Raw genomic sequence first — 144,179 nt, forward strand, 5'->3', positions numbered from 1 at the left:
GCAAGCGGGGTTAATTCAGTCAATTCCATGCAAGAAGGCTTTTGCAAATTTGTGTTATTCTGAAATGAGGTCTGTCATCTGATTAAGTAAATCTTACTGGGTTGATTGAGGAATTTCTGCAATTGTTAATACAATGAATTTGCTTGTGAATAAAAACATTATTCTGAAAAATGTAGAAGCATTTCCTGACAGATGATATGCACACATATCACAACCACCATCTTAGAAGAGGTATTCCCTTCTCCATGAGAGTAAATGAGGAAGTCTTCTTTCTAAAATGGTGCCTGCCAACCATGGTGTTTATAAGCACAGTACTTGAGTTAAAAATAAACTTTTTCTTTAAAAATTTATAAAAAATAGTGAGTCATTAAGGGTATGTCTTAAAATATTTTCAGTTCATTAATTGACTTAACACTGTACCAAACCAGTAATATTTGAGGGTTTAGGTATGCTTTACCAAACAAAGTAGCATATATGAATATTTACTTTTAGTACAGGAAATTAAGTTGTTTGACAGGAATTGCAAAAAATTGAATTCTTTTCATAAAATGTTGACAAGCAAAAATTACAACCACTAAATTAAAAAGACATTAAATGAAAACACTTTCAGTATGATTCTATACATGTTTACTCAGAAGTAAGCCCCACTGATTTCACTAGGGCTTTCTCCCAGGGAAGTGGTGTTAGAATTGCAGCTAAGTGTGTATAGGATTGCAGGGTTAGGTCCCAAGCCTGAAAGAATTTAAGGCTCCAGTCCTGCACATAATCTAAAAGTAAGCACCAATGAACTCTTCTTGTGAGCAGATATGAATCTCTGGCGATCAGTTGTAGCTGAGTAAGATTGTCTTCCATGAACATGGTCTTAACAGTGAGTCCGTAAGTGGCTGTGGAGGCCAATTCTGGATCCACAAATCCTTCCACAGTGGGGACATAGGTTTCTGGACAGGAGCTGATCATGGTGAGGGTTTGTCAAACATGCCTTCCTCTTAGCTTGTTTCTCTTTTTCGTCCTTAGTTCGAGTGTCTTCAAAGTCCACCACACCTTTGGTAAAGGCTGTTCTCCAATTGGAGCGCTCGCAGGCCAGTGTTTCCCAGTTATCAGTGTTTATACTACATTTTTGTAGATTTGCCTTGAGAGTGTCTTTAAACCTCATTTTCCATTCTTAAGTTGGGAATAGAGTAGTTGCTTTGGAAGACGATAATCAGGCATCCGAACAACATGACCAGTCCAACGAAGTTGATGTTTAAGAATCATTGCTTTGACACTGATGATATTTGCTTCTTCCAGTACACTGGCATTAGTTCACCTGTCTTCCCAAGTGATGTGTAACAATTTTCAGAGACACCGTTGAAGGAATCTTTTGAGGAGTTGGAGATGAAGTTTATAAGTAGTCCATGTTTCACAAGTGTACAGTAAAGTTGGTAGTACAATAGCTTTGTAAACGAGCATTTTGGTTTCCCTGTGAATGTCCCGCTCCTCAAACACTCTGCACTTCAACTGGGAGAAAGCTGTGCTCGCAGAGCTCAGACGATGCTGGATTTCTTATCCCCATTTATATGAATAAGACAGTGCTGTGGTTTCAAATGCAAATATATGTAGCTGTCCATTAATTTTCATTATTGTAATTTACATTATGTCTTTAGAATTGAAGTACTGGTGCCCTGTGGCACAAAATAACGTGTTTGCTGTCATGTCTGACTTAGTATACAAGACAGCTCCCTAGGCTCCTATTTTCAGTACCGAAATACAAAAGAAAATAAGGGAGTCGTTTTATTATTTTTCATAAAATCAATACTTTATTTAGTCACTAATTTCGGAGCTCTGAATATATGCTTGCAAATTGCACAAAGACACCTATGCTGTAGGTTCCACAGTACAGAATTCTATTGAATTAGCATTAACTTTTACTTGAAATCTATACTTTGATGACATGGGCAAGTGTGTCTGAGGTGCCGTTACTGGATTACTCATGCATATAGCATATATACCTCTCAGAGTTTCAGCCAAGGGGGGGTTGTTGTCCTGCATGATTGTCACCTGAAGGATTGTAAATGCTGTTCAGTGCCAAGAGTTATATTAACTTGCTCTAAACTCAGCAGTTGCTCAGGTTCGCCACTCGCTTCTTCTACAGCAAATGGAGAACTTACATGTTCATTATGATATTCAAAACTATCATTTTCTTACCTCGGAACTTCAGGCAAGATGACGACCAGAGGAGGGCAACCAAAATGGTCAAAGACCTGGAAACGATGCCTTATGAGGAATGGCTAAGGGAGCTGGGCATGTTTAGCCTGGAGAAGAGGAGGTTAAGGGGTGATATGATAGCCATGTTCAAATATATAAAAGGATGTCATATAGAGGAGGGAGAAAGGTTGTTTTCTGCTGCTCCAGAGAAGCGGACACGGAGCAATGGATCCAAACTACAAGAAAGAAGATTCCACCTAAACATTAGGAAGAACTTCCTGAAAGTAAGAGCTGTTCGACAGTGGAATTTGCCGCCAAGGAGTGTGGTGGAGTCTCCTTCTTTGGAGGTCTTTAAGCAGAGGCTTGACAACCATATGTCAGGAGTGCTCTGATGGTGTTTCCTGCTTGGCAGGGGGTTGGACTCGATGGCCCTTGTGGTCTATTCCAATTCTATGATTCTATTCTATGATTCTATGACCCTAAAACTTTGAATTCTGGAATTTAAATTGCACTTTTATTCATTAAAGTTTCCCCCCTCTTATTTCTTTCACTTTTTAAAATGTGAACCCTAACACCAAAGCAATATACATTTGGAATCTGGCTCTCAAATGAGAAGGGTGTCAATAACACAAAATCTCATAGCTGAAGATGCTTATAAAAAGCAGAGGAAGTTGTTTCGGTCTGTCAGGAAAAAATCAAAACAGGCAGACAATTTATTATTAAGACCAAAAAATAAGTCACAAAATAGCCTGATGAAGAGCTCTGTGAACTCCAAATATTGCTCATTATTTTGTGACATTTTGGTTGCTTGCTTCTATGTTATCCTCATGCACTCATCATCCTCTGCTTCATTGCTAATTGCTTAATTAATTTGTCAGCCAAATTTTCCTCTTTCCTTCCTCATTAACTGTGTTCAAGGCCACTGTAGAGGACCCAGAGGACCCTGTAGTGCCCAACTAGGTAAGAAGCTATTGCAACTCACAAGTGTCTGCTAAAAGCAAAAGCATGCGCAAAATATGGTCCGAAGCTCAACATAAAAAAACCTAAGATCATGGCCGCTGGTCCCATCACCTCCTGGCAAATAGAAGGGGAAGAAATGGAGGCAGTGAGAGATTTTACTTTCTTGGGCTCCGTGATCACTGCAGATGGTGACAGCAGTCACGAAATTAAAAGACGCCTGCTTCTTGGGAGAAAAGCAATGACAAACCTAGACAGCATCTTAAAAAAGAGACATCACCTTGCTGACAAAGGTCTGCATAGTTAAAGCTATGGTTTTCCCAGTAGTGGTGTATGGAAGTGAGAGCTGGACCATAAAGAAGGCTGATTGTCGAAGAATTTATGCTTTTGAATTATGGTGCTGGAGGAGACTCTTGAGAGTCCCATGGACTGCAAGAAGATCAAACCTCTCCATTCTGAAGGAAATCAGCCCTGAGTGCTCACTGGAAGGACAGATCCTGAAGTGAGGCTCCAATACGTTGGCCACCTCATGAGAAGAGAGGACTCCCTGGAAAAGACCCTGATGTTGGGAAAGATTATTTCAAGGAGAAGTGGACAACAGAGGACGAGATGGTTGGACAGTGTTCCATGGGGTCACGAAGAGTCGGACACGACTAAACAACTAAACAACAACAAATCTTACCATGTAAGGAAGATACCAAGGTGGAGATAGGGGTGAGAAAGAGCTCTTTTGCGACTGACAAGTCTAGTTTGTAACCACAGGGAATGGTTTCACCAGGGGAAGGATGCTGAAGGAAATCAAATTGCCTTCTCTCCCTTGTTTCTTGCTGTTTGCTAGTTCTGTCTCCCAGAAGCAGTACTGAAATACTTTTGATGGAGTTAGTTGGAGGCTTTTTCTTGTTCTGTGGTTGCTAAACCTACATTGTTTAGTTCATTCTAATCCTTAAAATACTCATTCCCTTATTTACTCATAATTTCTTCCTGACAGTCTGTTTACATCTGTTCCTTAAATACTACTGTTTAAATCTATCTCAGGTTATTATTATTACTCGGTCATAATTTGAGTATAATATAATTTCTTAACTTCTCTGTGTGTCTTTCACACAGTCCCTATTGCCAGTTCGTGCTGTAGCATATTGTAGTGTGCATTGCAGTTGTGATATATTTTTTACCTTTTATTCTGTCTCAAGTAATTTTTAATGTTAATAATAATAATAATAATAATAATCTTTTTGTCTGTGTCACTGTTTCTGTCACACATTATTGCCTGGTATTTCACTGTGCGTGAGCACTCACAGCTGTAAGTAGCAAAGCAGCACAATACAGTATATAGATCCTGCATTTATCATAATATGAAACACAGAGTCATACCCTTAACTCTCTTACATTGTTTCTGAGGCATGTACAAGTTGCTGGGTTGTCCAGTGAAACCAGCTCTGGATTTCTCTTGTGACCTGTTCTCTTCAGTTCTGAAGACTACACTTGGCCAAACCAGTTTTAAACTGAGCTTGTTCTTCCGCTATTCCGTGGACACCTACCACATTTTTGTGAGATTCTATCAGCTGAACAAAATTCCTAGCTCATTGCTTTAGCAGAGAGAGTACAAAGTTTCCTCCTACATGGTAAAATGGATAGCCACACACCCGTCATTTAACAAGATGAAATAAATACCACCCAAAGTGCCTGTCTCAATACACTCATTTCTTAAGGCTTAGTCACTTTTCGTGTGTGGTTGCCCTAACTGTTCACCCATAAAAGTAGTTTTTCCTCCAGGGAATGGTAATAACCACAATCCGTAGGGTTTTTTTGTATGGGCAATCTTCACCATTAAATTAGGTTGCTACCAGATAGCCATAGACTTTCTTTGGAATATTATTATGATTGTGGTCACACGTATAATTAGAACAGGGTTTTCCAAACTTGGGTCTCCAGCTGTTGTTGGACTACAACTCCCATTATCCCTAGCTAGCAGGACCTGTGGTCAGGAATGATGGGAATTGTAGTCCAAAAGCAGCTGGGAAAACCCAAATTAGAACATGCTTTAGGCATGATCTTGAATAGTTTCCATAAACCTCATGGGCTACACCTTTGGTACTGAACATGGTGGTTTAGGCACCTCCAAGGTGTCCAATCTCAACAAAACATGGAACAGCTGCTCTCAATTTGCACTTTACCCAGTTTTTAAGGTCATTATCATGGCAGTGCAGTGGTGGCCCCTCAAAATCTTGGGCAAGGAGGATCTGTTTCCTCCTATGTCTGGTTGAATAAGTTTGGTATCACAGTCAAAGAGACCCACATCTCTTTAAGTGAGACCTTTGATTGAGTGGTAATAAAAGTACATTTAAGGGCAATATTCAAGTGCCTACGCATAATTAAGTTTGGTGGAGTTCAATCAGACTTATTAGCCTCAGTATGGTACCAGCTTTATTCAATTTACAGCTGTGACGTTAACATATGAGAGTGCTGGAGGTGAAATAGTTAAACAAGTTACCCAATCAGAACCCAGGGGGGTGGAGTCAGAGGGACTATAAAACCATCTCTGGGAGGGGTGAAGGGAGGAGTTTGTTGGGAGTTGGGTGGTTGGTTGAATGGAGTGGGAGTGAATGGGAATAGAGTCTGTGGGTAGGTTGAGTTAGCATAGCGAAATAAGCTGAGTCAGGAACAGTTAGGGGCTAGGAAGACAAGTAGATATCTGAGAGGTGGTTTAGTGAGTGAGAGCAGGTAGCGGAAGTTATAGGTCTGGATAGGCACCCCATGATTGTAATTGACCGATACCATTTATGAAACCACACACTTTTTTAATTGCAATAAATAAACAAGTTTATGTTCCAATTTAACCCTGACTGGACTCAGTATTGTCCCAGGTAGGGCCTGGGTGGTGGCAGCGAGAAATAAAGTGGTGGCACAGGGATCAATAGACTGTGAAACATCTGGGGATCCTGTGTGATCACCACAACAGCATAATCCAATGCATGTACCGGAGTGCAGTTGGACTTACTAGTTTATAATCCTCCTATCCATGCTTTCCTGGGTGTAAACCCTATTACACTGAGTGGGGTTAATTCTGAGTAGGATTATGCAAAAACTGTGCCTGGAACAGCCTTTCCCCAACCTGGTTCTTCCAGATGTTGTTTGGGTACAACCTATTATCTCTGACCATTGGTCATGCTGGCTGTGGCAGATGTGAGTTAAGAGTTGGAAGAAGACTTAGAACGATAGCATCTGCATAAACTGTGTTAGTTTCCCCAGCACAATTCTATGCACAATTACTTATAAGTCCCATTGATTTCAATGGGCATTACTCCCAGATAAGTATGCATAGGACCAGCTTGAGTGAGTACATATACTTTACAACACAATCCTATGTCTACACATAAGTAAGTCCCATTGAATTCCATGGAGCTAACTCCCAGATAAATTAAGTTAGGCTTAATTAGCTTTGGTTGATTAATTAGTGGAACATATTTGAATAACTTGGGTGAGGTTGAAGCAAACACCTGTATCTTTTTAAGATGTTTTGACTTTGGTATTTTACGTATTTATTTACATACATGAATGTCAAATATCACAGTACTACCATATGGAATTTAAAAATAAAAATAGTAAAAATGGCTTTTCTATCTAAACATGAGTGGCAGCTTTTACCTATGCTGTTGTAAGTTGTCATAGACTTCCTTCCATTTCCTCAAAAAGGCATTGCGCTTCTGTTAATATGCGAATTTCATTTATTTAAATTTAATCAGTAAATTGATTAAAAGACAGGTGATTAATCAACTTCAGATCTTTAACTGGTGGACAGCTCTTGTTAGTACAGTTATTAATCCATGTACAGATTGCAAAGTGAACAATTAGTGCTATAAAATCAATTTCTGGTCCAACGTCCAAGAAATGATTATTTTCTCTGTGGAACAATATCTCTCGGAAAGGAATATTTTACCATTCCTTCTGTATTGTAAACTAATCTGATACTTTTGCATGCAACTGCAAATCCAACTAAGAATGTGAGAAGAGAAGAGAAGCCTTTCAGGAAACAGAATTAAATAGCAAAATGGGCATTTCAGGAAACTTTCCCAAGCCTGGGGATCTAGTGCAGGTGAAGCTCAATAGAGAAGCAGGAAGCCAAGGAAACAGATGTGTTCCTTAAGGTAATCTTAAGGTTTGTGAAGGAAATCATGTCAACCGAGAAGGCAAAACGCCTGCCTTTCCCCCTTCCCTAACGCTGTATGCATGGAACTTCAGCTCAACTCCTATGAGTAGCGTTGCCAACTAAGCAGAAATAAAGTAGCTTTAATAGAAGCTTGATGGGCAATAATCAGATTTTTGTTTACACAGGGAGAATGAATACTTATTGCTCACTACGTATGTTATTTCCATGCATTGCAGTCACCAAGTTCCTGTGAAGAGAGAAAAGAAGGATGCTGCCTTAGGTTGGATCTTCCTGGCTGTTGAGACACCTGCATGCTGATCATGTTAAGAACACTGCTAAGAGACAGGGCTACAAGGGCGGGTTCAAAACCTGGCTACTGTGTTTTTTTTTGTTTTTTTTTTTGCAATTGGAATCTACCTTAAATCATGGGTGCCTGCAGCTCAATCCTCTGGAAGTCTCCTTGCAAGTTAGTCCCACTTGAGTTCTCTATGGTTTTCTCCCAGGTAAGGCGATAATGAGGATTTAAGCTTCAGGACGTGGGTGGCGCTGTGGGTTAAACCACAGAGCCTAGGACTTGCCGATCAGAAGGTCGGCGGTTTGAATCCCCACAACGGGGTGAGCTCCCGTTGCTCGGTCCCTGCTCCTGCCAACCTAGCAGTTCGAAAGCACGTCAAAGTGCAACTAGATAAATAGGTACCGCTCTGGCGGGAAGGTAAACGGCATTTCCGTGCGCTGCTCTGGTTCGCCAGAAGCGGCTCAGTCATGCTGGCCACATGACCTGGAAGATGTACACCGGCTCCCTTGGCCAATAAAGTGAGATGAGCGCCGCAACCCCAGAGTTGGTCACGACTGGACCTAATGGTCAGGGGTCCCTTTACCTTTACTGAACCCCAGAGTCGTTTGTGACTGGACTTAACTGTCAGGAGTCCTTTACCTTTACTGAACAGGGATTTGAACCTGGATTTCAACATCCACCTCTAAATCTAACATTGCAGCAGCTTCTGAACCACAAAGACTGTAAGCTGCATTCAGTTCTGGGACACCGTGCACCATTTTTATTGGTGCCTTTTGGAGCCATAGTATGTTTTCCGGAAGTTGCCGGCGACCCAGGCTTTAAAGTAGGTTCAACGCTGCAGGGCCTAACAAGATTAATTTGGGTGGCAATACATCAGTAGGAGATACTCCTTCATTTACTTGCATAGGCAGGCGTACAATCAGGACAAGTTGCCCATCAGCTTTGTCCCAGGGGCCCTTGGTGCAGCTTATTTTAGGTGTGTGGGCAAACTTCAGGATTGCAGAATCTATATTGTCTCTACAGATCTAGCAACAAGAGCCAGGTGCAAAAAACAGCAACAACCCACCCCAATAGATTTAAAATTAAAGAACCCCCAACCCAGGAATTGGTTTTGAGCCCCATAACTGAACAGAGCTCACGGTTCTTCCGCACAAAAATTCACCCCAAGCTTTATCCATTTCAGCAGAATCATTTAAGGTGCAGTGCGGGAGTCGTTGCTACCATTGTTAAACAGTTGAAATTATTGCTGCTCTATTGCAAACCAGACCCAGAGCTATTTTTCAGGGCAATCTGACTCTTATCAGTTTGTTTTCGATACATTAATGCTAGCCCTTGAACCTGGGATTTTTCCTATTATCTCCCCTCTCCACTTTTCTGGTAACGATAGCTAAGTTTGCAGCTGGACCTTGCAAAGCTTAATTAACTTGCAAAGGAAGAACAAGGTATATTGAAGGAAGCTCAGCTGTTCTTGCAGACTAAATTTCCAGTGAGAAACTTGACTGCAAGAGTGAGAACTTTGTGGCACTTAGTAGCAAATGTTTTCTATGCAGGCACCTTCTGGAGCCACACTGTCTGATGAAACAGACAGAAAGAAAAAGAGCGAGATACAAAAAAAATCCTGTTCAGGAAGGGCAAATTAACCCTCTTGCTGTTTATATATCCACACCCACCCACCCCTAGTAGTGTTATAAGACTACAGTAGAACCTCTACCTATGACCACCTCGACTTGGGCCCGATCCAAGTTGTGACTGCGGCAAACCTGGAAGTAAATACCAGGTTTGTCGCGATTCGCACACGCACAGAAGGGGCGTCTGCCCTTTGTGCACACGCAGTAGTGACTGCTGCCGTCTGTACATGTGCAGAAGCGCGCTGCCGCCAAATGTGCCTTCTACCAGCGATCCGGATTGACTTACGGACAGACCTCCGGAACTTATTACGTCCATAAGTAGAGGTTCCACTGTATCTAATATAGGGTGCTCAATGCTTTTGGGCCTGGGGGCACATTTGAAAATATGTCACAAGCACCACAAAATACCCATTTCACAGAAAGAAAGATGGCGATGCTCAGAAATGCCCATGGCTCAAAAAACAGGCAAAAACACCCACACCCCTTAATACAAAGCTCTGATTAAAGAAAGCTGGTGACATTTGCAAAGCAACCCCCCTCAATTTGTTCTGGTTTTTTTTAATGGTATATGTCAAGATGGTTATCTGAGGGCATTGTGGTGTCTGAGTCTTAAGGACTGACCCTTAAGAAGTATGCAACAACGGCAGCAAGGATACTCATCGCTAAACATTGGAAAACACAAGATTTGCCCACGCTGGAAGAATGGCAGACGCAACTGATAAGACTACATGGAACTGGCAGAAATGACAGGCAGAATCCGCAACCTGGGAGAAGAAGCAGTGGAAGAGGATTGGAAAAAATTTAAGGACTATCTACAAAAATACTGTAAACTGTATGAATGTTAAGAAAGTGAAAGAGTAAAAATAAGTGTGGCCTCAGTAAATTAGTCAAAAAGAATGTGAGATTATAATGAAATCTGAGTCTAAATTAATCTCTGAATAATATTATGTTTAAATCAAGGTTGCAAATTCGTTGGAGGTAAATACAAAATGGGAAACATAATAATTGGAAAATATAAATAAGTATCTGAAATAAGGTGATAAATTGCTGTCTAGAACTTTTTAAATTTGGAAAGCAGGAACGGAAGATGTGAGGAAGTCCAAATAGTAAAGATTCGGACTAGGATGTAATATTCTTGTTTTTATATATTTTTTCTGTATGCTTTTTCTTTGTATGTCTTTTTTCTTTTTCTATGTATCTTGAAAATCTTGAATAAAAATCTTAAAAAAAAAAAAAAGGACTGACCCTTAAGAAGTAATCATCATAGAAGGATCACAGCGGTCCTGAGTGTCTGTCGCTGTGGTTCTGCACTATGACAGGGTTCAATCTACATTACGCGGTTTATGGCTTTTAATTCAGATATGGTTTTTGAAGCATGTTGTTTTTAAAGACAGAGACTTGTAGAATATTATTGGAAAGTTTAGGGAAGTTTGTAATGTTGGATGTTTTATTGTGTTTTTAATATTCTGTTGGGAGCTGCCCAGAGTGGTGGTGTTGTTGTTACTGGTTCCGTACGTAAAGTAACCTTGCTTGCTTTGTTATTGTCGCTATGAATTTTGGTTGCTATGAATTTATCAGATCTTTATATTTGGAAAAGGCAGCCTGGAAGCCTAATTGTAATGAATGAATGAAAGGTGGTGTGCAAAATCCATCATATGTGCAGCTATTGGGCTCGCTGGAGCACCTGCTCATCATGATTGATAGCCAATGTTAGTCATCTTCGGAGTAGGGTCTACTCCAAGTTGGATATAGCCCTGTGAATGTATAGACGTACCTCGGAAGTCAAACAGAATCTGTTCTGTGTATCTGAAGAAGTGTGCATGCACACGAAAGCTCATACCAAGAACCAACTTAGTTGGTCTTTAAGGTGCTACTGGAAGGAATTTTTTTTGTTTTGACTATGGCAGACCAACACGGCTACCCATCTGTAAACAGAATCTGTTCTGGAAGTCTACTCGACTTCCAAAAAGTTCGGAACCAAGGCACGGCTTCCAGTTGGTTCCTGATTGCACAGGCGCACCAGAAACAATAGTGGAAGCCGCACCAGACATTTGGCTTCCAAAAAAAGTTCGAAAACCGGAACACTTGCTTCCAGTTTTCGCTCGGGAGCTGGAACATTTGACTCCCAAGGCATTCAGGAGTCAAGGTACGACTGTATTAGTGCCATTTAGGCTAGAGAAGCATACTATTCAACATCAGCTTCCTAATCTTGGAGTCTCCAGCTGGAGGAATTAAATATCAGGATGAGTAAATACAATTAAAGATGGAGATTGTTTCCCACAGGCCCAGTCCTCCCCTGTAAGATTTAACACATACACTAGGGGAAAAGGGGGCATAATCTCTCCAGTTTCATTGTATTACTCATTTTCGATGGGGAAGGGGTAGCAAATAAATGTGGTAGACAGTAATGCAGCCTGAAATAAATACATATATATGAGAATTGGGAAAGAGGGCACCAATTTTTGCAGCTTAATGTGATTCCCTCCCAAACCGGTTTCAATCCGAATTAAGGAAAAGAACAAACTAGCTACATTTTAAACTGGCAATGTGTGTACACAGTGAGATGCTGCGCTGGCTAATCCCTGTAACAATCAACCTGCTGCAAAGGTGCAGCTACAGAAAATGCTTGAAAAACTGGCACCTTTAGCAGACAGTTAAGGCCCACCCACAGATACTTCCTGTAATGCTGTTGTTTTTTAGTCTGAAGCCTGTCTTTGGCAACTAATGGAATTTTGCAACTCATTTTTACAAGGCCAAGATTTTTCTTTTGTACAGTATGAGGGAGGGCTGGTCTTCCTGGCTTGCTGTCACTCTCCTCTTATTTTAAATTACTTCCCTTTGTGCTATTTGTGGATTCTCACCGCACCCCCTTCCACCCCAGGGATGACTGTTAGTCCTTAGTCAGCAGGTTATTTTATTTGATGCCATTACCGTAGTTTTTCTGGGCTTTCGAGAATCAGTAGTCCAGGAGAATGTGCATTATTCGTTTGTTTGTCTGTCTGTTTGTTGCTCTCTCCCTTTTGGCCAGAAAGCCATGCAAGGAATAATTTTTCTTTAAATACCCCTCCCTCCCAAAACCCATTTACAGTGGAATTAAGGGTGGTGAGATTAATAAGCGGAAAGGGCTCCCTTAAATAGTGTTCATGAAAGGGAATTTCAGCAGGCATAGTTTGCATGACAATGCAATTTCTTGGTTACCTGGGAGTAGACCCCACTGACTTCAAAGAGTAAGCATGCATAAGTTTGAATTGTTGATGTATCAACTCCTACTCTTTCTCTTGTGCAAACTGATGTGTTTTCTTTAGAAGTAAAATTCACTTGGTTCAACTGGAGTTACTCCTAAGTAACGGACCCCTGAATACAGTAGTTAAGTCTCGTCGAGGCAACTATGGGGTTGTGGCGCTTATCTCGCTTTCAGGCTGAGGGAGCCAGTGTTTGTCCACAGACAGGTTTCTGGGTCATGTGGCCAGCATGACTAAACCGCTTCTGGCGCAATGGAACACTGTGACAGAGTGCATGGAAATGCCATTTACCTTCCCGCTGCAGCAGTACCTATTTATCTACTTGCACTGGTGTGCTTTCAAACTGCTAGGTTGGCAGGAGCTGGGACAGCAACGGGAGCTCACCCCATTGCTTGGATTCGAATCACTGACCTTCTGATCAGCAAGCCCAAGAGGCTCAGTGGTTTAGACCACAGCGTCACCTTGACCACCTAGCCCAGTTATTATCTCATTGGTAGCAGATCTCAAGGTAGAGGATTTTCCTGCTACTTGAGAGCATTTAAACCAGGTTTGTGGAACCTGCGGCTCGTGGGATGCATGTGTCCCTCAACTTGAATTCAGTGAAGAGAAGCAAGGAAGAAGAAAGAGGATCGCAGAGAGAGAGAGAGAGAGAGAGAGATGGTATGGGTCTCTCCACTTTTGGCTGTGGCCTCTTCCACTCTTGCTCCAGCCCTCCCCACCGACTCTGACAAATTATGCCTGAAGGATCATAGAATCATAGAGTTGGAATAGACCACAAGGGCCATCGAGTCCAACCCCCTGCCAAGCAGGAAACACCATCAGAGCACTCCTGACATATGGTTGTCAAGCCTCTGCTTAAAGACCTCCAAAGAAGGAGACTCCACCACACTCCTTGGCAGCAAATTCCACTGTCGAACAGCTCTTACTGTCAGGAAGTTCTTCCTAATGTTTAGGTGGAATCTTCTTTCTTGTAGTTTGGATCCATTGCTCCGTGTCCGCTTCTCTGGAGCAGCAGAAAACAACCTTTCTCCCACCTCTATGTGACATCCTTTTATATATTTGAACATGGCTATCATATCACCCCTTAACCTCCTCTTCTCCAGGCTAAACATGCCCAGCTCCCTTAGTCGTTCCTCATAAGGCATCGTTTCCAGGCCTTTGACCATTTTGGTTGCCCTCCTCTGGACACGTTCCAGTTTGTCAGTGTCCTTCTTGAACTGTGGTGCCCAGAACTGGACACAGTACTCCAGGTGAGGTCTGACCAGAGCAGAATACAGTGGCACTATTACTTCCCTTGATCTAGATGCTATACTCCTATTGATGCAGCCCAGAATTGCATTTGCTTTTTTAGCTGCCGCGTCACACTGTTGGCTCATGTCAAGTTTGTGGTCAACCAAGACTCCTAGATCCTTTTCACATGTACTGCTCTCAAGCCAGGTGTCAACCTTCTTGTATTTGTGCCTCTCATTTTTTTTGCCCAAGTGCAATATTTTACATTTCTCCCTGTTAAAGTTCATCTTGTTTGTTTTGGCCCAGTTCTCTAATCTGTCAAGGTCGTTTTGAAGTGTGATCCTGTCCTCTGGGGTGTTAGCCACCCTTCCCAGTTTGGTGTCATCTGCAAATTTGATCAGGGTGCCCTTGAGTCCATCATCCAAGTCGTTGATAAAGATGTTGAATAAGACCGGGCCCAAGACAGAACCCTGTGGCACCCCACTAGTCACTCTTCTCCAGGATGAAGAGGAACCACTGATGAACACCCTTTGGGTTCGGTCAGCCAGCCAGTTACAAATCCACTGAGTGGTAGCATAGCCAAGACCGCATTTTACCAGCTTCTTTACAAGAATATCATGGGGCACCTTGTCGAATGCCTTGCTGAAATCAAGGTAGGCTACATCCACTGCGTTCCCTTCATCTACCAGGCTTGTAACATTAGTTTGTTACAAGGAACATTAGTTTGGGCAGAAATAAAGGCTCCTCACCCCTACTTTGAGATTGAATCTGAGATTTCATCCAAGCAAGTCTTGGGCTCTGTCATGAACTGTGGCACCTATTTCAAATTTTTTTTCTTAAGTTGTTTCTCCAGAGTGAAACATCAGTTGTCTCCCAGTCTTGGAGGATAACATCGGTCTTGTCCGGACTCGCTATTTCAATGGAAGGTCATTGCAGTTAGTTACATAAAAGACTATTATCCTCCAGTTTAGCCATATGTAAACACTGGGCTCTCAGAAATATGCAAGACAAATCTATCTCACTCCTGTACGTGTGTAATGATGGGAATTGTAGTCAAGGATCAACTGGAGGGCACTATATTGGCTACCCCAACATAGACTAGTGCCACAAAAGGCAGTTCCATTTGATTAATTTTCATGAGTTTCTGCTTCCAATTTGTATATTTTTGGCACTCTGGAAAATCTGAATTCCGCTCTCCTTCCTTCTGAATTGATGGGGTCCTATCTTAGTGTGGATTTTAGTTTACCTGCGTTTTTCTGTTTTTCAAAATCTATCCTTCCATACTTCTTTTGCTGTAAGTAGAATAATCTTTTGATCCTTATAAATGTCTCATTTGGGATCCCTGGGCAAGAGAAACACTTTTTTATGATCAAAGGAGGAGTGGATTCCCTTATCATTCAGTGTTCTTTTGTGAAAGACAAAGCAAAGAGATAAAAACAGCAAATATTAACAGTGGGGTGTTGAAAGGAGTATCTTCCAGTCAGCATTGACCGGGTGTCTCAATCATATGCAACACGGTTAAAATGCAGCCCACTGCTGCTGGCTATTTAAACAGTTTTCTGCTGCTCCAGAGAAGCGGACACGGAACAATGGATCCAAACTACAAGAAAGAAGATTCCACCTAAACATTAGGAAGAACTTCCTGACAGTAAGAGCTGTTCGACAGTGGAATTTGCTGCCAAGGAGTGTGGTGGAGTCTCCTTCTTTGGAGGTCTTTAAGCAGAGGCTTGTCAACCATATGTCAGGAGTGCTCTGATGGTGTTTCCTGCTTGGCAGGGGGTTGGACTCGATGGCCGAATGCAACTTACAACCTGGTGCTGATTGCAACTAGAAGCCCAAGACAGAGGATGGGATGTGCATATCCAGGGCCGGATTTAGGTTTGATGAGCCCTAAGTTACTGAAACAAGGGACATGGGCGGCGCTGTGGGTTAAACCACAGAGCCTAGGACTTGCTGATCAGAAGGTCGGCGGTTCGGATCCCCATGACGGGATGAGCTCCCGTTGTTCGGTCCCACCTCCTGCCCACCTAGCAGTTAGAAAGCACGTCAAAGTGCAAGTAGATAAATATCTTCCCGCCGGAGCGGTACCTAAACGGCGTTTCTGTGCACTGCTCTGGTTCGCCAGAAGTGGCTTCGTCATGCTGGCCACATGACCCAGAAGCTGTACGCCAGCTCCCTCGGCCAATAAAGTGAGATGAGCACCGCAACCCCAGAGTCAGCCACAACCGGATCTAATGTTCAGGGGACCCTTTACCTTTAAGTTACTGAAGGTAATGGGGCCCTTTATATGTCCAGCTGTCCTTTGTCAACAGCAAATTGTCGTTGTTTTTTGTGTTGAATATATGCTATATGATAATTTATGGACCTACAGTGGTACCTCGGGTTAAGTACTTAATTCGTTCCGGAGGTCCATTCTTAACCTGAAGAACTGTTCTTAACCTGAAGCACCACTTTAGCTAAGGGGGTCTCCTGCTGCTGCCGCACCGCCGGAGCACGATTTCTGTTCTCATCCTGAAGCAAAGGTCTTAACCCGAGGTACTATTTCTGGGTTAGCGGAGTCTGTAACCTGAAGCGTATGTAACCTGAGGTACCACTGTATTGGGTTAATGCAATTTTTGTTATATGAGACCAGTATGGGATCCAGAGAACCACAAGTCACTTTCAATTCATGCTTCCTTTAAGCTGATTTAGGCCATGCAGAAATGTTGGGTGGAATCTAACGTTAGTCATACTCTGACTACACCCATTGTTCTCATCCTGAAGCAAAGTTCTTAACCCGAGGTACTATTTCTGGGTTAGCGGAGTCTGTAACCTGAAGCGTATGTAACCCGAGGTACGACAGTAATAGGTATCTAAAGCCATTTGCACATGTCGCCATGCAACCAGTCCGTGCAGAATGTAGGCTCCCTATATATAGAAATGAGCAAACCAGTGATGTTTTAGGCAGCAGGCTAGCAGTCAGGGCCCATTACTTACATCATAGGAGCCTACACAACACAAAACCCTGTTGCTGTATGTAGGTTTTATTTTATTTGTTTTTTATCTTATATTTTGGAAATGTACCTCCAGGTTTTTTTGTTCCTTTAAATTTTTGGGGGACCCCAAGAGATTGGGGCCCCAAGCTATAGCTTGTTTAGCTTATACGTAAATCTGGCACTGTGCATAGCTATCCCCTTGCTATCTTGCTATCCCCTGCATAGCAAGATTAAGTGGAAAGGCAGGTCCTCAATACAATCTGCAGTGCAAATGGAGATCATATCAGATGTTATTAACTTTGACAGAATGGCTTTTTATGCTGTCCAGAGAGGAGGCAATGGCTTGCATCCAAAAGTGTGGTCTCATTGTAATAAATGGTAATGAATTACCAGTTGGTAGAGCATGAGACTCTTAAACCTTAGGGTCATGAGTTCCAGCCCCATGTTGGGCAAAAGATTGCTGCATCGCAGGGGTTAGAGTGGATGGCCCTCGTGGTCCCTTCCAACTCTTCAGTTCTATGATTCTACAATTACAGCCATACCTCAGAAGTCGAACGGAATTCGTTCCGAAAGTCCATTCGACTTCCAAAACGTTCGGAAATGAAGGTGCGGAAGCTGCGCCGGACGTTCAGCTTCCAAATAACGTTCACAAACCGGAACACTCACTTCCGGGTTTGCAGTGTTCCGAGAGCCAAAACGTTCGACTCGCAAGGCACTCAGGATCGGAGGTACGACTGTACTAACTTGCCCTATTATAAAGCACCCAACTTCTTCCAAAGAATCCTGGGAACTGTAGTTTGTTCAGAATTGTAGTTCTGTGAGAGGTAAACTACAGCTCCCAGGATTCTTTGGGGGAAGTCATGTGCTTTAAATGCACGGTGTAGATCTGACATCAGTCTGGATTCAACCCTACAAATCTGAACTCTACTTTTTGGATTATTCTAGTTTTGTAGTTGGTTTTTCATGACAATAAATCCACCCAGTCAACAACGGTATGCTGTTTGCATGGTAGTGTGGTTTAAATTGCCAACAATCTTACGTTTTGGGCATATGCTGAAACTTTTTTGTTCACTGAAACATTTTCAGATTAGTGATACTGGTCATATATTTTCGTGGTCAAAGGGTAGCTGTAGAAATGTATTTTATGCTATTTTTATGTTGTTTTGCTTTGTAGTCCGTGCCTTTTATTATTTTATTCACTTTAAAATATTAAGTGGTGTATCAGTAGTTTAAATAAAATATTAATAAATATATGGGACTTTGAACTCCCCTCACTAAAACAAGTTTCCTCTCTCAATCCTATTAAAATACATCTAATAGGTTTAGTTCTTGGGTAATCATAAAAGGTAAAGGTAAAGGTACCCCTGCCCGTACAGGCCAGTCGTGACCGACTCTGGGGTTGCGTGCTCATCTCGCTCTAGAGGCCGGGAGCCGGTGCTGTCCGAAGACACTTCCGGGTCACGTGGCCAGCGTGACGAAGCTGCGCTGGCGAGCCAGCACCAGCGCCGCACACGGAAACGCCGTTTACCTTCCCGCTAGGTAAGCGGTCCCTATTTATCTACTTGCACTTAGGGGTGCTTTCGAACTGCTAGGTGGGCAGGAGCTAGGACCGAACGGCGGGAGCTCACCCCGCCGCGGGGATTTGAACCGCCGACCTTACGATCAGCAAGTCCTAGGCACTGAGGTTTTACCCACAGCGCCACCCGTCATAAGCTAATGCAAACATTTAGTCACTACAGCCAGACAGCAAACAATCACAAAACCTTCACCACTTCAAACATCTGTATGTAATTCAACACAACAGCTGGAAGTTGCAACAGTATAATAGAATTACTTAGAATTAACACCATTTCCATTCCTACTGTTTAAGAATTCTGTGTAAAGCAGAAGCTTGTACTTTCAGCTTTCCTGCTAATCTTCTGACAGTGGCAAAAGCAGAGATTGCACTGTGCTTGAAAAGGAAATCTTATCTCGTTATCCTCCCCACACCAAAAAAAATGTGGGACATTGTTTTTATCTAGAAAATTCAGGCATCACTTCAGAGTTTCTCCAGACAGAGCTTAAGCCTTAGAGCTTCTAATTGTTTGAATCCGCCAGAGTGGTACAACAGAGATAAAGATATGAAAATCACACTCAACAAAATCTGCAACTTTTACCACCATAAGTTGGTCCATTTAAAACTTTTTCACTTTGTACTGGAAAACACAGAGGTAGGCTTTCATGGAAGGAGATATATTTAGAGGCTGGAACATTGTTCTCTAGCTAAGTGGGTCGAGAGGGATATTGTCAGATAATACTTGTGAGCAATTGGGCAGTTTTTAAACCTTTTCCCGACATTAGATTTACTACTAACTGTGATTAGAATGGCCACTTAATGCATCCTCAAAAGAAGAAGGAGGAGGAGGAGGAATGCATCAGGGGATAAGCAGGGAGAAAGAACCCAAGAGAAGATGAAAGGGGCCACGGATTTGGATACAGTTTGCTATTGCTAATTTATATGTGTAGATGCAGATTTAGAAACAATGACAGTAGTTTAAAGAGCAATAAACTACATCTCAAGACAATGGGGAAGACTGTGATCAGGTGACCAGCTATGTGCCTGCCGACCCTTATTTTTTTTTTTTTTAATTTTTTAATTTATTTCCTCCAAGTAGCTCAAGGTGGCATACATGGTGTGGTTCTCCCCTCCCTCATTTAAACCCCACAACAACTCTGTGAGGTAGGTTAGGCTAAGAGACAGTGACTACCCAGTGAGCTTCATGGTTGATTGGGGATTTGAATCCTGGGCTCCCATGTCCTGGTCCAACTCTCTAACCACTACACCACACTGCCTTACTAGTTCTTCAAATCAGAAGAACTGCTCTGCGGAAACAGGGCTCCTTCAGGAAGAAGTTTTCCTCTGCAAAGTGGGGCATGCACATGGCCACCATAATTTGAACAGGATAGTTCTCTTTTCCTTGTCAATATTTACTGTGATTTGTTTCTGTGGTTATCTGGGCGCATGTTGTTGACTTGAAGCAAATTCCACTTTATTCTGCAAAACTTTCTTTTGCCTAACAGTGCAATGATTCCATGGACTATGAAGTCCCTATTAAGGTTGTTTACACAATCCTATTTACTCCGTGTCCACTGTGCTCCCATCACTGGTTTGGGAAGCAACGTACACACAATGTCAGCCACAGTCCGTATCTACCCTGTATCTCTCTTAGCTTCTTAAGAAATACAGTGGTACCTTGGTTCTTAAACTTAATCCGTTCCGGGAGTCTGTTTGACTCCCAAAACCGTTCGAAAACCAAGGCAATGCTTCCAATTGGCTGCAGGAGCTTCTGCACTCAGTTGAAAGCTGCGTCAGACATTTGGCTTCTGGAAAACTTTCGCAAACCGGAACGCTCACTTCTGGGTTTGCAGCGTTAGGGAAGCGATTTGTTCGGGAGCCAAGCCGTTTGAGTACCAAGGTGCCACTGTACTGCATTTTCATGCATCTCCCCATCCCAAACCAGCTTCAATCCCGGTTGAGGAAAAGAACCATCTAGCTGCATTTTAAGCAGGTAAGGGGTACACAGCTTAATTTAGGCAATCTTGCATTTGCAAATCTGCATCTAACAAGAGCCACAGAAAAACACCTGGTTTGATCACTGACTCTTAACAGTTCATAGATATGATAAATTGACTGGTTCCTGAGCTCAGGACTCCGAACAACTACCCTCCTCCCTATTTTGCTTTATTTTAAAGTAAGGTCAAACTGGAAAGGTTCATTTGAGGGTATTTTAAAAACTCACAAGTCAAAGGCTGAATGGAAAGGACTTGCTTTGTACAATCTAAGGATTCCCTACATCAAATTAAGGCTCATATAGAAGATCTATGAATAGCTGAAGCCAGTTTGGATTGAGCTTCATTGGCAACAGCTGACCACAATTAATTTAAACGCTCTCCTTCCCCTTATTATTTCCTTTGCTAAACAAGCATTTGGATGGTGGAATCCTCCAAGCTGCATTCACAGCTCCCCATTTAATCCTACAAGGAGGCTGACATGCAAATAGATAACTTGGGAGATACCAGTCCTTGAAATTTGCATGTGCTAATGGGAACCCCAGGGCTTAATCTGAGCTCAGCAGGGCCCCAGGAATCTCTTTTCCCCTATATTATTTTATTTATCCATTTAACATATTTCTCAAAACACCCAGCCCTCATGGAGAGGATTCCAAGGTGGTATGCAAAGGTGTGAGTGAAGCTAGTCACACAACGTACAAATACATTATTATTTTTAAAATACATGCAGCAAAAATAAGAGGGAGAATAAAGAATGGAGGAAGGCAAAATACCGTACCAATAATATTGTCATATAAAATGCCTGTGCATAGAGGAAGAACCTGGCCACAGACCAAAAAGTTTGCAATGTTGTAATGTTGATGCAGGATGTGGATTTTTGAAGGGGGGGTATTCCAAGTGCAGAAAAGACCCTTCCTTTTTTGAATAAATTATGTAGTTCAGCTAAAACAGGGTACCTGGTGAATATCTGGTTCAGACCTGGAATATGTAAAGTATTCTTTAAAAAATAAACAAAAAAAGGTGAGAGAGCCTCTGCTCATATGCAAGGTGTGTTTTGTTCAGCAAGTAATGACATCAACTTGCAAATATCTGGTGTTATGAGGAAAGCAGCCTCACAGTATAAGCAATATCCATGGCACTTAAAAAATATTATGGAAGCTCATCAGTTAATTCTGTGAGCACCAGAGACTTAGCTTGCCCTGGATCACTGCTATATTTTATTTTTGAAGATTTGTATTGCTATTTTAATGTTTTTTTAAAATGTGCAACTTACGGTGTCCTTGGAATGCTGTATGAAAGGTGGTAAATTGAATACCTAAGTAAATAAATAATTGCTGTATATCAGTGGGTGAATTTTAAGAACAGCCAAATGGGCAAAACATTTGTTTGCAACAAACAGAGGCATCCTCTTATCAGTGTTCTCCGTCAAGATTCTTTTACTGCAGTTAGCTACAGAGGTCATTTTCAAAAAAAGACTTCAAAATGATTTTAAATGTAATGAATGATGAAGGGCAATGGAGGTTTCTCAAAAGATAAATATTCACGAAAATGTTAGTTTCAGAAAGGGGTCTGTTAATTGAAGGAGTTATTTTTGCCTTCAGAAACATAATTATGTGCTTTGTTATTTTGTTTTAAACAAAATTATTCCCCTCCTTTCTATACATACACACAGTCAATGCAGTAGGTTGATTAGGTACAGCAAATAATCAGACCATTTGAAGATTAAGAAATATAACACTGATTCTCATTTTATGAAATAAAAACAACTAGAGGTATTAGAACGCTGTTGCTGCTGTCAATCTCTTGTAGTTAAATAAGAATAACCATTCTGACAAGCAGAAACAACAGACCTTTATTCCATTCTGGTCAATGAGTTCAATAAATGTTACATTATTACAAAAAAATAATAATAAAAATAAAAATAACTGATTCTACGAGTTCACGGTCATCCAGTAAACATTTTAGTTACAAAATGATGTGAGGGGAAGGATTGAATCTAGATTAAGGTAGGCTTTGGCTCGACCGAAATCAATGGGACGAGAATATTGGAGCAGAATTGGGAAGAAAAAGCAGAATATAATGATTCTTAATCTTCCTACGTTTAATTGGAACATGCTGCACAATCATCTTGGTCTCCTTTGTAAAATTATGATACAGTGGTACCTCGGGTTAAGTACTTAATTTGTTCCGGAGGTCTGTTCTTAACCTGAAACTGTTCTTAACCTGAAGCACCACTTTAGCTAATGGGGCCTCCTGCTGCCGCTGTGCTGTCAGAGCACGATTTCTGTTCTTATCCTGAAGCAAAGTTCTTAACCCGAGGTATTATTTCTGGGTTAGCAGAGTCTGTAACCTGAAGCATATGTAACCTGAAGCGTATGTAACCCGAGGTACCACTGTACTTTGGTTGAATCCAGACTCTTGACTTTATCCAATGTTTATTCATACTCGTGGGAGTGGAGGAACCTATCGAAATGAATTAATGTGATGAAGTTAGGTCCATTAATTTCAATAGGTCCATTAAGTTCAATGGGTCTACTCTGAGTAAAGTTTGCTAGCTACCACCCTAAGGACACAATCCTAGCTCCTGGCTGGTAGCAATGGGGCTTGATAAAGTGGTGATCAGTGTGCAAGCCAACCAGGACAGTAAGACAGGGGGTCTCAGGAAAACAAAATACTCCTTTGCTGTGCAAGCTCCCGGGATGGTGCAGCGAAGAGGCCTGGATCAGTCCCATTGTTGTCATGAGGTGGCAGCAGTGTCCACATGTGTTGACCAGCTACTACGCCAAGCCCCCGGACATCCCAGTTTGGGAGTTTTTGCTACCTGCCATCACTGGGGATTGCATCAGTAGTAGCTCCTTGCTGCCCATCATTTTGGCAGGTACATTCAGTGATCCTTGCCTGTGGGGACTTCACTGACACCTCTGGAGCTCCCCAGGTGATGGATCCTGGCAGGGAAGGCTGGAGGGACACCTCTGCTTCATCCACACCTCCTCTAGCATGACGCATTGAGGGTCTGGGTTGCTCTGTGCGTCTCCAGAAGCAGTTTGTGTCATCCTGTCTCGACTCAGGAATTGCTCTGACGAGATGCTTGGCTTGATTTCATGCTCAATGAAATCATGCTCAAGCGATGTCAACTTGAATAAAATATTGGGGGGGGGGGGGACAGGTAAGCCCCGCCCGGCATAATCGATCACAAGATGTGGCACATGCACCATTTGGATGGCAGTGCCCATCAGCTTTGGGGGTGCCTGTCCCCTTCAAATATTTTACTGCGGGGCTGAAAGAACATAGGAGTTGGCTCCTATGATGGGACCAGTTAGTTAGCATCATATAATTGTAGAGTTGGAAGGGACACCGAGGGTCATCTAGTCCAACCCCCTGCAATGCAGGACTCTTTTGCCCAATGTGGGGATTGAACCCACAACCTTGAGATCTCGTGCTCTACTGACTGAGCTATCCAGTCATCTTATTTGGGTTTATGTGACTATCTTTTTATGGATCCAACAAAAAGTATATTATTCTTATATGGGTGTGCTAACAACAACAACAACAACAACAGATGTTATAAAACAAGTGAGGGAAGGGGAAGGAAGACATTAACTTCTACATTTGCTTCCCAATTCTGTAGCTTGTGAGAAGCCAATAGGAATATGTATGGGTCAAAAATGTATAAGTACAAATGCCTGCTGGAAACGTAAAGAAAAAGAAGGTACCTTTTATCATAGGCAGTGGTTGTGTAAGATAATAAAAGCATTCTGGGAAATGATATATAATGAATTGAAAAAAATGTTTTAAATAACCTTTATAAAAACCAGAAGCTTTTTTATTAGGAATTGTGGGTTCCGATATCCTAAAGGAGAAGATATATGTGACAACAGCCGCATGGATGCTACTAGCCCAGAGATGGAAAGAAGATGAAGTCCCTACCAGAGAGGAATGGCTAACTAATCTGATGGACTACGCCAAAATGGCAAAACTGACCAGAAAGCTCAGGGACCAAGAAGACAAGAAATTCAATAAAGAATGGGAAGCAATTATAATTTATTTAGGATACCACTGTAAGCAGATGAAAACCTTGGCAGGATTCTTATAACCCTTGTAATGCAGCAAATATTATGGACAAAATGGAGAGGTACAAAATATGGATTATGAAATAATATGCAGCCGAGAAAGTTGACAGTAGGACCCATGGAGTGGAGGGTGGGAAGTCTGGAGATTCAGAGAAATCTCTAAGTATGCATATGTATTTGGTATTGTTATAACTCTACACTTGTAAAATCAAATAAAAATCATTTCCAAAAAACAAAAAAAGGATGGGGGTCACAGTAAGGCACCCAGCCTCAAGAGGATCACAGGTGCACCATAACACAGTTCTTTTTAAAGGGAACTATATTTATGAGGCTCATGGACGCGGGTGGCACTGTGGTCTAAACCACTGAGCCTAGGGCAATGGGGTGAGCTCCCATTGCTTGATCCTTGCTCCAGCCGGCCTAGCAATTCGAAAGCACATCAAAGTGCAAGTAGATAAATAGGTACCGCTCTGGCGGGAAGGTAAACGGCATTTCGGTTCACTGCTCTGGTTTGCCAGAAGCGGCTTAGTCATGCTGGCCGCATGACACGGAAAAACTGCGGACAAAACGCCGGCTCCTTCGGTCAGTGAAACGAGATGAGCGCCACAACCCCAGAGTCGTCCGCGACTGGACCTAATGGTCAAGGGTACCTTTACCTTTATCCTTACAAGGAAGATCTTTTTGCATGTACAGTGGTACCTCAAGTTACAAACGCCTCAGGTGGCAAACGCTTCAGGTTACAAACTCCGCTAACCTGGAAGAGTTCCCTCGAGTTGAGAACTTTGCCCCAGGATGAGAACAGAAATTGTGTGCCAGCGGCGCAGCAGCAGCAAGAGGCCCCATTAGCAAAAGCATGCCTCTAGTTAAGGACAGTTTCATGTTAAGAATGGACCTCCGGAAGGAATTAAGTTTGTGGATGCTTAGATGTATCATCTGGGGTCCTTAGCCTTCCCTTTCAGCATTGTTTCTGTAGAACAACACTGGCCTCCTGTGGCTGGATTTTTAATCACACAAGTGTTCCCCCATGACACAAGTTGTATAAAGAGTTTCAGTTTGTAAATAGTGGGGCAGGATGGAAGCAAAGGGAAAACGAAATAACAAAAAATAGAGCTAACCCTTCATGTTCTGCCCTACAATGAGGGTGCGGAGCCTTCAAATCTTGCAGATTTTGGGGTAACAATGTGTGGATCTCAGGGTTTGAGCTCCACGTTCAGCAACATTTGGAGAACTATAGATTCCCCATCCGTGCTAAAGGAGGAGGTCAACAAGCTTAATAGTAAAATAACTGAGCAAAAAAAGAAGAAGAAGAGTTTGGATTTGATATCCCGCTTTATCACTACCCGAAGGAGTCTCAAAGTGGCTAACATTCTCCTTTCCCATCCTCCCCCACAACAAAAACTCTGTGGGGTGAGTGGGGCTGAGAGACTTCAGAGAAAGTGGGGTATTGAATATTTCCACCGTCTACAGCTGCACTGCCCAAGCTGTAGCCTCCTCTCTAGAGTTTGGAGTACAGTGGTACCTCAGGCTAAGAACTTAATTCATTCCGGAGGTCCGTTCTTAACCTGAAACTGTTCTTAACCTGAAGCACCACTTTAGCTAATGGGGCCTCCTGCTGCCACCGCAGCGCCGGAGCATGATTTCTGTTCTCATCCTGAAGCAAAGTTCTTAACCTGAAGCACTATTTCTGGGTTAGCGGAGTCTGTAACCTGAAGCGTATGTAACCTGAGGTACCACTGTATTGGGTTAATGCAATTTTTGTTATATGAGACCAGTATGGGATCCAGAGAACCACAAGTCACTTTCAATTCATGCTTCCTTTAAGCTGATTTAGGCCATGCAGAAATGTTGGGTGGAATCTAACGTTAGTCATACTCTGACTACACCCATTGATATAATCTGATTACTGTATCAGCCAGCTGGATTAACGCCCCTTATTTAGAAGCAAATTTTTGCCCAGGAAGGGTACATTAAGAAAAAGATAACCACGGCCTCCGCTAGCAATAAATGTATTTCCACTACAAGTACAAGGGAAATGAACTTCTGCTCTGCTTGTAGTAGCCTGGAGGGACAAAAAGTAGCTAAGTCCTGCAATTTAAAAGTTAATGGATAATCTTGTAAAATAATCTAGTAAACTTTATTATGCATGTCTGAATTCTATTAATAGAGTTTGAGGTGTGTGTGTGTGTGTGTGTGTGTGGGAATCATATTTACTTTGGCAAGGTAGCCAGGCGCAGTAGGGGGTTTTCAAATGAAAGAATTAGATTTTGCAATGCTTTTTTTTTTTTTTTTTTTTTTGAGGGACAGAATGGAAAAATAAGCAAGCATATACAGTATATAAATAAATAAACAGAGGGAGGAAACTCTCACTTTGGATGTAGTTCAGCAATGTTATTTTCTGTGGGGGGTGGGAACATGAGGCAGGGGGGCAACTTGAGTAAAATATTAAGGGGGCCCAGGTAAACCCTGCTCCTCATAACTGATCACATGACGCAGCACACATGCAGCATTTGAATGGGATGCCCATCAACTTTGTCGGGGCCTGGTCCCCTCAGAAAATTTATTGTGGGGGCTAAAGCCCCCGCAGCCGCTAGAAGTTGGCTCCTATGACACGAGGCCACACTTGTTGCAAAATTTACAGTTTACCATGCATTCTTGTGCATGGAATACTTGGGAGTAAGTTCCAATGAGTTCAGTGGGACTCCCAGGTACATGTGTGTGTCTGTTATGTGACGATTTTGAATAAAATCAGCACCTCTTTTGAATGGTAGGGTCAAGAAAAAAATTAACTCCCTCTTTCTCCCAATGGATCTCTCACTTTGTTTCTATTTCTGGAGTCATTGATCATTTTATATCCCCCCCACTCCACCACCCCCCATTCCACTTACTCTTCCACAGCCTCTCAACCATGATTTTTCACATGATAAAAGATTCACCAAGGCATATCTAGTCATATTTTAAAAAGAGCTACTCAGTTATTAATGCAAGAAAATTGTATGAGATAATGGCACTGAGATATTTGAAGCACACTGCTACAAAAACGTATTGCAGTTTACAATTTGCCTGTAAAAAGGGGGTGAAACTGAACGCCGACATTTTAATTTCAAGATCTATTCCAACTTATTTTAAACAAAGCCAACATATAAGAGAAGAACATTTATGGAGCAATTATTTATCCCATAATTATTCCCAACAATCTGAAGTGACCTACCAGTCCTTCCTGTTACGATGAACAGATTCCTTCCCCTATAATCTTACGCATGCCATTCAGTGAGAACTTACTGAGTTCCATGGTAGTTTCCCAGCAGCCTTCTGTGGAGACATGATTAGGATTATGTTGTTAATTACTAACATAATTAACTTTTATAGTCATTTGAGGGAGCAATCCTGTGCACAAGAAGCTGGCATAAAGCAAGCCGGTGTAAATTAAGCCGACGTAAAGTACACCAGATCCAAACTCCTCGCCAACCGAAGCCTGGCAGAGGGAAAACAAGCCTTTAAAATAGTGTTTGAGTCACACCACTCTGTTTTTGCCAGCTTAATTTACGCAGGGTGTGCCAGATCGCATGACCAAGCTGAACGGGCTTAGGTGTCCTGTGGAGACATCTTGCAGGAGCTGGTCAGATCAAGTAAGGGGTGGGAGGAAGTTGGAGAGCTTGACTGTGAAGATCCTAGACAGTGGGATGTACCCCATGTTTCCGCTCTCTATCCTGCCCCAAACATGCCCTCAGAACGTCCCATTTTCAGGGCTTACACCATTTTACGATCTGGCCTTGGCTTAGCCAGGATGGTGTATCCCAATATCTCCAGCTGAGCTGATGCCTGTGGGTGTGTTCTATCACCACCCATACTGGTAGAACTACTAAGAATTCAGCAAATCGGACACACACTGACTTGGCAGTAGATCCCACTGAAATAAAGGGGAAATATGACAGCGCTGGTCCCTAAAACCTGGGTTTTTTTTAGGATTGCAAGGCTGCTTCAGAAAGGGAACCAGGCTTCTAATGTGATGAAGCCGTTCTGAAATGTAGAGTCATTGGTTTATTTTTTGGGTGACAGAATGGCAAACACAACTGCTGTCTATACTGATAAAGGCCTGACTCAATATTTAATCTCGCAGTGTCAAGGGCACAATGGCATGGTCCACACAATATCAACAGAGGCAGATGGGTACTTTTATCTCTAAACGTTCAAATGGTCAGACTTTCCAAAACTTGTCGTGGATGCTGCCTGCTACATTCCCCGCCCCTCAGTCCCGCTGTCTGTTGGACACACAGGACGCAGACCTCTCTTTTAGATGTTCAGTGTACTCAGGATGAAAGACCTGCCTCATGGCGGGGGTGGGGGCAGGAAGAGAGGAGGGGAGGGGAGAGCTTGCTGGTCCAAGGCTCACCCAAGCCTGTTCTGTTTAAACTGGGCTACTGGCTGTGGCAGAAGGTGGTGGCAGGCCAGCCCAAGACATATAAGGTCCAAAGCAGGCATAGGCAAATTCTGGCCCTCCAGATGTTTGGGACTACAATTTCCATCATCCCTGATCACTGGTCCTGTTAGCTAGGGGTGATGGGAATTGTAGTCCCAAACATCTGGAGGGCCGGAGTTTGCCTGTGTCTGGTCCAAAGCATCCCACTTATTGTCAAAGAGTGAGCTGGCTGTAAATTACACTGTTCAAAGCTGGAGTTAACTATTTATTAGCAAAAACACAATCTTCACAGACTTGGCTGAGTGTCAGGCCTAATGCGCACAGCAACTCATCCCTGTTAGGTCTTATGAATCAGTTGCTGAGACTGAAAGTCCCTGCCTCCCCCAACTGTCTAAGTCCCTTGCTCTCCATGGTTTTTCCCAAGCCTGTTTCGGCCCTTTTCTGGTTCTGGGAGACAGTGGCGAGCTTGAGCAGCAGCAGCAGGAGACATTCGTGACTCTTCACCAGCCTCCCTGCTCCCACTCGCCTGCTTTGGCTTCTGCTTCCGGACTTCTCTCTGCCCACAGACTCTCCCAGTGTCAGGAGTGCATGCAGGAGCCAGGCCCTGTGACCAATAGGACTTTGCAGGACTGGGGCCTTCCTAAGTTTGTTCTGAAGAGGCAAGGTGCGGCCTCACAGGTGAGGCCGATTGGTAACTCACAGCACCTGGTGGCAAGAGCTGGGAAGGGATATAAGGTCAGCATTTCCCTTCAGCTCTTTGCCACAGCAACACGCTTCCTGCCTTGCTGCGTTTGGCTTCTTGCTTCCTGATCTTTGAACCTTGGTTTCTTGACTCCCTGCTTCTTGATCCTCGGACCCCTGACTTTGTGACTCCTTGCTTCCTGACCCTCGGACCCTTGGCTTCCTGAATCCTGGCTTCTGGACCCCCGTTCCTGCCCCCACCCCACCATCTTGCCCCCGGTCCTGACATCCCCTGCTGGGACTTCGATCGCCCATGAACCAGACCATGACACCCAGATCAGCAAGTCCTGTTATCTCTCCAGCTTCTGACACCTCCTCCTCCTAATCTCCTTCTGCCCACTCCTCTTTGTCCCACCACCACTCCCCAGGCTCTGAGCCATCTTTCATTGAGGGTTTCCCAGCTTGTTCCTCCCACCATTCCTCTGTGTCCAACCAGTCCATGACATTTACCGATGTGGAAGACACTTAGGATCTTGCTTCATAAATTGCCAAACTGAGCTGAACTCGTACAGTTGGCTTTGAATGGCTCAACTCATGGGCTGGTACAAAAGGAGGACGGGGAGGATGAAAGATGTGTTTCTTTCAGTCACCAGTCACATTTTTCTGCCCGAACCACATGACACCTCCTTTCTGTAACTGGGAGAATAGCAGCCAAACCTAACAAATGCATATTCATGCTAGTTAGCATGAAAAGTGACTAATGCCACAAAGCTTTATTGCTGATAGGCAGATACTCAGACCACAGAAATACAATTGGTAGAGAGGGTTCTGTGTGATGCCATTTCCCCTCTTCTCTTGGAGAGGAACATATAGTACTTCCTGTTCTGCTCTCTCTTCCTTTGACCTTTGTTGGATGCAGACATCCTTCTGCTTGCTCCAGCTTTCGGCACATGTCTTAAGCTGGTTATAATGTAAATATAAGTATTTGCCTGAATAGTTTTTACTGCTGCCTGGACACAGTATCCCAGGTGTGGTCTGACCAAGGCAGAATAGAATGGTACTATTATTTGATCTGGACATGATACTTCTCTTGTTGCAGCCTAGAATAGCATTAGCATTTATTGCTGCCGCATCACACTGTTGACTCATGTTAAGCTTGTAGCCCGGCAAGACTCCTAGATCCTTTTCACATGTACTACTTGTAAGCCAGGCACACACACACACCATCTTATATGATCATATGGGATTGTGTAAAAAAAAGGCCTATGGGGGTGGTATGGTCCCAGAGTCATTTTAGGGGAAAATAAAATGCAGTTTTGGGATCACCCTTGCAATTGACAAATGTTACTAGGTGTCCGACATTTATTCTAGTCCTGTAAAACCTTGTCTATGATTTATTTATTTTTAAAGAAAGTTTGTGGCTACTATCCCCTAGCCGCAGTTGAGAGAACATAGCCAGAAAACTGGTTCTAAATTTATAACCTGTGAATTAGATGCTAGAATATTGATGTGACATGAGACCTGCCTTGGGAAGCACACTATCGGACTTGATGTCATGCCTGAAGAGACTTTACTGCCTTCTGTCAACACCCTTGCAGTGAGCAAGGAAGTAATATTGGCTGCCAGTGATGTGATCTCTTTGCTGACATTTTAAATCAAAGCTGCTGTCGGCAGGAGGGGAAGAATGCTTCCCCCAACACCATTTTGATTTTGATTTCTTTAAAGAAGAGAATAAAGGCATTCATATCTCCAGCCTTGGCTTGACTCCTGCTATCTCAATAAACTTCCTTCATCTTTAAACTAACTACTCTCTGGCTTGGCACATAGGAAAGCTCATTAGCACTAGCTTAACATAACTAAATTATTGGCTGAATCTGCCTGTTTTTCTTTCTGACACTGAATTTACATCTATTTGTTTTTAGCAAGATTTATATACTGCTTATTGGGGGGGGGAGTTATATGCGGTTAAAATAAAATAGAAAATATCAGTTGAGAAAGAAGTAAAAACTGACTTAAAAAAAATACAATTGCATCAAAAGCATCAAAACCAGTACAGCACAGATGCCTGCAATATAAATTGCAGATCATAGGGAAAATAGGGACATCCTGTTCCATCCAACCTTTCTCCAATAAAAATAGGAACATCCTAAGGAAAAGCAGGACATTCTGGCATCAAATCAGAAACTGGGATGGCTTTTGTAAATCCGGGGCTGTCCCTGGAAAATTGGTATATTTGGAGGGTATGTGTGATGCTATGAGAAGCTGGATCTGCCAATTTCTTTACAGTAAGCTGCTGTTAAATGCACAAGAGCAGGCCAGGGCCATGTCTTTGGGGTCATTTAGCAATCCTACCTATGCTTTTGAATTCTGGTGCTGGAGGAGACTCTTGAGAGTCCCATGGACTGCAAGAAGATCAAACCGATCCATTCTGAAGGAAATCAGCCCTGAGTGCTCACTGGAAGGACAGATCCTGAAGCTGAGGCTCCAATACTTTGGCCACCTCATGAGAAGAGAAGACTCCCTGGAAAAGACCCTGATGTTGGGAAAGATGGAGGGCACAAGGAGAAGGGGACGACAGCGGACGAGATGGTTGGATAGTGTTCTCGAAGCTACCAGCATGAGTTTGACCAAATTGCGGGAGGCAGTGGAAGACAGGAGTGCCTGGCATGCTCTGGTCCATGGGGTCACAAAGAGTCGGACACAACTAAACAACTAAACAACAACAACAAGCAATCCTACCTACAGTATGTGTACAAATACCTAGTCATACAATACGAGCATCCCATAGGATTACAACTTTTTAGTGCTTTCAGCTAAAGGAGAAAAAATATTATTAAAAATTCCCAATTTTCGTATCAACCCTTTTAGCTCTTCTTAGGAATTGTCTGTATAATAAAGCTAAACTGACATTCTTCCCTCTGTTAAGAAGTAGCAACTGCATCCCAGCAGAGACAAATATAGGAAATTGGACATTAAAGTATGCAGCTGTTCAAACCAACTGAGAATTTCGCCATCTCCACTCACCCACTCAAGAGTTATCAGGTATCCTCAGGGAGGAGAGAATGGTTTGGCAGTGATCCTCTTGAATTAGGACATTAAGGATTAGTTAGCTCTCTCTCTCCCTTCCCTCTTTTTTTCACACCACCAACCCAGAGAAAAACAACCAGGGATGTGTACTGAGCAAAATTTCTCTGCCAAGGAGGTGCCAAGAAAAGCTCATACTGACTCCTGACCCGGTTCAGAACTTCTGGAATTCCACTTGATTCAGAAGAACAAGGACAAGCAGTGTATTGTCATTATACTGATGGCATCTCACTCCAAATGCTGTTCAGGTGCATGTTCTTAAAAGAGTCTCAGGTAGACTGGACAGCTTATACAGTACAGAGGAGCAGCAGTGGGTGTCAAATCCACCCAGTACATTAAATGCACATTTAAAACACATGCTTACCCCCCAAAAAAAGTATCATGAAAACTGTAATTTATCCTTCACAGAGCTACAGTTCCCAGTACCCTTAACAAACTACAGTTCCCAGGATGCTTTGGGGGTGGAAGCAAGTACAGTGGTACCTTGGCAGTTGAACGGAATCCGTTAAGGAAGTCCGTTCTACTTCCAAAACATTCGGAAACCAAGGTGCGGCATCCGATTGGCTGCAGGAAGCTCTTGCAGCCAATCGGAAGCCGTGTAACCCGCGCCAGAAGTTCGGGTTCCAAAGAACGTTCACAAACCGGAACACTCACTTCTGGGTTTGCGGCGTTCGGGACCCAAAACGTTCGAGTCGCAAGGCATTCGCGAACCAAGGTACGACTGTACTTTAAATGTGCATTAAATGTGCTTTAAATGTATGGTGTAGATGTGATGCTACATTGGAAAGAGGTAATTGGTTTGTGGGGTCATCCCATGGGCATAGCCAGGGTTTATTTTAGGGGAGGGGGTAGGCTTTATGTTGGGAGGGCAGAACCGAGTTATCAACCAGGGCCAGGGCCTTTTCAGCTCTGGCCCCGGCTTGATGGAAAGCTCTGTCACAAGAGACTAGGGCCCTGCGGGTTTTGACATCTTTCTGCAGGGCCTGCAAGACGGAGCTGTTCCGCCTGACCTTTGGGCTGGACTCAGTCTAACCCCTTCATTTATATATATATTTTTGATGGAACCCCTTATATGAGATTTTGTATATAAATTTTCACTCAGCTCTTTTTGCTGGCCCATGTAGGACCAGCATGGATAGCTGGTGCCGGTGAATATCTGACGTTTTCTCCCCTGATGGCTTTGATCTATAGGCTACCACTAAAACGAGGCTGCATTTTAAGATGCATTTTAAACTGTACGCTAACTTATATTTTAATCAACTGTTTGGTTTTTTAAAAATGTTTTTACTGTATTTATATTCAGTGTTAGCCGCCCTGAGCCTGGTCTTGGCCGGGGAGGGTGGGGTATAAATAAAATGTTGTTGTTGTTATCTGTGATGCAGTTGGTCAGTTAGTTAAGTATTTTTATTTATTTACTTGATTTTGGGGGTCGCACCCCCTGGCTATGCCCATGGGTCATCCACTCATGGCAAATAGCTGTTATTAGCACAGGCACATAGGGATACAATAAAAGTGGCTGCCTTAGGAATTTTACCTTCTATTCCACATTTTAACCTGCAAGATGCTAAAAACCTGACATGTAGGGTTGACAGTGGAAGATCGCCTTAAAGTCTAGTTGCCATAGCAACGTCTGCATCCCATATCTCATACCTCCATTTGTAAATCCATAGTTATTTCTTTCTCACTTTTTCCTCCTTTTAAAAAGCTTTCCATGCAGTGAAACTCATGAAAAATGGACAGAGAAATAATTGGAGTAAAACCTGAAATTCTGGCAATGACTTCAGTGTACATTCTGAAGCTGATTAAAATTAAAATCCAAATATATCCACTAGGATCTTTCATTAAAACCTTGCTGGAAAGAGCCAAAGGATTTAGGTTAGTGCAGAACATTGTTAGGAATACCTAATAATGTCCAGGAAATAGTCTACTGGCAATCACTCTGCGCTGGAGAGAGAGAGAAAAAGACAACAAAAGTATTCCAAACTTATGCAGTTTTTAAAGCCCAAAGGAGAATCTACCTGCAGGGTAGAATGAGGATAGCTGAATTTCACATAGCCATTCATATGTGAACCCCAGTACCATGTAAATTAACTTTTTTAAAAAACAGACTTCTGTTTAGATGTTTTATTATTTTGTTTATAATGATCTATTGATACCCTACATGTATCACTTAACTGGCTTCAGCCCATAACATGGAATTTTAATTTAATCATGTTGGCTTACATTCATTCCTCAATATATCTGGTCTCTTATCCCCTTCCTCTACCATTTTATTTCCTCCACTGTCATCTGCTTGGGGCAGAGATCTGTCATGTTTGATTATTGCACTGTGTAAAACGCCATGCGCAAAGATTGTGGAATTCCCTCCTGAGTGAGATCCAGTGAGAACCCTTTTTTGCTCATCTTGATATGCATACAAAATACTTTTAAGAAAAAATCCAGTTCGCTTTTAATGCATGTTCCTCAGTTTTTATACTGGTAACTGCTGGCACTCTTAGTTTTATGCTTCTGGGCACTATTGGGGTTTTTTTGCTGCCATTTTATTCTTATTCGTCATGTGTGTTTTCCCCAATATTATTTATTCAAAAGCATTTCTACACCACATAATCTTTTTCTTAAAACACACACACACACACACACACACACACACACACACACTAATAACAATATTTGTTATTCTTCATTGCAGGGGTATTTGTGGAGGGGACATATTAATTGAAAATGCCTAGTAAATCAAATTGGTTCCTACTGAGGGTATTTGGTGAGCCAACGTGAAAGTGATGGGGAATTCAGGGTTGGAGTGATCACTCGGTGATATTATGGCGGTGGACAAAGCTGTATTGTAACTTTCAAATAAATGTGTTACTGTATATAAGAATCTGAATAACAGAAATAATAAAAATCCCCAGAATTCCCCATGAAGAACCATCTGAGGAAACTCTGAGCAACGTGAGGAGCACACTCAACAAACTACAGCTCCCAGAATCCTTTGAGGGGCGTCAAGACAGTTTTTTAAAAAAAATATCATAGTGCTTTAAAATGTAGAGGGTGAATTAAATAATTTAGGTGGCCCTAATCATTATCGCTATTTGAATAATTGGCATTAGGAATTGTATTATAATTTGGTGTTGTTATAATGAGGCTATTATTGGATGGTCATTGAAAATGAATAAAAATTATTATTATGAAATGTAGAGGCTGTGTTTTTTAAAATACCTGTTGGCTTTATTTTGCATGGCAGACACGTATGGTTGCACACATGCATACGTTTGTGGTGGGTCAGGCGTCGCATCCCAAATAGCCGTGTAGACGACGGTTGGGCATCTCAACGTTTTGACAAGGCCTCTTCGCTTCAAATAACGTGGCAGGGTCCCTGTCCAACCCCCACTGTAGGTTGCCTCTTCAAATGAAGGAAATTATCCAGGTTTTCCTGCCCTGAGGCCCTGTGGGAGTTCTTGTTCGGTGCGCCCGGCGCACCCTGCCCTCTGGGAACCCTTGGAAGGAGCGCAGAGTTGCGTTATCTGGGAAACGCATATCACTTCGCTTCCTCATCCTCGCTCCCCGCTATCGTTTGTCCTCGCTTTTGTTTTGTTTGCTCGTACAAGGTTGAAAGGGGAGGGGGGGAATACAAATCTACAGATAAACTATATTACAGTCGGGAGACGGGCCTTGCAGGAAGGGCGCTACCTTTGACCTCTGCAATATCGGGTGCCTCTTTGTTGCCGAGGGAGGAATGTCACCCTGTAACCCTGCAACATTCAAGGGTGACAAAGGAGTGTTGCTCAGGGAGCCGGTGAAGTGGCGCAGGCATCTCGCCGGAGGTTGCCTAGCAACTGTCGAAAAAAGGCAAGGTTTACTCCGAGTCAAGTTGAGAGGATATTGGCAGCATCTTCCTTCCGGGATGGTGTCCCTAAGGAGCATCACACAAACACATAAAACGCGTATTCTAATCTTAGTATTGTCGTTCCACTGTGTGTTTTAAATAACACAGCTGAGGGGATTTTCTCCAACCACCACAAGACTAATAATATAACAGGATCTTTCCCAATAGAGGGTATGTGTGTGTGTGTTCACTCCCACCATCAAATTCAGCAGCCAAATTGCATTTTTCTGGGGATGTAGGCAGGCCCAGACTCGCTGTCATCATTTTGACTTGCTCTTTTGTTGGAATCCATAAATGTCTTGGAAACAATGTGCAAATGGAGCGCATGAAACCTGCCATAACACTCAGGGCCGGCCTACCCGTGAGGCAAGGCAAGTCAACCGCCTCAGGTGGCAGAATCCATAGGGGCAGCGGATCCTGATGTAAATCTTTATTTCCTCCTTGTTCCTGATGTAGTTTTTCACTCCCTGCCTTCTCCCCTGGTGCAGAGGAGGGCACCATTTTGTGGTTCGCCTCAGGTGACATATATAACCGTCGCCGATCAACCAGACTCCAGTGAGAAGAGCCAGGATAGCATCCATGACTGATTTCCCTGCTTTTATTCCCTTGCCTCTCTTTACAGCACAACTGCAGGCTCAATGGAAAGGGCCAGCGTGAGCTGGCTGAGGTTGATGGGAGGTGAAGTCCAGAAACATTTGGAGGGATGCAGGTTCCCCATCCCTACTTTAAACCAAAGTGACTTATCTCAGAAACAAAAAAAAAAAAAAAAAAACAGTGTAGCACTGAGGTAAAAAATTTGAACCACGACAAAAATAGGCAGAGTACTACAGAAAACAAAGCACAATTTAAATTATAAATTCAGAGGGAGTGCATAACGCAAAAGAGGAGAAGCAGAAGCAAACCAAGCAAGCAAAAGCTTCAAATGTGGTATACGCTATACTGTTAAAGCACATTCAAATTCCCTCAAAGAATTCTGGGTAGTTTACCTCTTGCAGACTTATAATTCCCAGCAACCCTAACAAACTACAGTGCCCAGAATTCTCTGAAGGGAAAGGATGTGCTTCAAATGTGCTTTATTAAAGGTCTTGTGTGTAGGCCCAAAAGCCTTCCTAAAGGACCAGGACTGAACTTGACCTTCATGCTGATACCTGAAGGACTTCCCTGAGGAGGCCATTTCATGAAGTTGGTGCCATCACAGGTGTGAGAGGCCCACTTCTAGTAGTCACCCACCAAACATCGGCTGGCAGGGTGCTGCAGAGTGCACCCAAGGGTGCTCCTGTGGGGAAGATGGTCCTTAAGGGACTTGGTGTTTATGTTCTTCAGTGGCCTTTAAATCACCACCTTGAATTTAATGTAAAAGAAAATGAAGAAAATAACAGCCTATTGATATTGAAGTAGGCACCTTTGCTCTGCTGTTCTAGGTGTCTGCCCGAAACATGTTTGCTTATGCAAGCCTATGCAGATAGGGAGGGTCGACATACAATTTAATGGTGGTTTTGGTTTTTTAAACAAATTATGTCTATTTTAACTACTGGGTTTTTGACCTTTTTTTTTTTTTAGGTCAACATGTTTTTAACTTCTGACTTTTATGTACAGTTTTAATGTGCACCGCTTAGATGTTTCATCTGGTTAAGCGGTTTACAAAGGTTAAAAATGCATTCTGCAGATGGCTCAAGATGGGGGTGGAATAAAACCCCTTCCCTACCCTGCTAAAGGTTTGTGTGCGGAAAATGCAATACTCAAGGAGTTAAAAGCAGAAGTGCCACTTCAGACTTACAATGCTGGGCCTGTTGTCCCCCCAAAAAACTGCATTTCGCATCTGGCTCCAAGGCACTTGAGCTGTAGCAATTATGGCTTTGTTGACTCCGTAATTGGCCTAATAAATTACACTTTATAATTAGGGATTTTGTGTGTGTGTGTGTGTGTGTGTGTGTGTGTGTGTGTGTGTGTGTGAAGACTAAGTAGTCCAAGAGTAGCAGGCAGGAAGATGGTGAAGGGATGGGAGTTGTAAAACAGTCAAAGACAATCGATGATCATGAATAGCACCAAGATCACGCTGTAGAGATGGTTTCGCTCCTCTTAAAAGGGGCTGCTGTTGCTGCTTGCTGGAGGATGGGGAGGCCCAGCTAAGGAAAATAGAGTTGGAGAGAAAAGCAGTGTTGGAATACAGCTGGGGTCATGACACTTGACCTTTCCATTCCTTTTCCTCTTTGAAACCTGATTATCTCTATTTTTAGGCACATGGGTGGAGGAGGAGCGAGGAAGCCAGGGCAGCTGACCCTGGCACGCTAGGCTCTCTCAAATTTTCTAGCCGACTGTAACCCCATTGTTAATGAGGTACTGCAAGCAGCGCTCCTTGAAACAAGCTCCAGCTGCATCAGAAACGGTAGACTTGATTCAGAGGCACAGGTTAGCTCCTTGGGAGTCTCTTTTTATCCTTCCCATAATCTCTCAATTTATTTAAATAAGAGGGAAGGGGGCGTGTAGAGATAGAATAACCATGTCCCATGAGTAGTTGCACCCAACATTTATATAGCAGTTTCAGGGTGTGCTTCAGCCTGCTTGACCTCACATCCCTTTTAGGCCACTACCACTACTGATTTACACATGAGAAATTAAAGACACAGCAAGGGCATATTGAGATTATAATACTTATTGGCCTTGATTTTGACTGATTTGTGCATGAAAGGTGCAGGGGTGGCCTCTAGATGTCTTCTAAATACTGTAGTGTTTGCATTTGGTTATTGCACACAAGAATACAGAGCAACCATGGCTCTCAGATTATCTTCCATCTGGGCAGATTTACAGGGCCATCTTCAGACCATAGGTAGCCAGTGTGTGAGTATTCAGATATTGTTTGACTCCTCCCAACATCGCTGAACATTGGCCACGCTGGCTGGGGTTGATAGGAGTTGGGAGTCAAACAATATATGGAGAGCACCAAGCAGATTGCCCATGCAGGTAAAAATATTCCTTAGATTTGTTGCTGTGCAAATGTGATTCTTCTTCTCTTTCTCCCACCCTCTATTTGCTTTCCTGATTATTACCATTGCTATGTGGAATGCAACTGGCCACAGGCACCATTGGGTGCCATGGGTGTGTTCAGTCGGTAGAGCAGAAGACTCTTAACCTCAGGGTTGTGGGTTCGAGTCCCACATTTGGCAAAAGATTCCTGCACTGCAGGGGGTTGGACTAGATGACCCTCAGGGGGCTTTTCCAACTCTGTGATTCTATGGTTCTTTGCTGAACTAGACATATCCACATAATCACAGAGCTAGAGTGCAAATAAAGAACTTCCACGATGTGGCTGCTGTAAAAATATTTCTGCTACTGGTAAAGGCTGTTAAGATTTCCAAACGTTTTCTACCTGGGTATTAGGTATTAACCACCTATGGCTAATAACTCATGGGAAGAATGCATTTCCCCAACTTGTAAGACTCTTCTGCAGCCATGAAAGTCCATGAGGAACAGCTCATCTCCTCTGGTCTTTAACAGACCAAGAGCACAAAATATACAATGATATAGCACGAATGCTTCAGTGTTTAGAACATAAAGGTAAAGGTACCCCTGCCTGTACGGGCCAGTCTTGACAGACTCTGGGGTTGTGCGCCCATCTCACTCAAGAGGCCGGGGGCCAGCGCTGTCCGCAGACACTTCCGGGTCACATGGCCAGCGTGACAAGCTGCATCTGGCGAGCCAGCGCAGCACACGGAACGCCGTTTACCTTCCCGCTAGTAAGCGGTCCCTATTTATCTACTTGCACCCGGGGGTGCTTTCGAACTGCTAGGTTGGCAGGCGCTGGGACCAAACGACGGGAGCGCACCCCGCCGCGGGGATTCGAACCGCCGACCTTTCGATCGGCAAGCCCTAGGCGCTGAGGCTTTTACCCACAGCGCCACCCGCGTCCCTTGTTTAGAACATATACAAGCTTAATTTTGGGGTGTTTTGATGCACATTCCCCTTATACCGCAGGTGACCCAAGAAAGACTGTACTCGTATCAGGCAATTAAAAACTGGCCCAAAGACCCCAAAATAGTATAAAGACTCCCCGCCCCATCCGCAGTGGAAGACAGGAGTGTGACAAGAGCATAGTTATGCTTGCAGATGAACACACTTTATTTAAAGAAAACTAGAGTTATGGGCAACTGCATCTCCTGGCTGCTTAGCAACAAGCTACTGGGAATGCCCATCAATTCTGAGTTTATAATAACCTGAGACAGATCTAGTTTTTGTTTTCCCTTGAGGGTGTCTCCCCTACTCAGCTCTATAATAAATGCTGCATAGCTATGCATCCAGCACATCGGGAAATAATGCCATGGAACATTTTGCATTCTGCTCGCTGAGAATTGCCTAGCCAGCAGGGTGTCTGCAAGCATTATTAATCACATAATTAATCTCATAGTGTAGCTCTAAGGGTGTTATTTTTTTATTAAAAAAATACACTAAAAGTGTCATTTGAGAACTGGAATGTATGTATGAGCAACCTGCACTCTTTAGGGCCTGTACCAATCATTCTCCCCTTGACTAACTTGTAGAATGGGTCATTATGCAAAATCGAACCTGCGATACTCCTAATACTTAGGAGGAAGGACTATAGCTCAAATGTAGAGTATCTGCTTTGCAGAGAGGTGGCAGGTTCTAGCTGCTGTGATAGCTCAGTCAGTAGAGCATGAGACTCTTAATCTCAGGGTCATGAGTTTGAGCCTCATGTTGGGCAAAAGGTTCCTGCATTGCAGAGGGTTGGACTAGATGATACTTGTGGTCCCTTTCCAACTCTACAATCGTATGATTTTATCCCCAGCATTTCCAGGTAGGTGTCCTCTGTCAAACCTTGGAGAGTCACAGCTGGTCCACCTAGACAATATTGAGCTTAGATGGACCAGTGGTCTGGCTCGCTAGAAGGTATCTTCCTGTATTTTAAGCCTTTTAACCCTAAGTAGCATAACAATCCAGAGCTTTTGGCTACAATATTTACATCAAAGATTGGCCAATATATACCTCCTGTGACACAAGACAGTACAAATGCCATAACAATCCCAATTGTAATTATATTATTTTCGAGAGCACTTTTCAGTATAGAAAGATTGTTCCAGATGACAGCACTGGTAGCTCAGCTATTTCCTAAGGACACTGAACCCCAATACTTGATTGTTCTTCAATATTCCATGGTGGAACAGTAAAGAACTTTGCTCTTCTTACCTTGGGGTTGAGAGCATAGAACAGAATATAGGTAACAGTGGAGAAACTTTTGTTTTTAGCTGGGCTCCATGCTTTTGCTCCTAACTCTTGATTTTCAGGATTCTTTTGGAAAGTCTGCCCCCTACTGGCAAGGCTTGGAACTAGTTTGCAAATATAATGTTCACACTATTCTCTTCTTATATTAGGAATAGGATAGCTACATGTTTTGTTATTTCATATGGACAACAACAGCAAGGCTCAGTTATATATGAACATGTAAGGCAGGGCATACTCTGACCTACCAAATGTAACGTAGATCAATGGCTTTATATTGCAGTTTTGCTAAGTGCTTGACACACACCCCTTTTATTTTTCCAGTCCCAACCATGCGGCAAACACAGGGTATGTACTGAGCTGCTGACAGGGTGCCATCTATGGCTATTTATTTATTTAATTTGTACACTGCCCTTCATCTGAAGGTCACAGGACAAAAGGTCACAAGTACAAAATGAAAACACAAAATGCATAACAAACAAAAAAACCCTCAATAATCCCATTCTTCCAAACACATTCAAAAGGCCACAGACTGTTTAATCAGTCAAAGGCCTAGGAGAAGAGAGATGATGATAAGACTCATTGTAATAAGTGGGTAACACTGCACAGGCCTTTTATCAACACCTTTCATCAAAACCATTAAACCGTAAAGAACATTAGTCATGCAAGTTTAAGACTGTTTTATTTCTGAAGAACAACACTGACATCTCATCAGGAGCAGTTTAAAAATACTGACACAGGACAACAGAACTTTCAGACTAATGACATCCAGCAGCACTCAAATATGCACCCAGAAGCTTAGGGATCATTATTTGGGAATATGAATGCCATCAGCTTCCGAGGAAACCAAAGGTGTTCCACTACTCGCACTAACAAAAGTGTTAACACCTCTTCCTTTCCCTGTTGAGAGATTTCATTGAGTTAGTCATACATTATAAACACGTAAAAACGTATTTTTTTTGAAAAATTTAAAGAGAGAAAAAATAAATCAGTGCTGCATTTTACCCCAATGAGATGAAACCAAGTACTTGGTAGACGATCTCATGGCAAACTAGTTTCCTCAATACTCTTCCTCACACTAATACTCTCATTTGGTACAGTTTGCATGCATCTTTTGCGTCTGAAGACGGCAAGACATGTCTTTTAAGGTGCTTATTTCAGGGATCTGACTTTTCAAACGTTAGGGATTTCATGCAGAGTAGGTTTCCCCACTCTGCATAAATAAACTTCCTGCTTTTGACACAGGGGTATCCTGTGGAGCTTAGAGGGGCCTGTGTCTTATGGGTAGGTTCCCCACAGTACCTAGAAACGTGAACAGGCTGTTTCTGTGTGGACATGTACTATGCTTTGGCTGGAATAAGCTGTAAGTGCACCTGGAGAGAATCACACACCAGTCTCATGGCTGAAAAGAGGACAGTTTACAAATCAATGTGCAACACAGTAAGTCATTTTGTAAATTTCATCTAAAAAAAAAAGTTGAAAGTGCAATGCTAATGGGTAAAGGTTTTCCATAGACATTTATAAAATTTTGTCAAAACAAGCTGTACTGTACTTCTGCAAAATAAATACTCTCTGCTGTATGCTTTATGTACAAATACTCAACTAGAATATTGGCAACGTCTGAAAAATATCCATTCTTCAGTTTTTATAGTCCCAACAGAGGGGGGGGGGGATCTGTGCTAGAGATAAGCTTCAAGGCCAAATTCAATTCTCTAAGTACAATTTCTTATATATTAAAATCCATACTGTTCATCTATATTGGAGGATGTACTAACAGATTTTGAATATATAAAAACCCACATGCCTTTGTCTTCTTTAGATTTCATCCAAGTTTTGTACATCTTGTCCCCCAACAGATCCTTTCAGTGATCATCCTGAAGCAGACATATCTCGGACTTCACAAAGGAACGACTCAGCCTTTTGTGAGACTGCATAAACAAACTGACTTAGTAGTTTGTTGCTTTAGCAGCAGCTGAAAACCAAGGAAGCGTCTTGGATTACTTGTAGAATACTGGCATAAAAAACGAGCATCTCAATAATTTAGTCTAAGTTGTTCCGATTGTTCATTTGCTTCCTAGGAAAATATTGGACTGGTCAAGTTTACTCAGTTGGTGCCTTCAGTGTTTCCAGTTCCAAGGAATACAGAGGTCTCCATCCTGCATCACAGAATAGAAATGAGAAATGCAGAGATGCATGCCTTGCAAGTTGGGAAGCAACTCCCCCTCCAGCAGTCTATTGCAAGAATGGATCATCTGTACGCAGGAAACGCTGGGCTCTTTGTACAGCCTTTGGAGACGAAATTTCTCAGCTGAAGCCTTGATCAGTTTCTTCTCTAACACCATTGACCTGAAATAATAAACACAAACCCCCATTCCAAAGTTATAAATGTGAAGGGGAGAAAATACAGAATTGGTTTTTGTGTTTCAGCTTTTGGAAATATCTGTTCTGCCACAAGAGACCCATATTTTACCCCCCCCCCCAGTGCTTCCCAAACCGCAAATAATCAGTTTAATGGATGCCTAATCTTGTACCCAGCTGTGGGGGAGATCGGAATAAAGGAGTATTCCAGGGTTTTGTCTCAATTATCATAAAAAGGTAAAGGTAAAGGTACCCCTGCCCGTACGGGCCAGTCTTGCCACACTCTAGGGTTGTGCGCTCATCTCACTCTATAGGCCGGGAGCCAGCGCTGTCCGCAGACACTTCCGGGTCACGTGGCCAGCGTGACAAGCTGCATCTGGCGAGCCAGCGCAGCACACGGAACGCCGTTTACCTTCCCACTGGTAAGCGGTCCCTATTTATCTACTTGCACCCGGGGGTGCTTTCGAACTGCTAGGTTGGCAGGCGCTGGGACCGAATGACGGGAGCGCACCCCGCTGCGGGGATTCGAACCGCCGACCATGCGATCGGCAAGTCCTAGGCACTGAGGTTTTACCCACAGCGCCACCCGCGTCCCTCTCAATTATCATACCCTTTTCCAAATTCCTAGCTAGGGCCAGGAAATGGAGGCAACTGAACTAGTTAGCAACTGGCTGGCACTAAGGCCAGGTGAAAACTAGGTCCTCAACCCTCTCTCATGCTCCCCCCTCACCATGGTGTGTGGTTGTATGTATAGTTGTGCTAACACATCCAGATGAGAACCTAGAGCACAGCATTTAATAGCAGGGCAAACTAGGCAAGAGGTTTTTCACAACTTCCTGAAGCAACACACTCTTAGAAATCAGTGGAGGGCGCTAGTAGTTTTTAAGTTGAACTACACTTTTTACAGACTTTTAAGTCCTGGTTCCTCCCCATCAATCTCCTTGGAAACCTCCCAAGATGTCAAGCACAGAACGGAGCAGTAGCACTGAGCTTTAAGAAGCACTTACTCTTCCTTTCTTTTCAGTTTCTCTCGTGCTTGTTGTGCTTTAGTGATCATAAACCACTGGAGTGCTGCTGGATCACAGGTTGTTGGGATGATGAAGTGCCCTAGTTCATGCAGATATGGTGCATACCTGTCACTGTAATAAAACAGGGACAGTACATTAAAGATAGTGCAAAACAGCTCATAGTCCTTTTTGTATGGAAGGTTTTTGCTCAAAGTAATATTCACAATATAGAAACTTAACCCAAGAAGCTAAGTCCTTATTTATTGGCTCACCCATATGCACATGCTTATTGGTACTCTTAAATAATGCTAAAACGTTAGACAGACCAGAGTTACCATTGAAGACCATGCTGACTCTGCTTCATTGAGATGCTTCGTAATTCTCTATTTAATGATACTTTTCATTAGTGTTCCTGGAACATATATTAAATCTAACTAGTCTGTAATTTGCTGAAACTCTTAAAAAAACGGTGCTGCCAAGGAGGAGGAAGTTCCTACCTCCAAAGAATGCTCTGCAGCTGTTGCTGCCACAGCAGACAATATTCCTTCGAGCAGTGGCTTTCAATCAGTGTGCCGTGGCACCCTGGGGTGCCTTGAATGATGGTTAGGGGTGCCCTGGGCAGCCCTAGCCTCTCTGCCTCTTTCCTTCCCTCTCTCCTCTGATCCCCTCTCCTGTTTCTGCCTCCCAAAGGCTTGGACAAAGCAGCGGCTGCCCAGAGGACTCCCAAGGAAAGGGGAGAGGAGGCTGAGGGAACACTCCACAAGGGAGCATGCTCAAAAAAGGGTGAGAGGCTGCCAGCTTGGCAGGGAAGGGGCGACATAACTGGGCTCCTGAGCCCCACGGGTTGCCACAAATGGAATGTGGTTTGTTAAGGGAGCCATGGACTCAAAAAGGTTGAAAACCTCTGGATTAGACAACTGTTACTTGCAGTTGATTATAGAAATTCTGCCTTGGAGGCCAGATCTGCTGCCCTTGTGGATCCTTCTGCCCAAGGCAGTTGCCTCACATTGCCACATGAGTGGGCCAGCCCTCATTACTGTAATGCACAATGCTTTGCAGACAGTTCAGAAATTGCAGCTAGTGCAAAATTCAGTGCCAGATTGCCTGCCAGAGCAAGATAGTTTAGCATGTAACAACTCTGACCCAACTGCACTAGCTGCCAGTTAGTTTCTAGGCTCCGTTCAAAGTCCTGGTTTTAACCTATAGAGTCTTGTGTGGCTCAGGTATCCAATTAACTCAAGGACCGCCTCTCCACACATGAACCAACTCAAACCCAAATTTGTCATCTCAACTCAAATTTGTCATCTGAGACCCTTCTCAGGCTTCCCTCTGAGGAGTGTGTGGAAGGTAGTAACACAAGAATAGACCTTTTTATTGATGGCTCCCCACTTGTGGAGTTCTCTCCCCAGGGAGGCATGCTTGGCACCATCACCATCTGTTTTAGGCACCAGGCAACGAGATTTTTATTTACTCAACCTTTTGCCCTTAGTTGGGAAGGTAACTAGCTATATCTGTGGCCTCTTTGTTGCGCTCATCCTTTTAAGTGGGGTGGGTAGGATTTGTTTCTTGTATAATAAAATCATACCTACATGGATGAGCACATTAGGTCTTGTTTTACTACTTGGTTTTAACATTTTGCCAATTTCTATTTTTATTATGCAAGTCCCTTTGAGACACTTTGGTACAACAAGCTGCAGGTTAATATATATCATCACCGTCTTCATCTTCGTAAATGCACACCTTTCTAGAATCATTTGCAACCCACGCAGGCTGTGAGGGTGAAATGGGAGCCTGCTGTTACGCACTCGATTGTAAAAGCTGTCCAGGACAGAGTAATACTCTTCAAGCATCAGCATCGGTTGAAGCTCTTCAATGTATCCTACTTGTATGCCTCCCAAAATATGGCTTATGCGGTCCTCCAAAAGCAGCACTTTTTTCTGAAGTGCAGAGTAGCTCGGCAATCTCTCAAAAATCTGCACAAATTAAAAGGTTTATTTAAGTGGGTGACATGATCAAACACCACCAACTCCCACCCAACTGTCCAAATGTACGTTTTAGAAACTCTTTATCAGCAGAGAGTTACTGTTAATGGAAAATGATAAACTCCCGGCTTGAGACTTCAACTTTCTACCTAATGAAATCGTTGGAAATATCTGTGAGGGGTTTTAGGTGCCAATTTAAGGATTTTGTAATTTCAGCAAATCTTATGAAAACGATTTAATGTTTTTATAACCTCGTCAGGTGACTCATCCTGTATTTCCATTTTGATGTATTTCAGTTTGTTCTCATCAGTTAATTTTTATTTGTAAAAGAATTCATACACTGCCTATTAAAGGTAAAGGTACCCCTGCCCGTACAGGCCAGTCTTGACAGACTCTGGGGGTTGTGCGCCCATCTCACTCAAGAGGCCGTGGGCCAGCGCTGTCTGGAGACACTTCCGGGTCACGTGGCCAGCGTGACAAAGCTGCATCTGGCGAGCCAGCACAGCACACGGAACGCCACACTGCCTATTACAATCTTTCAAAAGGTAGTATACAATGATAAAACAGTAAAATCACAATAATCTAAATAAAATACAGCTGATAACCCAGGGACACCATTTATTCACTTCAGATTTTAACCCCAGAAAAGGTTTTAAGTGCACAGCTATTTTTTTAAAAAAAGCATTAATTTGTAAATAGGAACTATGGTTAGTATTAGCTATAGTCAAAGTGGCTCTGACACATCCTCATAAATAAGCTCACACAGACTACTAGCCTGCATAACATTTCACTAGCTCCTTAGGGGCTAGCAGAGTGGGATGGAATCCTCTGACAACCTGCATAGCTATCTAGGGTAGGAACAAAGCACTTTCTCCTTTCCTCGGAAGCCCCTCACTCGCCTACACGTAATTCCTTGCCAAATGGCTACCAGACTAGTGCTTTAAATACAAGACTGTACCAACATATCCCTTAAGGCAGGGAGGGGTGGGAGGAGGGAGCTCATGAGTTAGGCCTGCACTACCTCAACATATTACAGAGATATCAGAACTGCAGGAAGGCTTTAAAAAATGCATTCCTGTAATCCTTAACTAGAACCAAAATATAGCTTTATAAGTTATCTTTTAGAGTTGTGAGTTAGTTGTTTTAGACATTAAGGCACTAGAGAAAGAGTCAATTACTGTACACACATACAATGTTGTAACTCCACTTTCCAGCAGCAAGGTGACAAGACACCACAAACTCTCCTTAAGAAATCAGTGACAGGTTGTGTCAACCAGAAACAGGGAGGTTCCAAATCTTTGCCCACTTAACTTTTTGCACTCCACATACATATTAAAACAGGCTGGAAAAGGCAACATTTTTTTAAATAAAAAAATATGTAATTTAGTTACCAGTTCTTACTTTGGTCCAGTGGTGGTGAACATCCATATTTCCTAGCATAACATGGCCTGTTGCACTCATGCCTGAATGGTCTGTAAATATCACTGTGCGGCCTATTGAAAAGGGGAGGCATTTTTTTAGTCACTATTCACAGCCGAGCTTCTTGGAGGGTGGGGTTGACTGACAACAAAGGGGATTCGTCTTGGGATTCCAAAAGGTTCCCTGTGGATCCCCTGCTACAGATCTAAGGTCTCTTTTAGGCCATCCTCCACTAGGCATCTCTCTCTAGGCCCGCCTGAACTCCTGGCACCCACATACATACGTAAACCCTATGAGTTAACACCAACATAATCTCATATGGGTGCTTTGAGTTATCACAGAGATCAGGGTAGTATAAGAACATACAAAGAGCTCTGCTGGATAATTCCAAAGGCAATGGTGCTCTCCAACAGGAAAGCTTGCAAGTGGGACCTGAGTGAAATGGCGTTCTCCCCACCTGCAATCCCCCCTGCAGCTTGTGTCCAGAATAAACTACCTCTGACAGACGAAGCAACATATAGCAATTGTGCTTAGTAGCCACTAATAGCTTTAGCCTCAGTCAATGCAACCTTGGAGACATGTAGGATCTGAATCATTTAGGGCTTTAAAGTTCAAACACAGCACCCCACATTCTGCTGAGAAGGAAAGCAGGAAATCAACTTGCGCCAGCTTAAAAGATTCAGCATTTTCTTTAAAGAACAGCATAATATCGTTGACAAGTGAAAGGAAAAAAAACTGCAGCAAAAGAATGTACCTTTAGCATTCCTTAGCGCTTCTGGGCTTTGTTGAGCTAACCGACTTAGACTGTGTAGCTGGCTGCACCGATGGGCAATACCCCAGCTCCTCTGCCATCTAAAAAACCCAAATCAACACTAGCATGTTTCACTCCTTTTAAATTGCACAGCAACTTAGGTAACAAAAGAGTGACAGAGCTCGTCAATGAAAGGCATTATTATTTGTCATTAGCAGACAAGCAGCTTTGAGCATTAAGAACTTGATCTATAACTCAAATAGAAACTTTGACAATTTGGATGAATGGGTGACTGCCATGGGTGTCTATATAGCTCTTACCTAGTTTTGTTTTAAATATATTTGCTTTTTGTGTTCTTAACTATTTTTTGCTGTTGAAACAATTGTGTGGGAGGGTATTAAAACATTGATGCACTGAACGCAGCTGCTTAAAAATGCAACTAAACTAAGAATAAAATTGCAGTGGCCATTATAACACTTGGACTAGCATTGTAAGCACACATTTCTGGTACATTTAAAATACATTTGCTGGAGTCTATCACATACTAGCAGTATTGCTCTGTTCCATTCTTAATCTTAAAAAAAATAAAAACCATTGCTTTTTCACACATTTTAAGTTAATTTGTTACCTGATATCAGAGAGCTGTAGCTGATGAGAAAGTTCACCTTTCAAACGGTCTAGCTCTTTCCTGAGTGGTAAGCTATTCTTCAGCTTCTTTTCTGCACTTTGTTCATTACTATCTAACCAAGAACTAGAAAAACAACATGGATCACAAAGAGATTTAAAAACACAGTAATTGGGCAAGAGGATTAACGCTAAACTTTAAGCAGAAATTTAAAGTGCTCATGTATCAGAAAAAGTGTGAGAGCACATCAGGAACCTTCTTAAAATTATGGAATCATAGAACTAATTGTAGAGTTGGAAGGGACCACGTGGCTCATCTAGTCCAACCCCCTGCAATGCAGGAATATTTGGCTCAATGTGGGGCTCAAACCCATGACCCTGAGATTAAGCGTCTCATGTTCTACTGACTGAGCTTTCAATTAATATTTATCTAGCACACAGCCAGCCACACCCTCTTCCGGGATGTACCATTCCACCTCCCTGTTTTCTCTCTCTCAAGGTCTTTGGGCATTCAGTACCAATTTATCATGCTTAGTCTTCACTGGGTTGTTTTGTTTCCCTCCCTGTGAAATATCTGTTATATTTCTGCAAACCCCTGCAGGTTCCCCTAATCCTGCTGATTTGCCCATCTCGAGTGTGAATGCTGCCTTTTTGGCTACATAAAGATCCACACTTGGAGAACGACTTGCAGTTGTATACCGAACGAAGAATTTCTATGGCTTTGTTGATTAAAAGTTGTGGCTGGCTTTCATTCAACAATGGCTAGCCTCCCTATGGTGCTCTTCAAAACTGCAGTAAATAGTTTGGAGGAAAGAACATTTTCATGGAAACCTGTATTGTCAGCCTGTGAACAGTTAGGAGGACTGATGGCAACGTAGTGACAACTATATACAGTGGTACCTCGGGTTACATATGCTTCAGGTTACATACGCTTCAGGTTACACACTCCGCTAACCCAGAAATAGTGCTTCAGGTTAAGAACTTTGCTTCAGGATAAGAACAGAAATCAGGCTCTGACAGCACAGCGGCAGCAGGAGGCCCCATTAGCTAAAGTGGTGCTTCAGGTTAAGAACAGTTTCAGGTTAAGAACGGACCTCCGGAACGAATTAAGTACTTAACCCAAGGTACCATTGTAAAGTTAAAGAGTGTGGCTGTCATTCTAGAATTGTGCACGCAAATTTCTGTATGTACTCTCAGGGATGGAAAAAGCATGTCGCTATCAGTAGATAACCAATTCAAATTGTGATGGTCAAGTCAAAGTCTATTTCACGAATACTACTTTCCCACATCCATCTATTTCCCAGTTGGGGAATCTGTGGGGTTGATTTTGGGAGCATGGGGAGCTGGGGGCTGCAGTGGGGGAGCAGCGGAAACTGAACTTCCTTTGTGCAAGCTGAAGTCCATTCACAAAGCATGCTTGTATGCCTGGTAGGAGTTCCAAATTCAACACTTCCCTACTCAAATGTTTTAAAAATTAATCATTCAAGTCTAAAATACGAGGCACAAAATATCTGTTTGGGATAAATCATATGCTTTGCAAGCAGAAGTTGCCAACTTCTACCTGTGACATCTCCTGGTGAAAAATCAATTGGTTCGAAATCCTGAAAAGGCCTTTTAAGACTCTGAAACTGAGGAAGGTGATGTCACTAAGGTCAGTACCTTAGTGTAGTTTCCATCCTTTGAGCCTGTTCAAGTTCTTCCTCAGGATCCTTGAATCCAGTAAAAGAATAGTAAGTCTTGTCCCATTTGATAGGCCTGTGGAAGATTCTTTCTGCTGACTGGTTAGACGGAGTTGCCACTTTGCCATTCAGGATTTGGACATGCTCCGTAGATAAGTTACAGGAGTTCAGGATGTCCAGTACTGTGCTTAGTAGGTCCCTGGTGCGCAAGGTGAAACTGACTGCTCGAAATCCTACAAAATGCAAACCCAGAACAAGGCAGTATTTAACAGAATGCATTTCCTTATGCTTGCCTTACCACAGATAATGCAAACCATGGCTTGCATGGATTAATCTCCTAGTCAACTTCATTAAATTGTAGTACTACTGTTATTAGCTGATTTGATTTCAACTGACAGTGCTCCTGGACTCAGCAGATTAAGTCCCCATGCTCCAGGATTGATATGAACAGGCTCCACTGTGAAGGCTTTTCCTAATGCTATTTTTGGATGAAGTGCACTACAGGACTCTGATAAAAAACAACAACACTGAAATATAAGCCAATAGCTGTGAAGTGCTATGGGCAGGTATGCATGATACTAAGACACAGAAACATCAGTGTATTTGTCTATTATCACAGCACCCTGCTCCAACAATTGAAGATTACTACGTATTAGATGGTAAATAAAAGAACTTGTTAAAAGTGATTATTCATAATTAATTCTCAGTTCATTGTGCTAATAACTTCTAGAACAAGATATAGTAAAGTGAGTTAATATTTTCAGATTAAAAACTCAACATCTTTTTGATTTAGAGGCTACATGAATTTTCAAAAGTGCAGCTTTAATTTTCAGAAAAAATCCTCCCGTCTACATTAAGCAGTTTTATACACTATATTTTGGCTAAGTGAGGGAAACCATAATTTTTATAGGGACACACAAAGAAACAAATCTGGTGGCTAAATCCAATTAAACTCTGTTTAAGAGGCTTCTTAGAAAAAACAACCCAGTGCTTAATGGCTAGAAATTTTAATGACAAGAAAATTTCAAGTACTCAAAAGCATTTTATTTTGTAAGGGGGGCGGGACCCAAAATGTCTAAAATACCTGAGGAGCCAAATGGTTCTTGAACATTGGAAGGATTTTGTTCTTTCTCGCGTACGTAAAAAGTGAGCCGAGTTGGTTTTAAAGACCTGAAACCTGGTTTCTGGAGATTTTCCAAATAACCATTTAATCTCTTCAAAGAATTTTCATTGATCTCCTGAAAATAATTACAAGAAAAATAATTACTCAAGTTTTGAATATGGCCCAGCTTAAAGCAAATACATATAAATTAACAGTGTCTGTTCACAACAACTTTTGATTCACAGTATATTTATATGGAAATGTGTGTAGTTTACTAAGACTGAGGAAACTCAGGTTCAAAAAAATCTCTATTCTGCCATGAGTTACCTTGTGCCAGGCAGCTTTTCAGCCTAACCCAACAAAGAGCTGAAAAAAGTGGTGAAGGGGGAGTCATGTTCACCATCTTGAGTCCACTGCCTTTCCTCTGAGGCCCACATGGTGCCAGGGTAAAATGTGCATATTTACTCAGGCTTTTAGTAACTGTTAATCTCACAGTCTAATTTTATAATAACTGTCACGTGTTTTAAATTATTGTTTTATCTTCTGGATTTGTGTGCTCCACCCTGAAACTTTGGATTGGATAGAGGGTGGGTTATAAAATGTTCTCACAGAGGAGCCATCATAAGCTTCCAAGGGACCCTAGGGTTCTCTGGAACACATTATGAAAATCACTACAAGAGTCTAAAACAGTGTGTGCATTTTTTAAAGTGTCAAACAGATTAGTAATGACCCAGGTACCATAATACCTTGGTACATTAGGACTCCTAATATTTAGGGCAAGAGGGAATGATGCAGATTTCATCAGGTTTTTATGCATCTCTTTTTACTGGGAAATTACCCCTGTCAATTCCTAACAGCAGCATTTCTACTTCAAGTTTTATCCACTAAGTTCAGCTTCACAATTCTAAAAAATATTTTAAGTGATATACAATGGTACTTCGGAAGTAGAACGGAATCCATTCCGGAAGTCCGTTCGACTTCCAAAATGTTCGGAAGCTCCTGCGGCCAATCGGAAGCCGCACCCAATATTCGGGTTCCAAAGAACGTTGGCAAATTGGAACACACCCGGGTTTGCGGCATTCGGGAGCCAAAATGTTCAACTCACAAGGCGTTCGGGATCCAAGCCACGACTGTATTAGACTTTGTCTATAATACAAATATCTAACAGTATCTATCAATTCAGAAGTCTCATAGTTAAATGGAGCTCAATCTCCATACTGTTCTCATTTTCTATGTTGTGAACTGCTCTGTAATCTTCAGATGAAGGGTGGCATGCATTTTTAAAAAAACAATAATGATGATGATGATGTCATGGTAGGTGTTTAAGATTGCAGTCTAAACCACTGGAGAAAAATGTATTTACCCTTTCTCTGGGATGCTGGCCAAAGAAATCTGGATGCACTGCAAAATAGAATGGCCGCAGAGCGTTGACAGCATCAGCCCCTGATAAAGGTCTTGCCTGGATAACATGCTGCAATGGTAATTTATTGAGACATAACCTAAGAAATAAAGATGAAGAGTAAGAGTACGTTAAGCAGCCTAAGAGACCACAAAATGCTTAAAGGTAAATTGCTATAGAGATGGGAGAATTCTGGGACTATTTAAATTAGGATTGGGCTATGCGGATAATACTTGTAACAGTACTAATAAATTTAGAATTGTATAAGCATGCACTCAGAACTATCACATCAGTGCAATAAGCAACACAAAACCGTAGATAATTTTCTGGCTGCTTCTTGGAATCTGATTCTGTCTTAGATGTACAAGTACACATTCTTCCTATGTATGAATTGCCTACTCGATGATGATGATAAAGTACATTTACCTCTATAATTTTGGCCAATAGATCTTCCAATTTACAATTTTACTTCTAATTTACAATTCCTAAAACTAAAAATTTAAAACTCCCAGAAATCAAGCCAAAAGCAGATGTAGTAATTTATATGCTACAATTAAAAGTGTAGGAATAGAGCCGCCTTACCTCCTCACAGTCCCCCAATGGCAAAACATCTCAATTCTTTTAATCTTGATTCCAGATTGCCTCTAAATTTCTTTAAGCAAATAAAACATATTAAACATGTAATTAATGCATTTAGTTTTGTATATGTTTACTTTAATTTTGCCTATACTTTAAGCAACAGAATTTGACTGTGAAATTACAATCTGGTTTTACGTAAAAATGTTCACCAGTGATGCTAAACAGTAGCAGGAACAACCACTTTGAATGAATGAATGAATGAATAAATTTATTACGGTCATAGACCAGAAGGAAAAAAAAAAAAACAAAACATACAAGGCAACAGTAGTTTACGAGGGAATGATGGTGTCAATTAAAAGTTGTAAAATTATACATAAAAACAATACACATATGCACACACACCCACACACACACACATATATACTCATATATGCACTACAATATATGTATAGACTTAAAAAGGGGGGGGGGCTTGTCCAGGGGTCAGATCTTTTACTTTTTTACAGCTAATGCCCTCCGCTTGATCGCGGCCGCAGCAACCACTTTAAAGTTGTTGTGACACAAGTCACTTAAAAATGGACAAACTAATTAAAAGTTTGTGTAAGCAAGTAAACACAAAAGCCTGATAATTTCTATACAGTACTAATTTTTAATTAGAGCGCCTTTCCTGGGCCCCAGTACAATGGTAAGAGCACGCTGACTATAAATCAGATTACAAAGAGATGCTGTTCTAGTCAATTTCATCCTGAAGGAAACTTTAAGAGAAATAAAACATATTCTTGAATAGTAAATGCATTACTGACAGGGAGAGATACAAGCAAATATGTGGGCACTCATACATCCTTTCTTATAAATAAAATCAACTGAGGAAAAGAGGAGTGCTGCTCATCATGGGTACTATCTGAAAGGCACATGCAACAGTCACAACTAACATGTATTGCACCGGTACTAGCTGGGTTGGCTGCTGGGTGGTAATTTACACGTTTTCCAGGATACAATTAAAAATGCTACAGGAACCTGTTGCCTGGAGACCACAGAAGAGCAGAAAAAAGTTTATATATTGCAGACAAAAGCAACTTATAATAACCACTTCCAGTTTTTTCAAATACCAGTCTTTATAGAGACACACACTTGCACACAAAAGAAAAAAATGTTTAAAATATATGAAAGTCCCTCAGATTATCTATTGACATTAGGTAGAGCTCTGTGTTAATCTGGATTTTAAATGTAATCAAGGAGTTGCAAGGGACCTCAAGTGTCACCAGCCCCTTGCTAATACAAGAAACTTATTACTATAGGATCCCTGGTTATCCAACCACTGCTTAAAAACCTTAACAAAGGACAGTCCACAACCTTACAAGACAACCACTGTCAAACAGTTTGTACCATCAGTAAGCTATTTGTGATGGTCAGTCATAACCTTTTTTGTGTAATCTGAACTCATTAGTTCAGGGCAATACCACCATCTGGAGCATAGAATCAGATAACTGCAAATGGAAAGGGACCCAAGGGTCATATAGTCTAATGCAGGAATCCCCTCTAAAGCATCCATGACAGATGGCCATCCAACCTCTGCTTATAAAAACTATCAAGGAAGGAAAGTCCACCACTTTCTTAAGGAGTCCATTCCACTGTCGAACAGCTCTTACCCTCAGAAAGTTCTTCCTGGTGTTTATAGTCAAAATCTTCTTTCTTGTAGCTTGAAGCCATTGGTTCAGGTCCTACCCTCCAGAGCACGAGAGAACTAGCTTGCACCATCTACCATGTGACAGCCCTTTAGAGATTTGAAGATGGCTATCATATATCCCCTCAGTCTCTTCTTTTCCAGGGTAAACATACACAACACTCTCAACTGTTCCTCATATGGCTTGGTTTCCAGACCCTTGATCATATTGGCTGCCCTCCTCTGTACATGTCCCAGCTTGTCAATATTCTTATTAAACTGTAGCACCCAGAACTAGACACAGTACTCCAGGTGTGGTCTGACAAAGGCAGAACAGAGTGGGACTATTACTTAGAGCTAAAGCTATTCCACGCAGCATCAACAGAAGTATAGAGACCAGATCAAGGGAAGCTCTATTATGTGAAGACTGCTTTAACCTTGTTAATATTTGCTCCAGCCTATCTCTTATGTTTGGGGATATATAATGCTAAACAATGGTTTAGTGCTACATGGATGAGCTGCTATGAGCCCAAGCAAAAATCCCTCTCCCCTCCTATGTGGCTCAGAGGATTTCTGTGCAGATAACGTTGACTTTTCAACTTGTACAAATCTGGAATATGGCTTAAAACAAACTGCTTAGTTAAGCCAGCTTCATAACCCATGATTTGAAGGTGGTTTGCTTTGAACCTTACCAGTTTTTGTTGTAAGTGAGGATTATTGGTTTGTAGAATGTGACAAGGCAACATTACAGTGGTACCTCATGTTACAGACGCTTCAGGTTACAGACTCCGCTAACCCAGAAATAGTACCTCGGGTTAATAACTTTGCTTCAGGATGAGAACAGAAATCGTGCAGCAGCAGCGGCAGCGGGAGGCCCCATTAGCTAAAGTAGTGCTTCATGTTAATAACAGTTTCAGGTTAAGAACGAACCTCCAGAACAAATTAAGTTCTTAACCCAAGGTACCACTGTTGTTGTTTAGTCGTTTAGTCGTGTCCGACTCTTCGTGACCCCATGGACCAGAGCACGCCAGGCACCTCTGTCCTCCACTACCTCCCACAGTTTGGTCAAACTCATGCTGGTAACCTCGAAAACACTATCCAACCATCTCGTCCTCTGTCGCCCCCTTCTCCTTGTGCCCTCCATCTTTCCCAGCATCAGTGTCTTCTCCAGGGAGTCTTCTCTTCTCATGAGGTGGCCAAAGTACTGGAGCCTCAGCTTCACGATCTGTCCTTCCAGTGAGCACTCAGGGCTGATTTCCTTCAGAATGGATCGGTTTGATCTTCTTGCAGTCCATGGGACTCTCAAGAGTCTCCTCCAGCACCAGAATTCAAAAGAATCAATTCTTCGGCGATCAGCCACTGTACCACTGTATTTGAAAGCAAAATAAAACTCAGCAGGAATCCTCTTCCCAGCAGCAGAGTATAAAGAAATGGAGGAGCACTCAAGCCCAGTGCTTTTCTCAGTCTCACCAGAGATTGTCCAGGTAGTGCTAAACCATGGTTTAGTGTCATGCACAAACACATATTAGCAGGTTTCCCAGGTTTCCAAAGAACACAATCTAAATATCTTAAGTTATGGTATAAAGCTACTTCAAACGCACATAGAAAGTAAACATAGTTCTGATTGCTTAGATACTTGCACAGAATCCCTATTCTTCAGAACTACATAATGCCAATACTTAGAAACTCTGAATGGTTTTAAAGCGTTTCTTGGAAAGCCACACACAATCTCCTCAAGCTTTTAAAACCTTATTGTGTGCAGAAAAGGAGCAGGATGGGGGTAGGAATCAATACCATGCCAAATGGAAATTTGAGATACAGCAGATCACACCATAGACAAATGATTAGCCACCTTTTGAAGGCTGTACAGTGCATGACACACAAAGGTTACCATAAAAACTGCAGACTCAGGACAAAGCTACTTAAGTTTCTTGCGGAAACAGGAGAGTAACCTCTATGAATTGGCAAAGTGCCATAACACACTCTGATTGGCTGAACAAAAAGGTACATTTTAACAGTACAGCTGATGTTTACAAAAGTACAGCGTAAGGTAAGCATGTGAAGGATCAGACAGGTGCCTAGAGATTCAGAACTTTTACATGACAATGACCATCACATATTGACTTTGGGAGATACAAAACTAGGCCGGCAGCCTCATGCAGTATTTTTAGATACTTAACCATTTTTGTTTCTTTTTTTCTCTTTGTCGAAAACCTTTAATAAAATTGATCTAAATACAGGGGGGAATGCAGCCTACAACCTTCATTTGTCATTGTGCTACGTTTGTTGCCAACCATCCAGTTCGCAGTTCAATTCCGGTCACGACAATAACAGAATCATAGAATTGTAAGAGTTGGAAAGGGGTCCCTGAGGACCATCTAGTCCAACCCCTTGCAATGCAGGAACAGGCAGCTGTCCCGTACGGGGATCAAACTTGCAACCTGATGCCACTCTAACCAACCGAGCGATCCAGTTGGTCCGTTCAAGTTCAACGAGGCTTGTTTGCAAGTAAGCACATCAAGGAGTGCATATCAGATCTTAAGATGGAAAGGGAGCTTAAGAACCACCTGCTGCCGGGGCTACCATAGCAAAAGGTTCCAGATATGATGCTCACAACCCCATTACCTTATTCCCAAGGCAGGGCAGCACCCGGCTTTACTAACACGCCACTATAGGGGCCGACTCCTAGGGACTGAGGTCCCTTTGCCCACCCCCCAATAAAATATTTAAAGGGGGGGTGGCCTTCCCAAAGTCCAAAGGCATTGCCATTCGGTCATGCGATTGATTATGTGGGGTGGGGCTCTCCTGCCCCCCATATTTTATTCCAACTTGTCACCCCTACACGCCACAGACGCGAGCCCCCCTTCATCCCAGCGGGCCTCGCTCCAGGTGAAGCAGGCCTAAGTCACTTCGAAACTGCGCGAACCTCATGCGAAACGCCGGTCCCGTTGCTTTACCTCAGCGACGACGAAGGTGGGGGGGACGGGACACACCAAACAAAACAAAACAAAACCCCAGCGCTTCTTATTTCCCCCAACCCAAACACTGTGAGGAAATCACTGCACACCAGCTTACGTTGGAGCGCTCGGCGGAACTTGACCCGTGTCGAGGCGTTCAGACGTTCGGAGAAGCAGAAAGTCCTCTCCACTCTCAGAGCCCCCCAACACTCTCCTCCGAAATCTCACCCGACAAGCTCACCTTACTCCTCCTCGCTGTCCCGCTGCTGCCGCTGGAAGAGACGCGGCCCCCATCGCCTCACGCGGGGCGAAGCGAGCGCTCGCCGAAGCGTCGGGTTGCCTGTGGGACTCGGTCGCGTCGGCCGGTGACCTCGCGGGCCTCTACGCGCGAGAGGCACCTGAACGGCCGGGAGGTCTGCGAGGGGGCGGGGCCGACGCCGTCACGCTGACGCCAGGAGCCACAGGCGGAGGGCGGGCCGGAGGACGCACGCCTCCGAAGCGCGGCGCTTTAAGGCAGGCGGCGTCACGCAGGCGTTGCCACTCGCTCCTCTCCTCCTCCCCGCCGCCTTTCTGCGCATGGGCAGTAGAGGCTGCCGTTGGCCCTTTGCTTTGAGCTGTGAGGAATAGCAATAAAAAAGTGGGGTGGGATATTAGCGGCCCGGGATATTTTGCCGCCTGAGGCGAACCACAAAATGGCGCCCCTCTCCCTCCCCCCCCAGGCAGGGGAGAAGCAGAGAGTGATGTGCCATAGCAGGAACAAGGAGAGGGGGAATAAAGATACGTACTGTATACATCAGGATATACATATACTGATATATATATACTGCAAGGACTGCAGTGGCAGTGAGAGATTTTACTCTCTTGGGCTCCATGATCACCGCAGATGGTGACAGCAGTCACGAAATTAAAAGACGCCTGCTTCTTGGGAGGAAAGCAATGACAAACCTAGACAGCATCTTACAAAGCAGAGACATCACCTTGCCAATAAAGGTCTGTATAGTTAAAGCTATGGTTTTCCCAGTAGTGATGTATGGAAGTGAGAGCTGGACCATAAAGAAGGCTGATCGCCGAAGAATGGATGCTTTTGAATTATGGTGCTGGAAAGTCCCATGGACTGCAAGAAGATCAAACCTATGTATTCTGAAGGAAATCAGCCCTGAGTGCTCACTGGAAGGACAGATCCTGAAGCTGAGGCTCCAATACTTTGGCCACCTCATGAGAAGAGAAGACTCCCTGGAAAAGACCCTGATATTGGGAAATATGGAGGGCACAAGGAGAAGGGGATGACAGAGGACGAGATGGTTGGGCAGTGTTCTCGAAGCTACCAGCATGAGTTTGACCAAACTGCGGGAGGCAGTGGAAGACAGGAGTACCCGGCGTGCTCTGGTCCATGGGGTCACGAACAGTCAGACTAAACAATACATCAGGAACAAGATCTACATTGGGATGGGCTGTTTCTGTGGATTCCGCAGCCCGAGGCAGTTGCCTCACCTTGCCTCCTATGTGGGCCGGCCCTGGCTAGCTTACTTCATGGCTCTTCCAGCTGCATTTGTGGCGCCACGGGTTAGATGCTGGAAATGTGCCCATCGCCCTCCTTGCTACCTGGCTTGGTAGATCTGCACGGATTGCAGTGGCAGAGGCAGCCGATTGAGCTCACCGTGTGGTCCTGTTCCATGTCTGCTCAGAAGTGATGCCCTACTGAGCACAAGCTCCTTGAAAAGTGGGTGCTGGGCCACCCAGTCTCTTCCAAATCGGTTCATCAACTCCGCCCTGGCTCTTACGTAAGGGGCCTTTTTTAAAAAAATCATTTTTTCAATACAAACAGCAACCGCAAAAGACACATACAACAAAAACCATAACACTAATAACACAATTTTACAATTCAGATTTGAATACTGATATACCTAGGACTACACCTTTCTAACAATATTTTCCCACCTCTCCTCCTCCTATTTCCCACCACTGTCCGCCTTATCGCTTAAATATTCCTTCCAGATGTCTTCATATATATCCACTTAATTTGTGTTGACATGCAATTCGTTCATATGTAGCTGGTCTGTCCATATTATCAATCTATGACTCAATGGAATCTTTTTGCGGCTCTTCCAATTCATCAAAACAAGTTTTTTTGCTTCTAATACGGCATGGTACATCCAATTTTTTTTACCCCTAGTAATCTCCCACGTTTCCGGAATATAAATGTAGAATTAAATTCAATTCCCCTAAATAATTTCTTTTTATTACTCTTGCTATAAATATCCTCGCCTCGCACCAAAATGATCTTATCATCGGGCAGTTAATCATCATATGTACTAAGTTCACATTTTTACTCCCACATCTCCAGCGGTTGTCTGCACTTGTTATTTTCTTCTGGTTTAGTTTTGCTGGAGTCCAGTAGACTCTGAATATTATTTTCTGTTGGATAAGTCTTAGTCTTCGATCCATAGATGCTGTTTCTGTTGATTTTATACTTGACCCCCATATATCATTTGTTATCTGTACCCCTAATTCTTCACTCCATTTTTGTCTATTATATTCTAAATTATATTTCTTCCTGTTGAGTAGGGTTTTATATAGTGCAAGTGTAGAGTTGTTTGTTGCAGAAATTAAATCTTGTAGCAGCATGGGCGTTTTCGATGCTGCTATAGCATCAGGGCCAGACTGCCTTTCCAACATGTTTCAATTGGATGTATTGCCATTGTGTTTCACTGGTTAATCCATACTTTACTTGCAAAGTCTTATATTCCACAAATTTGTAATTTTCATCAGTTAATTGATTCAATGTCAAAATACCTTTTTTCATCCAATTTTGCCAAATTATTACTTGACTTCCAATTTTTAATTTTGGGTTGGCCCATATTGTTAATTTCTCATACTGATAGGGGTCATCCTTATTATTTTTTATATTCATCCAAATTTTTATAGGTGCTTTAATAGTCTCCAGGATAATAGGATATTTTATAAAATCGGAACAGAGTTTAATCCACCATGTAAGGGGCCTTTTGAGACACTCATAAGCGTGCATATTAAGAATCTGCGCACTGCAAAAGCTCCCAAAGTGACACGGGAAGTTTTTCCAAGCAAGAAAACTAGAACAAAAGCAGCAAGGAACTTCCATGGGTTACGACCACTTCATTAGGTGCATGAAATGGCACCCTAGAGGCATGTCAGTGGCATTGGACCAGCTGCTTACAGGCTCCGGAATACAAGACTGGGATCAGGGAATGGGAGTAGAGGTGGGGGCACAAATATTTCCTTCTTGGATAAAAGACTGGCAGGTGCATGGGAGCAGGTGAGCCATAGCACAGGTCAGGATAGATGCACTCACACAGCAGCCAGAACTGACTTCTGGGGTGAAGCAAGTGTGTCTTGTAGCACAAGTGGGAAAAGATGGTAGTCTTTTGCTGTGAGAGGGCACTGCCCCTTTCGCCTGCAGTAAGAAGCCTCCATGGTTTCTGCTACTGCAATTATAAATGTTGCTCTTGGTTAGAATCCTTGAAGACCCCCTGAACCTATTTTCATTTCCAAAGCAGCAGTTGTTCTGAGCATGCTCAATATACAGCAATCCAGATGGGACTAGAGAACTCTCTACAACTAAACTTCTAAACTATATTACAAGTGGTGACCATTTTGCTCGTATCCAATTGACGCAAAACCGTTGAGGTGTGGGTCCTTTTGCCGAGTGTAACTTACCTTAAGCACTTAACTTTCTCACTATTAAATCTATTTATTGGCCTCATGCATGTGATTGATAGGAAATGAAACCCAGCCAGAGTGTTGAATGGATCCTTGGGTTGTAAAAAAGAAAAAGCACTGAACGCAAACTATAAACAAGGACTAGCAAATAGAGCAACTTATTTTAACACAATTCCTCTTTCCTCATTTGAGTTTATTCATATCTCAATGGAAATTTGATACTCTGGCAAGTGTTCTATATTTTTGTTGTATGAATATTGTTTCTGCCTACTGTGGAGTTAACTAGTTTGCAAATAAGTCTACCTAAAGATGGCAAAGAGATGAAGACTGTAATACTAGAGAACTCAGCAAATCCTTTGTTCCCTTACTGGCGTTTTTCAAATAAAGTGCATTAATACAATAGAATATTAAATATTCAAAATCCTCCAACGGAGATTCTCTGTAATCCTTACAACTGTCATGTGAGGTAAATTAGCTGCATTATCAGTGTGCTGCAGATGGAAAAGGACTGAGAATGATTTGTGCAGGCCTGCCTGCTGTTAGTACGTTTGCCAGGCACTTTGAGGATAAAATACATCATGCTAAGTTGAATACTACTTTAACAGAGCCAAGTCTTAACTGATGTTGTGGGATCACTTTCAATTGATGCCTGAGGATGTGGACACGATACTTTCAGTGATTTGGCCCACTACATACTCTCTTGACTCTTGCCGCATCATGACTTGAGCTAGAGGCAGACTGTGGGGTGAGCCTAGGAAGCAGCTAGTGCATCACAAGGGGATGATGCCAGATTCCTTGAAAGAGGCAGCTGTGGCTGCTCCTAAAACCCCTCCCCACACCCCCTGGACCTTGAGGTACTACACAACTAGTGCCTTGAGGTACTACACAACTAGAGTTCAGATTTGAATTGGGGAATTCCCAGCTCACACTCAAGTTTCCTTTTTCAAGTGATAAAAGGAATAAGGCTTAAATAGTCTCAAAACTTTGACATCCTCATGCATGATGGGTAGGAGGGAAATGGTCTGCTCTCTGGTGTTACCACACTTCTTGTATTAGGAAAAAGACCCAGTACTTTGCAGGATTCCACAGCTTATTGTCAAGGGCTTGCAGCAGGTAGATTAGTTTATTCCGGAAGATCTCCGTGTAATTTGCAAATTGGCAAACAAACAGAAACAACTTTTCCCACCTAAATTAGATGGCTGAAATGAAGAAAGCTAACCAAGAGAATACTTGTGTAAAAGGACTGTAGCAGATCAGTTCTGCTACAAATTCCTAAAATCCAAATGTGGTCAGTTTAATTCTATGTCTTTAGCAACTGGTTGGTAGATCTTGAATTTGTAGTAAAAAAAACAAGTATCTGCTAAGTCAGGAGCCTGTTAAACGCAACAGTTATTTGGGTTACTGAAGTTAAAACATAAAAAACAAGCTAGAAAACTGAATTATATAAAATTAACAATGGGAAGTTTGAACACAACAGAAACCATTTATTGATTCATTATTTTGAACAGTGATTACTATAACTGAAGTCTTATCAATGACTAAAAAAGCCAGACTTTTCCTGCCCACTTCATATTCTCTTTCAACCACTCAAGTGCACAAATGTTTTCCAAACCACACACTTGCTCCGTGCCACTATTTACTGTGAAGTGCTTTATGAAAAGCTTTGGAGTAGATATGTTAGTAGCTTGAATCAACCTCTCCACTGCACATTGATAGTTATCATCCTTGCCTTCACATCTGAAAAAGAGTTTTCACAATCAAGAAAAGTTAGAACCAGCAACCAGTCATTCTAAGATGATTAGCAGTGTGATATGAGCTACCATCCTGCCTTTCCTCCCCAAATGTGCTTCAATCCTCTCCTGTTAAGTCTTTCAACTGGGAACAAACGATAACTACTGTAATGTGTCAGCAGAAATGAAGCAATTACGTGGAAGAACCAGCTCCTTTCCACAACAAGCTTTCTTCCTAACTAATGTGTGACTGATCACAAAAAAATGAGGAAATGGTACAAAATTAGAAGACAACACCAACAGTAGTGGGAGGAGGGGGAGGAGAAAATTCAAAAAGACAAAATAATAAAACCAGGTTTCTATTACTGGCAACATGTTACAAAAAGGACTTTGAAGAAATTAGGTATTTATTGTATTTTATAAGTTACTGATTTAAACTGATTATCATAAGATTCTTTTCCTTGACACAAATCAAAAGACATAAGCAAGAAAGCTGAGGGGAGGATACAGAATCATGCACTTGGAAAAGCAAATGAACTCACCTTTTCAGTACTATTTGAAGTATTTGATTGGAAGCACCAGGACTCTGAATACTACTAGCATTAGAAACCAAGAAAATTTCAATTGCTAACAGCATCTCAATCTCAGTCATGTAAGAGGGAATCAGAAGAAGTTTACGGTGAAGATTTCCTTCCAGTGGTGGGTAGCAACCCAATGCTAAAGCATCTAAAAAGTGACAGTAAATTATGTAAAAGAAGGTGTCAAAGTTGTACTAAACAGCACACATCTCTAGGTTTGTGTGGGGGTACTTGGATCATCTACTGCTTTATTGAAAAACAGTTTCTTCCAAGATTATTTGAGCTTCTGGACTACTTTTAACTGTTTCCAATTTCCATCCTACTATAATTGCTGTTTCGGACAGTCTCAAAAACTGAAGGCGAGGAGAGGTGGCAAACCTCCACTACTTGTTCAGAAAGTCCAAAGCTGCTCTTATTCCTAAAAGCTAGAAAACTCTAAACTTCAGTTTTAAAGTTCTGCAATTGAATTTTGCTACAATCTGGGACCAGACCAGCTTTTGTTTTCCCACCTCACTTTTTCCAGACAAGGTTAGCAACCTACTACTTTTTTTCAAAAAGAGAAGTTGTCACTGAATGTTCCTTTTGCTGCAGATTCATTCTAAAGCACAAATCGAGGAAATCTAGAAAATGCTGGGTTTGTTTGGAATGGCAACACATATCAGACAGGTCTTCTGAATAATTATAGCACAGGTCAATATCTTAAAGCAAGTCATAAAAAAAGTCAAACAAAGCAGAGTACTTCTTTAGCTATATTGTACCTTCAGGAGCTCCCAAGAGATCTCCCCAAAATAATTTTGGGCAGAATTCTTCAATATCTAGTTGTTAATGTGTAATTGTGGGTTAGACTGCAGCCTGAACTTTTCTAACAATGCAACCTGAATCATATCTATTCAGAAGTGAGTGCTACTAAATTCAATGTAGCTTATTCCTAGATAAGTGCATTTAAGATTGCAGCATAACTGAAGTTCTTCAACTAGTAATGTAGTAGACATTGAGAGCTTACGTTTATAATGTGCTCTGGCTTTAAGCCACCAACAGCCTCTTCCAAGTGCTGTGATTAATGCTCTAAGTAAATCAAATTCAACGGGAATGTTCTTTGCAAGCATGAAATCTACTACAGTAGATGATATTTGAAGCTTCTGGCTTTCCAAAGAAGCACCTAGCAGTTTATTAAATAAACTCCTGTACTGGGATACATCCAAACTATCTGCAAAAGAAAAACATTACAAGTGATTAATTTTATTCAATTATTAAGTAGAACATTGGTTTCAGCAATATAATAGTGGAAAACTACAGCAAAGATTTCCCTCTCTGTTTTAAGATTTTTTAAAAAAGAAGATCCTAGTTTCTCTCATTTTCATAAACAAATCAACTCTGCTTAGAATGCACACGTGCGCACGCACGCACGCACGCACGCGCACACACACACACCCCGGCCACCTGAGGCATCATTTCTTCTTGTATTGGAATAACTGTACTGCAGAATGGTTTTCTGCTAAATGAAATATTTCAGAAGTGTGTACACTAAGCAATAATTATTATTTTCATATCATAAATGCTACACAGAAATAGATCTTGATGAGAAGCAAAAAAAGTTACAAATATATTGTGATCTGCAAAACAAACAGCTTAAATCCTGCATCCTGAGATATATAGGTGATTGTTTTATTAACCTCTCTAAAAAGTTTGGGCGAGCAAACAGTAAACATCTGTGCAGGCTTCCCAGTCTGTTTTTGAGCCCAATTAAAAGCTCTAGTTTTACCTGTTAAAGCCCTTATTTGCTTTTAGCCAGGCCCCCTGAAGGACCACCTGCTCTAATTTGTACCTGCCCAAGAATTCATTTTCATCAGAAACCCTTGTCCAGGTTCTCCTGCTTAGCAAAGGGTCTTATTTGTGGTGGAGTGGCCTCCCTAGAGAAGACTGAGTGGTGCCCACACTATGATCCCTTTTGGTTTTGCTAAGTCTTTGAATCTTAATCATACAATTATTTTAGTACTTTTAGAACTCAGAACCAAGTTGCTCCCCCTGGCTGGTATTATGTTGTTTTAAATTGTTTTCAGTTGCTGTGTTGGGTTGGCTTCCACTGCCTTGATTGTCTTATAATTGGTTTTCGTGCTTACAATTTAAATGTTATATTTTGTATTTGAATGGTGTAGAAACCACCCATATATGGGCAGTATATAAATGTTAATATACAAATATTTATCCCATTATTGCCCCTCACAACCCAGAAGTATAGGTTAAGACTTAAAAATAGTTCTGAGACCATCCAGCAAGCTTCATGGCTGACCTGGATCAAACCTAAGGTCTATGTGGTACAGCGCCCCCTTTCCCAGTGATTGGCAAGATAGTCATGGGAAGGAGAAGAGGGCAATTGCCTTCTTCTGTGTGGTTTTCCAGCAACTGACATTCAAGGAATTTTAACTCTAATCTCCACACTGCCAGTCCACAAAGGGTTCCAACACTGCTATATGCCAAGAGATAATCCATCTCAGTAAATCTGTTCTCATTCCAATCTCATCCAAAATTGCCCCACCAGCTCTTGGCATCATTTTCAGGAGTACACATTTCCAGCTTGTTGCTCCTCTGATCATCTCTGCCCATTGTGTTTACCTCATTCATTTCCTGACACCCAAGGCATCCCTTTACACTTCCTTTGCCTCTACCCTGCAAGCATCAAGGTATTGCAGCTTTAAAGTTTTATTGGCGGATTAAGAATATATTGTAAAGGACAGGCAGGTCAGATCCCCAGCAAAGGCTACTTTCATGACTTAGGGTAGGAGGACCTGTTTCTGGAGGAGCCTTCTTGAAGGCTAACCAATAAGCTTTAGCCTCTCCCCCTTCTGATTTCAAAGGAGAACCAGCCCAATGCAGACTGCCTGCACTCTAAGAAGGCAGGGAACAAATACTTGAGATTAAAATATATACAGTTGTACCTCTGCTTACGTATTCCTCTGGAAATGTAAACTTCGGGTTGCGAACGCGGCAAACCCGCAAGTGTATACTTCTGGGTTTTGCTGCATGCACAGAAGCGCTCAATCGTGCTGTACGCATGTGCAGAAGAGCGCCTCCAGTTACAGACCTTTCAGGATACGGCTGCATCTCCGGAAACTATCCTGTCCATAACCAAAGGTACCACTGTATATGAATGGCAGTGATGATGCAACATGGTATCTAGCTAGATACATGCTATTGACAGGTGTATCCTGCTTTGTAGATTCCTGAAAGGTCTTACCAAAACAAAAACAAAAACACCTTGTGCGTTTCTTAATTCTATAGACCTCAAAGCAGAAGAGACAGGATAAGAAACAGAAAGAAGTGGTTGTTTTAAACTGAACAGTTGCTCTCCTTTCAGGAAGAGAATGGAAGGAAAACCTTTCTTATGAAATGAGCCATCTCTATCAAGAACTTGCAGCATAAAATACCAATTTATCTTAGTATCTGATTAAAAGCCAATAGATGCTTACTAGCCATTGAGAATGGAATTATAAACACTTACTACAAGAATTCCTGAAGCCTGGTAGATTTTGCAAGACTTCAAATGCTTCTCCATAACGGCTCTTTGCAATGCACTCAGATGCTATTATATATAGCAGGTTATGTCTCTTGAGGACATCCATTCGATCACAAGGCCATGTTAGAGTACTTATTATCCATTCCGACTCTAGAGAGATTAATACTGGTATTTTAAAAGCGATTAAAATGAGGCCATGAATGCTAACAAACGAAATAATATAGGGCCTTGTGAAAGATCCCAGATGACTGCCCACCTTGCATTCAGCTATTTAACAAAGAACTGCTCTCCATGCAGAGCCTGAGGGAAATAATTTTGATGTCCAGTTATGAACTACTGTACTGACCATTGTGAATCTCATGAGAATGTATGGAGGCTGCCAAGTCTTGAGTATTATCTTGGCAGCTTATGTGGAAAACTATCAGTTTGGACAAGCTTGAGTTCCTGACTGAGACAGAAACCAGGTGTCCCCAAGGTATTTGCACAGGATGGGGGGGGGAGAGAGAGAGAGAGAGAGAGAGAGGAGTTTAAAATGTGTGATTGGAGGATATACTGTCATATATCATATATCCCCCTTCCAGAAGCCACAGGTCTATGGGGTCCACTTCCTGGTTGGCTACTGCTTGGAACAGCTACCAAAATAGTGTCACTTGAAGCACAGCAGCAGGTCAGAGCAGCCGAAGCTGGGGTTAAACACAGTCAAGAGCACCAAGGGACCATCTGCACAGCACTGGGCCGCACTGTTATGGAACAGGCCATTAATCTCACAAAACGTTACATAACTAATGAGAGAAAAGTTGCTCTCCTTAAAAATGCAAGGGAGGTAAGGATTTGACATTTCTGCATTTAGCAAGACATGAAATATGAAGGAGACCAAATTTTAGATGACGGACAGTTCCCCTTGCTTCCTTTATTCTGCACTATTGTCAACGTACTTTAATTATTCACCAAGCCTATGTCAGCAAATTCTCAGAAATATGAGTAAATGTCAGCTTGAGACTTCAACCACATATTTTGGCTCTCTCTATTTCCGCTGTAACGTTAAGGCAGAACCTACACGTGCCATTTTAAGCCTTGCTTATTTCTGTTAATAAAGAAGCGTACCTCTCAATACCCATAATGCTCCATTTAGGCTCCTGCACTTGAGAAATATTTCCGCAGCAATGTTAACAATGTGGCACCGTGATGCCAACCTCTCCTGACCAAGAAGTCCTTTCAAAAATGTGAAATGTATCTTTAAGGCATGAAGCGTATCCAGAACCTTCTTGGCCTATGATACAAAGGGGGAAAGCAGTGTAGAGAATTACCACAGTATCAGTTCTTTGTTTCACAATACTTGTTCATGCATGACGCTGTATACTCCTAAGCACAAGGGTGGTGGTTGTTCTTTTTTGTTCTTAGCTAACAACACTGATAAGTGTGAAAAAAATGAGCATGGAAAGGAGCAGTAGTTTTTACCTGTGATAAGCTCCTTTCTGCTGTGATAGGATGACATCCTCATTTGGGTTGCTCCTCCCACTTGCTCCTTTTCGGACCAGTCAGGTCAAAGGACTGAAGATTGGCTGCTGCCTCCCAAAAGGGAGCCTTGTAGCCTAATTGGTTTAGCCCTAGTCTAGTGGGAGGAGCAATCTGAACAAGGACGTTATCCTCCACCACGGGAAAATATTGGTTCAGCCAAAGCACAATACACAAGCATCTTGAGCTGCACTCCCTTCACGCAAGGAATTGTCTTCTGCTTATAAATTTAATTCAAGATTAAAAGGCACCAATATTTTTATACCTGTATGGTTTGCAATTTCAGCTTAGGGGTCCAAAAAGGCAAATTGCTTTGTTGGCATGTGTTCAATGATTTCCGAAACCACTTTAAACTTATAAAAATGAGTATGTAGTATACTAAGCATTACCCTGGCTCCTAAGCCTTTACATGAATAATTTGGCTGGAAATTTCTGAGATTTTTTACACACACACACGCCTCAAGAGGAGAGCAAGCATCAGGCAAATGAGACTCTTTAAAAGCAAATCGCCAAGTCCATTTGTCACAGCGGGAAAACCTTGCCACATATATAACCAATTAACCAAGTTTAGCAAATGAAACAATTTTTAAATTTGGCATGTCCTCCACATAACCCTTAATAACTATGATGTACAGGTAAGGAAATAAACACTGCCTCCCCTAAACCCATACTACAGTTCCCAAGAATGTGTATGCCTCTGAAAACTAACTTAGAACTACCGGTATATATAAAACCCCCAAGCATTCACAGACGCTACTTGAAACTGCTGATCAATTTATAATTAAATCCATCCCCATTTAGAAAACACTTACTTAAAGGCACTGTTTCTGCCAAAGTACTTATTATGCTATCTTGCTTATACAGTATATATTGTGCATGATCAGGCAAAGTTTTAAAAAATCTTTAAAATCCCACTGACTTAAGTAGGAGAAGTAAGCGCTTTCCCACTGAAAAGAGTGAGACTTAAATTTAAATACAGCAATGCAATAACTACAATTATTATTTGAAGCATTACAACTTGTTTTGGTCTTCTTCTAAATTGCCTACAAAAGTTTGCCAAGGTCATCCATCTAATTGAATTTTAGAGATTCAAAGTTGGCAGAAGCAAATTAGAATAATCATAGCAATGTGGGAATCATTATTGTTAGCAATTAATATGAGTAAAGGAACAGTAACACACCCCCCCCACTGCCGAGGTGTGCAATAATTTCTAGATTAGGTAAAGGGACCTCTACCATTGGGTCCAGTTGTGGACGACTCTGGCGTTGCAGTGCTCATCTCGCTTTATTGGCTGAGGGAGCTGGCATACAGCTTCCAGGTCATGTGGCCAGCATGACTAAGCCGCTTCTGGCGAATCAGAGCAGTGCACGGAAATGCCGTTTACCTTCCTGCCGGAGCGGTACCTATTTATCTACTTGCACTTTGATGTGCTTTCTAACTGCTAGGTTGGCAGGAGCAGGGACCAAGCAACGGGAGCTCACCCCGTCGTGGGGATTCGAACCGCCGACCTTCTGATCGGCAAGTCCTAGGCTCTGTGGTTTAGACCACAGCGCCACCCACACCCTCAATTTCTAGATTAAGTATCTCCAAAACCATGCTCCCATTGTCATATGTTACCTGCATGCTCATGTAATATGTGATAAAACACATAGGTATGCCTTGTAAGAAGCAAAGTACCTTTGGCCACTGCTGCAGTTTGTAATATGAAAACATAGCACCGATACCAATCCTTCCCAGTAAAGTTGTATCTGTCTCATTGTGACAAGGATCAGCCTTAACTAGAAAAGAAAAGAAACATGTTGCTTTAGATTTCTTGAAATTATGTTTTTAAATGGAGGAACTAGTTAAATGATTACCCATTCCCAAATGTGCCAATGTGACATTCATTTTGGGTAATAAATAATCTGAATTATTTCCTATATAAACAGCTTTTTTAAAGACATACAATAAACGTAGCAGATTAGCAGGCTTCCATCTTCAACGTGCTTACTAGGTGGCATGTCTCATTGGACACAGTGGGACTACTGAGTTATTATGCTGTAACTCTGTTTTGAAGGGTGGCAAATAAGGTGGGAGAAAATGGCACCATCACACCACATATGGCCCATTTAAGGGACAGGAAACCAACACCACCAGTATGGAGCCAGTTGGTTCAGATACCACGTTAAAAGCTAAATCAAGAGTAGGGAACCTCAGACCTTGGGGCCAAATGCAGCCCTTCAGAACCTTCCCCAAGCCACACCCTTTGCACCCCAAGTATTTTTTTTACACCCTTTGCATCCTGAGTATTTGCATTCCTGGCTGGAATGTCTCCTGGAACTCTGATGGCTCTTATCTATCTGGATGGAGGATAGAGGGGGTATTTATGTGTGAATTTATAAACTAGCTTACTGCCCCCCCCTACATTTGTTGCTCCACCCACGTTTGCCTCTGGCTCTACTCAACACTGGCATGTGGCCCTCTGAAGGTGGCCCAGAAGGAAATGTGGCCCTTTGGCTGAAAAAGTTTCCCCATTCTTTTTTTAGATCATAAAAGGCCCTGGGCTTGTTTCAATTAAGTCTACAGAGTTTAAGCAAAGTAATCAAAGTTTGGGCACGGCAATAAAGCGTGGCTAATTCAAAGTCAAAAGCAGGAGGTTTTTATTTCCTCTTCTTGCATGTGAAAGAGTACACAAGCCCAATGATTTCCATGGGTAGTACCTGGAATGCGATATTATTATTTAGCTCTATGTCCAAATTGGCCTAGTGAGTGGCAATGTCTACTACTGTACGCCAGGATACCAGCCCTTCTTATCTTTTTACATTTGCAGTGCTGAGTGCTTTGTATTGTGGCAGCAATAACATAAGAAGGTGCAGATTGTACCAGCTGCTCCCTGAATCCCATTAAATGTCCCTTGATGGCACAGTGCAGACTCTTGATGGCTTTGTGTGTTCCCCTGCCTGGAAATGCCTTATCAGGTAACTTGTGGTTTGGCACCTTCTTGGCATGTCAGGGACACCCTTGTCTTCCCTGGGTTTCCATTTGCTCTCATGGGAACTCTGGAAGTGAGGACTTGCTTAAAAGGAACCGCCACATGCCTGACCAGGCCTTCCTCATTGAACTTCCTCATCCACCCTCCTATGGTTTAGTGCAGGGGTCAACAAACTTTTTCAGCAGGGGGCCAGTCCACTGCCCCTTAGACCTTGTGGGGGGCCAGACTATATTTTTTTTTTGGGGGGGGGGGGATGAACGAATTCCTATGCCCCACAAATAACCCAGAGATGCATTTTAAATAAAGGGACACATTCTACTCATGTAAAAACACACAGATTCCCAGACCGTCTGCTGGCCGGATTTAGAAGGCATTTGGGCCAGATCCGGCCCCTGGATCTTAGTTTGCCTACCCATGGTTTAGTGCACGGTTTCCCAAAACTGGGTCTCTAGCAGTTTTTGGATTACAACTTCCATCAGCCCTATCTAGCAGGACCAGTGGTCAGGGATGATCTGGACTGTTGTCCAAAAACAGCTGGAAATCCTGGTGTAGTGCATTTCACTGAGGCTCCATACTGGCTGGTTTGTTCTCAATTGTACCAAGTCAAGTGTTTGGTAGGCTTTTGCCTTTCCTTCAGTAGAAAGCCTACTTTGATAGGAGTTTGTTTTATTTCAACATAACTCTGGCAGAAATTGCACTGGGCAGAATCTCCAATGCAGGGTGGAGCCTCATATGGGGTCTTGGGGGCAATGTTTCAGGTCTCTGCCATAGCTCAGAGGCTCAGGCCTGACATTGCTCACCACAGCTTGCCAGTGGGATCCTAAATGCATGGCCTGTGCTATAGCGGGTTCTTGATGCTGGTTAACTCCCAAGTGCCTCAGTGGTTGTGCTAGGATGGGTTAGCAAACACCAGGGAGGTCTTTTTGAATCAAGAACCAATCCTGCCCCACTGCTATGTTTACATCCACTTACCTGCTGCAAATAATGAAGTTGTGGCCTGCTTTTAAACATACATGTGTTTTGGTCTGTGCTCTGTTCCCTTGTCCACAGCCTACTGAACATACCACAAAATCAGAATATAAGGGTAATGGGTTGACTCCTCACACTGCAGATGAGGCGCACATATCAGTGTTAGATGAACTTCTGTGGGTGCACTATTTAAAGATCTCTCCATGCCTGTGAACTTCCTCTAAAATCTCATTGGGTTGGTTTGCCTGTGAAATATTTGTGATGGTGCTACACTTGGAAGAGGACTTGGGGGTGATAGTACTTGCTGAAATGATATTTTGGTGAAATACCCCTAACTTTTCTTAAAGTTCCCTTTGCATGTGACTCCAGAATAATGGGCAATATTGTACAAATTTTACCTGCAACTGCAAATTCACAAAAAGGAACGCCTGGTCTCTCTTCTGTCACTGAATCGGTCAAGATGTTAGCAATACACAATGAGTACTTTTCAAGGTCACCAAAATTTTCACATCCACTTCTCACATTAACGTATAAAGTTCCCAGTTTGGCCCAGTCACCTTTTTCTTTGCAATGCTGTTCAAAAAGTAATAAAATGTAAATAGAATTATTCATAATTTAATATGATCACAAACATAGTAAACTTAATAAGCATTTGAATTTTTTGTTTTAAAATTAGAAGTGTTATCTCACTTTAGTAACTTGGGATTTGTTTGTAACTTTGTCACTGGGAAACTAGTAAATTTTATAAGATCTTTCACAACCAAAGCATTCAAAATAGTTATTTTACAAAGAACTGAAAGATAAGTCTTCCAATTATTCTTCAAACAATACATATTGATCAGATATTATTCTTGCAAAATGCAATCTAATTTTCAAATAGGGAAATATATAGTATTATCTAAAATGAACTGCCTTAAGCAGCTGACAGATACTTTACATTTTGTTTAACAGTAGCTTCATAGGGACAAACGAAGATGCTGAATACAAAGATGTTTGGGTTTCTATTTAGCTTTTTAAACAGATACAAAACACAGCAATGGAGGTTGCAATCTACCTCAGGCTAGGCTGTGCTACCTGTTCCCCTTCAGTGGGTTTTCCAATGAAAACCTTGGATGCAGCTGCACCCACAACTTTTCTCTCCAGCTAAAAGCTGCCAAAAAGTCAAGTTTTCATCATGTGCAAGCCTAATATCATTCACATTTAGTACTTCCAAAAGCAGCTACCATCAGGACTGATTTCTTCAGGGAAGGATCTTCTTGGACAGGACTTATTAAGATCAACAGATGACTTTCTGTTCCAATTAAAAAGATGAACAAGATGCGGTGCCATGAAGTCACCAGACACATTTGGCTGGCACACTGTATAAGCATTTGAGTCAAGCTTTCTGAGAAGCAACTATGGTAGGAAAGAAGGAAAGAAGGAAAGAAGGAAAGAAGGAAAGAAGGAAAGAAGGAAGGAAGGAAGGAAGGAAGGAAGGAAGGAAGGAAGGAAGGAAGGATACCCAAGATTATGAAAGATGATAGTGTAGCAGTCAGGTGAATTGCAACTGCTAGCTAGGAGTGATGATGAAGCAATTAATCTTCAAGCTTTTCACATTGAATACTTAACAAATACATCAATGTGATTTCTGAGACTGAAGATTGGGGGACATTTAAGCAGGCTTTAGCAGTCCAGGTCCCTAAATCTCTCACCGCCCCATTTATTTCTCCTTTTGGAAGGGAAAGTTATTTCCCTCCATATTTTTATGAATACTTAACCACCAAGAGCAAATATGACATTCAAGCATTTAGCAACCCAATCGCCGTGTGATATACAGAAGCAAGGTCTACTGATTCCAAGGTATCTTTCTTCCATTTGATTTGATTAGTACTGAGATGTCCTCCCAAGCTTGCTTTTAAAACAATGAGTATATACTGTACCTGAAATTCTGCAATTGCTGAATCCAAGCCACAAAGGCTAGCCTTATGGAAATGTCTTGCCTGAAATCTTAGGAACAAGAGTTATCTGCTTTTGAAAAAGCTTAAATTTGGAGTTAACAGAAAAAGCAAGAAGTGACTTTCTAAATAATTATATTTTGCTGCACTCCCCCCCCCATAAAAAGCATACACTCTGCAATCAAAATATGATCCAGGTTTTTTTTATCTGCTGCATGGCATGGGTAGCATACAACAAAAGTGTGTACCTGGATACTTCATAGTGTTATATGTTTGTGTGGTTCAGTGTGGATATCTTTGTGTTCCTTCCAGGCCTATGATGCTGTATATGTGAGGTTAGAATGTGTGAGAGGAAACCTGTGTGAGGCGAAATCAAACCAGTTCTTAAGTTAATTGCCTTAGCTAGCCAGTTAATTACTGCCATTCACATGTCCAAAGAGGTTGCCCCGTTCCCATAGACACAAATATATGGGTCGTTTCCCACCTCATCTGGCTGTATGCTACATCGCCCTAGGGCAGATAACAATAGGCAAAGGGGGTAAGGCTGTGTGCGAGAGTGTTTGGGCCCCTGCTGGACCCAGAGCTATGTCAGTACGTTCAGTACGTTTCCGAGCACAATTCAAAGTGTTGGTGCTGACCTTTAAAGCCCTAAACGGCCTCGGTCCAGTATACCTGAAGGAGCATCTCCACCCCCATCATTCTGCCCGGACGCTGAGGTCCAGCGCCGAGGGCCTTCTGGCGGTTCCCTCATTGCGAGAAGCAAAGCTACAGGGAACCAGGCAGAGGGCCTTCTCGGTAGTGGCGCCCACCCTGTGGAACGCCCTTCCAGCAGATGTCAAAGTGATAAATAACTACCTGACATTCAAGAGACATCTTAAGGCAGCCCTGTTCAGGGAAGTTTTTAACATGTGATATTTTATTGTATTTTTGGTTTTTATGGAAGCCGCCCAGAGTGGCTGGGGAGGCCCAGCCAGATGGGCGGGGTATAAATAATAAATTATTATTATTATTATTATTATTATGTCCTGGGGATCTCCCTCAGAACCTAACGGGGAGGCAAGATCTGTTGGAATGTTAATACTGTGTGAGCCTTTCCATCCTATGCTCAGCTTGTATAAAACCATATATTCTAAAGATGCCAGGGTCTCCACTGACCTTCATTCTAAGGAAACTGAACCCTGGGCAAGCACTGGTACTGCTGGAAGTCTCTTGCCACTTGGAGACTGGGGTTTACACAACAATAATATTGCAAAAGGTTTGAGGGCACAGCCTTCATAATACTTTAAATATTGGCAGATGAAGCAGCTCATAAAAGATGCTGACAATGCTTACTATAATGAGGGTTTAACAGTGACATTACCCAAACAGCATCTCCCTCCTGCTTCCCCATTCTCCTACCTGTTGTGGCCTCGGATTTGGTCCCTACAGTCTAAATAATTACCTCTTTCTACTCCTAAATTCACCCAACAACTCTGCATACTTACTGGGGATTGTGGTAAGCATAACCAAGTGTAGCTCATTAATTACTTAGTTGGGTTTTGCTCCAATTCCTCCTTCCTCTGTCCACAAGCTCCAACAGAAAGTTCAAGTCCCAGTTCAGATGCAATGACCATGGTTTGTTTATTAGATGGAAGATTAGCATTATGCACTGTAATGAAGGACTTCCAGGGTTTCTTAAACCGAAGCTTCTCTCTTGCATCCAAACTGGGAAACTGGTTTAACTAGGATCTGATCCTGGTTTCATATCCTAGCGTGTACTCTGAGTGTCATACTACAGTTCCCAGGTTTGGATATAAAGAGGAAGTATGGTTTAATAAACTGAGACCTAATTGTGGAGCATGAGCGAAAGGAGGAAGCACATAAGCAAATTCTCATTTTGGGTTTGATAAACCATACTTTATTAGACCAAGATTGTTATGGCTGCACCAGACATAAAAATTCAGAAATGGGAGATCTTTATCACATTGTATGTACTCATTTGAAAGTGATATTGCCAAACTTCATTCATTTTTGTTCATCCTAAGAAAACTCCATGGACATATAGAAGGAGAAGCTTTGAGAAAAAAGTGAGTGTTTCCAAGGCATGCTCTGGTTCATGGGGTCATGGAGAGTTGAACACGACTAAGACGACTAAACAGCAACAAAACAAAGCATAAGAGCCCTCAATGGCAGCTTCCAAAATAATAAATAAATAAAATCAATAATATAACCCAATATTTAATATTGTCATCTTGTTGAGATCGAAAAATAGTTTATAAAATGTGTAGGCTGGCATTTTATGGCACAAGTAGTTGAGAATATATATTTTATATTTTAGGTTTAATATAGATTGCATAAGAGATGAACATACCTGGACAAAAAAATAGCTTGTTCCTGACTGGAAACTTGTAGTTGGTTTAGAAATGAGGTGATGCAGCCAATGTGCTCGTCTTTAAAAACCATTCCACCATCACAAAGCTATGACAGGAATAAACCCAAAAGCACCAAAAACCTGAATATCACTGAAGACTTCCTAAGCAATTATATGTTTACAATGTTCTGTACAAGTGATTAACAATGGACAGTTAAGTAATGCATCTATGTATAAAGCAGTGGGCAACTGGCTTTCAAAATCCCGCTGCAAGTGATCAGTTTTGTTATCTGGCATGAGTCATCTTTCCTTCCCCAAGCAGAGAAAGAAAAGGGGTTGGGTTCAGGCTTCACCAATTGTCAGAATTTCCCGCCAACAAAATATTAGCCCTACTGTATGCGACCCTCAACAGCAAAGAGGTTGCCAATCTCTAGTATAAAGCCTTATATAACCTATGCTCTGGGGATAAGGGAAAATTGGTGGAAGAATTCTATAGCTAAATGGATTTTGGAGGCAACAGCATTCCCAACCTCCAGCCAAATTCTGTTTAATTCACAGTTGCACTGACTCATAGGTAATGCAAATTATACTATTCCTATGGTAAAGCCAGGGCTTATCATAGCATGAAGCAGTCACTTCAGTCAACAGATTTTAGTTTGGATGCCAATTTTGCGCCTCCTGCTAGTAGACCTCTGTGTTATGTAAGAAGGGTGTAAATTTTGATTTTTTTCCTTGAGGTATAAAATGTCTAAGGTTAGTCCTACTACTGACCGGGTTGAGTCTTCTAAATACTATGATGTTATAGCCTTTGCAGAGGCCTATAGAAGAAGCTAGTACATGACAGCAGCTTATGATCATGTAAAGGGATGACCCAGAATTCTATAAAGCCGCCCAAATTCTCCAAATCTTATACCGATTTACAGTACAAAATTCAGCTGCAATCCTCCATGCTCCCATTATATATATATTTTAAAATTCTTTCTCCCTGGTATTCAAGAAAGCATCTTTCAAAACATTCCTTAATATTACAGGAACAGAAACACCTCCATGGCATTCATAACTTTAGTCAGTTTTAATCATCTGAACAAACTGCCCAATGAACTTAGTTATATAAACAGTAACGTAACAAATAAATGGGAATTATATATGCCACCTTGAGTTCATTGGAGAAAAAAGGTGGAATATAAATGCAGTAAACAAACAATAGTTTATCTGCAAGGCTGATACTATTTCTTGGCTTAAGTTTTTAATTCTATGTGTATTGACTGTGGATGGTAGAATGTATTTTCAATAAATATGCTCTACATCCATATACAGTCACACCTCAGGTTGTGAACGCTGTGGGTTGCGCGTTTCCGGGTTACGGACACCACCAAACCTGGAAGTACCGGAATGGGTTACTTCTGGGTTTCGGTGCTCGTGCATGTGCAGAAGTGCAAAATGACGTCATGTACAGAAGTGCCGCATTGCATCACGCGTGTGTGCAGATGTGGCGCTGCAGGTTGCGAACGTGCCTCCCACACGGATCACGTTCACAACCCAAGGTATGACTGTAACTTTCTTTTGGAGTCAGTTTTTAAAAGGGGTTGACCTTTGAACCCACAACCTTCAGCATGAGAAAGCATAAAATCAAATAAAAATGAACATAATTTATGTGATTGATAAGATGTGTAGAAGAAGCAGATAAATTTATGCAGAAGGCAGAATGACATTTAGGATAGAATCAAATAATCAAAGTCATACCTTACAAGAAATGTCAATTAACTCAGGCACTAAGACTCTTAGTTTCATGGACGCCACTTGTTCAAAGACATTGAGGAGAATGTCTACAGTTGGCTAAACAAAAATGCCTTAGCATTAGAGCTAAATACATTAGCTGTAATTAACAGAACTTCAAGGAACAATTTCAATCTGAAATAAAACACCTGGCTCTCGTATAGATGGCTTCCAAGAGTTAATCATTACTCCATGGCATGTGGTTGCTACTTCTAAGTGACTGGGATACTGCACCTGTGCAGTATCACCTGTCCTGGTGAACCTCAAGCACTGGACAGGCAACGTGGTGGTGGTGTGGGAAGTTAATTCTCTGTGGTGACTGCCATGAGTGTGGCAATTGGGTGGATCATCTTCTTCATCTTTTTACTGAATTAAAGCTAGTCTGTAAGGTATGATTGGCTGACATGCCATTACACAAGGGAGTGGTGCCTGCCGACCTGAAGGAAGCAGTGATGCAACAACTCCTAAAGAAATCCCATATGCAGATTTTCTGGCAACTACTGGCTGAACACTAATACTCCCACTTTGAGGCAGGTAACCAAGAGGATTGTGGCACTTCAGTTACATACATTCTTGGACAAGATGCATTATCTGGACCAGGGGTTGTCAACCTGCTCTCTACTGCCCACTAGTGGTTGTTTCAGGATTCTAGGTGGGCGATAGCTGAATCCTCCTTCCATCAAGCACTGGTGAGAGGTAAGGAAATTTTACCATCAAGAAAGATGCATTAGTGGGTGGTAGGTATAAAAAGGTTGACTGCCCCTGATCTAGACCTATTTCAGTCTGGGTTCTGGCTTGCTTTGAGACTGATTTAGGCTGCATCCACACTGCAGTTCATTCCGTTTTCCTGGTGTTTCTCTGTTATTTTGCACGCTATACTTGAGCTTTCACAGAACGTGAAAGCCACTTCGGGAAAACTAATGGAATGGACCACATTGCAAGTTTAGTTTTCAGCCCGCTCAACCCAGAAAATCAAAGGAGTTTTGCACAGCAATTTTCCTGCCTTTTGGTAGGTTCACACCGCAGTCACTCACGTGATGAGTCAGGTACTGCACTTCCCTGGCCATTTAAAGGCTGCCTCCCCTCCCTGCCCCACTTTAACATTTTTGGCTCTTGAGGATTTTTTAAAAATTATCTTATGATTTCCAAATTAATAGCTCAGAATCAAAACCCAAGAAAACAAAATCGAGAGCTTATTAAGATAAACACATGACAAGTCATTATATCATGAGTAAGAAGGCCTTTTAAGCTGCAGTTGTATACCCATTTACTCAATGGGACTTACTTCTAGGTACACATATATAGGCTTCACTAATAAAAAATACCAAGTTACTTACCAGTATTTTAATCATTATGCTGGTGTGGAATACAAGAAATAATTCTTTCAGCAAACAGCACTGGAGCAAAGATGTTAGCAGGTTATTTAGTATTTGTGAATCCAAGTGCTTTTCAGGAACACCATTTCTGCAGTAATCTGTAAATACCTGGGCTAAAAAAATGGGAAATTTAAGTGTGAAATTGTTTTATGTAGCATACTACTGAACCATTAATTAACACATTTTTAAAAGGCAAAAATGAGTAAAAATGAAGCACTGAAAATCTAATTTACTGGGCAAGTGCATTTGTAATGTTGAGAGCAGTACCTATGAACATATGAAAAGCTCCTTTATTTCTCATCGGCATTATTTCATGATCTGTTGGATGAAAATAGCTGTACCAAATTTTGTTCCTTTTTTTTTTACAACAATTGTTCTAGTACATCTTGGATCCGAAAATGCTCACATCCCTAGTCAAGCCCAATGAAGAATTAATTTAGCACTTTAATATGTAGGCCACATTAATATTTACTGGTTCATAACTTCACCTAAAATGAGAGAGGGATAGTACCAACTAAAGCAAACACCTCAGCAAGGATACCTCAATATGTACAATATCCAAAAGAACCTTATTGTGGGGAGCATATTAGGAAAACACAATTTCCCTCTCAACAGTGAAATTCACTACCTTGAAAAATGTCATCCAGAGCTTCTGCAACAATTCATCTGCATATTATTGTTTTTAAAAAAGAATTAAATTAAATTATGGTAGGGCCTTGGTCCCAATAATGATAATACTACTTCCTGTTTTAGCACCGAAGTACTAATATAATAAAGCCCACAAACCAAAGAACTTCAAGCGCTTATACCACAAAAAACCCTCATTCAGGTTAGAATTCTAGTTCTGAATAGAGTTCCAGATCTAAGTAGAACTGGTTACAGGCTTTTGCCTTTATGATCTACATATTAGACTGCCTATCAAAAACTATTTCAGAATGTTAAGAAACTATGCAATGTTAACAGCCAAATTTCTACTCAACTGTATAATGGAATGTATTATGTGGTCTGTTACATATACCACCGTCAATCTTCAAGCAAAACCTATATTTTGTCTTATAATGGTGATTATATCATACCTGCACGCTGCAACAAAACCTCTTCACCAATACTTATATATGTATTAAGTATTTCAGTGAAAAGCTGGAAAATAAAATAAAACCACAAATCTATTAAAAATATATTACAGATAAACTTGCCATCTATTACAAGCGCATTACAAGTTTTCAAAATGTGAGGATCCACAAATGCAAATAATTTTGAAGTACACATTGATCTATATTTAGTACAGCTAAAAAATAATAATCAATACATATTAAACTGTAGCTAAGAGTTAGATGTGGACAAGAGTGTAAAGCATGAATAACTTCCACATGAAACTGCAACAATGGTTCTACCATTATTACCATCCCTGTGCACAACCTTTTGCTTAGTATACTAGCCAAACCCATTGTTAGAGGTTGCCACCCCACTTTCCCCAGGACTGTGTAGAGAACCCAGGAAATAAAGGAGTGTTTTGTCCTTGTACTGAGCTTCTGCTGAAGACGCGAGCAGCACATTGCTGCTAAGGAATAGTGTAAAAACCCCATAGGAACCCTCAAGCTGTTCGTGGAGAAAAGGCATAGTTTCTTTCACTTCCCATTGTGCATTCTGCCGGAGGCAACAGCAGTTAAGGCTGGCACTTTCTGCAAAAGCCAGTTCACAGGTTACATTTGAGGTGGTATTAAAGTTTTATCTGTGCCATCTTATTTGATGGCTGCATTCACACATCACCAATGGGTTCTGTAGTCATCAAGCACTGAACATGTGTATGTCTCTCAGGCCACAGAATTCTCTGATTACTCTGTTAATGACAATCTTATCCTGGAGATCTGATAAAGGCCTCACGTATTTTGTTCTTTAACCGGACAGCACCAACCAAGTATTTACACAGAGAAGAAACACACAGTTTTTACCTTTTCATTTTTTGGTGCAAGTGAATGTGAATACCGGCAATTTGCTCTCTGACAACCATTCAATGTATTGAAATGAATTCTGCAGACTCCACGGGGTAGATAACTCAATCCTAGGTAAGTCTGCAATGCAACCAGAGAGAAGTCTTTCATTTCCCTCTCAGAATTCTCATTTGAAAACCAAAAAAACACATATGGTACACATATTTTGGGATTTATGTACATTTAGCAGGGTATGGACTACTTCACACATAGCACAAAGTGTCATAGTTTGATTAACCTAACAATGGTTTACTTGAATGTACAAACCTAGCCCAGCAAACTAATTATAGCTTATTTTTCTACCAACAAACCATGAGGAGAAACCATGATTTGCTATTGGCTTATGAAGCATGGCTTGTTTCTGAGGGAGTGGGTACGTTGCTTGGGGGGTACAACTGGATCCTTTGCTGTTGCTTGAGGCTCAGATGGCCTCAGTAGCGTGGAGTGCCTCGCATCAGCTTTCAAGCTAGCAGATTTGGGACTGAGAACAAGGAGAGAGGCTTAGAATCATAGACTTGTAGAGTTGGAAGGGACCCCGAATATGCTCAATTTTCAAAAATTATGAATCAAATGTCTCTAGCAGCTATATACCTTAAGTCAGAAACTTTATATAAAAGCAGGACAGTTGAAAACAGGATGACTTAACCCTATGAAAGAGAAACCTCAAACAAGCATGTAAATTGTGTCTAATTTTTTAAAGCTGTTTAAACTAGCTTTAAATGGTTGTTAACAATGTAAATGCTTAAATGGTAGCTAAGCTTATGCTTAGTTGCAGAAATTTATGCATTTTAAGGACTTACCATAACATTTTTTTTTAAACTGTTGGGATATGATGGCTGCAAAAGAGGACCTTTCCCCGAGAACCTGAAATCTAAGATTGAAGAAAAAAAACCCTCCTAAACTGAATGAAATAGCCGTAAGTCATGATTATACACTATAAACTTCACTTATCTTATCTCAGAGATGACTGACAACTAAAGTTTTCATTTCCTGTCTACTGACAAGTTAAACTCTTTTCTTGTACCATGCGTAATAACGAATTTTAAATGAAATTTGCCACACTGGAAGGCAAATTCTGCAATTTTCAAACTGATTCTGTGTCAGCGTAACAAAGAGTGATTTCTTTATGTTGATATTGCATCTATGCAGGAATACTGTACACCTTAACACATACATTTTCTTTTATGTATGCTTTTTCAGATGTTGCAGTATATATACAGTGGCCTGGTTCACACACAACTCTAAATCATGGTTTGTTTAGCCAAAGTGTGTTTGTTCAAATATCTGGACCCTGCCCATCAGATTAGACATGGTTTTCTAGCAGCAAACCATGATCTGAAGCAAAGATCTGTTGTTACCTTACAAACCACTGGTTGTTTAACTACATTTTAGAGCCATGTCCTAGCCAAACAGACTTGCTTAAGCATGGTTGGTTTTGCCACCCCACCTTAGACACTTGCCAAGCTAGAGGAGGAGTTGTGGTTGGTTTAGCATTATATGCCAACAGTCAGTGTATTATATTGCTATCTTACACACAAGTAATGCACTTTGGAAATTATTTTGTGTGTAGCTGTTCTTTATCTTTTGGTCATATAGCTCTTTAACATCCTAAGAGAAGTACAAAAACTATTCGGAAGAATTAAATGGTTTTACTAGTAGGGGAGCAAACTTGTGGTCCTCCATGTTGTTGGACCCACAACAGTACCCCTTCAACAGCCTTTAAACTTGTTGTTTGATTATTATGTATTTTTACATGCATTCCTATATTCCCAGAGGATAAAATACCTCTGTGTTAAAAAAAGTGAGAGGAATGTTTCATTTTAACTATGAAATTATGTAATTTATTTTAAGTCTTTGAAGGATGTCTCAACATAAGGAAAACTTTGGGCTATTTCAGTACCCCATTCTGAGGTGACAGCCTTTGAAAGATTTTGAATTCTATTGTAAAGCTGTAACTCTGAAGAATCCAAGTAAACATGATTAGGTACACAGAAAATGTAGTTCTGGTCACATAGGGTCAAATTTAGACATTAAAATCATTTGGGCTCTTTGACTGCAATAGGATCTGGCCTGCACCCTACTTTACACGCATGGCCATGTTTCTCAAGATTTTATCTGATCAGGATCTAACTCAATATGGTGACTAGAATCCAAAACGTGTAAGGACACTCGTGGAGGTTCATTGTGTGTTTTTTACTCTGAACGCAAACCTCCTGCCATAGCAAACTACTTTTGAAGTTTCCTTGTTTTCAAAAACAGTTTTGTAATGCCAAAGCTTTCCTGAGTGGTTCTCTGAACTAGTTACATGGTTCTCTGAGTCTTGGCCAATAAAAACAGAAATGGCACTCAAATGTTGTCCTAAATATACCTAATAATGCACTGATTCAGTAATTTATTTCACTGTCATCTTTAGAATTTGTTTAGCTAACTTTCCATAGTATTTTAATTAGATGGCCATTTTAGCTAAACAAAGATGCATTTATATTAAATCTCAACTAACGGTTGCCTTGGCAAGGGCAAATCTAGAACCCAAGTACAATTAAGCTAAGAACCCTCTGATCTGGATACAGAAGGTAGGACTAAGTGAAACAGGCAACAGAAAGGAAACTCCAGATGTTAATTCCAAGCTTTAATACAGAATCACCCTACTTTTCCTAGGTTGGATTTTAACTTTTATAAACATAAAGTAACAAGCACACCCATCCACATACATTTGCACCAGGTACACAGACATCATGGCCAAACCATTTATGCCTCTGGAATGTGCTGTAGGCTCACACACTCCTGCCTCTTCCAACACATTGTTTATGTCAGTGTTTCCCAACCGGTGTTCCGCGGCACACGAGTGTGCCGTGAGACGTTGCCTCGTGTGCCGCGAGATGCCTGGAGGGAGGCGGGCGAGTCGGGCGGCGAGAGGCGGGGCGGCGGCGGCGAGGAGAGGCCGCGCCTCCTGCTGCTGCCTGGCGCTCCTCCTCGCAGCCGGAAGCGCTGCCTGGGCGCCTCCGCGCGACTCTGCCTCGCTGGGTTTGGTCTCCCAGCAGAGACGGGTCACACGCGCCCCTCCCTCCCTCCCTCAGCCTGCGCGGAGGGAAAGCCAGAGAGAGGCATCGCTCCTGCGCGGCGGGAGAGGGAGCAGCCGGAGCGATGCCCCAAATGAACGCATGGGACCGGAGGGGAAATCCTCTCCGAGGCGGATTGAGCGCAGCTGAGAGAAGCCTTTCGAGGAGCTGCCGTGTCCCCTGGAAACCCCCTTCCCAGCTCTGCCTCAGCCGCCGCCGCCTCAGTTGCCGCCGTCCCTCAGTCCCTCGCTCTGCTGCCTCCTCCCACCCCCAAAGCTTGGAGGTTCCCCAGCAAGGGGGAGGGGAAAAACTTTCACTTTTGTGCGTCCCTCCCGGCGTGACGCTGCGCGCTGACGTCACGGGGCGGGGCTTTAATGGTGGTGTGCCGCGAGATTTTTTTTCAGTAAACAGGTGTGCCGTTGCCCAAAAACATTTGGGAAACACTGGTTTATGTCATGGTTTGCAGAAAGCAGTTTGTTGCCACATCTGAACTGGGAAAACTATGGTTACCACTACCACCAGAATCCACTGCCCACTTCAGCTGTGGTTTAGACTGTGGTTCCCACAGAATGGAAGGGACCTTTAGGATTACCTAGTCCAAGCCCTTGCAATGTAGGAATAGGCAGCTGTCCCTTATGGGGATCAAACCTGCGACCTTGGTGTTATCAGCACCACTCTGTAACCAACTGAGCTATCCAGCATGGGCAAACTATGGCTAGGAGTAATAGCTTCAAATACTATGACATTATGAGATTATGGCTGTGAGCCAGGAAATGGAGGACATCAGCACACATGAGTGAGCCCATAGGTTTTTCCTGCAAACCAAACCCTGTCAATTAAATAGACCTTTATACAGACACAGAAAAGTAGCACTGTAGTACCATAAAACGAAAATGTGTAGGTATTTTGAACTAATACAATACCATGCACCCACGGTTTCACTGCTGTGACTTGCTGCCGGGGATCAGTTTTCATAGCAGGAAGTGTCAATTCTAGCTGATGATCATGGCTCATAGATTCAATGTATTGAGCCCTCTCACTAAATTCCAAACGAGGAAAAAGATGCTTATTTGACTAATAATACAAAAACTTTATATCTTTTATTTAAAAATTAGCACAATAAAGTAAATAATACTTTCTATACCCAAGCACACCTCCCTTGTGGAGGAGAGGAGGCTGCTCCTACTGATTGCAAAGATACACATAGCAAGTGAGCTGGGAACGAGAAGAAATGTGAGCAGTTAGATGGGATGTACTGGGCTTAGCATTTATCCCTTCTTGATCAATACCATCTAAATGGTTGTAACCTGCCCTGGGACCAGCTGATGAGGCAATAATTTTTTTTATTATTAATCCTCCTCCACTGACTACATTGGTTAGGGCTCTGCTCCACAGCACTTGCGTTGTGAAGTTCCAAAAGGTCCCATGCTATTTTGCATCTATGTAAAATCACTAAGTGATGCCATACACCAGGGGTAGGCAACCTAAGGCCAGGGGGCCAGATGTGGCCCAATCGCCTTCTCAATCCGGTCCACGGACAGTCCGGGAATCAGTGTGTTTTTACATGAGTAGAATGTGTCCTTTTATTTAAAATGCATCTCTGAGTTATTTGTGGGGCATAGGAATTCATTCTTCTTCTTTTTTTCTCAAAATATAGTCTGGCCCACCACATGGTCTGAGGGATGGTGGACCAGCCCACGGCTGAAAAAGGTTGCTGACCCCTGACACACACTGTTCTGGAACGACAACCACCCAGTAATATTTCTCCTTTTCAAACTCAGATGAAGTGGTCAATGTGCTCAAAAGGTGGCAAAGATCAGTAATAGACTAGAAGAAGGTGAGCAACCTGCAGTTCAATCTAGCCAGGACAAAATTACTACTGACAGGCTGCTTGCGTGAATTGAGAAGTGGCCTTTCAACACATTCTGTATCACGTTGCTGTTAAACCCTGCACTAACTCTTAATGCTTTTCATGCTGTGGCATGAATTGCTTTCCAGCAACTGCAAAAACATGGACAGTTATTATTAAACTACTGTGAATGCATTGCACATGGGGCTGCTTTTGAAGACTGCTCAAAACCTCAACTGGTTCATAATACTTCTGCTTCAAGTACATATCAAAACTGATCAAGTGGAACATCTTGCCAGTTCTAACACAGTTCCAATGGCTTCAAGTATGGACTTCTCAAGAATGGCTTCAATTCAACATTCATTTTAAGGCATAAAGAAATAAATAAAATACTGTGGGAAGAGGTTATTTGTTTTGGTTTGTGACTATGTGATGTATTTTTGTGTTTTTATATCGTAAACTGCCCTGTGATTCTTGGATGAAGGGCGGTATAGGAAATTAATATGATGATATGATATGATTATAATATAATATAATACAGTGGTACCTCACAAGATGGAAAACTCGCAAGACAAAAGGGTTTTTGGTTTTTTGAGTTGCTTCGCAAGACGATTTTCCCTATGGGCTTGCTTCGCAAGACGGAAACGTCTTGCAAGTTTGTTTCCTTTTTCTTAAAACCGTTAATACAGTTGCGACTTGACTTCGAGGAGCAACTCATAGCACGCGGTGTGGTAGCCTTTTTTGAGGTTTTTGAAGACTTCGGTGATTTTTGAAGCTTTTCCAAAACTTTTCCAACACCGTGCTTCACAAGACGACAAAAATCGCAAGACGACAAAACTCGCAGAACGAATTAATTTCGTCTTGCGAGGCACCACTGTATAATATAATATACAGCTTGATACCAGGTAGCTTAAAGGACAATTGGCTAGGCAGGTGGGAAAAGGCTCATTTTGTTTGTGGTGCCTCAGCTCTACAATGCTCTCCTCCCCAAGGAGAGCTTCGAACAGCCATTTTATCTCTAACTTCTACGTGTCTAATCTTGAGTATAAGACCAGAGAAAAAGGTTTGAAGATAAAATGTCGTCCTTTCACTTAACTAGGACTACTTAAACTCATACACACATTTTTGCAGTGTCCTGAATCTCTGCTTCTTCTTTCACAGTTGAAATTTTGTACTGTAAGATTAAAAAGGTTGTAATTCAGTTAAAATAAACAGAAACTCATGTTTCATTTAATAACTTTCTCTTTTTGTTCACAGAAAATTCAAGCGGAAGAAGTGTGGTTGCTGTTTATGGTTCTACAATTTCTACAATGTCTAAGTCCAACTCCCTATTGCAGGATGTCCTATTTATGAAACAATACCAACAAAAGCCTACCAAAGTCGTCTTCAAATCTAGCATGGAAGGAACTTCCATGGCTTCCCTCTATAGCTCACAATATTGCTAGACCCATAAGTTAATAAAAGAACAAATCATTTTTTAACTTTCATCTAATTTCCTTGCTTTGCTTAATTTTGATTTACACACTTAAGATTCACAGCACAGTTTCAGATTTATGAAAGAGAAATTAAAAGTACCATGCTGGTTTACAACAGTACATCTAATGAATCTCATTGTATTAAAACAGCATACAGATATCTCTAAGGATAGGCATAGGCAAACTCGGCAAACTCAGATGTTTTGGGACTACAACTCCCATCATCCCTAGCTAACAGGACCAGTGGTCAGGGATGATGGGAGTTGTGGTCCCAAAACATATGGAGGGCAGAATTTGCCTATGCCTAAGGATGTAACCCTATGCACACATAATTGAAAGTTAGAACTGCCCAATTTCAGTGGGACTTACTTTTAAGTAACCATGCATTGGATTGTGCTGTATGTAGTGCAATTTACTACAGTACTTGACAAAAGTTCCCTCAAATAAATGACACTCTTCTGCAACACTACCTTTTATAAACAAAAAATTAATTCACTTCAGTACCTTTTCATTTGTGTTAGAACTCTTTAAAACATCATCTGATTCGCTCAACTGCCCATCCTCAAAACAGGATTCAGCTACGCCTCCACATAGGAATTCTGATTTACTTCCATCAACTGGAAAAAATGCAACACATACTGCTGAAACATAGTAAAATTGAGAACAGAATGCTTAACTATGGGCATATCACTGGTGAGTTTTTTAAAAGGTGACCCTTCTTACAAAGTATGCAGTAGTACTGTACTAGTACTGTCCAGTACTGTACTAGTAGTCTGGGGTTGCGGCGCTCATCTCGCTTTACTGGCTGAGGGAGCCGGGGTTTGTCCGCAGACAGCTTCTGGGTCATGTGGCCAGGAGCTCACCCCGTCGAGGGGATTCGAACCACCGAACTTCTGATCGGCAAGCCCTAGGCTCTGTGGTTTAGACCACAGCACCACCTGCGTCCCATCCACATTTAAGAGTAGACGCTGTTTAACACTTAACTCCCCCTGCACAAGTTGTCATTTTCTCCTTAATGTTGCATTTTTAAATTCCTGTTCTTACCTTCTGCCAGTGGAACACCAACATCTGTAAAAGACTCCAATATTCCATCATACTGAATGGGATCTTCTCTGTAAGCAAGAAAATTTTACAAAATGTTAAGTGAAGGAAAAGTTTTCTGAACCAATACCACACTCATCTAACTAAAACACAATGAGTGCAGTAAGCCTGCCACAACTACCCTTAACAATCTGGGTCATGAGTTCTTTTGCCTAGAGTTCCTAGCACCATAAACTGTTTTTGAAAATGGGGCCTATTCAATCTAAGCCCCTTATACCTATCAATAAGCTCAGGAGGAAAAGTTGATGACAATATTTGAATTTTATAGCAACAATCCCGGTGGGGAAAGGTGAGGCACATTCCTTTCTGCATTTCCCCAATAACCTTTCTTGCATTGTTATCATAGGACCCATTACCTCCCTGAAGGAACAAAGCAATTCTAAAAGCAATTCTCCAAGAAAGGTGAAAGGAAGTTCCTAGGAGAGTTTGAAATCAAGTAAGATTCCTGAGACTGGTCCTATAAAGGAAGCTGGAGATTGGTTTGGGAGTTTAGATAAAAAGAATAGGGAGAGAATCCATAAGAATGTCCCCTTATTTGATTGTTTCCAGCCACTTAGTTCAATAAATGACTACGCCTACAGGAGATCCTCTCTTGGGATATTGCAAGATAAGAGATGCAAACCGATGGACTACCTTCAGTCCTTTGACATTATTGGATCCCAGCCCTGTCTTGTTTGTGAAATAGAAATAGCAGCAAACTTTAAATAACTCCTGCTGACCCATCTATTTAAACAGGTTTACCCTTGCTCATTAGATTCATCACACTGCAATTATTAGCAATTATTGATATTTAACTGAATGTTTTAATAATAAACTCTCTTTTTACTGAAGAATTTATTTGTAATTCTGGTTACAATGCTGAAAACAGCTTTATCTTTTCATTTTTAATCTTATTGTGTTTTATGCAAACCACTTGGGTATTTTGTATATTAAGCAGTATATAAATATAGTCATACCTCGGGTTACAGACACTTCGGGTTGTGCGAGTTCGAGTTGCGCACTGTGCCGAACCCGGAAGTACCGGAATGGGTTACTTCCGGGTTTCGGCACTTGCGCAGAAGCGCTAAATTGCGCTTTACGCATGCGCAGACACTGCGGGTTGCAAACATGCTTCCTGCACGGATCACATTCGCAACCTGAGCGTCCACTGTATTAGAATAAGAAACATAACTTTGGAGCTAAAGAGACCGGGAATGCATATATTACAGTGGTACCTCAGGTTATATGCTTCAGGTTACAGACTCCGCTAACCCAGAAATAGTACCTTGGGTTAAGAACTTTGCTTCAGGATGAGAACAGAAATTGTGCAGCAGCGGCGCAGCAGGCCCGATTAGCTAAAGTGGTGCTTCAGGTTAAGAACAGTTTCAGGTTAAGAACAGACCTCCAGAATGAATTAAGTTCTTAACCCGAGGTACCACTGTATATACAATATAGTCTTCCACCTCTCAGCTCAGTTCAACAAGTAGTGCCTTACCAAAGAAAGCTGTTTTATTAACCAGGCTGAGTTTTCATTTATGATAATTTAATAATAGGTTCTGGCATTTGGGTATCAGATTAGAATTGACTCTTCATCCTACGGGTGTAACAATAGTGGTATTTTAAAACAGAAAATAAAATTTTAGATGTGTCTAAAAGAATCACAAACTGTGCCTTAAAGCTAAGGGCAGTAAAATCTTGCCATTTAAATTTGAACATGGAGACCTGCATGCAAAAGCTAGAACCGTTACTTTGTACTGATTTTGTTTAGCTACGAAAGAGATATGCCCACTTAACTGGGTAATTTATTATAGAATTATTTATTGTTTTGTGTTTTCTTGTTTTATTATTGTTAGAAATGATTCTGTCTTTTTAAGTATTCTTAGTCAATTGAAGATTCTTTTCTGAGCCTTAGGCATTAAAACATGTGCAGTTTTAGCTGGAGAATTTAGCATAGTTAAGATTCACAAAAGACGTATACAAGATTTGTTTTTAAAGGCTTTCACCTGCCTAGTGTGGCAAGTTACCAGTCGTAAAGCTGTTATGTATTCTAAACACATCCCTCCAAAGGGATCACAACTTCATAAAGATGCTTCACAATACAGGAAAAGCAAATGTAGGATTATCACATTTGGGAGTATTGATGGTAGGCTGAACTATTCACTACTGCCCACACAACATATTATGTATGCAGTAGATGGCTTAAATTATTTGCCATTCTGCCTTGGTTGTATTCTATTGATAGACATGATTAAATTATATAAATGATACATTTTTATGATATAAATGATACATTCTATTAACTATGTCAAGCAAGCATATTCATCGTTGGCTAACCACAAATCTAACTACTGAATACCTAGCAAATGAAATTAAGCTAAGTAAGCTTTAGCTAAAACGGTTTACTGCAGCTGAATAGAAAAGTATTTCTAAATGCTATGGTACTACAAAGAACAATCTTCAAATGAAAAATATTAAGATAATTCGAAGAGGCTATTTAGTTCTACTGTCAATTGCAAAAGACCATTTTATACTGCCTCTCACCAGCATAAATGTGTTTCAAACTTCACTTTCAATTGTTACTCTTATTGTCTTACTTTTTACTTTTATCACTGGGTTAAAATAATAAAAATAAAAAGCAGAACAATCCATTATTGCTAATCCTCAATTCTCACTGTAAATCCCAAACTATTACTGTAAATCCTACATAATATACTTAGTAGAAGCAAATCACATTTTTAGTAACTGTCTAACCTCAAAGTCACTAAATTGTTTAAGGCTAGCTAAAGCACGAGGGACGTGGGTGGCGCTGTGGGTTAAACCACAGAGCCTAGGACTTGCCAATCAGAAGGTTGGCGGTTCAAATCCCCGCGACGGGGTGAGCTTCCGTTGCTCGGTCCCTGCTCCTGCCAACCTAGCAGTTCGAAAGCACGTCAAAGTGCAAGTAGATAAATAGATACCGCTCCGGCAGGAAGGTAAACGCCGTTTCCGTGCACTGCTCTGGTTCACCAGAAGCGGCTTAGTCATGCTGGCCACATGACCCGGAAGCTGTATGCCGGCTCCCTCAGCCAATAAAGCGAGATGAGTGCCACAACCCCAGAGTCGTCCGTGAGTGGACCTAATGGTCAGGGGTCCCTTTACCTTTACCTAGCTAAAGCACAAGCATCTAATAACTCAAAACACTTACTATATAAATTATTTCCAGAGGATATGCTTACCTTGGACAGCAATCCAAATGTCTCTTCTGTGGAAGCTGAGGGGGTTCCGGTTCTACTTCCATTTCTTCCTTTATGGAAATGCTGACATTCAAGTTGGTTTGGGTACAATGCCCTTTGTCTTCTTCCTTGGTTTCTCCAAACAGATCAGGGTCATCCTGAATTACATCAATCACAAGAACATCATCTTCATAAGCCTTAACAACCTCTGCAGAGAAGTTAGCTTTGTCCTGTGCAAAGTTATTGCTGTAATTACTTTCATCATTAGTTGGCACTTCCAACACCGCAGAAGGGTTGTGGTTTTGAATCTCCATATAACCAGTACTCAAAGCGTCAGGATTATCTTTCAAATCTGCTAATCCCAATTCTCTCTCATGGGAAGTCTTCACACCTTCATTATGAACACTTGTCTCTTTATAAAGGCTTTCAAATTGGTCTGCATTTTCTTCTAGGACAGTAATTCCATTAACTTCTTTTGACTTGAACTGATGTCTAGAATGCACATTGGACGAGGTCTCTTTAGCTCTGGCATTCTTCACTGACACAGTAGAATCTAGGATGTCCAAAGGACTGCAAACATCTCTTCTTGACAATCTAGTATATTCTGTTTTTCTGGATTCATTTTTATCCTTCAGTAAAGGAATTTTGAAATTTGATAGGTTCCCTTTGATTAGTGGTTCTTGTTTGAGAACTGAGGTCTTCCTATGTTTTCCACTGTCGGAACAAACACCATTATGAGTATCTATAGAACTATTTCTCTTTGCTATACTTCCTTTATTTTTAGCCTCCTTTGCTGATGAATTTAAAGCTCTTTTTGATTTCTTTACATTTTTAGTGCTAGAAGATCTGCAATGTTTAGGTCTCTCCTCCATACCCATAGAGGAACTTCTGCTGTCGTTAGCAGTAGCCGAGTGAGCCTTGCATGTATCAACTACAGATTCTGAGGTTGGGTTTTCATTGGGAAGTTGCGTTTTATGACCCATTACCTTATATGCAGAAGCTTTGACAGTACAAGCCAATGGCTTATGTAGCTCTGCCTGGCCAGAGAGAATTACTGAATCAGAAACTCTTAAAAATTCTCTTTTTGAGTCTGATGCATGATTTTTACCAAACCACAAGTATGTTCTAGCACACGATTCAAGGGGCCAAACATTTTTACCAGAAATTGGTACTGCTCTTTGACAGCTTTGTAGCTCCAATTTCTTTCTAACTTTATGTATTGTGTTTTCTTTGACGGTTCTTTTTTCTCTTTTCATACAGCCAGCAACATTATTGCTGTGGTTGGTAATTTTTTGACTGACTAATGTCTCCCTTATAGAATTATCAACCAATTTATTACTACAGCAAATTTGTGGTTCTATTATGCTTAACTCATTTTCCTTTTCAAGAATCTCTGATTTCTCAAAACCAATGGCACTGCATGTGATAAAGTGTGCTTTGCTCATCTCTGTACCGCAAGATAATTTGGCACGTTTATTTTGAGGTTTTTGAACAGCCTGCTCAAGAACAAAATCAGGTGTATGACCAAGTGAAGACAATAAAGTTGTTTCATTGTAGACTGGGTTTTCCAAAATCGTTGAACTTCTTACGGCAGTTTTACTCTCCATTTGTAATCCACATTCACTGTGTATATTCACACTTGTGAAAGCTTCCTGGTCTGTTTTTTCCAGATCCTCAAGCACTTTAACCCCTTTGTTTAACTTTTTGAAATCTAAACACATTTTACTTTCCCTGGATCGCTTTCTATTTTGACATCTTGAGGAGTTCTTAATATTTTGGCACATCTCTTTTTCAACCAATGTGTTTTTTTCTGGAAATGATTGTCCAGCTTGTACTATATTAGGGCTGCAACTCAAATCGTTCTGGCCCATACCCCCGCTAGAGAACAAAACCTTACATTGATCATGTGCAACATGCAGAGATCCAGAGTGAACCTTACAGCTTTGGGTGGTCTCAAAATTTGTAGGTGTCAAGAGTGCCTTAATGTAACGACAGTCAAGCAATCTCACTACTGGAATAGTAGTCCGTTCTACTGTATATGGCAAAGTATTATGCCTAGAAAACCATTTGCATTCTTCATTTTGCTGCACTACCAGTGCATTTGTTTCCACATTTTCAGCTACTGTTATGTCCAAAAGCTGCGAATTGGCATTTGTAACAGGAAGCAAGGAAGTATCCGCTCCAAAACAAGGGATGACAGGATCTTTGCTTTCAGTCTCATCCGATTTAGATACTGGAAGGCTTGCAGACTGCTCTAGCAGATTTTGTATATTGCAATCTTGAGAAGTACTCAGACCAGCCTTGTGAACTTTTCCATGCTGTATGCTTGAAAGTTCATGGACTTGCTCTCCTGAGTTAAAAAAGGGGATAATAATTAATCAAATGTTGAATGCATTCTAACATACAAGGTTGGACTTTGCCAAAGCATATCTGTAATAAATATGTATTTTATAAAAAATGCCTTTATAAACTGCAAGTGTAGTATATCTAACGGCTTAAAAATACAAAGCATAGTTCTCATCCACTATGGCTAGCATTCATTAGTACAGCAATTAGAATAATAAAATTAGAAATACAGAATATAAGAATCACAGAATTGTAGAGTTGGAAGGGACCACAAGGGACATCCAGTCCAATCCCCTGCAATGCAGGAATCTTTCGGCCAACATGGGGCTTGAACCCATGACCCTCAGATTAAGAGTTTCATGCTCTACTGACTGAGTTATGTATTTTGCTACCGGCTATATAAAACACTTGGTTGTTTTTCTTAAAAAAGTTTTTTAAATTGCTAAAATGTATTTGCAAGCATTTCCAGAATGGCAAAAAAAACACATACCACAATATTGTAAATTCAATGCAATCCATAAAGAAAATTACACAAAGTAGAATGTGCACATATATATATGCATACATACATACACACACACATAATATAGGCAACATACCCAAAGAAGGAAAATTGTAAATTCAAACTTTGCCACTTTTGGTGATATCCCTCGTTAGCGTCTGTTAACAATATTAAGTTTTTCCCATAGCTTAAGTTTAAGTACATTGGTACCTCGGGTTAAGAACTTAATTCATTCTGGAGGTCCGTTCTTAACCTGAAACTGTTAACCTGAGGTACCACTTTAGCTAATGGGGCCTCCCGCTGCCGCCGCACAATTTCTGTTATCATCCTGAAGCAAAGTTCTTAACCCAAGGTTAGCGGAGTCTGTAACCTGAAGTGTCTGTAACTCGAGGTACCACTGTATAGGCTAAAACTGTGGTGCCTTACATTTTCATTAGTCAAAAGTGAATCTAAATATGAATCAAAAGGAGCAATTTAATGGCTTCATGCAAATTGTAAACAGAAAGAGTGCTCCCCAGTCAGGGATGGAATTTCAGCCTCTTGTCTCCTCCAGAAAGAAGCTTGCTTTGTGAAGTGTCCCAATAAAATTACCGTACAATTGTTTCTAGCTTAAAGATTTCCTAGTTAACAGTATCCTAGCGTAAATATAAAGACCTGTGATTTAGTTTTTATATTAAAATTGAAAATGAATTAAGATTTTCAGGCTGTAAGAAAATAAAGGCTGGAGGGGAAGTTATGGTGGAAATACATAACATACAAATACAAAGAAAAAGAGGGAATAAGCATCCTTACTAGATGTTCTGGTCTTTTTTTTAAGTTCAGTTGAAGTCACAATTTCATCCTTTCCATCTCTCTGTTTCTTAATACTATCATGTACTCTGGTAATCAGTAGATCCTCTGTGGGTCCACAATCCATCATTTTCTCCTCAAAGATCACTTGTCTACACCCAGGAACCTCTGAAACAGACTTCTCTGGTGTCCAGCTCAGGTTCTTATTATCATTTTCACACACCACTGATTTCAAAGAAGCTCGGGTTACCATTTTATGCTTTCTTTTTTCTGCAGTGTTCCTGTACCTTCCATTCTCTTCTAGATTTGCCACATACTTCAATAGGCATTTGCTATTTTGTTTTGGAACTTCTGCACCTACATGTAATTTTGCTAGATTCCCTGCAACAGAAGAATTCTCCTCACTTTCTCCCAAAGTTCTCGGGCTTACGCTCTGTATATCAGGCTTTAACTTAAAAGACAAGCACCCCCTATTTGTTCTTTGACTTTTCTCCGGGTTCCTAAAAGCTTTTTGCTCTTGCAAAACCAATTTAGTCTTCTTCCTCATGTTCCATGTTTTCTGGTGTGGTCCCAGTTCAGAACAGCTTTCATTTTTCTGCAGTTCCCCAGTTACTTTCTGAGATTCTAGCCCTGTTACAGAACTCCTATCCTTTCCCATTAAGCAAAGAGCTGGTTTTAGTAAGGAACAGCTGTGCTTTTTCCTCAAGCTCCTTGCATTCTTCATGCAACTTTGGATTTTTCGTTCAGGTTCTAACAAGGAACTCAGACTATTTTTCTCCGGTGTCGTATCTTTGTCATGAGATTCCATTCCCAGCAAGGATCTCTCCCTTTTCTTTCTAACCCGTGATGCCAATTTAGTTTGCAAACAAACTCTAGAAGAATCATTCGGCTGATCCGCCATACTCCGGACAGCCTTCTTTGAATTACGTCTCTCCACCAAAGCCATTTCCCCTTTCAATTTTATGCCCACATCATAATTACAGTCTGCTCCGATTGCATTCCTTTCCCTAGTACTTTGCCCCTTCCTTCTTTTAGAGACAAATTCCTTGCTCTGCTGCTGCGTCTCCCTTAACTGTACTTCAGAACCAAGAACAATCGGGTTGCTTAAGTTACTAGCCGACAAAGAAAATGACTTTTCCTTGCAGCTGCTCTCATCTTTCTGAGAGCGATCTAGACTGCTGGATGGTTGCGCCCTTTCAGCTTCCATCCCTATTTCTGGCAACAAGCAAACCGGCTGCTCTTTACTCTTTTGCACATCATGGACTAATGGAACAAAGTGTTGTTGTTTTTTAAATTAAAAAAAAGTTATATTGTTCTAGAGACAGGCATATGTTTTATCACCTACAACTCTCCTCTTTTTTAAAAAAAAATAAATCTTAGATTCACTTGAAGCTTATGCTCACCTACTTGCCAAATCTAGAGACATAAAATTACAATATTTTTTCCAAAAAAAACCCCACACGCTTCCAAAGGACGCTCAAATTTAATTAAAAAAAGATGGAAGGGCCCTGCCACAGGAACTTCTCTTCCTCAGGCCGCGAAAGCAAAGACTTGTATAATATATTGTGTGTAAAGATAGCAACTGATTTAACCCTAGCTGCCTATCCCTTTCTTTTGAGGTACTTTAGGGCCTGCAGCCCCTTCAGTAGGAAAGCGAGAAAGAAGAAGCCCCCACAGCCGCTTTGCAGACGTGCGGAAATTGCGCGGTCCCGAGTCTAAACAACTGCCACTGAACCAGTAAGAGAACCGGGGAAGCCGCACTTCTGAATGACCTCCCCTCCCGCCCCACACACCAGCACAGCGACCCCCAAGCCACTTCCCGTCGCCCCCCTCAGAAATCCCGTTTTCCCCTCCCCTCAGTGCGTGCATGCCACACACCCCACCCCACCCCCCTCACGCTCTTTTGTAGGCCCGACCGCAAGCCTTCGGACTCCGGCCCGCCGCCGCCGCCCTCCTTTCCCGCCCTTTTCCCCACCTTCCCGCCCACACACTCACACGCTCTAAGAGGCGACCGCGTGGAGCGAGCGAACTCAAGGCGGCGAAAGACGCGCGGCCTGAGGGGCGGTGGCTCCGCGGATCCGCCTCGGGAGGGAACGGGATTTTTAAAAAAAAGGCCGCGCAGGGAGGGTTGGAGGCGCACGGCTTTCCCTCGCGAGCGCGAGAGTGAGGCGTCGCGTGCCGCTGAAGGGAACGAGGAAAGGACTAGAGCGCGTCGCTCGGCCGCTCGCCCGCAGGCGCACCCACTGCGGTCAACCTGGCACCTTACGGGGAAGCTTTGAGGGAAGCGGACGAAGCTTTTTCCCTCCCCTTCCCACCCTCCTCCTCCTCCTCCTCCTCTTCTTCCCGCTGACAATATATTAAGCAAAGGGAGAAAAAGGCAATAAAATAAAAGCGACAACGACGCAACTAGCCGGTCCCTTCCTTCGCAGGGTCACAAAATGGCGCCGTCGAGGAAGCGCGGGCGTCGGTCAAGGCGCCCTGCCCTCCCGCCCCTCCATGAAGAGTTTCAGAGGGAAGGGAAAGGTGTGAGGAGTCGCTTCCTTACTTTATAACGCTCAAGTGTGGTCAGAAGACACGTGTTAAAGGGTCTCGTGGAGATAACGTGCGGATGGGGAAAATCTGCACGCACACTTCAAACACACCCCCCGCCATGTTATTCTCTTCTTCTTCACCATCGTTTCGAGGGGCTTCTTCCCTCCCTTTTTTTTGGGGGGGGTGTTCAGACCAGTTTTCCGAACTTGGTTCTCCAGCTGCTTTTGGACTACGACTCCCATCGTCGCCAGCTAGCAGGGCCAGTGGTGAGGGATGATGGGAATTGTAGTCCAAAAAAACCCCCACACAGCAACAGCTGGAGATTCAAGTTTGGGAAACCCTGGTTTAAACTCCAGAGAACCCCTTTGGTTTCTCGAAATCTGCCACTAGATGGTGCTGCTCTGGTGTGCCATGTAGGAGTTTACTTAATGAATTTGCGCAGTGTATTAATTTATGCAGAATTTTAAGGAAATCAGAATGAGCTTTTGGGAAAAGAAGGTACTTTAAAGTGCAAAGCCCGTCTCCAGAGGTCAACTGCCAATCACTTATGCTTCTATAGTTTAGGCTTATAATGCTTTGCATTAATGCTTTGCATTAATCAGGTTATAGTTTCACCTATACAGGTATCTGCTTTGTATGGGATTCATTGATTCCAAAACTGCTAGCTTCTATGCTTACTCTGTAATACCCTAAAAGCATATTCAGCCTTATGACACTACTACCCCTTTCCTGCAGGTTAGAGGTTGATGCCCTACTCTGATTTCTGTCAACATGGGAAGTGGAATCTGGAAAGGTACAGAACAAGGATTTCTCCATGGTGTTTTAGCTTTGAGCTCGTTTCTGAAAGAAACCCCATGAGGTCTCACCATGCCATCTCTTAGGAGTATTTAAACATTTTTATTTGAACAAAGGTTTTATGGGATAATCGCTGGATAATTCTGCACTCCTGCTGTTGCTTGCACCTGTAATTGGAATGATACTTAGAAATGTTGCATAATTTGAGATGAACATCAGGGGATGGCGGGGCTTTTTAAAAAAAAGACTCAGATGTGATATATATTATATAGACAATTCTTCCCTAGATGCCAAGCCAAAGAAGAATGGGGAGGGACTCTATGTTGCCCTATTCTCATTTCCTTCTGTACCTGGTCAATTCCTGATGACGTAACAATAGAATGACTGAAAAAGCTGCATAAAACGCAGCCCTTCTGAAAGTGCTCAGTCTTGTTTAGCCACTTCAGATAAAAGGGAATATGAAAGGGGAAAACATGATATTAAGACTAAATCTTCAGTCATTTTATTTGTTATTTCAGTTCTTATGAGATCCTCTAATGTGTGTCAGAATTATCCCCGTATTACAGATATGGAGAGTGATGAGGGTGGCTTATTTTAAGGCCATTTTTTAAAGTTAAGTGATGAGCTTTAAATCTGAATTGTTGGGGTAGGGAGAACTCTGGGTTTTAGGCCCATGCTGTTAACTAACATAGTATGTTAGCTATTTGATACTTAGGCAAGAGGCATCATGCCTTGATACATCATATTTAAATAACCATTAATTTCCATATAACACATCTCTAGCACTTTCATCATTCTGATTATTTAGCACAATCAGTAAGCACTGTGCTTTACAGAATACTGCATGGAGTTGCTTCAGTTACATATCCGTAGGCTTAGTTTCAGTTCATTAGGCAAATATTCTGTACATCGCTTTTAAAGTCAATCTAATTTCAGCTTTTAAACAACTACCCTGATGTGAGTGGTAGCTTTTTCCACCAAATGTATTTACGCAGTTGTTCAGTTTAATTTTATTTCTCTCTTTGCCCATCTCAGGCGTTGATGCTGGACCTATGAAGGGCTGCTCATGATCAGAACTGCAGAACATCCCTCCCAGCGGCTCAGCAAGCTACCATTTATTTTTAATTGCTCCCCACAGTGGAGGCCAATTAAGGATGAAGACAGCAGGGTAAGGATCACTCACAAACCCTTTGAAGGGCACAGACTAAGCATTTGCTTTGCCGGAAGGCTGCCATTAACACATTTCATTTGTGCAAGAATGCAAACACTTGGACACACACTCTGTAGTATTAAATGCAGTACAGTTCTAATTCAACTAAGTTTTAGTGCAGATGGCAACCGAAGTGACAGAATATCACCCCTAGGTTATAAACTTTGAAAATTAGATTTATTTTCTTTATCCCTCCCTCTTTCAGCAGGAAGCACCTGCTTTAGACACTCTAATAAGACTCTGTCTCTCTCTCCATATAAATACTAGGTTTTCAGTTTAAAATTATAGCAGGAAATTAGCATTAGTTCTCCTTACTGTTTGTTTTTATGGTAAAGAAAGGATTTCCTTGTCATTTAAATTTTAATGAATTGCGGATTTTTACAAAATATTCTAGGTATTTATAGACTGCCTGTCAATAAAATTCTCAGTGTCATTTACTATAAAATTTTGAGAAACTATCAATTTTCCTAAAATAACGATACAACAGTGGTTTGCAGCCACTTTAGGTTTAAATGGGGAACTATGTGGTATGTACATATAGTAGCAAGTATATATAGTATGTATATATATAGTAGGGAAATATATAGTATGTTGAAATGTAGATTTATTCTGGTTGTGATTAATTTTCTTTTAAAATCCATTTACACAGGGAGAGTTTGAATACATTAAACTATTACTGATTACTCAGTGAATAGATTAAACCACAAGGAGTTTCAAAGAGCTTGTGTCTTTTAAACTTCATGAGTACACAGCAGGAATTTTGAAACTTTTGTTGCAGAGAAGCTAAATTTAGTTTCAATTTATTCACTTCACACTCAAGCTTTTCCATCTCTGCACAGCTATTCATGTGTGGCTTTGTGCAGTAGTATAAATATAGGTTAGAGTGAACCTCCTGTATTTTAATTTTCCCTAAAAAATAGTACATGCTGTTTGGTTGTGCTGTTCTTTAAAATAAATTACACTCTTTTCTACCCAGATAACAAGTTGTATATCGTGATTTTAAGATCCCGGGTAATTGTTACTCTTGTCTTGATGTGGCATAATAGGTTTTTTGTTTGTTTGCTTATTTGTTTGTTCTTTTAACAGTTAAGACCAAATGTATTTGAACATTAAGTATATTTAAGTATGCTTTGTCTACTTATTGCCCAAAATGCATCTATTTGAAGGCTTGTAGTCTAATCACTGTATGAGCATAAACTTGTCGGACTGGTATAAGAGTCCCTCCCTGCTGTCAGGTGAGAACTGGATGACATACAAAACTGGTGCTCTTTGCCTCTTCCCTGGCAAGGAATACAGTGGTACCTCGGGTTATGAACTTAATTAGTTCCGGAGGTCCGTTCTTAACCTGAAACTGTTCTTAACCTGAGGTACCACTTTAGCTAATGGGGCCTCCTGCTGCAGCCGCACGATTTCTGTTCTCATCCTGAAGCAAAGTTCTTAACCTGAGGTACTATTTCTGGGTTAGCGGAGTCTGTAACCTGAAGCGTATGTAACCTGAAGCATCTGTAACCCAAGGTACCACTGTACTTGCTTCTTTGATTGGAATGAACGGATCCACTAGTGTTAGGAAAGGCCATGCCTGCCCTCTTCTCCTGTGATCAGGGCAGATCCATGAGATAGGGAGCTTGCTGCTCTTTGTAGGACTTGAAAGGGGAAAGTATAATCCATAAATGATAGGGTACATATTTTGGTAATTTTAAAAACCATTCCAATTCCCTGACGAGGTAAATCCTGATTTGTCTTGATATTACTGCAGGAATTTACTGCTGTGAAACATGCTTCATGTCCAATTTTGAAATGTTGGTCTCAGTTTTAAATGTCCTTTCCTCCTGAAGATATGGATGCTATTTCTGGAATCAAGGTAAATGCAGCCTTCAGTGGAACATGGAATCTTTCTGAAGGCATTAGCATGGTGAGCATAAAAACGCATTTGGAACCTTGCTGTGACTGGAAAGGCTCCCTGTGGAGGTGCTCAGAACTCTCTGCATATGTAATCCATCTTTCTGTCTCCCACAAGCTTCCTGCGTTTGACTGACAAGTCACTAACTGGCTGGAGTCCAGTCAATGGAAAAAGATCTTCCCGATTTACACGGCATTGTTTGCTCTGCTAAGATAAAACAAAACTCTTAGAGATAAGAGACAGTAACTTTTGGGTCATATGCTTTCTGCATATATGCCATTATGTGGATAATAATGCTTAGTCTAAACCATGTGGAGAGTATTTGGCAAAACTTTTAAATGGCTGAAGCCTCAAGAAGTATGCATTAAAAATACATATTTAAAACAAAGATAAAACAACTACATACAATCAGAGAAGCATCTCTGAATACTCCACAAAACTGATGATTTTAGCATATACACTTTGACAATCTTAACAAACACAAAATGATACATAATAACCTCTATCACTTAGACTATTGTCCACAACTAAAAAGATATATTGTATCAGCAGCAGTGCTGGTCTGCAGGGTTTATACAAAGGCAGGAGGTAAGGAGAAAAAAATTAAAATTAAAATGTGTACTTCATGCACGTCAAACTGTGCTGTAGATGTAGACCATAGGCATCGTTCTACCATATGCCTCACTGTTTGTATAATCTATAAAATCGCCCCAGACTGGATAAAGGTTAATCATATTCTCCTGGCCTCTTGCTATCTTACATTTCCATGTCAGTTTCCCCAGTTAATACTACCTGCCAGACTGCACTATACCACAGGTCCATGGTCAATAATTGCAATGATTTCCATGTCCTGGCAATGGTCATTCTTGCCCTGGTTAACAGATGTGTTATGAGTTCTTTGTTTCCAATTTGTGGCATATCCTGACTATACAGTTTAAGCAGAGCCAGCCCAGGGGTCGTGGGTACTGTCTGCCTTGCCATCAAAGGCATCTCTATGAAAACATTTCCCCAGAACTTTTGTTTTTGGACACTCTCACCACATGTGTCCAGTATATCCCTTTAGTGGGACACCCTCTCCAACACCTGGTAGAACTGTTTGGGTTTATATATGCTAGGCATCTAGTACCACTTTAAACCTAAAGGAGGATGCATATTGGTGTTGCTTCCAGAAAGTAAAGTATGCCTCTGGTATTCATCTACATGCCCAGGACAGAAAAGTCTGGGCAGAGTGCCTTTGTCTCAAACCTGCAGTGCATATGAGATTAGATTGCTGAACTAGAGATGATACTATAGAATTTAGCCATGGTATCCTCTGAATTATGCCCCCAAGTCTCTTGAGGGTGCTGTCTAGTTCATGGGGACCTTCTCAGCTGCAGACAACTTCTGTTCAGTCCTTCAGACACACTGACATTCTGGTAATTATAGATTGTGTTACTTTGGTATTAAAAGGACCATGCTGTAAGACCTGGACTCCCTCCGTGGTGTAAATAGGTGAATAAACCATAATTCTTAAAGCCACGACAGTCTCTGCCGTGTCTTCCATTCTGCAAAGGAATCCAAACCCTGTGGGGATGCCTGGGACCCCATAGTCTCTTGCTATCGTTCGGTAGAGAGAGGGGCAGACACATGACTTTTGTAATAGTATGTTACAGTATGTTACAAAAGCACAAGCTGTTGATCACATTTATGACTGCTTTCTAGGAAGGCTGCCCTGATGCTGCTAAGGTTGGGATGGAAGAGATGCTCACACCATGAGTGAGCAGATAAAATACTTGGGCCCAGTGTTTGTAGGTGGCCAGCTGTAATATGGGTTGATAAAAAGGTGAGTCTCGTGACTTTATTGTTCTCCTGTCCAAATCACTTGTGCCAGTCTATCTGTGAGGTCAGAATAATGTGCATTGTTATGCTAGTGTTAAATCAGGATTTGTCATATCATGCTGGCAAGAGCTGTAGATCTGACTCCCAGCCAATACATTTTCTTTGGTTACAGGCTCAGCTCATCTTTGGCAGTTACAGGGTAGCTAGTTTTGTGAACAAAAGACTGCAGCTCTTGTTTAGCTGTAAGGTGCTGTGTCTGCATTGCTTAATTATGAACCTGCAGTGCAGACAAAGGTTTGAATCACTTTCCCTGGCTCTTTACTGTAAGACAAGCTACAGGTTTCCAACAAATCCAACATTCCTTTTAAAAAAGAGTGGGGGGTTACATTGCTCTAGGTGGTGTGTGCTACTTTCTTTTAGGAATTGTTAGCTTTCTGCAAATTATCTTAATGTACTGCCTACATAGATAAAACATGTGGCGTCTGGTTAATAATTTTCTGCAATATAAAATAAAGACCCTTAATACAGAGTAATATCTATGCTATTATGAAAATGTTTCTCATTTTAAAAAATCCCCGACAGGAGCACAAAGGGGTTAGTAAGAATACTCTTTACAACTGAATTTTATTGCTAAGAGCTTTAACGTGGCAAGCAGCTTATGTAGTGTGTCAACATAAATTGTTGTCCACTGTTGTCTCTGAAATTTTGGATGAAGATTTATGGAATTATGCAAAACTATTATAAACGTAATAAAATATTGAAGCAATAAAGTAGACAAAACTACCAAAGTATGGAGCAAGATGTTGAATCGCTTAATTCTGATCTGACTGCATTTATATTGCTTTTAAACATCTGTAACACAGTTTGCAAACATTAATATGTGTATGCACTTAATTTTATTCACTTGGAATTTATGTCACAAGTCTGAATTTTGTCGTTGAGAACAGTATTTTTTTTAATCATCCCTGTAGCACTTTTGGAGAGTGTGCCATGAGTCATGTTTGACTAACATATCTTTCAAATAACCTTGTGAGACGGGCTGAGCAGAGGCTATCATGTGATTTGTGGCTTGGGTGGGGATTTGAACATGGCCCTTGAATATGCAAACACTACACGCTATCCACTGCATTATACTGCTTTTGTAATTAGCATGATTGCTTTATCTTGTCTTCCAGGATATTAATCATTTTATGCTATTTGAATACATCATGGAGAAAACATGCCCATTAATTAAAATAGGTGCATAATATGGCAATAATATCTCCCTTCCCCCAAAGTAGAGCAAAAACTGAATTGTTATGCATGCCAAATTGTTATCCTGTTTTTGATCTTCTGCCGCAGTGTGCAGATTGTAACATTCTTTAGGAACCCAGAAAAATGTAGAGAAGTGGTCAAAGCAGAGTAAGGCTTTATTGTTGCATCAGTTTCAGTATCAGTCAAGTCCTTTGAGGTTTTTCACATCACCAGCACCCCACCACAAGAATCCTGTGGCAGATGTATGTATGTGTGCTACCCTCTCAAGTGCAAATATGCACTAACTTTCTCAGTACTATACTCTAAGCATGTATAGATCTCAAGCTTTTATAGTTTAGTATTTATATATGTTTATAATAGGCAGTTTCAGGCTAGCACGGATTCAGTGCACTAATCTCAACCTTTTCAAAAGACTTTTGAAGCTATGGTGCTTTCCTGTTTTATATACCAATTGCTCTGGCAAATACCACGTGTTTAATATTAGCATATAAAAATGTGCATACCAGACAATATCTCAAAGGAAAGAAAATGAACTGGGGAATGTGTGATGTGCGCACAAAAGAAACATCTGTTAATAAAAATGGACCATTTGTTCACATAAAAGCAAGGCGGCAAGTCACAGAACTATATAACATTCCCCCATCCTCAAGTGAATAATTTTGCATGTACACAATATGTACATAAGCCAGCTCAAGGCTGGAAATGAAAAGTGTTTTGTGACCAGTGCTAAAAATATTTGGACATTTCCCTTTAAAATTAATAGCATAAAGCCTTGGGGCACTTAATTGTACAAAGTCTGAGGATAATGTGGGCTATTCATTTCCTTTATCCTAAATACCCAGTCATGCTTTTAATTCTTAGATATACTGTGTGCCCTTTCCAATATAATCAGCCTAATTTGTCTTCAGCTGCAAGCAAGTAAACCAAGCTTCATTTGGTTAAGCAAGCTAAGCAAAAACATTTTAAAATCCCCCTCACCCCACCCACCCACATATAGGTAAGTCAACAAGCATGCTCAAAATCTTGGGATTTTGGTTTGTGTGTGTTCAGGCAGAGGAGCAGAACTGCCTTTCATAAGGAAGCCAAAATTTCCTGCCCTATGGTATCTGTGAATATGACTAGCATTTCTAACTTGTAGTTTGGATACTCCCTATCTAATGCTGCTTATTTCATAAATCGATCAGACGGATGCCAACAATAGTAGTAATAAATATTGATATAATACCTATGTCTTTCTTTGTTTGAACATGCCTATTAGCATTCTTTATCCTTTTGACTTTTCCTTTTTCTTTGACTCATGCTTTGTTCAGAATTAAAGGATCTGAAAAAAATCGAGGGGCTTGTACCATTGATGATAAGAGTAATAAATTATAATTTATTTAAATAAATAAAACATAGCAGTACTTTGAAGAGGTGTTGTTTTTCTTTCTCGTACCTTAGGACCCTCGTACCTATGGGACCGCCTCTCCTGGTATGCCCCACAGAGGAACTTACGGTCTTCAAATAAAAACATCTTGAAGGTCCCAGGCCACAGAGAGGTTAGGCTGGCCTCAACTAGAGCCAGAGCTTTTTCGGCTGCGGCTCCAACCTGGTGGAACGCTCTGTCGCAAGAGACAAGGGCCCTGCAGGACTTGACATCTTTTCGCAGGGCCTGTAAGACAGAGCTGTTCCACCAGGCCTTTGGTCAGGGTGCAGCCTGACTCCCTCCTTTGGCAATCTTTACAAAACTTTAGTTTATGGTTGCCATCAATTTGTATTTTAATTAATTTTTATAATGTTTTTATAATGTTGCACTGTTTTAGTGTTGTTAGCCGCCCTGAGCCCGGCTTCGGCTGGGGAGGGCGGGATATAAATAAAATTTATTATATTATTATTATTATTATTATTATTATTATTATTATTATTATTATTTCTGGGCTTTATGATTTGGTGGCTGGGGGAAAAGGAGAGGCATTTTCACAGCAGTCTTTTGTAGTACCTAGCAAATTTATTATGGCATACATAAGTCCACTTCTTTGGATGCACTTGCAGGTACATATGTACTTGGTTGGGTAGAATTATGGACAAACATACCTAGAGCCACCAAATGGCATCTTTCCTGGAACAAAGGTTGATGCAGATCCCTTCCAGGCCTTTGTTCTGCAATCACAGTGAGGGAACCACCAAAAGGCCCTCAGAGCTGGACCTCAGTGTTTGGGCTGGCCTTGAATGGGGGTAAGTGAGGCAGAGGCCTCTAGCCAGAAATACCAGAAATGTTCTTCTTGTGGGGAGGTGGGGGGGGGGGTCTAGAAAGGATAGGGAATCATTGTAGAACAGCAGCCAGAACAAAAATGTAGGTGACACAATATATTTCAAGCTTTTTATTTGCACAGACAGACATAACAGTACAATTGCATGTTTCACCTCTGCACTTAATTGAATTGTAGCACATCTTAACAGCTGGGAAAAGATCAGGCAGCCAAGAGGATAGAGGGGGAATTTTGTTCATTGAATACTAGAATTCTGTGTCATTCAGTATCACTGATGGGGAAGATTTAGCACAGACGATGGAAAGGGTTTCTTCCTGTAACTATTTGTGGAATTCGCAGGCACAAGTTGTGACGAGGAGGACCAGGTTGGAGGGCTGGGAAGGGGATTACACAGATGCCCAGAGACAAGGAGAAGAAATCTGTCTCTGGCTATGAAGACTCTATAGAACCTCCAGGTTCAGAGGCATCCTACCACTGAATTCCACCTGCTAAGAGGGCAAGCAACAGGAATGGGCTATTATTTCATTCATTCATATTCATTCATTCATTCATTCATTTATGAACCCCATAAGGCATTCTGAAGTTAGTGACAATCTAATTTGGTTTGCCACTGGACCAGATGGGCCATTGCTCTGGGTTTTTTTGGGCAGACACAGACCACCATCTGGTTCTACACAAGAATGTCATCTGTTGCATATCTTGTGCGCACACGTGTACATGCACACGTACATAGTGGCACTTCTGTGTAAGCCTGCATCAACTTGTGCTGCATGGAATTTAAGAGCACAACCTCATATGTTTACTAAGATGCAAGTCTCAGTGTGTTAAATGGGGCTATCTCCCTAGTGTCTGTATATACTGTAGCAGGAGTAGGCAACCTAAGGCCTGGGGGCTGGATGCGGCCCATTCGCCTTCTCAATCCGGCCTGCGTATGCCCCAGGAATCAGCGTGTTTTTACATGAGTAGAATGTGTCCTTTTATTTAAAATGCACCTCTGGGTTATTTGTGGGGCATGCCTGGTGTTTTTACATTAGTAGAACGTGTCCTTTTATTTAAAATGCATCTCTGGGTTATTTGTGGGACACAGGAATTTGTTCATTCCCCCCCCCCCAAAATATAGTCCGGCCCACCACATAGTTTGAGGGGTGGTGGACCGGCCCACGGCTGAAAAACGTTTGCTGACCCCTGGTATATAGGATTGCAGGTAGCCTAAAACTCCATTGTGGTATGCAATGTGTCCTTCCACCTTCCTTTCACCTCTAAAATTATTTCAGTTCTTCTACTAGAGCAAACAGATGAAAAGGATGAGTGTCATGGCTGTAAACGAAGACTCTGTGTCAAACAGGCAAAGCCAGGAACAACTCTTCAAGGGAGGAAAATTGCTCACATTTTTATTGCTAAGGCAGAAGGCAGACACCTTAATCACCATCTTTCTCCGGGGAAATAAACAGTCTGCCCGATTTATTTATTATATTTTCACTTGTGTCTCCTGGTTTTATCACTGCCATGCCGTTGAAAGCGCCATTGTGCATTTCGATGACATTATCTCTACCATTTGAAGGCCCGTATAGAGAAGCAGCAATAACATGCTGCCTCTGTCTTGTGGTGACCTCAATTACACATTCCTTCCTGTTCTTTGCCTGTTGGAGATGGTGCATTCGCTATCATGTAACACACCTGCCTTCCGATAGCAGAGAAGGGGGTTGGGGTGTAACTCAGTCTTATTATTATTTCTTTTGCTTCCTTTGTTTTCAGCCATTGAGCTGGCAAACAGTGTCTGAAGCTATTCAAGTCATTTATGGAATTTAATTTTTTAAAAAAGATTATTGAAACATTTCTCTACCATTCTGAGACGTTTCCCCCCCACAATCAGAGAGAGGATTACAGTGGGTACTAAGCAATAAAGGCCTAGTTAGCTTAAGGTACCTTCAGAGACCAATTTCAACATAACCTTTTGCTTTTTCGATCCAAGAATTTGGACGTTCCCTTCTGTTTTAAACCTATGGAGCTGACATTTACTGAATCGGACCATTGATCTCCACTCTAGCCTCGCGGCATCATCTATCTAGAAGCAGTGCTGCTCCATTTAGATGAGCCTCACCTTCTCCACCCTTCCTGCTCTCTGACTTCCTGATGCCAGGCACTGAGACCCAGACTTTAGAGCATGTGCCTAAAGGCAGAGGTTCCCATTTAACTCCCTCCCCACACTTTAAAATTGCTGGCGGCCTCAGCAGATCACTTAACCAATCCCCACACTTCCAATGTCAGCATATTTGTCTAAGCCAGAGCCATATCACATAAATCACAAGCCAGGCTGCTGAAAAGGACCTCTGTCACTGGCCAATTTTTAATGAAAAATTAGACTGCATTAACACCATATTATGGAAATCACATAGGGCAGCAGGGCCTTGTTGGCTTGTTTCATAGGCTCTTCGTTGGTGGTGCTAAATTATGTTTGTGTGAGCAGACGGGGCTTGTCGACCCAGGGAGGTAGCCCATCTAGGAGAAGGTAAACTCCTAAACCTGCACTGCCTTGTGGGACATCTTTGGGAGAAAAAAATGATTAAGGAGTAAACCCTACACAAATCCAGAGTTGAGTCCCTAAGATGCTTGGATGGCACCTTGTACGCCTCCTTCCAGGAACTCCTGCAGCCAAGCTGGTGCCAAACGTATTGCTCTGCTTTCCTTTGACCACATCAGTGAGGCCGAGAGGGGAGTTTTGTTGTCTGGGCAGTCCAGGACTTCCATACATACTTGCGCCCTGGGGAGGTCACTTCAGTGCTGCTAACACAGCAGTCTGACTTCACCTCCAGAGGCACACTCCATTGCCTCTTAAGACAGACAGATGCCAACAAGTTGTGTTTGCATTAAATCTAGGCCAGCAATTGAGATGTCCTGTGGGTGTGATTGGCTCAACTTCAGTAAGGCCAGTAAAGTGTTCTAAAACCTGTACGGTATATGATAGAATTAGCCATGCCATTGTCTCCCAAAACTGATTGATAATCCATTTATTTCCTGGTTTTTTAACTGTCACAACAAAATCAATAAAAATATGAATATAACAATATAATTTCACAGGATAGCCTCCAACCTTGTGCCCTCCAGATGTTGCTGAACCACAACTCCCAATGTACCTTAGCCCTGGCCATAGTGGCAGGGGCTGATGGGAGCTGTAGTCCAAATAATCTGGATAGTACCTGCTTTGGGGGAAACTGAAGTAGGGCATATGCGACAGGAGCAAGACACAAATGCACAAATGTGAGACATAAAACATTAATACAGAGCAATAAAATAATGTTTCCAAATGTTATCACAATTGTTATCACAAAGGCAAATTACAAATGAGTACAGTTAGCTTTATTTTGCAAAAGGTTTGGCTTTCCTTGAACAAGGCTTGGCTAATTTGTTGGCCTCCAACTCCCATCATTCCTTGCCACTGACCATAGTGGCTGATGGGAGTTTTAGTCCAACAATATTTGGATGGTTACAGGGTAGCCACCCCTGGTCTACTTGGAGGGGGTCTGCTCATATCCAAATAACATTTAAATACAAAACACCTGTATTATTATTTTTTCAGTAGAAGAGGATTGAGAATTGGTGTCCAAAGGGAAGTTCATATTGCCTGGTAACAGTAATGATGCTTCAATCTGACTCCATGATTAAAACTTTTTTTCAAAAAGTGAAAATCGGGACGCAAAAGTTGTTGAGTTTTGTTTTGTTTTTTGCAAAATCTCCAAAAAAAGAAGTCTTTTACCTATTTTTTAAAATGAAAATCGCCCAAAACCAACACTTTTTCTGGACATTTTTGCCGCTTTTAAAAAATTATACCCAGAGGCCATTTTTGACAGGTGAATCCCAGCTATGTCCAGAAAATTCTGGACGTATGTCAGCCCTGGTATTACATCATTCAGAACCTGTACAGATTAGGGAGCACGTTTAAGTAAAAACAAATCCTTTAACAGTAATATAAATTAACAGCAACCAGTTGTTATTTCCTTGTTATAAAGCATACACAATGAAAATGGGTCCATCCAGCTTTCCTGTCCTGGAGAAAGGAGTTTTCTTGCTGAGAAAGTTGACTGTGGCAAGGGGCAACCCTGGTGTTGTGAAGTAGCCGTCCTCTTTTTGGCAACGGCCTGATTCACAACACCAGCTGCTGCACCGAGCCATACGTTTTAGATCTCTCTTCTTTGTGCTCTAGGATTTAGGGCTCGTTGGTTATCCTCCTTCCTGCCCACACCTACAAAGTAGAAATCAAAGATATGTCAGATGTTAACAAGAGCCAGCTAGTTTCCCCACTTTCTCCTTTTAAGCATTATATACTATAGAAAATTTCCCCAAACAAGACCACTCGCTTGATGCAGTGTTAATAATCTTCCCCTAAAACAAATTTAGTGAAGCCAAACTAATTATATGAGGCTGACTTTGCATTGTTTATTGGGTGTCTGATTTTCTGGCCTACCATACCAAGTAGTTTGAAGGATATTCCAAAGATAACACGTATGAAATGCTTAAATGCATGTAAGGAATGCATAAAAATAGATATTATATGCATAAGATTACCAGTGTTGCATCAGTATAACAATTATTCCAGAATAAGTGTGTACCACCCTCTATTTTGGCATTCACAATCACCTGCACAGATTGACATCCTCACTTCATATGAGTGCAGCGAAGTGTTGGGGAAGATCCACTCCTTTTGCTAAATTTAACCACTCTGATTTTGAGTGTAACAAGCTGGTTAACAGGAATTTATCAACGCTAATCTGTGTTAAAGTCTCTTGGGTATTCTGAGGATCGCTGATGCTATAAGGCAAATATCTTTTTGGGGGGGGCGGGTCTGTTCAGTGCAGAAACACTGTAAAAACCCTGGGGTTTTCAGCATTCCAACTCACTAAAGAGTGTTAATCTAAAGTGGGAAAACCACCCCATTCCCTCTAGCACCCACATGGACAATCCAAGGCCTGAATACGCAGCACTAGTCAGCTGGGGAAGGTGGGAGGCATGATGGGACATTTAAAGAGGCTCACGCTGAGATGGGGGAGAGGGAATGTGAAGGAGCGTAATAAAGTGAGTGTGGGGAAGGCTTTGTTTCTTTTTATATGAGTGAGCTGGAGTGGGGTGGGGTGAGCTGGGAGGGACCAGGGGCCTTGCAGAGTGTGCTAGTGCTGTAATGAGGACAAGACTTGGGCTACTTCAACTTCCTCTTGGAAAGCTCACCAATGAAACATGCAAATTGAGCATGCCCAATTTGCATATTTATAACTGACAATTACGCTGGCCAGGTTTTTGAGGCTGAGATACGGACAGCGCTAACAGAGCCGTCCACCTGTTGCCTAAATGCCGCTGAACGATAAAACCCAACCCTGCTAATGAACTAAGGAATGAATAGCAAACACCCCCATTGGCATGCACATTATTGCTCATATAAAAAAAGTAATCAGAAATTTGGCTGCATTGAGTTAGCTGACAATGCAAGGGAGCTCTTGAGCTTATTTTTACACTGGTGGAGCAAAGCCGCATTTCCAAAGCTGAGGAGTATATAAACCACAGAAAATCAATTCCCACTTTCTCTGACTCCAGCCCACCTCCAATCTTATGTCCATACTTTTTTAAAAAAATGCAAATCTGTGGGTTTTGGTTAGAAGGACAAATGTATATATTTCCTGTGTCTGGCCTGCTGACTTTATATAAATTGAAATGGCTGTACCTGGGGAAGCAAAAGGATAATGCAATCCTATATACCGGTAAGTATGGTAGGAAGTAAGTCCCACTAGCTTACTCCCAGGTAAGTGGACAAAGGATTGTAGCCTGAATTTAACTGTGTGTGTTTTGTGTGCAGTTTTATTCGCGATGCCTTTTTCTTGAGAGAAAAGTCATTTGTTAAGAAAATGCTTCCTAGAAAATCAAGTAACCCTGGAAAAAAAGAGTGCATTTTATTTTACTAGTATTTTGCTCTCACCCAGAAAAAGAAATGATTTGGAAAACAAATTTACATGTGCATTGGCTAGAACAGTCATTGAAGGGAAATGGCTGCTTCTGAGTTGCTTGTGTGGTACCGGCTATTTTTTTTTTTTTGTTGGCTTTTCTACGCTGCACAAGATTGACTGCACCAAAGAAGTTTGGCAGGATTAATCTGCAGAAGATAGAAAGATGACTGAATTAATAGGCTATTACCAAAGAAGGCGACTCTATTTGCATGAAATATTAATAGCACTAATAAACTTCTGGCAGATGAATTCCAGAGCATATGGATGGCATTTGTACCCATGATTGCTCCAGAAAATGAAAACCAGAGAATAGGTGACAGGGTATCGTTCACCACGACAAATTACAATTAAATTGTTAGATGGTTTGAGAGTTGCAAGCTTATGAATTGGCTGGGGCCTGTTAGGACATTTCTCCCACCTAAAGGGATTCTGCTTCAGAAGAGAGTGAGCTTGTGCAGGTCTTCCCATCCTCTTCATGGTGGAAAAAGGTAAACTTCTGAATGGGAGATCCTGTGGTTAAAATATCGCTCAAATTTACCTGCTCCTCCTTCCTTGTGATGGAAGAATTAAGGAGGGGGGAGTATGCGGAATGTGAAGACAAAAGACATGGATTTGCAAACTTCCAAATCAAACAGATCCATTTTTCAAGGAGTTGGTGCTGGCTTCAATTTCCTGTCCACTAAGCCGCTTTGTTGAGATGTCAAGCTAAATCATAGGTCACCAAGCTTTTTGGAATACGGGCACATTTGCAAAAGTACAGTGGGCACAAGTCATAAAACAGCTGCTATGGGGTATGTGTGTGTCATAACTCAAAATGGCTGCCACAAACAAGAGTAGAAAAAATTATAGGACTATAGGATGGTGTGGGCAGGCTCCCCCATCCCCACTTCGCAATAAATGGAAAAAGGTTGCCTACGTTATCCACGGCTGTGCTTACTCCATTCTGTTCTGAATGGAAGGGAGGCTGCGAGTCATCCAGTGAAATGTGGGCATGTCTTAAGGGGATGTTTTTGGTGTAGGAGAGATTAAGCCAGTGCAAACAGGAGCTGAGCAGGAAGAGCAAGCAGCCTCTCGTGCACTGTTGACGTTTGAGGAGATATTTATTGAGATCTACCAGAAGTGCCAGAGGGCACTACCAGGCACCCTGGCACTTGCCATGTTGGTGACCATAGCTTAGAATGTGGATTGGAGAACCTGTGGTCTCCAGGTGTTGCTGGACTCCAACCAGGTCAGGGGTTGATTCAAGCTGTGATCCAGCAACAACTGGAAGGCCACAAGTTCCATCAACATTGGTTGTGTGTGACACAAATGACCCAGGCAATTCTTGGCCTCCTCAATGCAGCCCCAAGGACTGAGGTTAACGCCAACATTAGTTGTGAAACAAGTAAAATTGAAAGTGCACAGATGGAGGGTTGCAGCGTGCGAGTTTACCTAGGCTCCTTCACATCATACTAAATGATTTTTAGCAAGACATCTAAATGCGGTTAGTGGCACATTCCAGATTTGCTGCTGTCAGATGGGAAGTATGTACAGTGGTACCTCAGTTTTCAAACACAATCCACTCTGGAAGACCGTTCGACTTCTGAAACGTTCGGAAACTGAAGCAGTTACTTCCGAGTTTTCAGCGTTCGAAAACCGAAACGTTCGACTTCTGAGACATTCGAAAACCGAGGCACCACTGTACAAGCTTGGTACTGGTTACCTAGATTGGTTTGAGACAAATGGGTGGTTTGGACACAATTGTCTGGATTTGATTCAATTGCAATTCTCTCTCTCTTTCTTCCAAAGCAAACAAAGAGTCTAACTGAAACCAGAGGAAGGCAGCATAACAGGCAGCTAGGTATATGATAAATTTATCTTGAATTTGTATAGATAGATAATCATAATCAGCAACTTCATTAACCAAGTAAGACTCAATTCTGCACTGATAGTTCACTCTGGATTTTGAGAGGTAGAAAAAGGTGCCAAAGGCAAAATTCCTTGAAAATTAAAATTAATTTCTCCCTGCCTCATCTAAAACATAAATATATTCACCACCCTAGGTAGTATGCTGTATCCAAGCAACCTAACTGTGGCCAGTCTTTGGAATAGATGAGGCTTTTCACCAAAAATTCATCATGACAGTCCGTACAGTGAGTGAAGAGTGATTTGCATCGGTCCCCGTTAGCCTTATATTTTGAGCAGCATTTTTTTTTAGCCTAAGTAAACAAGTAATTCCTCCCCAAGCCAAATGTCACAATTAACCTACCCTTTTATTCCCCGCCCCCCAAAAAACTTAGTGCCTAATGAAATATGTACTACCCTTTGAGCAATGTCTGTCACATTTGTTTGGTCAAGTATCTCTCATCCTATTCATTTTTGCCGCAGCTCCTTTTAATTTTCCTGCCTGATAATACACGTGTATAAGAGGCATACTCAGAGTACCCCCACTTGACCCAAAATACAGCGTACTGCTGGTACAGATATATCCTTACTATTTTATAAGGAACAGCCATTTACCAAAACAGAGCAGAAAAGTTATCAGCCCTATTCGTATGCACACAAATACTTTATTTCTTTGGTAACAGTGGCCTAATAATTCTGGCCCCTCTTGTCTGTGATATCTTTATCCTCCACAGGTTAATCCTGCCAAGTTTCTTAGCTACAGTGTATGTCACACAGTGTATAATATCCAACAATGCAATTTTGCTAATCCTGTTTTATGAGCTTTGTGGCCCTGTCTGGTCAATCCAATAGTCGTTAAAAATCTCATGGAAGGTTTTTGGCAAGATCTCTTTTTCCTACGTAGCTTGAATTAAGTGGTTTAAGAGCCAAACTTTGTACTTGAACATCTGCCAATGTCCTTCAGACACAGAATGTCAAGATACTTAATTAAATAGGCCTCTAAACTCTTTCAGACACCCCACCTTATCCAGTCAGCTCGAACATACTAAGTAGAAGTGATATATATATATATATATATATATATATATATATATATATATCTCAGTTCAGTCTTTTTCAGTGCATTCTCCACACAACACAAACGGTCAAGTCGGGGCCCATTCATGGCCCATTATCTTAGAAACAGATTAAAAACAAACATGTAAAGACGGTCTCATTAACAGTCCTTTTGTTGTCTTGTTTACCATTTAGTGGACTCATTACCATTAATTATTAGTGGAGGAAACGAGCAACACAGGAATGTTATTCTTTCCAGGCAAAATTTACATGTGTAAAGAAAGAAGCAAAGATACAGACTATCTGGGTTCTGTGCCATATCTCCATCCAGTTTCCTGAACAAACTGCACAAATCTTCAACCACTGCCACAACTAAAAGGACAGGGTGATTCATAATGAAGTATACAGTTTCCATTCACTATAAATGGAAACGGTATCCTTCATTATGAATCACCCTGTATAGATGTGCTGCATGGACGTGGGCAGGGGGGCAGCTGCCCCCCTAAATCAAGTAAATAAATAAAAATACTTAACTATAAGTAAAAATAATCAGAATATTTGTAATTTAAATGCACACTGAGGTCACTTGAGCCTAGGGCTTGCCGATTGGAAGGTCGGCGGTTCGAATCCCCGCGACGGGGTGAGCTCCCATTCCTCTGTTCCTGCTCCTGCCAACCTAGCACTTTGAAAGCACATTAAAGTGCAAGTAGATAAATAGGTACCACTCCGGCGGGAAGGTAAATGGCGTTTCTGTGCGCTGCTCTGGTCTCGCCAGAAGCGGCGTAGTCATGCTGGTCACATGACCCGGAAAAACTGCGGACAAATGTTGGCTCCCTCGGCCAGTAAAGCAAGATGAGCGCCGCAACCCCAGAGCCGTTTGCGACTGGACTTAACTGTCAGGGGTCCTTTACCTTTACCTTTATTCAGCTTTCTCGTGCTTTTAGTGTTCTTCACACTACTGTTTCCTTTTTTTATTGCTGGCTTTATTCTGATGCTCTTTTAACTGTTCTTAAGATTTTACGTCTATGCCTTTTTTATGGATTTAACTTCCCTTTGAGAATCGTCCAGAGAACCTTTCGCTGCAGTGCAGTATAGAAAAGGTGCAAATGAACACATACAAACATTGGTGTTTGGATGCCAGTTGCCACACCACCCATTTCTGAATGCGAAATACTAAACAGAGGAAGTGCCTCTTCCTTCTTCTTCAGTGTGACCTTATGTCATGTACAGTGGTGCCTCGCAAGACGAAATTAATTCGTTCCGCAAGTCTCTTCGTCTTGCGAGTTTTTCGTCTTGCGATGCACGGTTTCCCATAGGAATGCATTGAAAATCAATTAATGCGTTCCTAGGGAAACCGCCTTCAGACCAGGTCCGGGGACAGTCTGTCCCCCGACCTCTTCTGAAGGCTGGGGGGGGCGAAAGTCTTTGCTCCCCCCGCCTGCATTCAAAAGCCCTCCGGGACAGCGGAGAAACGTGCTGCGTTTCTCCGCTCTCCCGGGAAGGCAGGCAGGGGGGAGCAAAGACTTTTGCCCCCCGCTGGCCTTCAGAAGAGGTCCAGGACCTCTTCTGAAGGCTGGCGGGGGGCAAAAGTCTTTGCTCCCCCCCTGCCTTCAAAAGATGTCCGCCCAGGGTTCGCGGACCTCTCCGCAAGCAGCGGCAGCGCTGCCGCAGCTTGCGGAGAGTTGCCGGCATGCCGAAGCCTGGGCGCGCTGAGATCAGCGCGCCCAGGCTTCGCGGCCCCGCCCCCGGCATCGGGGCATGGTCCCGATGGCGGGTGGCGGGGGGAGGCGTTCCCGCCCGTCCACCGGCATCAGGGCATGGTCCCGATGGCGGGCGGTGGGGGGAGGCATTCCCATCCGCCGCCCGGCATCGGGGCATGGTCCGGGGCTTTTAAATTGCCCCGGAACAGCGGAGAAGTCCCCCGCTGTCCCGGGGCTTTTTAAAATGCTGGCGGGCGACAGCGGAGGCTTCGCTCCCGCCCGCCAGCATTTTAAGATCGCCCCGGACAGCGGAGAAGTCCCCCGCTGTCCCGGGGCTTTTTAAAATGCTGGCGGGCGACAGCGGAGGCTTCGATCCCGCCCGCCAGCATTTTAAGATCGCCCCGACAGCGGAGAAGTCCCCCGCTGTCCCGGGGCTTTTTAAAATGCTGGCGGGCGACAGCGGAGGCTTCGCTCCCGCCCGCCAGCATTTTAAGATCGCCCCGACAGCGGAGAAGTTCCCCGCTGTCCCGGGGCTTTTTAAAATGCTGGCGGGCGACAGCGGAGGCTTCGCTCCCGCCCGCCAGCATTTTAAGATCGCCCCGACAGCGGAGAAGTTCCCCGCTGTCCCGGGGCTTTTTAAAATGCTGGCGGGCGACAGCGGAGGCTTCGCTCCCGCACGCCAGCATTTTAAGATCGCCCCGACAGCGGAGAAGTTCCCCGCTGTCCCGGGGCTTTTTAAAATGCTGGCGGGCGACAGCGGAGGCTTCGCTCCCGCACGCCAGCATTTTAAGATCGCCCGGACAGCGGAGAAGTTCCCTGCTGTCCCGGGGCTTTTTAAAATGCTGGCGGGCAACAGCGGAGGCTTCGCTCCCGCACGCCAGCATTTTAAGATCGCCCCGGACAGCGGAGAAGTCCCCCGCTGTCCCGGGGCTTTTTAAAATGCTGGCGGGCGACAGCGGAGGCTTCGCTCCCGCCCGCCAGCATTTTAAGATCGCCCCGACAGCGGAGAAGTTCCCCGCTGTCCCGGGGCTTTTTAAAATGCTGGCGGGCGACGGCGGAGGCTTCGCTCCCGCACGCCAGCATTTTAAGATCGCCCCGACAGCGGAGAAGTTCCCCGCTGTCCCGGGGCTTTTTAAAATGCTGGCGGGCGACAGCGGAGGCTTCGCTCCCACACGCCAGCATTTTAAGATCGCCCCGGACAGCGGAGAAGTCCCCCGCTGTCCCGGGGCTTTTTAAAATGCTGGCGGGCGACAGCGGAGGCGCTTCCCCGCTGTCCCGGAGATTTCCCTATGGGCTTTCGTCTTGCGAAGGAAGCCCATAGGGAACTTCGTCTTGCGAAGCGCCTCCAAAACGGAAAACCCTTTCGTCTAGCGGGTTTTCCGTCTTGCGAGGCGTTCGTCTTGCGGGGTACCACTGTACTAATAAACTGCCTGTATATTTAAATTATCAAACCTTTCCATTCTTAAGGAAATCAGCCCTGAGTTCTCACTGGAAGGACAGATCCTGAAGCTGAGGCTCCAGTACTTTGGCCACCTCATGAGAAGAGAAGACTCCCTGGAAAAGACCCTGATGTTGGGAAAGATTGGGGGCACAAGGAGAAGGGGACGACAGAGGATGAGATGGTTGGATAGTGTTCATGAAGCTACCAGCATGAGTTTGACCAAACTGCAGGAGGCAGTGGAAGACAGGAGTGCCTAGCCTGCTCTGGTCCATGGGGTCACGAAGAGTCGGACACAACTAAATCACTAAACAACAACAATATTTAAATTATACTTAATAATAAAAAGTCAGGTTTTCCAGGCACAATAGTAGTGTTGTGTACACACACACACACACACACACACACACACACACCAAGCTACATTTTCATAATGTTACCTTATCCTGGGTGTAAACTAGTGCAGAAAAACTTGATTGATTGAATGGTTCATAAATTGCAGTTGAAACTGTGAACTGTAAATGGCACGTTACCTCCCCCATGGCAGGATGTTGGCACAGGATACTGCAGCTGATAGCACTCTCTCTCAATCCAGGCAATGAATTTCACATTATTTCATCCTGTTAAGAAATATACCTCCTTTAAATATCCTCATTTTTTTAAAACTCAGCCGATAATTTAAATTGGCAGAACCGAGGCATAGAAAGGTTTTAACTTGTTTAACAGCGGAAGTACTATTCTCTTCCCCACTTTTATACTGTTGGATATTCTTTGTGAAGGTTTATATTGTGAGACTAAGATACTGATCTATTTTGGGCTTTGATGATGCCTATTTTCTTTCCTGCCCCCTATTTTTTTTTTTAAATAATAAAAGAATTTTGAGGAATTTTAGTTCTGAGAGCAAGTGGGCGACTTTTGTTCAGTAAAGTTTTTGATGCAGCCTATTGTCAATTATTATCCTGCTCAGTTCCTACGAGTCAGAATGTAGAGCCCTATTTCCATATCTCATCAATCTTCACATTCTCTCTGTGAGGATCAGTCATTTCGAAGCTCACCACCCAACCCTGCTTTGTTTGCTTAATGCAAATTGTACACCCTCTGATCACTGGTTCCTACTCAAGATGGCTAGATTACCTGCAGTATCAAAGGCAGTCATGCCTCTGAATGCCAGTTGCTGGGGACATGAGTGGGGTGAGAGGTTTCTGCAGATTTTTCCGTGCTCTGAGAAAAGACGGAAGAAGCAGAATTGCAATGATTGTATGACAGCAACCTGTGGATGCTCCGTACAAGTGAGTGAACAAAGGCAAGTGAATAAGTGAGGGAACAATTGCACACCAAATGCTGTGAAAACACCCCTTGTCCAACATATTCTTAATTGGGATGCAGAATTATTTTAAAAAAATCACCTCAGAATTTAGCATCCAACTGCAATGTGAATCATGCAACAACTTCAGCACTGGCTTGAAGGATCTGATGGAAGACCAGCACTCTTGACTCCCACAGTCAGTTGCTTCTAGGAAGCTCATAAACAGGACAGGTTAGACACAGTCTAGCCCATGGGTAGGCAAACGAAGGCCCAGGGGCCGGATCTGGCCCAGTCGCCTTCTAAATCCGGCCTGCGTACGCCCCGAGAATCAGCATGTTTTTACATGAGTAGAATGTGTCTTTTTATTTAAAATGCATCTCTGGGTTATTTCTGGGGCATAGGAATTCACTCATTCTTTTTTTCAAAATATAGTCCAGCCCCCCACATGGTCTGAGGGACAGTGGACCGGCCCCCTGCTGAAAAAGTGTGCTGACCGCTGGTAGCCTCTAAACTTAAGATCTTCTCTTCTCAGCCACAATGGCTAATGACTACTGGTAGACACAACTTCCTTGAAGTGCGTTGGAATCTGGGTGTCCTTCATTCTATCATCTGAGTCAAGATTTTCCAACGAATTACTGAAAATATATAGAGATTCTTGCTAAAGCAACTTACAGTGGAATAATAGTAACAGTTGTTGCTATTATCCAGGGTACAAATCATTCAAAATATCCGTATTCTCTTTCCTAAGAGGAAACACGGGGGATGAGTGCCACTACCCACAAGGATTGTGGCCCAAACAGGGCCACTGAGAAACAAGAGGGAAATACCAGAATGCTTGTGATAAGTCCAAGGGCTGCAGAAATGCAACCAATCTAACCGGGGCGGTGAGACTCCTCCCAAAATAGCCTAATCAGGACTGAGCATGTTCAGCAGTCCCAGAATGGAGAGGGACAGCTGGAAAAGAAAAGCGAAATGGGAAGGGAACAGTTGGCTAAAATATGAGTGCTCTGTTTAGAAGGAAGCACACTCTTGCAAGAGTTTCAGGTCTCACTTGTCATTTCTGTACAGTGGTACCTCGGGTTACATACGCTTCAGGTTACATACGCTTCAGGTTACAGACTCCGCTAACCCAGAAATATTACCTCAGGTTAAGAACTTTGCTTCAGGATAAGAACAGAAATCGTGCTCCGGTGGCAGGGCAGCAGCAGGAGGCCCCATTAGCTAAAGTGGTGCTTCAGGTTAAGAACAATTTCAAGTTAAGAACGGACCTCTGGAACGAATTAAGTACGTAACCAGAGGTACCACTGTACTATAAAATACCAGAGGCGATGGAGAAAGGTTAAAAGGGGTATTTTCTCTGGCACTCTTTCACTACCTGAAAGAGCAATGCCACGAACTGACCAAGCCCATCTATAAACCAATTGAATCATTGGCATTACTGCCTGGTGTAAAAGGAGAAAATGAGTTCTGCCTTTGTCTGCTGCTTCTCAGCCACAGGCGGCTAGTTTCAGACAGTGGATCAATGCACCGTTCTTCGGGCGCCAAGGGAGTCTGATATAAGAAAACTTACGTAGAGGCTCCACAAAGTGACAACCGCCTCAAGCTGTCAGGTCAAGTCCTCCTCCTTGTCGTCTAAATGGCCGTCAAAAAATACGTTGCATTTGCCTGCCAGCCAGCCATATTGGTTTTGCATGCACTCTCTGCTAATTATAATGAGGAATAATTAAGCTATTTGCTAAATTAGCAGTTCTCGCCCTATAGCCTTGTGGCTGGGCAGAGGTCCACGGAGAGGGTTTGCCACACTACCTTGGTGAGAATTTGTGCTGACAGAACAGTCCATTCGTCTTTGCGTCTTTAGACAGCTGTGCTTACCTAGCAGAATGTAAACATCTTTGAACTTTGCTTACTGGATAAAATGAAGCATTAGTTTCCTCCCGCATTTCCTCCTGCAAGATCAATCATATATGTAGGCTAGACACAGCATCCCTGTGTTTGTAATTAATCTCGTAAAGGCAGACACATCTCTGGATCGATTGCTTGCTATATTTGTCTGCAGCCTCAGAGAGGAAAAAGGGAATCGAGGGAAAGATATAAGCAGTGAGAATAATCACCACCTCTGATCGGGACATGAAACACGCATGTAGGCAATCTATACTTTAGAGATACAAAACAGGAATATGCCATTGTGTCAGCTGATTCATTGCTGGAGTTGTCATTTAATTAAAAAAATTAAGCTTCTAGTTCTCATATGGGAAGTTGGGATTACAGTGGTACCTCGGGTTAAGTACTTAATTCGTTCCGGAGGTCCGTACTTAACCTGAAACTGTTCTTAACCTGAAGCACCACTTTAGCTAATGGGGCCTCCTGCTGCTGCTGCGCCGCCGGAGCCCGATTTCTGTTCTTATCCTGAAGCAAAGTTCTTAACCTGAAGCACTATTTCTAGGTTAGTGGAGTATGTAACCTGAAGCGTATGTAACCTGAAGCATATGTAACCCGAGGTACCACTGTATTTCTAGGTATGCCAATGGAGATAAACTGATCACAGAAAGGTTAAAGGTTTTGTCTTGATATACTCTGCAAAATGACATGCAATGGGGTTTTGAGCTGGAAAGTTCTTGATTTGTTTTTGCCTTGTGCTACTAAATTTCAAACCAAATAATCTGAATTACTGTAAACATCCACGAATAGAAGAGCCTGTAGATAAAACATTTGCTTTTCAAATCTGTAAGGAATCAAACCCAGTTTTGTGCAAGGATTATTATGCTGTACAAATGTTTAAAATTTGCCATTTGTGGGGGAAATGCCTGAAAATTAAGAGAAAGAAAAGGGAACCTTGTAGAAAATGTGGCTTGTTTTGCTTTCTGTTAATGTTCTTTCCTTATGATACTTGGTGGCAGTAGAGAAAGTGGACAAGATGTCGATTATTAGGGTAAAGTTGAACAATTTTACAAACATGAAGGGAATACTTGGACAATCGTATTCAAGAATTACAGGATGTGCAACTGTTCATGAGCCGCTTCAGGCTATGCATATATTTATGAATATACAATCCTTCTTTTGAAATGGCGCTGTGCTGTTCGATTCACAAGAGAGTTACAATAAATGCTTAATGCTGAAATGAATTCAGTGATCCCCTCCTCCGTGAATTAAACGGCAGGAAGACTCAAAATTGTTTTAACACATCAGAATACAGAGAGATCAGACTCTCACAATGCAACTCTATAAATGTCTACTCAGAAGTAAGTCCAATAGAGCTCAACGCAGCTTACTCCCCAGGGACAGGATTGCAACTGCAGTCTCTACCCCACAAATCAACTCTTGACTGCACTTTTCACTGCAGAATTCTCACAGAAAAAGACTGCCTTGTAAGTCTATTTGATATCATAATGTGCCTGGTGGCAGATAACCTCCCCAAATTCCAGCCAATTATTATTTTTAGGTTTTCTTTCTGCATACCAAAAGCATATTGGGCAGCAAGCATCCCACCAAATTCCAACCAAATTATTTTATTTGGGAGGGCAGTTTTTTCTTTTCTTTTTCTATTTACCTCTTGCAATTTGTTGGGGCAAAGATTTTCCAACAAAAGTGATCCAAAGAAGCAGGTGCAAGTGCCCAAACATAATTTTCTTTCTGAAAACCCAAAATGCTTTTTTCTACAGATCCCTGCACACTTGGGGCACATTTTTTTTAAAACCCACCCCCCAATGAGGAAACTTTTACAAGCAAAAGCTGATCCAGGGAAGGGAATTAAGTTCCCTTCTTCTAACGCAACTTTTGTTTTGGGACACTTAACTACTAACATAATACATTGGAATTTGGTTTGGTATAGTAACCCCTCATCCCAAAATTTCTAAGGGGGTTTCTTTTTGGGATTTTTTTGGCAGTGAATTTTAAAAGCTTGGTGCTAAGGTTTGGTGCTAAAGGGCTGATTCTCACAATGACCTTTCTCTAGACTTTCTTCCATGCTGTCTTAGGAATGCTGAGTTTCCATTAGATTTTTGGATGTTACTGTAACTCCAGTACTGAGCTGTGCAGTGTCTTCTGAAAAGCTCATCTGGTCGTGTACTATGAAAGGCAACAATTCATGGCTTACACACAATCAGCTGAACACACATTAGCCTGAATCAACTGAATCAACAGTGCTCATATATTAGAAAGTTATAATCAGATATTTCCATCATATCAGATACTTCAACACAAATTATGTTTTCTTTTGATCATGATTGCTACTTTGGGAAAGTGAAGTATACTATATTGAGGATGGTAATACTGTATTCAAACAGCTTTAAAATGTTAATATATAGTTTTTAGTTGTTGTTTTACTCAAGCCCAGTGCTTTTTTTTTTCTTAAAAAGATGTTTAGGGGTACTTTCATTTTGACTCAAGAAAATCACCATTTTATAGTTCAAATTGAGAAAAATAAATACAGTAAATGGATAAAAGTACAAAGATTCACAAATTGTTTAGGGGTATGCGTATCCCTGCATCCCCACAGAAAAAAGCACTGATCAAGCCTATATTCAACTTACTTCAGCATATATATATAATACACTTAGGATTTTTATGAAAATGGATTTTTAACTGAATAATATTAGCCAAACACCCAACAGTACGAAACCATTATATGCTTGCATAAGCTATAAAATGCAAATATTCAGAACATGAATTTTCACCATTATTCTTAAATGGAAGGCTAGACGATTTTAAAATGGCCATCCACACAAAACATTATCAATTTATTTTGCACAATCTGCACATGGATGTACATAGGAAACATCCTTTGAGCAGCAATACTTGTTCCCTTCGGAAAATGCATGGATTATTTTTTTAATGCCATTGTTTCCAAAGCATATGCTAAAGACAACTAGATTTGGGCCATCTTTGTTGGAGAAAATACTTGCAGAACCCTAATAGTGAGTCTGGCTGGTATCTTTTAAAAAAAAAAAAAGTCAATGGCCTTTCTGCCTGTTCATTGTTCAGAGAAATTACTAACTAAATCAAGGGACAAACCACTGGTCTGAATCTTTCTGCATCTATTAATCAGTTCCCTGTGCAGCAGCCTCCTTGTGTCTGCGTACAATCAGACGACAGAGGTGCTGTCGCCGGACTGTTCACGCAGACACATAAGCTGAAATGACAGACTGTTCTAGAATATCATTAAGAAGCCTGTTCCAGGGCTCTTTCTGTCCCCTCAGTGGCGCAGAGAAATGGGTCACTTTGAGCAAATAAATACCCTTAAATCTAGCTTTTTCTACAGCATCACTAGGAGGGGAGGGAAAACCTTTGGAATGTCTTTGTGCAGGTTTCATGAAGTTTGATCTCTGCACTCTTATAGAAGTCTCCTTGCTGCCTGTTGTCAGTTGCTTCCTGTCTGTGTAAAGGGAAAGGGGGAGAAGGGATTTATTTTATTTTTTGCCTATACAGTGGTACCTCGGGTTACATACACTTCAGGTTACATACGCTTCAGGTTACAGACTCCGCTAACCCAGAAATAGTGCTTCAGGTTAAGAAATTTGCTTCAGGATAAGAACAGAAATCGGGCTCCGGCGACACAGTGGCAGCAGTAGGCCCCATTAGCTAAAGTGGTGCTTCAGGTTAAGAACAGTTTCAGGTTAAGTACGGACCTCCGGAATGAATTAAGTACCTAACCGGAGGTACCACTGTACAGTGGTACCTCGGTTTATGAACTTAATCCGTTCCGGAAGTCCGTTCTTAAACCAAAACCTTTCTTAAACCAAGGCACGCTTTCCTTAAAGAGGCCTCCACCGTTTGGATCCGTTCTTAGACTGAGGTAAAGTTCTCAAACCAAGACACTATTTCCAGTTTTGCGGAGTTTGTAAACCGAATCGTTCTTAAACTGGACTGTTCTTAAACAGAGGTACCACTGTACATAAACTATTTATGGACTGATTATTGCTGGTGCTGTACAGGAAACAGCTCGAACATACCAGGTAATTGGAACTACCAGCCATCAATGACAGCCACCTATCTGCAGGCAAAGAAATGAGGGAAAATGTGCAGAAGAAACCAGGAAAAATTGCCTTTGGGAGGCAGTGTTTCTCCCCCCCCAAAAAAAACCTTTTCATTGGTGAATAATTTGATTAACAAGAACTACACTATGACATTCAACAATCTTCTGAAACCCGTCTGTGTGGAAAGCAGCTCATGGAAGATCAAAAAGATATGATATTGATATTATGTAGGAAAAAGGAAGAGGAAAAATGCGAGCGCCTAACACAAGTTGAAAAAGAGACAAAAGAGAAGGAGACAGCTGCTTATGACACCTCAGACCCGAGTGAAGGGTTGATGAATCTCCTGAAAAAGACGTATGCTGAAGGTGATGATGAAATGAAGAGGTCAATTAACAAAGCCTGGGTTGAGAGCCGAGAAAAGCAAGTCCAAGATGGACCAATAGACATTTGAACAAATAGCCACCTTAAAGGTACATCTTTTGTATGGGGCTTCTGCTGAGATCAGAGAAAATGTGCTGTTTACACAATCTTCCCGAGCAAAAACAATGAGTTTTACATTTCAGGTTGGAGATGGGAAATAAAGCATGCAGAAAAGCTTTTCTTTCCAATGTGTTGCCCTTCTCCCATAAAGCTTCAAGTGCTTTTTGTGAAATTGACAAATATAAGTAAGCTAGTTTGAGTGCAAAAAAACAAAAACCTTTTCATTGTAATTATGAAATACAATATTCAATAAAGCAACGTCTTATAAAATTATTCATCCTACTTTTAAAGTTGGGTAGCTCAGTTGGTTAGAGCAGTGTTTCCCAACCGGTGTTCCGCGGCACACTAGTGTGCCGCCGGACGTTGCCTAGTGTGCCGTGGGAGGGAGGCGGGCGAGTCGGGCTAATCCTCTGACGAGCTCCACCTCCAGACCCATTGCTCAAATCCTTTAACCCAGGAGGGCGGGGAGGGGGGGGGGGAGAAAGAGAAAAAAGAAAGGGTGGGAAAAAAGAAGGGGAAGAGAAAATATTTTTTTAAAAAAAGGAAAGAGAGGGAAAAAAGCGAGGGATGGAGGAAGGGGAATAAACAGAAGGGGAGGACAATGAAGAGGGGCGGGGCTTGGCAGGCAGCAGATAACTGGGGAGGGGGGCGCGGCTGGCGGCGGCTCAAGGCAGGAAGGGAGGAGCTGCCTCGCGGAGAGTCTTGGGCTGCAGAGATTTCCCGTTCAGGAGCGCGGGAGGCCACGCCGTGGATGGGAATCTCCTCCTCCTCTTCCTCCTCCTCCTCCAGGAGAGAGGGTGGTCCGCCCCACCGAGTCGGGCCTGCTCAAGCGTGGGAGCCTATAGTTAGAGCTCAGCTCCTTTTCTTGCCTTCCCCGCCCCCCCCACGGAGCACATTTTCCTCGCCCCCCCCAACCCCCGCATGTAGAATAGAAGCCCTCCAGCCTCCACGGTGCACAAACTCTCCCCTCTGCAACGAAGCGCTTTGTTGCATATCTTTGGTGAGGTTTTTAGGCAGTCTTGGTGCACCTTAAATCAGTGCTAATTGCGCCTGGACGCAGTATTTACTTCTGAGTAGGCCCCCTTCTCTCCCCCCCCCCCCCGGTAGCACCTGACGTTGCTATTCGTATCATCAGGTTTGTTTGTTGATAATTTAATTGTTTTAAAAGCATCATGCTAAAGAGCTCTCTCCCACCCCCAGACCCTTGGGCAAAACAGAAACACACACATACACAAACACAGAGATTGAGCCCTGCAGGTTTTATGAAATGAATGGATTCTGAATGCCTGTTTCAGTGGCTTGTCCGCCTTAGGCTGCTGGGCCAGACACCTGTTACACGGTGCAGTCCGTAAGCTGTGAGCGCTGCTACCTGCCGCCGAGACCACGTAACGACAGTCTTGAAAGACCTACATTGGCTCCCAGTACCTTTCCGAGCACAATTCAAAGTGTTGGTGCTGACCTTTAAAGCCCTAAGCGGTTTCGGTCCAGTATACCTGAAGTAGCATCTCCGCCACCATCGTTCAGCCCAGACACTGAGATCCGGTGCCAAGGGCCTTCTGGCAATTCCCTCACTGTGAAAAGTGAGGTTACAGGGAACCAGGCAGAGGGCCTTCTCGGTAGTGGCGCCCGCCCTGTGGAATGCCCTCCCATCAGACATCAAAGAGATAACCATTACCTTCTATGCTGTTACTATTTTTTTATTTTTTTTTACATAAGTAAAAAGTGACCTTTCCCCATCTGGCATGGTGGTGTGCCTCGAGATTTTTTTCATGAAACAAGTGTGCCTTTGCCCAAAAAAGGTTGGGAAACACTGGGTTAGAGCATGGTGCCGATGATGCCAAGATTGCAGGTTCGATCCCTGTATGGGGCAGCTGCATATTCCGCAGGGTTCTTTCCAACTCTACAATTCTAATTCTACATCAGCTTGCTTATATATTATCTCCACTGTTGGAAGCATCTGGCTGACCCCTGTGAGAACCCATGGCTGCAATCCTATACTCCCTTATATTGTAGGACTAAGGTTAAAAAAGGTAAAGGACCCCTGGATGGCTAAGTCCATTCAAAGGTGACTATGGGGTGTGGCCCTCATTTCGCTTTTCAGGCCGAGGGAGCAGGTGTTTGTCCACAGAGAGCATTCCAGGTCATGGGGCCAGCATGACTAAACTGTTTCTGGTGCAGCTGAGACCCATAAAACAAAATGCAACTTACAGTACTTCTGAATAGACGGTATTGCAGTGTAATTTACATGTTTGCACCAGACAAGAAAAGGACTTCAAAGGGTGCCTCCAGACCAGGGGTCAGCAAACTTTTTCAGCAGGGGGCCGGTTCACTGTCCCTCAGACTTTGTGGTGGGCCGGACTATATTTTGGGGGGAAAAAGAGAACAAATTCCTATGCCCCACAAATAACCCAGAGATGCATTTTAAATAAAAGGACACATTCTACTCATGTAAAAACAAGCTGATTCCCAGACCGTCCGCGGGCCAGATTGAGAAGGCGATTGGGCTGGATCCGGGCCCCAGGCCTTAGTTTGCCTACCCATGCTCCAGACTGTCATTATTTTCCAGGAAAGATTCAAGCTCAAAGTAGAAATTTTGGGTTGCACCATCGAAATGGACCAAAGCACTTTATCATTCTAGCACAGTGTTTCCCCAAATTGGGTCTCCAGCTGTTTTCAGACTACAATTCCCATCATCCCTGACCACTGCTCTTGCTAGCAAGGGATGGTGGGAGTTGTAGTCCCAAAACAGCTGGAGACCCAAGTTAGGGAAACACTGCTCCAGCACGACAAATCTACTTAAAAAACTTTTCACAATTAGGAAAGTGGCAAGGACATGCACTGAAAAGTATGGGATGAACAAATGAGGAATAAGATGACATATAAACACCCAGCAAGCGAATCAAGATAAATGCTCATTGTCATATAACTAACTTCCTCTCAAACAAATTAAAAGTGAATGCTCAATGGTCGTAACCTAACCTCTGTGTTAAGCACGGTGCAATCATAAACTGGTTGTCTGGAGGAGCCCAGAGATGATGGCCTAGTCTGTGCGTCCCATCAAACCTACTTAATAACAAACTAGGGTTTAATGTGAATGCACAGTGTGTTGGTGCCACTGAAAGGTTCTCACTCTACTCCTTCTCAGCTCAAATTGCTGCTGCACCCTGGATGAAACAAGCTAGAGTCTGGATGGTCCTATGTCTGAACCTGGGCTCATGGTTTCTTCCCCAAAACAAACCACGAGTCCAAATTCAGATGACACAACAAGCCTGATTCTGGCATGTTTTGTCTATGGCGTGGCAGCAGGAGTGAAGGAGGAGTACACCCAGGGAACTTTTGAGTGATGTGCAGCAGCATGTTGCTCGTATGTATATTAGACCAGAAACAGAGCATAATGTGCATTACAACCACACTTAGAAAGTAATGGTAAGGGTACCCCTGACCATTAGGACCAGTCGTGGACGACTCTGGGGTTGCATGCTCATCTCGCTCTATAGGCCGAGGGAGCCAGCGTTTGTCCGCAGACAGCTTCCAGGTCATGTGGCCAACATGACTAAGCCACTTCTGGCAAACCAGAGCAGCGCAGGGAAACGCCGTTTACCTTCCCGCTGGAGTGGTACCTATTTATCTACTTGCACTTTGATGGGCTTTCGAACTGCTAGGTGAGCAGGAGCTGGGACTGAACAATGGGAGCTCACCCCATTACGGGGATTCGAACTGCCGACCTTCTGATCGGCAAGCCCTAGGCTCTGTAGTTTATATCACAGTGCCACCCTTGTCCCCCGAGAAAGTTTGGTGAACATTAAATGCAACTGATAAAATTTTGCTGTTGATGAGCTCAATTCACACTTCATAAATACACATCATACGTAATCAGGAGTCAATGGGAATCTGGTCAGCTCACTCAAGGCATACAAAAGAAAATTTAAAAAAAAATCAAGTGTTATCAGTACCACTGGGACTCATATAACAATCAGTGTTGCTCAGCAAGCTGTAAAAGAAGAGAGCAATAATTCTGCATCACAGCTGAATCTGAACAATAATACAGGTGCACAGGCAGATACGTGCTTCCTTACTGCTGCCCCAAATTCCAAGCAAAGGTAACCCAAATTATGTGCAAGGAAAACGGGATTCAGTGAACTACATTAAAATATTGACATTTGCCACAAAGATGACAAGGTCTGGTAAGAACCAATTTCACTACCAGTGTTTGTTCCAAGATGCACACCACTGTCAGCTTCCATAGAGTCCAGACATTTGCCACGTTGCAAAATCCAAGTTTGGCAGAGCTGGCCAGAATGCAAAAGAAGAACGACGTTCCAGTGTGCTGCTTTAGCAGGGTTTTAGGGGAAATGCTGCAAGATTCTACTCCTCTCCCACCCACCCGCATGTCGTCCTGTTTTTAGCTAATGAGACTGGAGTCAGGGTGTCCACAGAGAACTGGCCCACCATTTCTAGTGGACCTCGTGACAAGCAGTGGTGGTTCTTAGCCTCTGAGGAACGTACGTTTCAGATCTGCCCCTCCCTCAATTATTTTATGAAATATGATCTGAGTTAGACACCTGTTTCTGATGCTTCCTTTTGGCTTTGAGATGACTTTCCACTCCAGAGGTGGTTTTAGGGTGGTGCAACTGGTGTGGTTGCACTGAGCACAGCGGTGCAGGAAGCGCCAAAACAGTGGTGTAAAACAGAACGCCAGAGGCAGGAGGTGCCTTATTTTAGAGTTGCACAGGGTGCTGCTGAAATTTGAGAGCCCAAAGTCCACCACTGCCCAACCCTAGCAGCTACACTAAGATTGTTATCTTGCCTAGCAAAACAATGTATGTCCTTTTTAATAATAAGAATAATAAGACTAATAATACCCTGTCCATCTGGCTGGATTGCCCCAGCCACTCTTCGAAACAAAACAAAATAAAACAGTTTTGCCTGAGAGATTTGGCCTTTCACATATTCAACTATGAGGGCCGTTGGTAAATGAAAAGAAGCTGGCCACCTCTGAATTCCATTCCAACCCCGGCTGAGTGATGCACACATCTGTCCAGTTGTTAAGTGCAAAATTTAGGGATAAAGCAGGTTTATATCAGTGGTGTGTTCTTTGGGTAATGAAAGAACTGCCAATGCAATTCCTTTGGAATTCATTTTAAAACAAAACTGCAAATTTGACCATCAAGTTGTTGATGATTCTTGATGAAACACAGTTGTCATTTTAAAGAAATCACATCCAAACCACCGAAGTGTGCAAATGTGAGGTTTGTTGTGTAGGTCTACTTACAATGGAGCATCTGGAAGTTGAAGCTTGCAGGGAGCATGTTTTTATGTTTCCAGAGTAATTAACAATAAAGTGTTGTTTTATCTTCTTGTCTCTAGCTTTGGGTTACGGTTCATTTTCCATCTTGTTTGCCCTTAGTGGTGAGCGGTGCAATCCAAGGACAATAAACATTATATTAGATGCCACGAACAACAAAACAATTGCGGGGGCCTTGCCATTGACTGCGCTGAGTTCTTTCCTTGTTCACTCATAAGCATCTGTAAGTGCAGATATGCTGGGGTACATAAAAGCAAAAGTATTGATATTTCCTCCATTTTAAAAATAAATAATAATAATAATGACTCTGCTAGTTTCCCACCCCTAAATAAAATATACTAATTTAAATTTACGGGAATGAAACTGTGTTGGCGTTAATTGCAGAAATGTTTTTCGTTTTGTTTTTTTTCACAGCACAACTGACAGTAATTTCCCCACCAAGGCAACTTCACAATTTTACATTCTGGGCAGTGCATGTGGGTTTATTACCATTTTATCCCCATAAAAAACCTTACAAGATAGCTTGGGAGTTAGCCAGTTGTGCAAGGCCACCCATAGCTAAGTTAACATTTGAACCCAAGACTCTCTATCTACCAAACCACAGCTGGCTATATAACACTTTAATATGCGCAGTTTTTGCCAATGGTGGATGCAGTCCAGGAACACTGTGCGATGGACCACTATATGAACAGGCTTCCTTGAAGTTCCCACTATTGCCACACCTGTTGCTGAAGAGGCAAGCCACGTTTCAAACGGAAAAGCAGCTTGCCTCCTCAGTCGTGTAAAAGGAATTGGTGGTGATTTCTTTAAAATCTCCGAGTACATAGTTTTCTCTTCCCCAACAAATGGCTTCAGTGGATTGGGAAAAGGCTATAGCTCTGTGACAGAGCATGCAGAAAATCCCGGGGTTCATTCTCCAGGACCAATGCTCTGAATAAGGCAGCTTCCTGGGATTTCAGTCATTGTCTATACAAATTAAAAAGGACAACTCTGGCTCTTGATGATAGTGGCTTGAAAGCGGGCGCAACATCCCTGTCTTTAAATAATTTGTCATCAGAGGGAATCTGCCTTGGGGAGGTGTGTTTGCAGCCCTCTCTCTACCAGTCACCGAGATAAGATATGAGCTTCCTTTGAAAAGATAAGAGTCATAAAGCATTCTGGAGAGAGAATGGGTGCTTAGCTAATAGATGCGCATAATTGCTAGGTAACAGTATTCCTTGATGGGGAATTTTGACAGCCAGTTTTGAGTGGCATCACAAAAGACACGCAATGTGTTCAGTGCCTGTACTCATTTCCTTGGAATCCTCCACAATATCAGCTGTAATTAAAGAAGAGAGAGAGAGAAGTTCCCAAATATTTCAAGATCTCAAGCAGGCATTTTTGTGGCATTGTGTCAGAGAAGTGTATAGGCGTTAAGAGCAAGTGTTGATATTTCCCCTTTGTTCCAGCTACGTGCTGTAAGGAGCTGAGAATGAATTGCATGGGAGTTAAAGAGAACGCGGGTTGAGGGTGGGGAGAGAAACAGGCTGTGGTCTGGAGGGAAGGGGGGAAGCTGTAATTACCTTCGTATGTACAGGAAGGTATTAGAGAAATGAATGGGAGATTGGCATGCTAAAAGCCAATTTACGCTCCCCACCCAATGAGGCAAAGGGAAGCAAAGATGCTGTAAGAGACCAGCTGGCAAGGGCAGCATTCTAAAAAGGCAGGAACGCTGTTTCAAAGGCCACATAACGTTCTACGGCCAAATGGTTAGTTATATTCTTTCTGTTTTATCTTAGAAATAATTGTAGCGTCTTCCCTTTGTATTATGCCACCAACCGTCCATCTTTAATTTCCACAAGTGCATGCAAATTAGGAGTTCATGTTTTTCAAGTTGGCAGCGTGCATATCAATTTTTTGAAACCCAGCTACAGCTGGGGGGAGGGGGGGCAGTGTGCAGGGAAGAGGCAGGATGCACTTGGGAGCGAAATGCGTGTGCGACCCGGTCCAAGTTGCACAGTTTTATAATTATCGAAGCTGAAAAAGAATATGCTGTTTGGTTATAAAACACAAATCTGGAAGAGAGAACATGCCTCAACGTTCAGAAGTCCTTTCCCTGTTCTTTTTTTGGGAACCTCAGCTCAATCACAGTTTACTTTACCTATTTGCATTAAAGGTACATATCAACTTTTTAAAATTTTGTCTTAGCTATTTGGGGAGACTCTTGAGTTCAGATGGCGAGAGGGGGAGATGTGTCCTTGGCTTTGACCCGGATATTCCAATTATTATCCTGTAGACCCATCTACGCATCACCTATGAAGAGTGTGAGTGGGTCACTTTAGAGTGGTGTGCATACAAAGCTCAATTTGAGCCACAAAGTGGCAGAGTTTAGGTCTGAACTATTTTGATTTCAAATGTATGAAGTATGCGGAAAGAGGGTGCTCTGTGCATGTGCGAAATGTAATTTCCTTAAGTCACACAGTAACCACTGTTGCCTCCGTACCTCTCTGAGGAGGGAGCAAAGATTCTAAGAATGTGACATTTCCAGATAAGCATGGCATTAGCATCTTTCATATTCAGAAATGTGAGCCCTCTAGATGCAGATCTGAGAAATCTGTGATTTTGATTCCTTTTAAGCCAATAGAGTCACCGGGTGCCATCTTTTGTGTAGGTCCATCTCAATTCCTCAACTGTAGTTGTAACCAACACTTGCCCTCTCATCTCAGGTCTACCTGGCTACACTGCTAAGCTGATCTAGAGAAAGCTACTGTCCTTGAACCCTCTAGATGTTGCTAAACCACAACTCCCATCTCAGCAAGCGTGGCCAAAGCTTCCCCATATCTGGTCTAGATCAACCTCCTCTGTCTTGGTGCCCTCCAGCTGATCTGGACTACAACTCTCAATGTCCCTAACTATTGGTTATGCTGGCTGAGGCTGATGGGCTTTGTAGTCCAAAACAGCTGGAGATAATCAGCTTCAATGAGACTGCTTTAGATGTATCCCACTTTTAGCTTTGGAAGTGATTTGCTCATGCCTACCCATGACTGAAGGGGGTTGAAATGCAGACCAATGTTATATGAACCACACACTACTGACACTTATTCTGCAATCTGATATCCACTTACCTAGAACTAAACCCTGCTGAACTCAGGTATGCATCAAACTGAACTGTAACAAAGCAGCATGCTTTCTCCCTGCACAAAATGTTTTATAACATTAATTTTTACAAAACTAATCTGGCAATTCCAAATGTCTCAATCACAAGAGACAAAATCAGAATAGCCGGCAGCATTTTAAGTACAGTAATAATTTGTTTTTTTTCTAGGCTTTCATATTCATTACAAAGACACTACGAGTATATATAACTGTGATGCGCGCGTGCGCGCACACACACACACACACACACACACACACACACGTACACTGCAGTGCTGCAATATTTTGATGGGTTTAATAAGCTAAACCTAATAAAGGGGATATACTATACTCAGTACAAATGTCAGGTTAAGTTAAATCAAAACACCAAGCAAAGTTCTGGATGCAAATAATGGCTGGCAGGGATAATAAAGGAAGATGACTTAATTTCTGTATTTTGGGTGGTTTGGAAGGAAGACATGCAAAAGGTGGTAATTATTTGCTATGCAATTAATTTGCTTAAATTAGCTGTGTGGTGCATTTTGGTCAACTGCCTCAGCTGGTCGTAGACAACATATTCCAGTGATCTGACAAGGGAATGCACTTTTCTAAAAATAAAAAATAAAAATCCTCTGGAAACTTGGTTCCATTTAATTTCAGGTCATATCCTACTACAGTGGTACCTCTGGTTACATACTTAATTCGTTCCGGAGGTCCGTGCTTAACCTGAAACTGTTCTTAACCTGAAGCACCACTTTAGCTAATGGGGTGTCCTGCTGCCGCCGTGCCACCGGAGCACGATTTCTGTTCTCATCCTGAAGCAAAGTTTTTAACCTGAAGCACTATTTCTGGGTTAGCGGAGTCTGTAACCTGAAGCGTATGTAACCTGAAGCGTACGTAACCCGAGTTACCACTGTACAGAAATTTCATGCTGATTTGAAAGGAAAATCCGGGCATATTCAGCAGATCCGTAAAAGTTGCACTAACTGTCAGACTTGTTGAACCTCAGGCATGTCACACACACAAACACACAGCAGGGGTTTTAGTACCAGGCAAAGTTATGACAGCTAACCAGAGTGGTTGAATGGCAACTCAAGCATCCTGAATAAGCAGAATCTGGAATGTTTGTTCAGTAAATCAGCCTGCCCCCACCCTGGTTTAAAAGACGAATGTCACACAATATACTCGAAACAGTTAGGGCTACAAATGAATGTAATGCAGAGTTCCTCAACCTGTGGGATGCAATGTCTGTGGAAGTGAGTCATGGGCTTTGTAAGTAAATCCAAAATAATTATTGCTATTAATCCTTAACTGGTATGATGAATTCCTCTTATAGAGGCGATCTGTAACAGCTTGAAACAGCTCTCTGTACAAGCATCTTGCTTCCTGGTTTATGTCTGAACCAAAGACTATGGGTTTGTTTCACCCCCACGCTAAGCACAATTTGCAGCTAAGGTTGGTTCTTGGCTTACTGACTGTGATTTGGTTGGAAGGGCATAAACTACGATCCCTGGTTTGGGACTAATGCCAAGTCAGGGACTGTGGTTTTCTCCCCAGCACTAACAAGGAGCAGTAAAGCAGCTGTGATTCTCAGGCCTGGCAAATCCATTAACTATGGTTTGCCCGTGAGAAGGAAACTGACCCTCAACCTCCACTGCTTGAAAGCCTTCAGGAGGAGACCCCAAGGAAAATTCCATACCTGTTGCCTTGCGGGACATATTGGGGAGAAGAAAAGGCTAAGGAGTAAACCCTACACAAATCCAGAATGGAGTTCCTAAGACGGTTGGGTGGCGCCTTGTACGTCCCATTCGGGCAACTCCTGCAGCCAAACTGGTGTCAAACGTATTGCTCTGCTTTCCTTGGGACCACATCAATGAGGCCAAGGTCTTGTTGCCTGGGCAGCCCAGGACCTCCATGCACACTGCCCAGGCTTGCACCCCGGGGAGGTCACTTCGGTGCTGCAATCACGGGAGGCAGTAATTATGAGTTGCCGGTCTCTGCGGCCACAGCAGACACCATGGTTCTCTAGCTGTTTGACCTCACTCCCAGAGGCACACTCCATTGTCTCATGAGACAGACAGATGCCAACATAGGAGCCAACTCCTAGAGGCTGAGCCTCCCCGCCCCCCCAATATTTTATTGGATGCCAACAACCTGTGGAAGCTAAGCATGCTCCATATAAGCACCCCCAATGTAAACTTTCTTCATTTAATAAAAGAAAATGATTTTGTCTCTATGGTTTCAAAATCTAAAAGAAAGAAGAAAGAAAGAGAGAGAGAGAGAGAGAGAATGCATTCGGCTTACAACATATATAAAAACACAACAAAACATCAAATATTAAAAATATCCTATACAAGCAACAAATAAATAAATAAATAAATAAATCAACCAACACAAATAAACAATAAACAGTTTACAGTTATTCCCAAATTAAAATAACTACCAGCTCCAACTAAACATCTAACCAACACCAACCAGACAAAAAACAGAGGTACCAAAATTAGAACCATTTAAAACATTTTAAAACATTTTAGCCGGTTGCCGCAAACCAAGAGTTGCTCCAGCAATGTCTCAGTGGCCTCCCAGGAGCCTCTTTTAGCTGTTCAGGGTGAGTCTGGATCCTGCCCCTTAGGCCAGGTGGAAATGGGCCTTGCAGCAGGGAGCAGCCTTCCTGCCAGCACTCATGGCAGCAGCATATGGTATACTATGCAAGATGTGGCCTGTCTATCACTGTTTTAAGACATGGCACCTGATATGATATATATGAGGCAGTATGGTGTAGTGATGAGAGCACTGGACTAGGACTGCAGAGACCTAACTTCAAATTCCCACTCAGACATAAAGCTCACTGGGTGATCTTGGGCCAGTCACTATTTCTCAGCCTTACCTACCTCTCAGGGTTGTTTTGAGAATAAATTGGAGAAGAAGATAACCATGCATTGCAGGCTGGAGTGATATAAATCCAATAGAGAACGAGTAAACTTCATCTCAGAATATTGTATACCTTGCCTGTTTTCCTCCCCCCTGTATACCCACTTACTCTCTTTTCTCTATCAATTCACTTTTGTAGTTTGTAAAGGTAAAGGGACCCCTGACCATAAGGTCCAGTCGTGGCCGACTCTGGGGTTGCAGCGCTCATCTTGCTTTATTGGCCAAGGGAACAGCTTCCGGGTCACGTGGCCAGCATGACTAAGCAGCTTCTGGCGAACCAGAGCAGCGCATGGAAACATAGCTTACCTTCCCGCCAGAGTAGTACCTATTTATCTACTTGCACTTTGACGTGCTTTCAAACTGCTAGGTTGGCAGGAGCAGGGACCAAGCAACGGGAGCTCACCCCGTCGCGGGGATCTGAACCGCCAACCTTCTGATCGGCAAGTCCTAGGGTCTGTGGTTTAAACCACAGTGCCACCCGCATCCCGGGTTTGTAGTTTGTAGTCACATTAAATTGCTTGCTTTTCACCTAGGTGAATATGAAGCACCTCAGTGTGTTTATTTTATTTTTTTAAAGCAGGGTTTTTTTCAGCCGGAACACCCAGGAACTCCATTCCGGCACCTCTCAGGTGGGTGCCATTGCCATTATAAGAGAACAAGGGAGGCATTCATGGTGAGTTCCGTCACCTCTTTTTCTAGAAAAATAGCCCTGTATATAGAAAATAGGAAAATAGACACATGTTGTTATTTCGCAAAGCTAGGAGCACCATGCAGCCTGTTGCTCAATGGCTCATGGGGTTTTTAGGCGTTGTAATGGATTTACAAATGGCACCATAAAAGCCTGTGAAGAAATAACACGTGAGCAAGTTGTTCGGTTTCGGTCTCGTCTTTCTGATCCAGCCCCACATGCCCTCCGGAGTGTGCATGCCCGGTGCGCAGGGATGACAGTGTGAACATGAGACAGTGTGAACGTTAGAGCTCCCGCACTCATAAGAAATCCCTGACTCACTCTGTTGTGTGTTGCATGCAATGGGCTTCAGGAGAGAGAACTCTATGCTCAGAAGTCTTTTTGTGTAAGCTAATTGCAGCAACATCTTCATTCCCCTGCCGCTTCTACTCCACGCTGACATTGTCATCTGTGGCTATGTCAGCAGTTTCCCCCCTCCCACCCCCCCACTGACATTTCCTTTCCGGTTGAAGAACAGATGCGCGATCAGATGGCATCGAGTGGCGCTTTTACCTCTTCGCGGCACTATTGACTCATCACACAGAACAGGGTTCATTAAAAACCATTGTTTCATCCCTTCCTCTAACCACAGGGAGACAAGCAGGATGGCTGCGTTGTTGTTTGAAATACAACCACGTTGGTGTGTGCATGCAATTGCATGTTTACTTTGAAGTTAAGTTCTACCGATTTCACCGGGACTTGCTCCCTGGAAAGATTACGCCCAGGATTGCTGCCCTCAGTGCTGGAGCTTGCTCAGTTGGGCTTCTTAAATCAGGTTCCACCATCTGTTTTGAAATTGCTGGTGCAGGGCTTTCAGTGAACAGAGGAAGACATCAGCGGGAGATGGGCAACAGGAGGCTTATGTCGGAGTCCCTGCTGAAATCTGGCTCCCTAATATGTAAACAGGGTGTTGGTTACTGAGGCTGCCCAAGTTTTAACAGTGAACCAGTGCAAAACTCTGTAGAGGAATGCTTTGTGTTGCTACTGGCCTGATATTCACAATGGCACATCAAGTTCAGCCATAGCATGAATTAGTTCAGGGGGCAAAGCTAAAACAATGCAGGTATAAAAATTTGAGTACAAAATGTCGCAAAAGAGGCAGATCAATGGCAAGCAGATTCATGACATAATGCAATTAACAATAGAGTAAACAGAAAAACAACAGAGCCAAAATTGTATTGCACTTATTTAAATGTTAAACACAAACTACTAGTATGAATTCATTCTTCATCTGGGCACATTTTGCTCTATTGACAGCTAGATCATATCACGTGGCCTCAAAATAGCTTCGGCTGACTATATTTATCTTTACTGCAACTGCACAAGGCAATTAAAATTGTCTTCTAATGGGATTTTTCCCTTGGATTTGGCCCAATTTCTTTTCAGCATTCGATGAAGGTGCCCCCCCCCTCTCTCCCCCTGCCATGCCATCAATTGTATGTTTTGTTGGACAACCGTAATAGCTTCATTTATAACAGGAATGCTTGAAAACAAAACAAAATGATCCAACAATTTTTAGTGGCAGAATTGTATTATCCAAATAGACCAAAACATTTTGCCTAAGGGTACATTCTAATTTTTTTGAGCATGCAGTTCATGAATCTGAAAAGAGAGTAAAAAACTGGGGAATATAAGGTGGAGGAACAGTGTGGAGTAGGTTCTGCAAAGTTGAAATATCTATCTGCGCAAGAGAAGCAAATAATAGTCCATTACCTGTTCGTCCCTCAGTTCATTCTCCAGCAGTGAAATAATCCTGTCATCTTTGAGAGTACTACTATATCACTATCACAACATACTGCTTCTCAAAACCACCTGGGGAAAAAGCTTGAAGAGACCAGCTGTCTAAAGAAAAAAGTCTCACACCCAAAATTTCCACAGGCTGGGTTGGAAACAGAAAATGTATTGTCATAGATAATCTAAGGACTTGCAGATCAGAAGGTTGGCGGTTCGAATCCCCGCGATGGGGTGAGCTCCCATTGTTCGGTCCCTGCTCCTGCCAACCTAGCAGTTCAAAAGCATGTCAAAGTGCAAGTAGATAAATAGGTACCGCTCCAGCGGGAAGGTAAACGGCGTTCCCGTGCACTGCTCTGGTTTGCCAGAAGCGGCTTAGTCATGCTGGCCACATGACCCGGAAGCTGTCTGCAGACAAACACCGGCTCCCTCGGCCAATAAAGCGAGATGAACGCTGCAACCGCATAGTTGGCCGCGACTGGACCTAATGGTCAGGGGTCCCTTTACCTTTACTAGATAATCTAAACGTAAAGCTTCGGAAATTTTTCTGCACCTTCTGCAGAACCTAACATACATGAAGCCATTTCAGGACTGCAAATCCTCCACTGCTTCCTCATTTTAAACTCAAGAGTGGAATCCTTCCTAGAAGACATTATTGAGCCAATATGAAGAATGGGGTAAGAATGGCAACATAAGTGGCTTATGGATCGCAGCTGCTGTCTTATCAGTAAAGTTTTAGGCTATAATGTCATAGGCCTGGAAACTTCAGGCATCCTGTAAAATAAAAACGATCCTGATGTAGTTTTAGCTCTCATTTATATTTTCCTGCCTTGGTCAGATGATACTAAAATAATCTGGCTCTTTTTCTGAGTGAAAAGGTGGAATCTGCAGCCTGTTTGAGTCGCTGCTGTTTTAAGAGAATTTAGATATTCTGAATTTTGGAATTTTTTAAAAAAATCACTGTTAGTAATCATTCACACA

General features: G+C 42.3%; 2 protein-coding genes and 1 long non-coding RNA gene across 4 annotated transcripts; 1 reads left to right on the forward strand and 2 right to left on the reverse strand.

Annotated features, from left to right (window-relative positions):
- Positions 1–38,494: 38,494 nt before the first annotated feature.
- On the forward strand, positions 38,495–44,145 carry LOC144324938 (uncharacterized). Its single transcript, XR_013390246.1, has 2 exons — positions 38,495–38,751; positions 43,431–44,145. It is a non-coding gene; the product is annotated as an uncharacterized LOC144324938 (long non-coding RNA).
- On the reverse strand, positions 42,240–59,563 carry TCAIM (T cell activation inhibitor, mitochondrial). 2 transcript variants are annotated; one of them, XR_013390245.1, is made up of 12 exons: positions 59,336–59,563; positions 54,478–54,547; positions 53,860–53,995; positions 52,479–52,632; positions 51,375–51,627; positions 49,720–49,842; positions 49,095–49,192; positions 48,323–48,414; positions 46,680–46,912; positions 44,940–45,071; positions 43,379–43,920; positions 42,240–42,474 (listed from the first exon to the last, which is right to left on the reverse strand). XR_013390245.1 is itself a non-coding variant. In XM_028750243.2 (11 exons), the coding sequence occupies exons 2-11, from the start codon at positions 54,504–54,506 to the stop codon at positions 43,692–43,694; spliced, it is 1,479 nt and encodes a 492-aa protein (XP_028606076.2). In that variant the 5' UTR covers positions 54,507–54,547; positions 59,336–59,563; the 3' UTR covers positions 42,240–43,691. The 2 variants fall into 2 exon arrangements, 1 of the variants encoding a protein (XP_028606076.2); XM_028750243.2 differs by having other exon boundaries at positions 42,240–43,920.
- A 4,273-nt stretch (positions 59,564–63,836) lies between these two features.
- On the reverse strand, positions 63,837–100,328 carry TOPAZ1 (testis and ovary specific TOPAZ 1). Its single transcript, XM_028750806.2, has 20 exons — positions 97,810–100,328; positions 94,173–96,519; positions 90,922–90,989; positions 90,382–90,494; positions 89,524–89,576; positions 87,477–87,592; positions 84,295–84,365; positions 83,456–83,575; positions 82,580–82,643; positions 81,465–81,616; positions 80,095–80,187; positions 78,352–78,458; positions 75,987–76,053; positions 74,466–74,640; positions 71,805–71,905; positions 69,717–69,882; positions 68,598–68,762; positions 66,102–66,305; positions 65,063–65,246; positions 63,837–64,527 (listed from the first exon to the last, which is right to left on the reverse strand). Exons 1-20 carry the CDS (start codon positions 99,011–99,013, stop codon positions 64,329–64,331), a joined length of 5,769 nt encoding a protein of 1,922 aa, XP_028606639.2. The 5' UTR covers positions 99,014–100,328; the 3' UTR covers positions 63,837–64,328.
- Between the last annotated feature and the right edge of the window lie 43,851 nt (positions 100,329–144,179).

The sequence above is a fragment of the Podarcis muralis genome, chromosome 12 (genome assembly GCF_964188315.1).
Source record: "Podarcis muralis chromosome 12, rPodMur119.hap1.1, whole genome shotgun sequence".
Taxonomy (NCBI): domain Eukaryota; kingdom Metazoa; phylum Chordata; class Lepidosauria; order Squamata; family Lacertidae; genus Podarcis; species Podarcis muralis.

Bases quoted from the DNA above. Each gene is read 5' to 3' on its own strand.
- TCAIM (XM_028750243.2), bottom strand. From the start codon at position 54,506: ATGTTTTGCCATTGGGGGACTGTGAGGAG. The intron at 49,843-51,374 runs GTACTGACCTTA...TTGTTTTTCTAG, and splicing joins AGGATGGAAACTACACTAAG to TTCTTGGTTAGATAGTAATG. The intron at 49,193-49,719 runs GTAACAAATTAA...TGGGTTTTTTAG, and splicing joins CTACAGCTCTCTGATATCAG to ATGGCAGAGGAGCTGGGGTA.
- TOPAZ1 (XM_028750806.2), bottom strand. From the start codon at position 99,013: ATGGAAGCTGAAAGGGCGCAACCATCCAGCAGTCTAGATCGCTCTCAG. The intron at 96,520-97,809 runs GTAAGGATGCTT...TTTTTAACTCAG, and splicing joins AAAAAAGACCAGAACATCTA to GAGAGCAAGTCCATGAACTT. The intron at 78,459-80,094 runs GTATGACTTTGA...TTCCTGTCATAG, and splicing joins TAATTGACATTTCTTGTAAG to CTTTGTGATGGTGGAATGGT.